At 38.7% G+C, this 144,179-nt stretch overlaps 2 protein-coding genes across 3 annotated transcripts in view; one reads left to right on the top strand and one right to left on the bottom strand.

Annotated features, from left to right (window-relative positions):
* Positions 1–19,443, top strand: part of USH2A (usherin) — a 788,115-nt gene extending 768,672 nt beyond the window's left edge. Inside the window, exons 70-71 of the mRNA XM_029229459.1 lie at positions 17,494–17,715; positions 19,354–19,443. Of these exons, the coding sequence (XP_029085292.1) occupies positions 17,494–17,715; positions 19,354–19,443 (312 nt within the window). The remainder of the gene's footprint in view (positions 1–17,493; positions 17,716–19,353) is intronic.
* Positions 19,444–25,783: 6,340 nt separating this feature from the next.
* On the bottom strand, positions 25,784–96,812 carry KCTD3 (potassium channel tetramerization domain containing 3). Of its 2 annotated transcripts, XM_029229154.1 has the most exons (18): positions 96,517–96,812; positions 92,625–92,678; positions 92,330–92,375; positions 90,625–90,698; positions 85,217–85,275; positions 84,865–84,945; positions 83,748–83,888; positions 83,199–83,289; positions 70,760–70,950; positions 60,760–60,875; positions 51,773–51,860; positions 51,523–51,639; positions 49,458–49,628; positions 45,402–45,557; positions 32,805–32,901; positions 29,317–29,501; positions 29,099–29,237; positions 25,784–28,356 (listed from the first exon to the last, which is right to left on the bottom strand). In XM_029229154.1, exons 1-18 carry the CDS (start codon positions 96,597–96,599, stop codon positions 27,795–27,797), a joined length of 2,451 nt encoding a protein of 816 aa, XP_029084987.1. In that variant the 5' UTR covers positions 96,600–96,812; the 3' UTR covers positions 25,784–27,794. The 2 variants fall into 2 exon arrangements, with proteins under 2 accessions (XP_029084987.1, XP_029084988.1); XM_029229155.1 differs by lacking the exon at positions 84,865–84,945 and having other exon boundaries at positions 26,648–28,356; positions 96,517–96,682.
* Positions 96,813–144,179: the final 47,367 nt, after the last annotated feature.

Here is a 144,179-nt window from a genome sequence, read left to right as displayed (position 1 = left end):
TCCTTTTATTTCTTTTTCTTCTCTGATTGCTGTGGCTAAAACTTCCAAAACTATGTTGAATAACAGTGGTGAGAGTGGGCAACCTTGTCTTGTTCCTGATCTTAGTGGAAATGGTTTCAGTTTTTCAACGTTGAGGACAATGTTGGCTGTGGGCTTGTCATATGTGGCCTTTATTATGTTGAGGAAAGTTCCCTCTATGCCTACTTTCGGCAGGGTTTTTATCATAAATACGTGTTGAATTTTGTCGAAAGCTTTCTCTGCATCTATTGAGATGATCATATGGTTTTTCTCCTTCAATTTGTTAATATGGTGTATCACGTTGATTGATTTGCGTATATTGAAGAATCCTTGCATTCCTGGGATAAACCCCACTTGAGCATAGCGTATGATCCTTTTAATGTGCTGTTGGATTCTGTTTGCTAGTATTTTGTTGAGGATTTTTGCATCTATGTTCATCAGTGATATTGGTCTATAATTTTCTTTTTTTCTATATCTTTTTCTGGTTTTGGTATCAGAATGATGGTGGCCTCATATAGTGAGTTTGGGAGTGTTCCTCCCTCTGCTATATTTTGGAAGGGTTTGAGAAGGATAGGTGTTAGCTCTTCTCTAAATGTTTGATAGAATTCACCTGTGAAGCCATCTGGTCTGGGGCTTCTGTTTGTTGGAAGATATTTAATCACACTTTCAGTCTCAGTGCTTGTGATTGGTCTCATCATATTTTCTATTTTTCCTGTTTCAGTCTTGGAACGTTGTGCCTTTCTAAGAATTTGTCCATTTCTTCCACGTTGTCCATTTTATTGGCATATAGTAGCTTGTAGTAATCTCTCTTGATCCTTTGTATTTCTGCAGTGTCAGTTATTACTGCTCCTTTTTCATTTCTAATTCTATTGATTTGAGCCTTATCCCTTTTTTTCTTGATGAGTCTGGTTAGTGGTTTATCAATTTTGTTTGTCTTCTCAAAGAATGAGCTTTTAGTTTTACTGATCTTTGCTATTGTTTCCTTCATTTCTTTTTCATTTATTTCTAATCTGACCTTTATGATTTCTTTCCTTCCTCTAACTTTAGGTTTTCTTTGTTCTTCTTTCTCTAATTGCTTTAGGTGTAAAGTTAGGTTGTTTATTTGAGATGTTTCTTGTTTCTTAAGATAGGCTTGTATACCTATAAACTTCCCTCTTAGAACTGCTTTTGCTGCATCTCATAGGTTTTGGGTCGTTGTGTTTTCAGTGTCGTTTGTTTCTAGGTATTTTTTTATTTCCTCTTTGATTTCTTCAGTGGTCTCTTGGTTATTAATTAATGTGTTGGTTAGCCTCCATGTGTTTGTATTTCTTACAGATTTTTTCATGTAATTGATATCTAGCCTCAGAGCATTGTGGTCAGAAAAGATACTTGATATGATTTCAATTTTCTTAAATTTACCAAGGTTTGATTTGTGACCCAAGATATGATCTATCCTAGAGAATGTTCCATAAGCACTTGAGAAGAATGTGTATTCTGTTGTTTTTAGACAGAATGTCCTATAAATATCAATTAAGTCCATCTTGTTTAATGTGTCATTTAAAGCTTGTGTTTCCTTATTTATTTTCATTTTGGATGATCTGTCCGTTGGTGAAAGTGAGGTGTTAAAGTCCCCTACTATGATTGTGTTACTGTCAGTTTCCCCTTTTATGGCTGTTAGTATTTGCCTTATGTATTGAGGTGCTCCTATGTTGGGTGCATAAATGTTTACAATTGTTATATCTTCTTCTTGGATTGATCCCTTGATCATTATGTAGTGTCCTTCTTTGTCTCTTGTAATAGTCTTTGTTTTAAAGTCTATTTTGTCTGATATGAGAATTGCTACTCCAGCTTTCTTTTGATTTCCGTTTGCATGGAATAACTTGTTCCATCCCCTCACTTTCAGTCTGTATGCGTCCCTAGGTCTGAAATGAGTCTCTTGTAGACAGCATATATACAGGTCTTTTTTTGTATCCATTCAGCCAGTCTTTTTGGTTGGAGCATTTAATCCTTTTACTTTTAAGTTAATTATCAATATGTATGTTCCTATTACCATTTTCTTAATTCTTTTGCTTTTATTATTGTAGGTCTTTTCCTTCTCTTCTGTTTCCTGCCTAGAGGAGTTCCTTTAGCATTTGTTGTAAAGCTGGGTTGGTGGTGCTGAATTCTCTTAGCTTTTGTTTGTCTGTAAAGCTTGTAATTTCTCCATCAAATCTGAGTGAGATCCTTGCTGGGTAGAGTAATCTTGGTTGTAGGTTTTTTTTTTTTTTAAACATCTTTATTGGGGTATAATTGCTTTACAATGGTGTGTTAGTTTCTGCTTTATAACAAAGTGAATCAGTTATACATATACATATGTTCCCATATGTCTTCCCTCTTGTGTCTCCCTCCCTCCCACTCTCCCTATCCCACCCCTCCAGGCTGTCACAAAGCACCGAGCTAATATCCCTGTGCCTTGCGGCTGCTTCCCCCTAGCTATCTACCTTACTACGTTTGTTAGTGTGTATATGTCCATGACTCTCTCTCGCCCTGTCAAAGCTCACCCTTCCCCCTCCCCATATCCTCAAGTCCGTTCTCCAGTAGGTCTGCGTCTTTATTCCTGTCTTACCCCTAGGTTCTTCATGACATTTTTTTTCCCCTTAAATTCCATATATATGTGTTAGCATACGGTATTTGTCTTTTTCTTTCTGACTTACTTCACTCTGTATGACAGACTCTAGGTCTATCCATCTCATTACAAATAGCTCAATTTCATTTCTTTTTAAGGCTGAGTAATATTCCATTGTATATATGTGCCACATCTTCTTTATCCATTCATCCGATGATGGGCGCTTAGGTTGTTTCCATCTCCAGGCTATTGTAAATAGAGCTGCAATGAACATTTTGGTACATGACTCTTTTTGAATTTTGGTTTTCTCAGGGTATATGCCCAGTAATGGGATTGCTGGGTCATATGGTAATTCTATTTGTAGTTTTTTAAGGAACCTCCATACTGTTCTCCATAGTGGCTGAACCAATTCACATTCCCACCAGCAGTGCAAGAGTGTTCCCTTTTCTCCACACCCTCTCCAGCATTTATTGTTTCTAGATTTTTTGATGATGGCCATTCTGACTGGTGTGAGATGATATCTCATTGTAGTTTTGATTTGCATTTCTCTAATGATTAATGATGTTGAGCATTCTTTCATGTGTTTGTTGGCATTCTGTATATCTTCTTTGGAGAAATGTCTATTTAGGTCTTCTGCCCATTTTTGGATTGGGTTGTTTGTTTCTTTGTTATTGAGCTGCATGAGCTGCTTGTAAATTTTGGAGATTAATCCTTTGTCATTTGCTTCATTTGCAAATATTTTCTCCCATTCTGAGGGTTGTCTTTTGGTCTTGTTTATGGTTTCCTTTGCTGTGCAAAAGCTTTGAAGTTTCATTAGGTCCCATTTGTTTATTTTTGGTTTTATTTCCATTACTCTAGGAGGTGGGTCAGAAAGGATCTTGCTGTGATTTATGTCATAGAGTGTTCTGCCTGTGTTTTCCTCTAAGAGTTTGATAGTTTCTGGCCTTACATTTAGGTCTTTAATCCATTTTGAGCTTATTTTTGTGTATGGTGTTAGGGAGTGATCTAATCTCATACTTTTACATGTACCTGTCCAGTTTTCCCAGCACCATTTATTGAAGAGGCTGTCCTTTCTCCACTGTACATTCCTGCCACCTTTATCAAAGATAAGGTGTCCATATGTGCATGGGTTTATCTCTGGGCTTTCTATCCTGTTCCATTGATCTATCTTTCTGTTTTTGTGCCAGTACCATACTGTCTTGATTACTGTAGCTTTGTAGTATAGTCTGAAGTCAGGGAGCCTGATTCCTCCAGCTCCTTTTTTCGTTCTCAAGATTGCTTTGGCTATTCGGGGTCTTTTGTGTTTCCATAAAAATTGCGAAATTTTTTGTTCTAGTTCTGTGAAAAATGCCAGTGGTAGTTTGATAGGGATTGCATTGAATCTGTAGATTGCTTTGGGTAGTAGAGTCATTTTCACAATGTTGATTCTTCCCATCCAAGAACATGGTATATCTCTCCATCTATTTGTATCATCTTTAATTTCTTTCTTCAGTGTCTTATAATTTTATGCATACAGGTCTTTCATCTCCTTAGGTAGGTTTATTCCTAGATATTTTATTCTTTTTGTTGCAATGGTAAATGGGAGTGTTTTCTTGATTTCACTTTCAGATTTTTCATCATTAGTATATAGGAATGCCAGAGATTTCTGTGCATTAACTTTGTATCCTGCTACTTTACCAAATTCATTGATTAGCTCTAGTAGTTTTCTGGTAGCATCTTTAGGATTCTCTATGTATAGTATCATGTCATCTGCAAACAGTGACAGCTTTACTTCTTCTTTTCCGATTTGGATTCCTTTTATTTCCTTTTCTTCTCTGATTGCTGTGGCTAAAACTTCCAAAACTATGTTGAATCAGAGTGGTGAGAGTGGGCAACCTTGTCTTGTTCCTGGTCTTAGTGGAAATGCTTTCAGTTTTTCACCATTGAGGATGATGTTTGCTGTGGGCTTGTCATATATGGCCTTTATTATGTTGAGGAAAGTTCCCTCTATGCCTACTTTCTGCAGGGTTTTTATCATAAATGGGTGTTGAATTTTGTCGAAAGCTTTCTCTGCATCGATTGAGATGATCATATGGTTTTTCTCCTTCAATTTGTTAATATGGTGTATCACGTTGATTGATTTACGTATATTGAAGAATCCTTGCATTCCTGGGATAAACCCCATTTCATCATGGTGTATGATCCTTTTAATGTGCTGTTGGATTCTGTTTGCTAGTATTTTGTTGAGGATTTTTGCATCTATGTTCATCAGTGATCATTGGCCTGTAGTTTTCTTTCTTTGTGACATCCTTGTCTGGTTTTGGTATCAAGGTGATGGTGGCCTCGTAGAAGGAATTTGGGAGTGTTCCTCCCTCTGCTATATTTTGGAAGAGTTTGAGAAGGATAGGTGTTAGCTCTTCTCTAAACGTTTGATAGAATTCACCTGTGAAGCCATCTGGTCCTAGGCTTTTGTTTGTTGGAAGATTTTTAATCACAGTTTCAATTTCAGTGCTTGTGATTGGTCTGTTCATATTTTTTATTTCTTCCTGATTCAGTCTTGGCAGGTTGTGCATTTCTAAGAATTTGTCCATTTCTTCTAGATTGTCCATTTTATTGGCATAGAGTTGCTTGTAGTAATCTCTCATGATTTTTTTTATTTCTGCAGTGTCAGTTGTTACTTCTCCTTTTTCATTTCTAATTCTATTGATTTGAGTCTTCTCCCTTTTTTTCTTGATGAGTCTGGCTAGTGGCTTATCTATTTTGTTTATCTTCTCAAAGAACCAGCTTTTAGTTTTATTGATCTTTGCTATCGTTTCCTTCATTTCTTTTTCATTTATTTCTGATCTGATTTTTATGATTTCTTTCCTTCCGCTAGCTTTGGGGTTTTTTTGTTCTTCTTTCTCTAATTGCTTGAGGTGCAAGGTTAGGTTGTTTATTCGAGATGTTACCTGCTTCTTAAGGTGGGCTTGTATTGCTATAAACTTCCCCCTTAGAACTGCTTTTGCTGCATCCCATAGGTTTTGGGTCGTTGTGTCTCCATTGTCATTTGTTTCTAGGTATTTTTTTATTTCCTCTTTGATTTCTTCAGTGATCACTTCATTATTAAGTAGTGTATTGTTTAGCCTCCATGTGTTTGTATTTTTTACAGATCTTTTCCTGTAATTGATATCTAGTCTCATGGCGTTGTGGTCAGAAAAGATACTTGATACAATTTCAATTTTCTTAAATTTACCAAGGCTTGATTTGTGACCCAAGATATGATCTATCCTGGAGAATGTTCCATGAGCACTTGAGAAAAATGTGTATTCTGTTGTTTTTGGATGGAGTGTCCTATAAATATCAATTAAGTCCATCTTGTTTAATGTATCATTTAAAGCTTGTGTTTCCTTATTTATTTTCATTTTGGATGATCTGTCCATGGGTGAAAGTGGGGTGTTAAAGTCCCCTACTATGAATGTGTTACTGTCGATCTCCCCTTTTATGGCTGTTAGTATTTGCCTTATGTGTTGAGGTGCTCCTATGTTGGGTGCATAAATATTTACAATTGTTATATCTTCTTCTTGGATCGATCCCTTGATCATTATGTAGTGTCCTTCTTTGTCTCTTGTAATAGTCTTTGTTTTAAAGTCTATTTTGTCTGATATGAGAATTGCTACTCCAGCTTTCTTTTGGTTTCCATTTGCATGGAATATCTTTTTCCATCCCCTTATTTTCAGTCTGTATGTGTCTCTAGGTCTGAAGTGGGTCTCTTGTAGACAGCATATATAAGGATCTTGTTTTTGTATCCATTCAGCCAATCTGTGTCTTTTGGTGGGAGCATTTAGTCCATTTACATTTAAGGTAATTATCGATATGTATGTTCCTATTCCCATTTTCTATATTGTTTTGGGTTCGTTATTATAGGTCTTTTCCTTCTCTTGTGTTCCTTGTCTAGAGAAGTTCCTTTAGCATTTGTTGTAAAGCTGGTTTGGTGGTGCTGAACTCTCTCAGCTTTTGCTTGTCTGTAAAGGTTTTAATTTCTCCATCAAATCTGAGTGAGATCCTTGCTGGGTAGAGTAATCTTGGTTGCAGGTTTTTCTCCTTCATCACTTTAAATATGTCCTGCCACTCCCTTCTGGCTTGCAGAGTTTCTGCTGAATGATCAGCTGTTAACCTTATGGGGATTCCCTTGTGTGTTATTTGTTGTTTTTCCATTGCTGCTTTTAATATTATTTTGTATTTAATTTTTGAAAGTTTGATTAATATGTGTCTTGGCGTGTTTCTCCTTTGATTTATCCTGTATGGGACTCTCTGTGCTTCCTAGACTTGATTAACTATTTCCTTTCCCGTATTAGGGAAGTTTTCAACTATAATCTCTTCAAATATTTTCTCAGTCCCTTTTTCTGTTCTTCTTCTGGAACCCCGATAATTTGAATGTTGGTGCATTTCATGGTGTCCCAGAGGTCTCTGAGACTGTCCTCAATTCTTTTCATTCTTTTTTTCTTTATTCTGCTCTGCAGTAGTTATTTCCACTGTTTTATCTTCCAGGTCACTTATCCATTCTTCCACCTCAGTTATTCTGCTATTGATCCCTTCTAGAGAATTTTTAATTTCATTTATTGTGTTGTTAATCTCTGTTTGTTTGCTCTTTACTTCTTCTAGGTCCTTGTTAAACGTTTCTTGTATTTTCTCCATTCTATTTCCAAGATTTTCGATCATTTTTACTATCATTATTCTTTATCCTTTTTCAGGTAGACTGCCTATTTCCTCTTCATTTGTTAACTCTGGTGGGTTTTTATCTTGCTCCTTCATCTGCAGTGTGTTTTTCTGTCTTCTCATTTTGCTTAACTTGCTGTGTTTGGGGTCTCCTTTTTGCAGGCTGCGGGTGTGTTGTTTCCATTATTTTTGGTGTCTGTCCCCAGTGGCTAAGTTTGGTTCAGTGGGTTGTGGAGGGGACCAGTTCCTGTGTTCTGGTGGATGAGGCTGGATCTTGTCTTTCTGGTCAGCAGGTCCACGTCTGGTGGTGTGTTTTGGGCTGTCTGTGGCCTTATTATGATTTTAGGCAGCCTCAGTGCTAATGGGTGGGGCTGTATTCCTGTCTTGCTAGTTGTTTGGCATAGGGTGTCCAGCACTGTAGCTTGCTGGTTGTTGAGTGGAGCTGGGTCTTGGTGTTGAGATGGAGATCTCTGGGAGATTTTCGCTGTTTGATATTACATGGAGCTGGGAGGTCTCTTGTGGACCAGTGTCCTGCACTTGGCTCTCCCACCTCAGAGGCACAGCCCTGACGCTTGGCTGGAGCACCAAGAGCCTGTCATCCACACAGCTCAGAATAAAAGGGAGAAAAAATAAGAAAGAGAGAAAGAAAGAATAAAATAAAATAAAAATGTTATTAAAATACAAAATAAATAATTATTAAGAAAAAATGTTTTTAAGTAATAAAAACAATAAATGGACAGACAGAACTCTACGACAGATGGTAAAAGCAAAGCTATACACACAAAATCACACATAGAAGCATACACACTCACAAAAAGAGAAAAAGGGAAAAAATATGTTTTGTTGCTCCCAAAGACCACATCCTCAATTTGGGTTGATTTGTTGTCTATTCAGATATTCCACAGATGCAGGGTACATCAAGTTAATTGTGGAGATTTAATCTGCTGCTCCTGAGGCTGCTGGGAGAAATTTCTCTTTCTCTTTTTTTTGCACAGCTCCCAGAGTTCAGCTTTATATTTGGTCCTGCCTCTGCATGTAGGCCACCTGAGGGCATCAGTTCTTCACTCAGAGAGGACGGGATTAAAGGATCAGTTGGTTCAGAGGCTCTGGCTCACTCAGGCTGGGAGGAGGGAGGGGTACAGATGAGGGGCGAGCCTGAGGCGGCAGAGGCCGGTGTGTCATTGCACCGGCGTGAGGCGTGCCGTGCGTTCTCCCAGAAAGTTGTCCCTGGATCCCAGGACCCTGGCAGTGGCGGGCTGCACAGGCTCCCAGGAGGGGAGGTGTGGATAGTGACCTGTGCTTGCACACAAGTTTCTTGGTGGTGGCAGCAGCCGGCTTGGCGTGTCCCGTCTGTCTCTGGTGTCCGCACTGATAGCCACAGCTTGCGCCCGTCTCTGGATCTCCTTTAAGCAGCGCTCTTAATCCCCTCTCCTTGCATACCAGGAAACAAAGAGGCAAGAAAAAGTCTCTTGCCCCTTCGGCAGCTCCAGACTTTTTCCCCGACTCCCTCCCAGCTAGCTGTGGCGCACTAGCCCCCTTCAGGCTGTGTTCATGTAGCCAACCCCAGTCCTCTCCCTGGGATCCGACCTCCTAAGCGCAAGTCTCAGCTCCCAGCCCCCTCCCGCCCCAGCGGGTGAGCAGACAAGCCTCTCAGGCTGGTGAGTGCTGGTCGCATTGATCCTCTGTGCAGGAGTCTCCCCGCTTTGCCCTCTGCACCCCTGTTGCTGCGCTCTCCTCCGTGGCTCCAAAGCTCCCCCCTCTGCCACCTGCAGTCTCTGCCCACGAACGGGCTTTTAGTGTGTGGAAACCCTTCCTCCTTCACAGCTCCCTTCCACTGGTGCAGGTCCCATCCCTGCACCAGTCTCTGTTTATTCTTTTTTATCTCTGTTTATTCTTTTTTCTTTTGCCCTACCCAGGTATGTGGGGAGTTTCTTGCCTTTTGGGAGGTCTCAGGTCTTCTGCCAGTGTTCAGTATGTGTTATGTAGGAGTAGTTCCACATGTAGATGTATTTCTGTTGTATTTGTGGGGAGGAAGTTGATTTCCACGTCTTATGCTTCTGCCACCTTGAAGCTCCTCCCTGCTGTGTTGGGTCTTCGGTGCTGCAAGTGGGCTTTCTCTAGTTGCGGTGAGCAGGGACTACTCGTCATTGCGGTGCATGGGCTGCTCATTTCAGTGTCTTCTATTGTTGTAGAGCATGGTCTCTATGTGTGCGGGCTTCAGGAGTTGTGGCACGTGGGCTCAGTAGTTGTGGCTTGCGGGCTGTAGAGTGCAGGCTCAGTAGTTGTGGCGCCCGGGCTTAGTTGGTTCGCCACATGTGGGATCTTCTGGGACCAGGGCTTTAACCTGTGTCCCCTGCATTGGCAGGCAGATGCTTAACCACTGCACCACCAGGAAGTCTCTTAAACTGTCCTCATATCTTTTCATTCGTTTTTCTTTATTCTGTTCTACAGCAGTGATTTCCACTATTCTGCCTTTGAGCTCACGTATCCAATCTTCTGCCTCATTCATTCTGCTATTGATTCTTTCAGGTGTATTTTTCATTTCAGTTATTGTATGTTCAACTTTGTTCTTTAGATCTTCTAGTTCTTTGTTAAGCATTTCTTGTAACTTCTCAGTCTGTTCCTCCATTTTTTTCTGAGATCTTGGATCATCTTTACTGTCATTACTCTGAAGTCTTTTTTTGGATAGATTGACTAGCTCCACTTCACTTAGTTGTTCTTCTGGGGTTTTATTTTGTTCCTTCGTCTGGAACATATTCCTCTGCCATCTTATTTTGTCTAACTTTCTGTGTTTGCAGTCCCACAAGCTGCAGGATTGTAGTTTCTCTTGCTTCTGGTGTCTGTCCCCTGGTGAGTGAGGCAGGTCTAAGAGGCTTGGGCAGGCTTCCTGGTGGGAGAGACTGGTGCCAGTCTACTGGTGGTTGGAGCTGGGTCTTGTCCCTCTGTTGGGCAGGGCCATATCATCAGGTGTGTTTAGAGGTGGCTGTGGACTGAGGAAGACTTTAAACAGCTTGTCTGCTGATGGGTGAGGCTGTGTTCCTGCCCTGTTGGTTGTTTGGCCTGAGGCGACCCAGCACTGGAACATGCAGGCTGTTGGGTGTGGCCAGTTCTTGGCATCAAAATGGAGACCTGCAGACAGCTCATACCAATAAGTGCTCCCCAGTACCTTGACACCAGTATCCTTGTCCCTGCAGTGAGACACAGTTACCCCCCTACCTCTCCAGGAGACCCTCCCAGACCAACAGGTAGGTCTGACCCAGGCTTCTATGAAGTCACTGCTTTTTCCCTGGGTCCCAGGGTGCACAAGACCTTGTGTGTGCCCTCCAAGAGTGGAGCTTATGGTTTCTCCAGTCCTATGGAGTTCCTGCGATCAAGTCCCATTGGCCTTCAAAATCAAGTGCTCTGGGGGCTGCTCCTCCTGAGGCCAAACCCCCAGACTGGGCAGCATGACATAGGCTCAGAACTCTCACTCCTGTAGGAGACCCTCTGTGATATAATTATTTTCCAGTTGTGTGTTGCCCACCTGGCAGGTATGGGATTTGATTGTATCATGAATGCACCCCTCCTACCATCTCATTGTGTCTTCTTCTTTGTCTTTGTATGTAGAATATCTCTTTTGTTAGGTTCCGGTCTTCTTTGTCGATGGTTGTTCAGCAGTTAGTTGTGATTTTGGTGTTTTCTTGAGAAGAAGTGAACTCAGGTCCTTCTACTCTGCCATCTTGTCCTCCACCCAGGCATCTATTTCACTCTTTTCTATGGCTCAGTAATATTCCATTGTATAAATACACCACATCTCCCTTATCCATAAATCTGTCAATCTGTTGGTGGATGTTTAGGTTGTTTCCATGTCTTGGTTATTGTGAATAGTGCTGCTATGAACATAGCGGTGCATGTATCTTTTTGAATTATAATTTTGTCTGGATATATGTCCAGGAGTGAGATTGCTGGATCATATAGCAACTCTATTTTTAGTTTTTTGAGGAACCTCCATACTGTTTTCCGTATTGGCTGCACCAATTGACATTCCCACCAACAGTGTAGGAGGGTTCCCTTTTCTCCACAACCCCCTCCAGCGTTTGTTATTTGTAGAATTTTTAATGATGCCCATTCTGATTGGTGTGAGGTGGTACCTCGTTGTAGTTTTGATTTGATTTCTCTAATAATTAGCAATGATGAGCATCTTTTCATGTGCCTATTGACCATCTGTATGTCTTCTTTGGAGAAATGTATATTTAGGTATTTTGCCCATTTTTTAATTGTGTTGTTTGTTTGTTTTGTTGTTATTGAGTTGTATGAGCTGTTTGTATATTTTGAAAATTAAGCCCTTTATTGGTCACATCATTTGCACATATTTTCTTGCAGTCTGTAGGTTCTCTTCATTTGGTTTATGGTTTCCTTTGCTGTCAAAAGCTGATAAGTTTGATTACGTCCCACTTGTTTATTTTTGTTTTTACTTTTATTGCCTTGGGAGACTGACCTACAAAAATGGTATGATTTATATCAGAGACTGTTTTGCCTATGTTCTTTTCTAAGAGTTTTATGATGTCATGTCTTATATTTGTCTTTAAGTCATTTTGAGTTTATTTTTGTGCATGGTGTGAAGGTATGTTCTAACTTCATTGATTTGCATGTGGCTGTCCAACTCTCCCAACACCACTTACTGAAGAGACTTTCTTTTCCCCATTGTATGTTCTTTCCTTGTTTGTTGATAATTAATTGTCCATAGGTGTGTGAGTTTATTTTGGAGCTCTTCTATTCCATTGATCCATGTGTCTTTTTTCTGCCAATACCACACTGTTTTGATAACTGTAGCTTTGCAATATTGTCTGAAGTCTTGGAGGGTTATGCCTCCTGCTTTGTTCTTTTTCCTGAGAATTGCTTTGGCAATTCTGGGTCTTTTTAGGTTCCATATAAATTTTAGTGTAATTTGTTCTAGTTCTGTGAAAAATGTCCTGGATAATTTGATAGGGGTCACATTAAATCTATAGATTGCTTTGGATAGTGTGGCCATTTTAACACTATTAATTCTTCCAAGCCAAGAGCATGGGATATCTTTCCATTTCTTTTTATCATCTTCAGTTTCCTTTATTGATGTTTTGTAGTTCTCAGCATATAAGTATTTTCACCTTCTTGGTGAGTTTTATTCCTAAGTATTTTATTTTATTTTTTGATGCAACTTTAAAGGGTATTGTTTGTCTACATTTCCGTTCTGATATTTCATTGTTTGTATAAAGAAGTGCAACCGATTTCTGTATGTTAATCTTGTATCCTGCTACTTTGCTGAATTTATCAGTTCCAGTAGTTTTTGTGTGGAGTCTTTAGGGTTTTCTCTATGTAGTATTATGTCATCTGCATATAATGACAATTTTACCTCTTCCCTACCAATCTGAACACATTTTATTTCTTTTTCTTGTCTAATTGTTGTGGCTAGGACTTCCAATACTATGCTGAATAGAAGTGGTGACCATGGGCATCCTTGTCTTGTTCCAGATTTTAGCAGGAACGCTTTCAGCTTTTCACCATTGAGTATTATATTGGCTATGGGTTTGTCATAAATAGCTTTTATTATGTTGAGATATGTTCCCTCTCTATCCACTTTTGTAAGGGTTCTTATCATGAATCAATGGTGAATTTTATCAAATGCTTTTTCTGCATCTACTGAGATGATCATGTGGTGTTTGTCTTATTTTTTGATGTGGTGCATTACATTGATTGATTTACATATGTCAAACCATCATTGTGACCCTGGGATGAATCCAAGTTGGTTGTGGTGTATGATCTTTTTTATGTATTGTTCTATTTGGTTTGCTAATATTTTGTTGAGAATTTTTGCATCTATATTCATCAAAGATATTGGCTTGTAATTTTCTTTTTTGGTGGTGTCTTTATCTCATTTTGGTATCAGGGTGATGTTGACTTCATGGAATGTCTTTGGGAGTGTTCCCTCCTCTTCAGTCTTTTGGAAAAGTTTGAGAAGGATTGGTGTAAGTTCTTTGTATGTTTGGTAGAATTTGCCTGTGAAGCCATCTGGTCCTGGACTTTTGTTTGTAGGGAGTATTTTTATTACAAATTCTATTTCATTTCTAGTGACTGGTCTTTTCAAGTTATCTATTTCTTCTTCATTCATTTTTGGTGGACTGTATGTTTCTAGAAACTTGTCCATTTCTACTAGGTTGCCAAATTTGTTGGCATATACTTGTTCATAGTATTCTCTTATGGTTTTTTGTATCTCTGCAGTATCAGTTGTGCTCTCTCCTCTTTCCTTTCTTATTTTATTTGAGTCTTCTCTCTTTTCTTCTTGGTGAGCCTAGCCAGAGGTTTGTCAATTATGTTCACCCTTTCAAAGAACCAGCTCTTGGTTTTATTGATTTTTTTCTATTGTTCTTTTTTAAATCTCTATTTTATTTATTTCCTCGCTGATCTTTATTGCTTCCTTCTTTCTGCTGACTTTAGGTTTTGTTTATTCTTTTTTTCTTTTCTAATTCTTTTAGGTGATGGGTTAGGCTTTTTTCAACTTTTCTTGTTTTATGAGGAAGGCCTGTATCACTATGAACTTCTCTCTGAGAACTTCTTTTGATTCATCCCATAGATTTTGCATGGTTGTGTTTTCATTGTCATTTGCCTCAAGGTATTTTTGAATTTTTTCTTTGTTTTCATTGTTGGCCCATTGGCTTTTTAATAGCATGTTGTTCAGTCTTCATGTAATTGTTTTTCTTCTTTCCTCATTTCTTTTTCTGTGGTTGATTTCTAGTTTCATGCCATTGTGGTCAGAAAAGATGCTTGAAATAATTTATATACTCTTAAATTTGTTGACTGTTTTGTGCCCTTGTATGTGGTCAATCCTAGGCAGTGTTCCATGTGCACTTGAAAAGAATTTGTATTCTACTTTTTTAAGATGTAATGTCCTGAAAATATCAATTAAGTCTAACTGTTCTATTGTATCATTTCAGAGCTCTGTTGCCTTATTGATTTTCTGTCTAAAAATCTTTCCATTGATGTGAGTGAGGTGTTAAAAGTCTCCTACTATTATTGTATTCCCATCAGTTTCTCTCTTTATGTCTGTTAGTATTTGTTTTATGTATTTGGGTCCTCCTATACTGGGTGCATATATGTTGACAAGTGTAATATCCTCTTATATTGATCCCTTTACCATTATACAGTGTCCTTCTTTATCTTTCTTTTTAGACTTTGTTTTAATGTCTATTTTGTCTGATATGAGTATTGCGACCCCCACTTTCTTGTCATTTCTGTTTGCGTGAAATATCTTTTTGCATTCCTTCACTTTCCACCTGTGTGTGTCCTTTGCCCAAAAGTGGGTCTCTTGTAGGCAGCATATTGTAGGCTCTTGTTTTATATCCAGTCTGCTACTCTATGTCTTTTGATTGGAGCATTTTTTCCATTGACATTTAAGATAATTATTGATATTTTATTGCCATTTTAAACCTTGTTTTCCCATTGATATTGTATTTCTCTTTGTCTCTTTCTTTTTCTTTTGTTTTTCCTTTTGTGGTTTGATGATTTTCTTTTGTATTATTCTTGTGTTCTTTTTGGTTTTTGTGAATTAATTGTATGTTTTTTATTTCTAGTTACCTTGTTTTTCAAGTATATTAGCCTCTTCCTATATCTACTGATTTTAGACTGGTAGTCATATAGTCTCAAACACATTCTGGAAAAAAAAATCTTCATTTTCATACTCTCCTCTCCCACATTTTATGATTTTGATGCCTTCTTTTACACCTTCATGTTCATCCTTTATTCATCCTTTTGGTTATCATTGCTTTCACAGAAATTTTTTCTTTTAATATGTGTACTGGCTTATTTAAGTGATTTAGTTTCAAACAGATTTTCTGTTTCCTATAGATTCTTCTTTTCTATTTAGAGAAGACGTTTTGATATTTCCTTTAGAATAGGCTTAGTATTGCTGTATTTTTTTAGTTTTTGCTTGTTTGAGAAATTCTTTATCTCTACTTCTACTCCAAATGATAAGCTTGCAGGCTAGAGTATCCTAGGTTACGTATTTTTCCCTTTCAGGACTGAATATATCTTGCCACTCCCTTCTGGTCTGCAACATTTCTGTAGAGGAAGCAGCTGATAGCCTTATGGAGGTTTGCTTGTAATTAACTCTTTGTTTTTCTCTTGCACCTTTAGATATTTAGCAGGCCTCCTCTTTGCTCTGTGGTTGTCACTGCCCTGTCAGGGGCAGAGTCTGCTCCTGAGTTGTTGGAGTAGAAGCCCTCAGAATGGTTTCTGAGCTGCAGTGTGAGGTAGACGGGAGTGGAGTGCTCCCGCTGGGAGAGGGGCCACTGAGTCTTTCTTTGCGGGAGCTATCTACCAGGGAGTGTGCTCTGTGGTGTCACCTGTGCAGGCTCGTAAAGTACACCGTGGTTGGCACTGCCCTCGGCACCACCTCCACTGTGGGAATTCAGGCAGTTCTCCCTGTTGTCCCTCAGGCACTGTGTTCACAAAGCCACCAGCACAGATCCTTAGGTGCCGATCCATTGAAGTTGGGTACCAGGACCGCAGTAGTCACACACCTGGACCTGCCATGGGAGCTATGGAAGCATCCCAGACCCCAGCCCCGCCTCCAAGCACATTGACCACAAAGCCCACAGCTGCTGAGGCTGGACTTGTCTGAGCCATGGGAGCACCCACTGTCCTGCTGCCAGAACTCGTAGAGGCAGCAGGGAGAAAGAGGCTGTTATGGCAGGCTTCACCCCTCCCTTCACATGCCCTTTAGCAATGGCACTTTGCCTCTATGGCAGGCCCAGGCTTCTTCTGTGTACACCCCAGTTGTGGCCCATACCACACTCCAGCCCCTTCAGGCTGTCTCCATGCTGCCAACCCCAGTCCTCTCCCCGGGTCTGTCCTCTGAAGCCTGAGTTTCAGCACCCAGCCCTGCACATACCAGTAGGCATGCATCTTGGGCTGGGGATCGCCCCAAGGTAGCACCGATCCTCTGTGCCCATCTCTCTGTTCTGCCTGCTGCCAACCAGTTGTTGTACTCTCTTCCGAGCCTCTGAAGCTCCCTTTCTGTCCCAGCTGATCTCCCCACCAGTAAAGGTGCTTCCTAGGATGTAGGAACGTTTCCTCTTTCACAGCTCCCTCCTAGGGGCGCAGGTCCATCCCAATTTCCTTTTTTTCTTTTGCCCTACGCAGTTATGTGGAGTTCTTTCTTGCACTTCTGGGTGTCTGATATCTATTGCCCTAGTTCAGTAAGGTATTACATGAGCATTATTCTACATGTAGATGTATTTTTGATGTATTTGTGGGAGGAGGTGAGCTCCACGTCCTTCTGTTCTGCCATCTTGATTCCTCCCTCCAAAGAATTTGTTTAAAAACGTTCCAAACGCTGATACCCCACTTTTGTTTTCAGTTTGACTCCGTGGCTGATGTATCTGATGTGTCAAGCAATGTTACCCTAAAAAGTTACACCATGCACTTTGAGGTACCTCTGTGTGCTGCATGAATGCACGATCTTTGCATGGTGTGTCGGTGGCACGGTGAAAAGCAGAACACTTCACTGATTGGTTAAATCAGCTAAATCAGAACCCTCAGATGTTTAGAGCAGCTACACTTCCTAATGGCACATTCTAGATCCTAATCATAGAGTGCCTTTGTCTTTCTGATGTCTTTGTGTGTCCTCTTTATTTTGGAGGCTGGAATCCTATAACAAGGGGAACAATGTGGAATGAGAAAAGAGGGAGGGAGGAGTCAGGTTCCCTACATAAATCCAGGAATTTTAAAGTGAAATACAATTGTGCTCACTTAGTGACTGACCATGAGAGAACACTGCTAATTTTGCTCTGGGGAAGGGCTGTTCTCAAGAAGGAGGCTCTGTGCTGACACCCATGAAGAGACTACCTTGCTAACCCGACCCCTCACCCTACTGCTTTGCGATGCAGCAGCCCTAGTCCACAGGGATAATAGCCAAAGCACCAGTATGTGAACTCTTGGGGCACTAAGAATGCTGGCCATCTAACGTGGCCATCAGCTTATTATCTCACCTTTACCAAGAATCCAGGGGCCACAGGATTCCAGATGAGCTAAGTTCCATAGGAGGAGATGGGGACAGCACTCCCTTCATTGATGAGCTAAGTTCCATAGGAGGAGATGGGGACAGCGCTCCCTTCATTGATGACATGTGACACATGATTTTCTATCCTACTTCAAGAGTATTTTCTTTAGACCTTAGTCACCAACAGTAACTTTTTTTTCAGGGCTTAGCTGATACCAAAATCCCCCGGTCTGGGACACCTGTGAGTATTGGGAGCAACCGGAGCCTGTCTGTACTGCACATCCCAAGTCAGAGCCAAGTCGGCCAGACCTATTCCCAAGGCTCTCTCCACCGTAGTGTCAGTCAGCTCATAGACATTCAAGACAAGAAGGTCTTGATTGACGACTCGCTGTGGGAAACCATCATGGGCCATGAGAGCGGACTGGTGAGTCAATTTCCTCATCCAGAGCCTTTGCTAAACATTCCAGAAGTATATTGATAAAGAGATGGCATGGAGTTTCCTGTGCCTCGTTGAAGGATGGCCGCACGGCACTCAGTGCATCCCTCTGACCATTTACCCAATTATTTTGCAACAACTTGTTTACCTGCTTGATGATCAGGGTAGAAATTTTGTCTTGTTCTTCTGGCACACAACAGATGCTCAAAAAATAAACTCATGCATAAGTGAATAGACAAACAGGCTCTACTTCATTATCTTGGGCAGAACATGACTGAAAACGTTGGAACTGGCCTAAAAGAGGCACAAAGTACAAGCACCTGTTTTACTAAAGGGAAAAAAAAAAAAAGAAAAAAAAGAAAAGGAAGTGTGTTTTCCTTCTGGTTTATGGTTAGAGGAGAAAAAGAGTCTCTCAATAGGATCAATAGTTTCTTTCCAAGAAACTCAGAATATTATGATAAATAAGGGCATTACAATTTATGAACTTTGTTTTTCATAATTTCAGTCCGGGGGTACAAAAGAGTTAACGTCGTCATTATGTAATATTTATTTTGAGCCCCTAGTGGCTGAAATGAATAAAGTCCTAGAGTTTTTGGCAACCATCACACTTCATTGTGCCAACCACCTACATGTCTGAGGGAGTACCATTCCTTTGGAATAGTTGGATAATAAATAGATGGCCAACTAAGAACTTAGCCCCTCTGCTTACTCCTCTGAGCCAGAAGTCGTCACCTCCATTTCTTTCAACTGTCTGCTTCTGCATTTGGACTCTCACTCATCTCTCTCTCTCCCACTTCTCACTTTTCCTTCACTGAAAAGTTGATGACTTCCATGAAACCTTTCTTAACTAATGGCAAAGAATAAAGCAAGTTTCCTGGCTCCAGGTTCCAATCACAACAAAAACTAAAATTTACAGTCCTTCTGGTTTGCTTAGAATGATGATAAATGATAAGCATTTAAAAATCATGGGGCTGTTTGAAGTTGTTACAACTATTGAATTCCATGATTCCATTTTGGATCTAAAGTTTCTAAATATCAGGAATAATTATATTAGGTTGAAACATAAATAATTGTTAATTGCTCATATTTGACATGCAAAATGGCAGTTTCATATAGTTCAACATAATACATTGAGGGCTTAGATGAATGTGTGCCCTTACCCAAGAACACACAGCGAGTAATTTTTTTGTGGAATTGGGATCTTAGAAACATTGATTACACTGCCCCCATTCTTCACTATTATACTATATTGCCATTTTGCTTACTTTTGACCATACTGGTAATAGGCAGTATGCAAAGTGATTCAGTGAAAGCTTTTCAAGATGCCCATACTCGGCAAACTATCTGTTCATTATAACATTATAATCAATATTACTAGCCCTATTCAATAAATATAAAATACAGTAAGAGAGTGAGACACAATGGAGCATAACAGCTTGCATTCTGGCTCTTCTGTTTAATTTTGAATGAAATCATATAAAAACGTCCCCACTTTACAGATGAGGGAACTGAGGCTTGAAAGGTTAAGATATGGTACAATGTAACGCTCAAATGATATATTAATACATTTTGCATAAGACTATTGCCAGCAACATCCTAACCAGTGATGATTGGTGTCTTTTTCAGTATGCGGATGAAGAGGACCTGATGAATGCTATCAAGGGTTTCAGCTCTATGACTAAGGAACACACCACATTCACCGACACCCACCTGTAAAGGATGGAAACCTGTAAGATATAAAGCTGGATGAGGGCTCCACACCCCATCCCCACTGAGTTATCACACATCACAAATGCTAAAAAGCCATTGCTTGTTATCCTATAATCCTTGAAAGAAATGAGGAGTGTTTTTGAAATTGTTCCCCCCTAGTAGAGGTCTAAGAACTGTTATTTTTCTGGCTGTCTGAAATGTGGGGTTTCTGAAATTTTATGTCCGTATGAAAATACTTATTTTGCTCTCCTTATTTTGTGGAAGCTAAATAAGCATATAACTTTTACTTGGCTCATCTGGCAGTGACGCCATTGCTTACATGAATCACCAGTGGCAGTTTCGAGTTGGCCCACAGTTGCTACTGGTAAATGAAGTTACTAATTTAAAAACTCAGGATTCTTCTGAGGGGATGTCATTGCTGCTTCTTTGAGCAGCACAGCACTGCTTCTGCTTTCATTCCCCTATTTCCATGAAAGTTGACATGATCCTGTGAGGAACAGTTCTAATAAGAGCTGCAAAATCAAGTCCCAATTTCAGATCAAGCTGAAACACATAAGAGAAGAACAAACTCTGCATTGAGGCTACACATTTGGCTGTAGGTTCTATTTGATTACAATGTTTAGGGATAAATATTTACCAAACCACATAACCTTGTAAATCAATGTCCGTTCTTACATTTATGAATCTTCTAAAAAACTAAGGAATAAACAGCTAATTTATAGATTTCAAGGAGAAAAATGAAGGGGTTTGATATTTTACATAGTTTTGAAACTCTAATCAGTACTTTACATAAAATTCTCTCAATTCACTGAATACCCAGGACTATTGATATCTTCAACTTGGCACATTTCACATGGAAACTACTGTTTTATTTGCATTTTTTAACTAGCCTACGTGAAATTAAAAAAGGAAAAATTTTGTGTTCCTTCCAGCCTTGAAATTATAAAATTAACATTTATATGTAAATGCAGGATTACATATATGAATATATATCATATACCTGTACTATATCCCTTCATTTCAGAGAACTGCTAGAATCACTAAGCACAGACGATATTTAACAGTACCAATTTCCATGGGTCCAAAGTTTTTGCTATTTACTCTATTTGGATTATAGAGCTATTGGTAAGTCCTACATCAAGAAGCATTTTTTTTCCCCCAAGTCAACATAAAATGAAATGTATTTAAGTTTGTGCTTTGGGAAAAACAATGGAAGAAAACCCCTTCTTCATTCCTAAAGGTCTTAATGACTCCGGGAAGTTATTTTGAATATGTATCTCTAAAACACAACTGTCGGACATATTTTGTGAATTACATTCAGAAATAGGTGGATTTCCCCAAAGCTGAGATGGCAAAAACTTGTAAAACAAGGAATAACCTTACTTACTCTGCCTGAAAATGATGAATTACCCTAAATGTCCAACAGTCAGAGATCATGAACTTTGGGGGTACTGAGACTTTATCCAAATCTGGAGAAGAGCAGCTCCTCAGAATGACCAACTCCTGGACAAGCCTTGCCAACCTTAAGTGTCAACAGCACAGACCAGCATTAAGCAGAAGTTCTGCCCCCTTGTTAGAAATGCGACAAGCCAACGAATCTGAAATAATTGTGCACATTTGGCAGTGGATGTTCAAATTATATTTTTTCCTCGCCAAAAGTTTTATACTTTGAAATGGAAACAGGATTGGCTAATTTCGTTTACAGGTTTTAATTCCCACTTGCTGATTCAGTCTTAGCTATTTAGAGCTGGCACAGATGAGCCTTGACCAACCAAGGCTGAGTTTCTGATGCACGTGAGCTACTTAAGGTATATACAGAAAAGTGTTCCTTCCCAGTCCTGTGCTTGCATCCTTATCCTTGGTCTACTCCTCTGCAAATATGATTGGCTGGTCATGGGTGGATTCAGGAGAATGAGCACATCCTCACTGTTGAAAAATTAACTAGACACTATTATCACATTTTAAAGCTTCAAAGGAACATAAAAAAGAAAATTGCAGGGGGGTTTATCTTAAGTTTTTCTCTACTTAATCACCTGTTTAGACATCTGGTTATTACATGAATTCGTTTAGCTGAATCATTTACATTTTGATCCCATGGCTCAGAGTGGACAGAAGCCTGCACAGCTTCCACCCACAACATCACCCTTGTAACACTCTGAACTCTACTTGTATTTACTTCAGAGAAGCCCAAGATGTTGTCTTGCTACTTTAAGTGGTAATGTGTGCCAAGCCCCTGTTCAACAGTTGGACTCACCCCTGGAGATTCTGATTCAATTGGTCTCGGGTGGTGCTGAGGCATCAGTACCTTTAAAAGCTTTCAGATATTCCTAATGTTGAGAACCAGTTATGTAAAGAACCTGGAAAAATACATGCTGTGCACAGGGACTCCAGTACTGGCCCACTTCTCCTTTACAGAGACTACAACAGGTGGCTCTCTCTAAATCTGACTCATGTCCCCTCACTTGAAGAGGCCACATACTCAGCTTAAATTTTAAGAACTGCTTTGTTATGCCTGATATTAACTGTTTGATAAGAGTACGCACCTATGCTTTTATACGCTCTACCAAGAATTGTATTTATAGATGATCTATTGCCATTTCTACTAAATGGAAAACCTAAATATGAATCTGTTATGGTACCTTATGCTGATCTAAAAACCATGTTGGCATCAATATAATTCAATCTGAACAACCTGTAAATAAAACATAGGCCAGGTGGAATAATTCAGTGAGAAGGAATTAATTATGTCACACATGAATAGTTTATTTCCAATGCACAAATATCATGTAAATTAATCTAAAGATGGTTTGCTTAATAAATATTTAAATGTGAGCCGTTTGATTTAATATATTTATGATAAAATACTAACAGCTCTGAACTGTATTTACAGTTTACACATAAATGATAAAGGTGAGCCCATTTAAGAAAAAAGGATGTTCTGAATAATCTCTCAACCATTGATGAATTAGATGAACGTTAGAATCAACTGTTAACACTTTTTTTCAAAACATGAGTCCCAACCACCAGAGATTCAAATTTAGCAGGTAATCTCAGGTGACTCTGATATAGAAGCCTGGATGAGAAAGCCAGGAAAAGACCATAGGCTACTGAAACAGATGTGGGTTCACAAGGTGGCTCAGGAGCTAAGGAGACTTATGGTGAAATTATTTATCCTCAGTGGGTCTTGGTGATCTCATTCTGAATGAGGATAACAATACTTATCCTAGTGATATGAAAATACTTGAGTGTTGTTTTGAAGTAATTTCAGAATTCCTGGAAAAACTTTTCATCATGAGAATTATAATTCTGTCATCAATCACACGAAGTATATACATATTTCATTTTTTTTTCTCAATGTATTTGTTTTTTGAAGTTTTTCCTTGTAGTTGATTTCTAATCTTATAGTGTTGTGGTCAGAAAAGATACTTATGATTTCAATTTTCTTAAATTTACCGAGGCTTGCTTTGTGGCCCAGCATGTGATCTATCCTGGAGAATGTTCCATGTGCGCTTGAGAAGAACGTGTGCTCTGCTGTTTTTGGATGGAATGCTCTATAAATATCAATTAAGTCCATCTGGTCTAATGCATCATTTAAGGCCTGTGTTTCTTATTGCTTTTCTGTCTGGATGATTTGTCCATTTAGGTAAGTGGGGTGTTCAATTCCCCCTGTATTATTGTGTTACTGTTGATTTCTCCTTTTATGTTTGTTAACATTTGCCCCATATATTGAAGGGCTCCTGTGTTGGGTGCACATATATTTACAATTGTTGTGTCTTCTTGGAATCATCCCTTGATCATTAGGTAGTGTCCTTGGTTGTCTCTTTTAACAGTCTTTATTTTAAAGTCTATTTTTCTGAGATGACTATTGCTACTCCTGCTTTCTTTTGATTTCCATTTGCATGGAATACCTTTTTCCAACCCCTCACTTTGATTCTATGTGTCTCTAGATCTGAAGTGGGTCTCTTGTAGACAGCATATATACAGGTCTTGTGTTTGCATCCATTCAGCCAGTCTATGTCTTTTGGTTGGAGCATCTACTCCATTTATATTTAAGGTAATTTTCTATATGTATATTCTTATTGCCATTTTGTTAATTGTTTTGGACTTGTTTTTGTAGATCTTTTTTCTTTCCTCTTTTGTCTTCTTGTGATTTAATGACTATCTTAAGTGTTGTGTTTGGATTTCTTTTTCATGTGTATATTATAGATTTTTCTTTGGTGGTTACCATGAGGTTTTGATATAGCAGTCTATATATATGTACATGATTGTTTTAAGCTGCTTATCTCTTAATTTCAAATGCATTGCCAGTATCCTGCACTTGTACTCTCCTTCCTTCTCTCACGATTACTGGTTTTGATGTTATATCTGTGTGTGAGTGATTTCCTACCTTTACTATATTTTTGCCTTTACCAGTGAGCTTTCCCACTTCATAATTTTCTTGTTTCTAGTTGTGGCCTTTTCTTTTCCACTTACAGAAGTTCCTTTAGCATTTGTTGTAAAGCTGGTTTGGTGGTGCTGAATTCTTTTAGCTTTTGCTTGTCTGTAAAGCTTTTTATTTCTCTGTCAAATATGAAGAAGAGCATTGCTGGGTATTCTTGGTTGTAGGTTTTCCCTTTTCGTCACTTTAAATATATTGTACCTTCTGGCCTACAGACTTCCCACTGAAAAATCAGTTGATAGTCTTATGATGATTCCCTTGTGTGTTATTTGTTGCTTTTCCTTTGTTGCTTTTAATTTTTTTTTTTTTGTCTTTCAGTTTTATCAGTTACTATGTGTCTTGGCATGTTCCTCCTTGGGTTTATCCTTTATGGCACCCTCTGTGCTGGGTGACTGTTTCCTTTCCCGTGTTAGGGAAGTTTTCAGCTATTATCTCTTCAAATATTTTCTCAGGCCCTTTCCCTCTTCTCCTTCTGGGACCCCTATAATGCAAATATTGGTGCATTTAATGTTGTCCCAGAGGTCCCTTAGACTGTCCTCTTTTCATTCTGTTATTCTGTTCCACGGCAGTGATTTCCATCATTCTGCCTTCCAGCTCACTTATCCGTTCTTCTGTCTCATTTATTCTGTTGATTCCTTCTAGTCCATCTGTTTATTCTTTAGATTTTTCTAGCTCTTTGTTAAACATTTCTTGTGTCTTCTCGGTCTGTGCCTCCATTCTTTTCCTGAGTTCCTGGATCTTTACAATCATTACTCTGAACTCTTTCTCAGGTAGATTGCCTATCTCCACTCAGTTGTTCTTCAGAGGTTTTATCTTGTTCCTTCGTCTGGTACATATTCCTTTGCTGTCTCATTTTGTTTAAATTTCTATTTGTATTTTTACGTATGTACTAGCTTAGTTATGTTTCTCTATCTTGGAGAAGTGGCCCCCTGTAGGGGATGTCCTACGTGTCCCAGCAGTACACTCTCCTCTTGCCATCCAAGGGCCAGGGGCTAGTTGGTCCCAGGGTAGGTTCTCATCTGTGCTGTGGACTCAGTTCTACAGGCTGCAAGACTGTAGTTTCCTTGCTTCTGGTGTCTGCTCCCTAGTGGATGAGAATGGTAGAGAGGTTTGTGCAGGCTTCCTGGTGGCAAGGGCTGGTGCCTCCCCACTGGTGAGTGGAGCTGGGTCTTGGCCCTCTGGTGGGCTAAACCCTGTCAAGCGGTGTGTCTAGAGGTGGCTGTGAGTCCAGAAGTCTTTAGGCAACCCTGCTGATAGGTGGGGCTGTTTCCCACCCTGTTGGTTGTTTGGCCTGAGGCATCCCAGCACTGGAGCTTACAGGCTGTTGGGTGGGGCAGGGTCTTGGTGCCAAGGACTCGAAACGTCTGACTCCATCCAGAGTTTACACAGGTCCCCACATCTGCCACCAGCTTTTATGCCCCCCAAGAGCCACAGCTGCCCCTGCCTCCCCAGGAGATGCTCCAAGACTAGCAGGTAGGTCTGGCCCAGGTTCCTACGGAGTCACGGCTTTTGCCCTGGGACCTGGTGAGTGTGGGACCTTGTGTGCACCCTCCAAGAGTGGAGTGCCTATTTCCCCCAGTCCTGTGGAGCTCCTGCAATCAAGCCCCACAGGCCTTCAAAGGCAAGTGCTCTAGAGGTTCCTCCTCCCAATGACTGACCCCTAGGCTGGGGAGCCTGGCGTGGGGCTCAGAGCTCTCATTCCTGCAGGAGAAGTTCTGTGATATAATTATCCTCCAGTTTGTGGGTTGTCCACCTGGGTGGTATGGGATTTGATTATACTGTGAGTGCACCCCTCCTACTGTCTCATGATTTCTTCTTTATGTCTGGATGTAGAATTCTGGGGGGGGGGGGGGGGGGGGAGATTCTAGTTTTTACTGATGTTTTTTTCAGCAATTAGTTGTGATTTTGGTGTGCCCAGGAGGTGAGGGTGAGCTAAAGGTCCTCCAACTCCACCATCTCGTCTGAAATTCTCTGTTCACGGTTCTGGAGGCTGTAAGTCTGAAATCGAGGTGCTGTCAGGGTTGGTTTCTGGTGAGAGTGCTCTTGTAGGTGGCCATCTTCTGAGTCCTCACATGGCCTTTCTTCTAAAATCTGCCTCTTCTTCCTTACAATGATGGACAGTGTTAAAGATGTTCCTGCTCTCGAAAGCACAGATGAGGAAGAGAGGAGGTTGTGGCGTGCAGGTGGCTGTGGAGGTTTTTTTCCCCTTTCAGTCTCAAAAACTCTAATAAGGTAATTATCCCTGCTATGCCTAAGTTTTTTCATTATAATCTGCTCAAGGTTACAAGTTAAGTGCCAGAGTAGACTCAAGTTCCTGCTATAACATCAAGGTTCAAGCTCTTGTTAAGTGAATGAGAAAAGATTTGTAGTATAATGCACATATAGTACAGAATAATGGTATAGTGAATTGCCTTTTTATAAGATTTTACTACATAATTCTTTAAAAAAAACTTCCAGTGGCCTTTTACTCTTGGAAAAGATTGGGTAAAAACACTCAATTTGTAAAATTTTACTTGCCCACCTAACTTTAACATGAGTATCATAATGAGAAAGAAGGGTGTAAGAGATAATTACAATCCTTGGTAATAATGAAATTATGCTTTGCCTAACAATATTTCCCCTCATTGGTAATACAAGTTAGTTTTCATACATATAAATTGCTCCCTCTCCCCTTCCCTTTTATTATGGGAAAAAACAAAGACATGAACAAACTCATGGTAGGTGCACTTTAAACAGGATAACTGTTCCTTGAATAACTTGAAAACACAGTCTTAATCACTTTTATTTGACTTAATTGACAAATACAAGAGAATGGCTGTGAAACCACTGGCAATATAGGAAACTTCATTTATTTTGACTTGATCCACTTATATTTCTCAGAATGGGAATATATACATTATTCACCAATAAATGCTTAATGCTTTAAATTTACAATTACCTTATTTGCAGAAACTTGGAAATCATTCCAATTAAATGGAAAAAAATACAAAAATTTTTTTGTTCTTATAATTCAAAATATATTTAAAATATTTCTACAGCAGCCAAAACCTTTAACCAAAAAATTCAGAACTGCAGTCTCAAGCTTAACAAAATGGCCACATTCTAATTTAATTATCTTGATTATTAACACAGGAAAAAAATATCGTGGCTCCTAAAACAAGGCTGACTAGCAACTGGTACAGTTTTCCTTTGTGGTCACTCAAAGCTGTCTGTCTTTATTATTTTTACTTCATCTGTTCAAACACAGACAATTGCTCCAACTTTAAAGAAAGTTTAAACTTTTGACCAATTTAATATTTAATATTGGTGATGCTTGCTAAGATTTAAGAACTCCAACAATGAGAATCAATTAAAGTAAAATTATCCTAAAGGACTTCCTACTACACAGCATAATCTGGTATTCAATAGTGTTTTTGAATTACATATTTTTTCACAAACATAGCACCTCATTAAATACCTGGTAAACCACTTTGCAATCACAATAAGGGTTGGGAGACTAAGCTCCAAAGAGAATTATGTAATTCACTTAATATAACATTGCAAGACAAACCTCAGGCATAATCAACATTAGGAATGCAGTCTGTTGGTTCCCACACTCTAAGGGGATGCTCATCTATATGGGCACCATCTTATTAAGACATGGTACTATGCTTCCAAAATCCACAGAGTAAACACTGAAGTAGACTCCTGCTTTACAAATGATCTACTAAATGTGCCTGTAAAACTAAAAAAAATTTCCAAAAGATCTGAAGAGATGATATGGTTATTTTATCTCCTTACCCCAGGTAATTCTGTCAAAAAGATACTGAATGAAGTCCAATCTTAATTTGTAAAGTTTTGGTGTAAAAGCTAATGTGCTGAACTCCAGTAAAGTTTAACTCTCATCTGAATTAATGAAACTACTCATTTTGCTGAGTTTTCACAAGCTGTACTCTTGACCTGAAGAATCACTTTTTTTGTGCCGAGGAGATGGAGTAGTCTTCGTAGGAGATGGGGATGCAGTACCAGGTGAGTCAGTTCCTCCATCAGAGGTACTTGGTGATGATGCCAGGTGGGGGACTTTCTTTCTTCCAAGGAATCCTCCTCCTTCAAATCCTCCTTTCTTCCGTAACTCCACTTTATTTTCATTTTCATCTTCCGATGACCTTTTCTTGGATTCTAGAAAACCTTCAGCTATTCTATGCACCTCCACTCCACTATCTGATTCTCTCAAACTTTTAACTTCAGTTCCAGGAGACTTTCTCTCATACACATTACATTCCCCTGTTGCCCGCTTCACTTCAGCTTGTACTGGACCCAAGTTACCATCTCCAGGGACAGCTCTTTCTACATTTCTGTTCAAGTTCACAGTCTGGAAGTCCCTGTAACTGTGAAAGCTCTCAGTCCTCCTTGCTCTTGCTAACAAGGGACTTTCTCTGTAAGGCCTCATGGAACCGTAAGTAGCTGCTTCATGGATGGTTTCATGGTGCTGGAGCTGAAGGCTGCAATACAGTTAATAATTACAGCTCACATTTCTTTCTGGGATTTTTCAGGGGCACATCTCATTAATTAAACTACCAGTTAAAACATATAAATTTTATAATGAATACTATATCCTTATTTACATATATAAAAATGTATTTTAAGCATGCTATACTGTATGTGTGTGTACAAAATTAACAATGCAAATAATACACCATACATATATATTCGCAATGAAGCTAGATTTTTGAATAGCTGAAGAAAACCTAGGGAAAACACCTTTAAAACCAATGTGGAACCCACAGTTTCAGTATTTGGCCCTTAATTCAGATTTTGGAATTTTTAAAAAATATGGTTAACTAAAACAATATACTAAGGCATTATGTACTTTTAATACAATGACAAAGTAAGATTAGACAAGATAATGTAATCATTTTTATTAATATGTCCCTAGGCAATAGGAACACCAGTTCCACATACCATCTAAGGGGACACGTGATTTTTCTAATTTCCTTTGAATGAATTCTTGATCACATAATAATTCAAATTGGCAGCAATTCACAAAATAAGTAAAAGGGCCAAAAATGGTTTTTTTATGAAAAGAAACATGCATATAGATGAGGAATCTAGTAAAAAAAAATTAAAAAGCAACATAAAGTATGAATTTAAAATGTACTTTGAAAAATTTGGCTTTAAAGAACTATGTGGTTACAATAGCTCAGCCAATTTTCCCAAAGCAATCAATTCAACTCCTTAACCTACCTAGAATTTGATTCACGAAGACGGCTATGCTGAACCACAGAAGTTGCTGGACTGATATTAGGAGTAGCACAGCGAGATGTGCTCAGATCACACTGATCCAGTAATTTGAGTAGCTCCTCTTCAGTCGGACCACCTACATCTTAGGAAAACATACATCACTATAATCACTTATGTCAAAAGCCTACCCTGTGCCAAACACCTTTCCATATGGAACCTACCCTTATCCTCACTTTTGTTAACCATATCCATGGCAGTGGTCAGATCCCACATCTGAATGCTGCCATTCGTGTGGCCCGTGAACAAGTAGCGCCTTGGCCTTGAGCCCATCCTACTGGAGCCCTCACATTCTCTCACTGTAAATGAGGATATTGTAGTACAGTCAACAGCCTGGATCTCACAGATTCTGCAAAAGATATTGTACAGTTGTAAACCATGAGGAACAAATTACATTTTATAATTCAGATTTTTAAATTAATTGTCTCTTTGCAAAGTTACAGTTGACTCTTCCACACATATAAACAGATTTAAAGGAGTCAAAGAGAGTCAACGGGAATAAAATTCAAGCCTTGTATTCTCCAATATATTAATACTCAACTTTTTCAAAGCATTTTTATAGCTATCTTCATTGATTTTTTTCATAAAAGAACCTGACAAAGAGCAATTATCCACATTTGACAAATGAGACCAAGCAATAATGTCAGTAAATGATGTCCCAAAGCCATAGAAGGGTTAACAGAATTGTACTTGATTGAAACATTTATCCCAGCCTACTTCAAAACAAAGTTGAGGAGGCTTATTTAAATAAAAAAAAAAGATTATTAACAATTAGTGCCAGGCAAATGCAAGGTCCGAAAATAAAGGAGGAAGAGGAAAAACAACTCTCATTAATGTGAAAAACATAGGAACAGAATATGAAGCTTAGCTGAGCTTCCTAGCAGGCAGGGAAAAGGATGGTGGAGGGTAAGGGGGGAGTTCATTCCTGCAATGCCCACATATAGCGAGTGACAGAGCCCATCCCAGTCTCATTCCCAATCTCAAGGCAAAAGCTAGTATTTCACCACTGAGTATGAGGTTTGCTACAATTACTTTTGCAGATATTATTTAACAGATTAATGAATCTGCCCTTTATTAAGTGCTAGGATTCTTCTTCAAAAATCATAAATGGTTGCTGAACTGTCAAATGTTTTTTCTGTGTTTATCAAGATGATCACTTTTCTATTTTTGTTTTTTCAATAATATCTGTGAATTGACAAAATATTTTTAAAAATCTAGATTCCTGTTTCTGTTTAAAACTACAGTCAGCCCTCCATAATGTGGAACCCACAGACACAGAGGGCTGACTGTACTACACCAGTTTATATAAGGGACTTAAGTATCAGGGGATTGTGGTATCCACCTGCAGGGGGAAGTCCTGGATAAAGATGTCCCCCTGTAAATAATAATTAAGAAAACAGTTGCGACAGCCTCATGCAAATCAATGACGGTAAAACATGCCCTCACATCATACACAAAAATAAACTCAAAATGGCTTAAAGACCTTAAAAATAAGACATGATACCATCACATTCCTAGAAGAGAACACAGGCTAATAAGCATTCTCTAGCATAATTCGTACCAATGTTTTCTGAAGTCAGTCTCCCAAGGCAAATAGAAATAAAAGCAAAAATAAATAAATGGGATCTAATCAAACTTACAAGCTTTAGTACAGTAAACCATAAACAAAATGAAAACACAACCTACAGACTGGGAGAAAACATTTGCAAATGATGCGACCAACAAGGGCTTAATTTCCAAAATATACAAACAGCTCATACAACTTAATACAAAAAAACAACCCAACCAAAAAATGGTCAGAGGACCAAAAAGGGAACCCTCCTACCACATTGGCAGGAATGTAAACTGGTACAGCTACTATGGAGAACAGTATGGAGCTTCCTTAAACTAAAAACAGAGTTGCCATATGATCCAGCAATCCTACTCCTGGGCACATATCCAGACAAAACTCTAATTCGAAAAGATACAAGCAGCTCTATTTCACAGCATCACTATTCACAATAGCCAAGACATGGAAACAACCTAAATGTCCATCGACAGTTGAATGGATAAAGAAGATACCTGTATACAATGGAATACTACTCAGCCATAAAAAAAAGAATGAAATAATGCCATTTGTACCAACATGGATGGACACAGAGATTATCATACTAAGTGAAGTCAAAGACAAATCTCATGTATCAGTTTTATGTGGAATCTAAAATATGACACAAATGAACTTATTTATGAACTAGAAACAGGCACAGAGAACAGACTTGTGGTTGCCAAGGGAGAAGGGGGATGGATTGGGAGTTTGGGATTAGCAGATGCAAACTATTATATATAGGGTGGATAAACAAGGTCCCACTGTATAGCACAGGGAACTATATTCAGTATCCTGTGACAAACCATAGTGGGAAAGAATATGAAAAAGAATATAAGGGCCTGGATTTTAAATGAGAAAAAAAACATTTCCAACCTGGCTCCTTGGCTTATACTATCTTTACAACTATAGCTTTTCCTCTGGAATCATAAACTTAAAAACTATAGAAAACTTGTTTTATCATGCATAAATTATAGTTGATTACAACACTCTGCTATTGTTGGAAGGGACAGAACAATACTTAGGGACAGAACAACACTGGACAGGACATGAGCACTGAAGAAGAATATGAAAGACTACATTGTTAGAGAACGCTGTTATAACAGCAGCTTCAAATCATTTGGCAGCTTCTTCACCCAACATGTACACCAACACTAAAGCGCAGGGACGCATTTCTCCAGATAAAAATTTGGCCTGTAACTACACTGTAGGTTCCTAATAACATTTTCTTAAAAAAAAAAAAAAAAGTTTAGAACACAAAAATCATTTTCTGGAATCAATTCATTTAACAATCACTGATGACTACATGCAATGAACTTTGATGGAAAGAAAATTTATCATCTCAAAGACTTTATCATTAAAATATTAAGAAATCAGCGATCACATGCTGAAGATAATAGAGAAATTATTTAAAATGTCACTAGCATTAGTAACATTAATATAAAAATTTGTAACCTACTTAGTAACTACTAATAGGAATTTTACTTTTTTCACTTCCTTGACATGCAAAAAATTTTGTTCTTAAAGAGGAGAAATGTTACAGCACAATATGTTTGAGGCTGTAAATAATAATTTTACGTGAAGTAAGATTTTAGTCAAATGAAAAAGAGGAAACTAACTCCTATTGAGCATCAATTATAGTCAGGGACTATGCAAGGTATTTTGCATGTTTTTCACTCAGTGAAATCTCAGCAAGGTCGTTAAACTTTAAAAGAAACTGAGGCTCACAGAAACAAAGTAAGTTAAGTTGAATTTACATAGCTAGTAAGAGGAAGTGCCGGAATTAGAAGTTCACTTGTCTACCATCCAATTCACTGTGTATCTGTTCTACTATCATATCACTAGTTCTTCCTAAAAGTCCACAGCAGTGAAAATCGTAAGTAGATTGTAGAGAATAAGCACTAAGTATACTGTATTAACTTTTAAGTTAAAATGACCACAAGATAAAGAATAGACATCTCTCTCAAAGATCTGTTTCTGATACCACTATTTATCAGTGTCAAATGACTTAACGTGTTTTGCAAGACAAATATGACTTCTGAATATAATATCTTTACAGTAAAGTGTTACCTCTTCCCAGTAGATGAGAGTCTTACAAACAGTTTGTTAGTGATGGGAACAACTTTCTGGATAAACACCTGTTGATCATCTCGCTCTCCAAAAGGCCCTTGGGTCAGAAAACAAAATGGCAAAAATTAATTAAAATTTAACAGGTTTCATTTAAAAAAAAGGAACATTAATTTTGAAAAAAAAAAAGAATTCTTCATGCCTGTCATTGTGGCATTGCATTCCATGTCAAAATCAGACACAAAATACAACACTACAAGTAGTTCATCTTGCATCAGAAATTTTTTTAAAAAATAACTCAAAATGGATTAGAGACCTAAATGTAAGACCAGACACTATAAAACTCTTACAGGAAAACACAGGAAGAACACTCTTTGACATAAATCACAGCAAGATCTTTTTTGATCCACCTCCTAGGAGTGATGGAAATAATAAATAAATAAATAAACAAGTGGGATCTAATGAAACAAAAGCTTTTGCACAGCAAAGGAAACTACAAACAGACGAAAAGACAATCCTCAGAATGGGAGAAAACATTTGCAAAAAAATCAACGGACAAAGGATTAATCTCCATAATATATAAACAGCTCATGCAGTTCAATACTTAAAAAAAAAAACCCAATCCAAAAGTTGGCTGAACACCTAAACAGACATTTCTCCAAAGAAGACATACAGATGGCCAAAAAGCATATGAAAAGCTGCTCAACATCACTAATTATTAGAGAAATGCAAATCAAAACTACAATGAGGTATCACCTCACACCAGTAAGAATGTTATCATCAGAAAATCTACAAACAACAAATGCTGGAGAGGGTGTGCATAAAAGGGAACCCTCTTGCACTGTTGGTGGGAATGTAAACTGATACAGCCACTATGGTGAACAGCATGGAGGTTCCTTAAACTACGAATAGAATTACCACATGACCCAGCAATCCCACTACTGGGCATATACCCAGAAAAAACCATAATTCAAAAAGACACATGCACCCCATTGTTCATTGCAGCACTATTTACAATAGCCAGGTCATGGAAGAAACCTAAATGTCCATCGACAGACGAATGGATAAAGAAGATGCGGTACATATATACAATGGCATATTACTCAGCCATTAAAAGGAAGGAAATTGGGTCATTTGTAGAGATGTGGATGGACCCAGAGACTGTCATACAGAGTGAAGTAAGTCAGAAAGAAAAACAAATATCATATATTAATGCATTTATGTGGAACCTAGAAAAATGGTACAGATGAACCTGTTTGCAGGGCAGACATTGATAGGTGTGGAAAACAAACATATGGACACCAAGGGGGGAAAGAGGCGAGGGGGTGCTGGTGTGATGAATTGAGAGATTGGGATTGACATATATACACTAATAAGTATAAAATGGATAATAACCTGCTGGAGGGGTCATTCAAGATGGCAGAGGAGTAAGACGTGGAGATCACCCTCCTCCCCACAAATACATGAGGAATACATCTACATGTGGAACAACCCCTACAGAACACCTACTGAATGCTAGCAGAAGACCTCAGACTTCCCAAAAGGCAAGAAACTCCCCACGTACCTGGGTATGGCAAAAGAAAAAAGAAAAAACAGAGACAAAAGAATAGGGACGGGACCTGCACCAGTGGGAGGGAGCTGTGAAGGAGGAAAGGTTTCCACACACTAGAAGCCCCTTCACGGGCAGAGACTGCGCATGGCAGAGGGGGGAAGCTTCGGAGCCACAGAGGAGAGCACAGCAACAGGGGTGCGGAGGGCAAAGCGGAGAGATTCCCGCACAGAGGATCGGTGCCGACCAGCACTCACCAGCCCGAGAGGCTTGTCTGCTCACCCGCCGGGGCGGGCAGGGGCTGGAAGCTGAGGCTTGGGCTTCAGTCAGATCCCAGGGAGAGGAATGGGGTTGACGGCGTGAACACAGCCTGCAGGGGGTTAGTGCACCACGGCTAGCCGGGAGGGAGTCCAGGAAAAAGTCTGGAGCTGCCAAAGAGGCAATAGGCTTTTTCTTGCCTCTTTGTTTCCTGGTGCGCAAGGAGAGGGGATTAACAGCGCTGCCTAAATGAGCTCCAGAAACGGGTGTGAGCCGTGGCTATCAGCATGGAAACCAGAGACGGGCATGAAATGCTAAGGCTGCTGCTGCAGCCACCAAGAAGCCTGTGTGCGAGCACAGGTCACTATAGACGCCTCCCCTAACAGGAGCCTGCGCAGCCCACCACTGCCAGCGTCCCATGCTGCAGGGACAACTTCCCCGGGATAACACACGGCGCGCCTCAGGCTGGTGCAACGTCACGCTGTCCTCTGCGGCCGCAGGCTTGCCCCACACTCCATACCCCTCCCTCCCCACGGCCTGAGTGAGCCAGAGCCTCCGAATCAGCTGCTCCTTTAACCCCGTCCTGTCTGAGCGAAGAACAGACGCCCTCAGGCGACCTACATGCAGAGGCGGGTCCAAATCCAAATCTGAACCCCGGGAGCTGTGAGAACAAAGAAGAGAAAGGGAAATCTCTCCCAGCAGCCTCAGGAGCGGCGGATTAAATCTCCACAATCAACCTGATGTACCCTGCATCTGTGGAATACCTGAATAGACAACGAATCATCACAAAATGAGGGGGTGGACTTTGGGAGCAACGATATATATTTTTTCCCTTTTTCTCTTTTTCTGAGTGTGTATGTGTATGCTTCTGTGTGTGATTTTGTCTGTATAGCTTTGCTTTTACCATTTGTGCTAGGGTTCTGTCTGTCCTTTTACTTATTTATATTTTTAGTATAGTTTTTAGCGCTTCTTATCATTGGTGGATTTCTGTTTTGGTTTGGCTGCTCTCTTCTTTGTTTTTTTAAATTACTTTTTAATTTTTTAAATTTTTAACATTTTTTAAAATAACTTTATTTTATTTTGTTTATTTATTTATTTTCTTTCTTTTTTTTCTCCCTTTTATTCTGAGCCATGTAGATGACAGGGTCTTGGTGCTCTGGTCAGGTGTCAGGCCTGTGCCGATGAGATGGGAGAGCCGAGTTCCGGACACTGGTCCACCAGAGACCTCCCGGCTCCATGTACTATCTAATGGCCAACATCTCCCATAGATCTCTGTCTCAACGCCAAGACCCAGCTCCACTCAACAACCTACAAGCTACAGTGCAGGACACGCTATGCCAAACAACTAGCAAGACAGGAACACAACCCCACCCAGTAGCAGAAAGGCTGCCTAAAATCAACATAAGGTCACAGACACCACAAAACACACCACCGGATGCAGACCTGCCCACCAGAAAGACAAGATCCAGCCTCACCCACCAGAACACAGGCACTAGTCCCCTCCACCAGGAAGCCTACACAACCCACTGAAACAACCTTTGCCACTGGGGACAGACACCAAAAACAGGAACTACGAACCTACAGCCTGCGAAAAGGAGACCCGAAATACAGTGAGTTAAGCAAAATGAGAAGACAGAGAAACACACAGCAGACGAAGAAGGTAAAAACCCACCAGACCAAACAAATGAAGAGGAAATAGGCAGTCTACCTGAAGAAGAATTCAGAATAATGATAGTAAAGATGATCCAAAATCTTGTAAACAGAAGAACTAAAGAGCAAACAAACAATGATGAACAACACAATAAATGAAATTAAAAATTCTCTAGAAGGAAACAACTAAGGTAGATATTCCAGATAAGTTACGAGGAAGATAAAATTGTGGAAATAACTACTGCAGAGCAGAATAAAGAAAAAAGAATGAAAAGAATCGAGGGCAGTCTCACAGACCTCTGGGACAACATTGAATGCACCAACATTCAAATTATAGAGGTCCTAGAAGAATAAGAGAAAAAGAAAGGGACTGAGAAAATATTTGAAGAGATTATAGTTGAAAACTTCCCTAATATGGGAAAGGAAATAGTTAATCAAGTCCAGGAAGCACAGAGTCCCATACAGGATAAATCCAAGGAGAAACATACAAAGACACATATTAATCAAACTATCAAAAATTAAATACAAAGAAAAAATATTAAAAGCAGCAAGGAGAAAACAACAAATAACATACAAGGCAATCCCCATAAGGTTAACAGCTGATCTTTCAGCAGAAACTCTGCAAGCCAGAAGGGACTGGCAGGACATATTTAAAGTGATGAAAGGGAAAAACCTACAATGAAGATCACTCTACCCAGCAAGGATCACATTCAGGTTCAATGGAAAATTAAAACCTTTACAGACAAGCAAAAGCTAAGAGAATTCAGCACCACCAAACCAGCTTTTCAACAAATGCTAAAGGAACTTCTCTAGGCAGGAAACAGAAGAGAAGGAAAAGATCTACAATAACACACCCAAACCAATTAAGAAAATGGTAATAGGAACGTACATATCGATAATTAACTTAAACGTAAATGGATTAAATGCTCCAACCAAAAGACTTAGACTGGCTGAATGGATACAAAAACAAGACCCGTATATGTGCTGTCTACAAAAGACCCACTACAGACCTAAGGACGCATTCAGACTGAAAGTGAGGGTTTGGAAAAAGACATTCCACGCAAATGGAAATCAAAAGAAAGCTGGAGTAGCAATTCTCGTATCAGACAAAATAGACTTTAAAACAAAGACTATTACAAGAGACAAAGAAGGACACTACATAATGATCAAGGGATCAATCCAAGAAGAAGATATAACAATGGTAAATATTTATGCACCCAACACAGGAGCACCTCAATACATAAGGCAAATACTAACAGCCATAAAAGGGGAAATTGACAGTAACACAATCATAGTAGGGGACTTTAGCACCCCACTTTCACCAATGGACAGATCAAAATGAAAATAAATAAGGAAACACAAGCTTTAAGTGATACATGAAATAAGATGGACTTAACTGATATTTATAGGACATTCCATCGAAAAACAACAGAATACACTTTCTTCTCAAGTGCTCATGGAACATTCTCAAGGATAGATCATACCTTGGCTCACAAATCAAGTCTTGGTAAATTTTAAAAAATTGAAATTGTATCAAGTATCTTTTCCAACCACAACACTATGAAACTAGATATCAATTACAGGAAAAAATCTGAAAGAAATACAAACACATGGAGGCTAAATAACACACTACTTAATAACCAAGAGATCACTGAAGAAATCAAAGAGGAAATCAGAAACTACCAGGAAACAAATGACAATGAAAACACAGTGACCCAAAACTTATTGGATGCAGCAAAAGCAGTTCTAAGAGGAAAGTTTATAGCAATACAATCCTACCTTAAGAAACAAGAAACATCTCAAATAAACAACCTAACCTTACACCTAAAACAATTATAGAAAGAAGAACAAAAAAACCCCTAAGTTAGCAGAAGGAAAGAAATCATAAATATCAGATCAGAAATAAGTGAAAAAGAAATGAAGAAAACAATAGCAAAGATCAAAAAAACTAAAACCTGGTTCTTTGAGAAGATGAACAAAACTGATAAACCATTAGCCAGACTCATGAAGCAAAAGAGGGAGAAGCCTCAAATCAGTACAATTAGAAAGGAAAAAGAAGTAACAACTGACACTGCAGAAATACAAAGGATCATGAGAGATTACTACAAGCAACTATATGCCAATAAAATGGACAACCTGGAAGAATTGGACAAATTCTTAGAAAAGCACAACCAGGAAGAAACAGAAAATATAAACAGACGAATCGCAAGCACTGAAATTGAAACTGTGATTAAAAACTATCCAACAAACAAAAGCCCAGGACCAGATGGCTTCACAGGCGAATTCTATCAAACATTTAGAGACAAGCTAACATCTACCCTTCTCAAACTCTTCCAAAATATAGCAGAGGGAGGAACACTTCCAAACTCATTCTACAAGGCCACCATCAACCAGATACCAAAAACAAAGATGTCACAAAGAAAACTACAGGCCAATATCACGGATGAACATAGATACAGAAATCCTCAACAAAATACTAGCAAACAGAATCCAACAGCACATTAAAAGGATCATACAACATGATCAAGAGGGGTTTATCACAGGAATGCAAGGATTCTTCAATATACACAAACCAATTAATGTGATACACCACATTAACAAACTGAAGAATAAAAACTACATGGTATCTCAATAGATGCAGAGAAAGCTTTCGACAAAATTCAACACCCATTTATGATAAAAACCCTCCAGAAAGTAGTCATAGAGGGAACTTACCTCAATATAATAAAAGCCGTATATGACAAACCCACAGCTAACATCGTCCTCAATGGTGAAAAACAGAAACCATTTCCACTAAGATCAGGAACAAGACAAGGTTGCCCACTCTCACCACTATCATTCAACATTGTTTTGGAAGTTTTAGCCACAGCAATCAGAGAATAAAAAGAAATAAAAGGATTCCAAATCGGAAAAGAAGAAGTAAAGCTGTCACTTTTTACAGATGACATGATACTATACATAGAGAATCCTAAAGATGCAACCAGAAAACTACTAGAGCTAATCAATGAATTTGGTAAAGTAGCAGGATACAAAATTAATGCACAGAAATCTCTTGAATTCCTATACACTAATGATGAAAAATCTGAAAGAAAATTAAGGGAATACTACCATTTACCACTGCAACGAAAAGAATAAATTATCTAGGAAGAAACCTACCTAAGGAGACAAAAGACCTGTATGCAGAAAACTATAAGACTGATGAAAGAAATTAAAGATGATATAAACAGGTGGAGAGATATACTGTGTTCTTGGATTGGAAGAATCAACATGGTGAAAATGACTCTACTACCCAAAGCAATCTACAAATTCAGTGTAATCCCTATCAAACTACCACTGGCATTTTTCACAGAAGTAGAACAAAAAACTTCACAATTTGTATGAAAACACAGAAGACCACGAATAGCCAAAGCAATCTTGAGAAAGAAAAACGGAGCTGGAGGAATCAGGCTCCCTGACTTCAGACTATACTACAAAGCTACAGTAATGAAGACAATATGGTACTGGCACAAAAAAAGAAATATAAATCAATGGAACAGGATAGAAAGCCCAGAGATAAACCCATGCACATATGGTCACCTTATCTTTGATAAAGGAGGCAAGACTATACAATGGAGAAAAGACAGCCTTTTCAATAAGTGGTGCTGGGAAAACTGGACAGCTACATGTAAAAGAATGAAACTAGAACACTCCCTAACACCATACACAAAGATAAACTCAAAATGGATTAAAAACCTAAGTGTAAGGCCAGACACTATAAAACTCGTAGAGGAAAACATAGGCAGAACACTCCATGACATAAATCACAGCAAGATCCTTTTGGACTCACCTCCTCGAGAAATGGAAATAAAAACAAAAAGAAAGAAATGAGACCTAATGAAACTTAAAAGCTTTTGCACAGCAAAGGAAACCATAAGACGAAAAGACAACCCTCAGGGCTTCCCTGGTGGCGTGGTGGTTGAGAGTCCGCCTGCCAATGCAGGGGACATGGGTTCATGCCCTGATCCGGGAAGATCCCACATGCTGTGGAGCAGGTAGGCCCATGAGCCATGGCCGCTGAGTCTGCGCGTCCGGAGCCTGTGCTCCGCAACGGGAGAGGCCACAACAGTGAGAGGCCTGCGTACCGCAAAAAAAAAAAAAAAAAAAAAAAAAAAAAAAAAAAAAGACAACCCTCAGAATGGGAGAAAATATTTGCAAATGAAGCAACTGACAAAGGATTAATCTCCAAAATTTACAAGCAGCTCATGCAGCTCAATATCAAAAAAACAAACAACCCAATCCAAAAATGGGCAGAAGACGTAAATAGACATTTCTCCAAAGAAGATATACAGATTGCCAACAAACACATGAAAGAACGGTCAACGTCATTAATCATTAGAGAAATGCAAATCAAAACCACAATGAGTTATCACCTCACACCAGTCAGAATGGCCATCATGAAAAAATCTACAAATAAATGCTGGAGAGGGTGTGGAGAAAAGGGAACCCTCTTGCACTGTTGGTGGGAATGTAAATTGGTACAGCCACTATGGAGAACAGCATGGAGGTTCCTTAAAAAACCAAAAACAGAACTACCGTATGACCCAGCAATCCCACTGCTGGGCATATACCCTGAGAAAACCATAATTCAAAAAGAGTCATGTACCACAATGTTCACTGCAGCTCTATTTACAATAACCAAGACATGGAAGGAACCTAAGTGTCCATCAACAGATGAATGGATAAAGAAGATGTGGCACATATACACAACAGAATATTACTCAGCCATAAAAAGAAACTAAATTGAGTTATTTGTAGTTAGGTGGATGGACCTAGAGTCTGTCATACAGAGTGAAGTAAGTCAGAAAGAGAAAAACAAATACCGTATGCTAACACATATATATGGAAACTAAAAAACAAACAAACAAAACTGGTTATGAAGAACCTAGGGGCAGGACAGGAATAAAGACGCAGACCTACTACAGAATGTACTTAAGGATATGGGGAGGGAGAAGGGTAAGCTGGGACAAAGTGAGAGAGTGGCATGGACATATATCCACTACCAAATGTAAAATGGATAGCTAGTGGGAAGCAGCAGCATAGCACAGGGAGATCAGTTTGGTGCATTTTGACCACCTAGGGGGTGGGATAGGGAAGGTGGGAGGGAGGGAGACCCAAGAGGGAAGAGATTTGGAGATATATGTATATGTATAGCTGATTCACTTTGTTATAAAGCAAAAACTAACATACCACTGAAAAGCAATTATACTCCAATAAAGATGTTAAAAAAAACCCTGCTGTATAAAAAAATAAATCAAAAATTCATAAAAATTTTTATATAACTTTTCAAAATTATATTTTATGCACTAAGACTGTAAAAACTGAAGGCAATAATTTGCTTGAGACTATACATTAAGAGTACTAGAAGGAGACCTGTTAAAATAGAAGCTCTACATTTACTATCTTTCAGAATGTGCTCAGTTTCTTATCACTTCAAGAAAGGGATGTATAAATGAAGTTACTTTATGTATTGATGTTACTTTTTTTGAAAACTTAACATGCAAAATCTTAAAAAATAAAGTACAACTTCATTAAGTAGAATTTCATTTATCAGAGCCTGTTGTACCCTTCAAGGATTTCAATCTAAAAGGTAAATTCAATTATTTTTACTTTATTGTACTTGGCAAGGTAGGAAAGTGGCTCATATGTTTTAGAAAGAATGTGAACAATATAAAGTGTTTTTATGCAAAACTTACACATAAAATTTTAATAATTCCCAATACTCATTAGCTAAATATCAACTCATCATTCACAAAAAGTATGTGATGTACAACACAGTTTTTAAAGATAGTATATCCCAAGTTATCTTATGTGAATCATACCTAATTAATAAACAGAATAACACTCTTATTAGTTAGCAAATACTTATGCTTACTATGTACCACACTACATGCTTTACAAATCACTCATTTGAATCATCATAACAACCACATAAAGGATGCACTATTATCATCTCCATTTTACAAACGAGAAAAGTAAGGCACCAACAGGTTAGTTAACCAAAGATCTCTTAAGTTCTACTTGATAGAACTGGAATCCAAACCCAAGCTGTCTGGCTTTTCACTAAGCTATGCAGTTGCCCAATTCCTGCACAACTCTCTGAAGTCTAATTCTATTGAAATGAAAAGACAGTCCTCACTCAATAACTCAGAAACAAAGTCAAAATACTGATGATGGATGAAATAACTAGGAAAGAGGGTTACGGGACTATATCTTCCCTCCCCCTCAAACTTTATTACTGATGTGAGATTCTCACATAACTTCATACCTTAAGTAATTATCCATACCTCCCCTCTTATAGTTTCCCCAACACTTTTGCCCAAATTAGCACCTTTCCTTCAGAGAACACAAAAAAATATCCTTACATCTCTGTTATCTTCAACGGGAGAGAAAGGAAGAGGACTCAAAAATATGACCTATGAATGTACTCACCTTCTAACTAGCTCCATTTCTTTCTGGCACAGCTGTTTCCAGTATCTGTTACTCCATTCCCCTTTACCATCTACACTCCACCCCTACCACCCCCACTGACACTGGACTTTCTATTCTGTTCCACTAGTCTACATGTCTACCTCTTAGGATAATTTTTTTAAACAAAACTGTGAACAGAAAAGAAAAAACATCCCCCTGGCCCTTTTAAACATTTTACATATGACTGTCTTAAGTAATTTACAGGGCTGCTTCTAAATATCTTTTATTCACATTACACATGTGCTCCCTGATCTGATGCCTGCCTATCTACCTAGTCTCATGTCCTACTATTCTCAGCTACATACCAACAATTAATGACGTTCTTGACATCTGCCAAACCTGCCAGGTTCTACTGGCCTCTATCCTTTTAACATGCTGTTTTCCCTTCCAGGAATGTCCCTGTCCTAGAACTTACACCTTCACATCTCAGTTCAAACTCCTAGCATCACCCCCTGCCGCCTCTCTCAGTTCCAACATTAAGACCTCTGTGAAGTGCTCTGCCTGAACACTGGTTTCTGTCAAAGTTAAGTGGGGATAAGATCTACCTCATAAAATTGTCAAAAAGATTAAATGTGAGTGTATGTTACACCTAGCACACAGACTAGCACTCTCTTCTGGGGGCTTTCCGTCCTATGCACTTGAGCAGTGTGCAAAATACAATCGTTTGCTAGTAAGTTGATGTTCACTGCAAGTTTTTAGATTTCTAATGCCTGGAGCAAAAATACTTAGTATCTGTTGATGCTACACCTTTAACTTACATATGTCAATTATATCTCAATAAAGCTGGAAAAAAAACTTGTCGAAATAAAACTTTCAATGCCTATCATCACACTGGGAACTGGGATCACACAGCAACTGATAAAAGTGACAACACTGAGTAGTTCTCTTTCTAAAAATACTAAGACTGTGGTACTACAGTTCTCTTCAGAAGCTTACATTTCTTAAAGATAACTATTTTTGAAATCTTTACCGTGGGAGCAAATATCCCGATGGACATACATTTAATAGTTTCACGCATAACAATTCTGATCCACTCCTCGTTTTCCATCAGTGCTATAATTTCTGCTTATACAAGGTGCATTAGTTCTTTCAAACAGATCCTTGAGGAAAATGATCTACCTCCATGAAGACTGTTTGTGTGTATGTATGGTGTAGGGAGAAACTGATTTGTTATAACTAACTTTATATACCCTTTGCTGAAATCAGGAGAGACATCCTACACTGTTTACTAATGGATGCCATCAAAACCACTCTCAGTATGTAAGAACACCAGCCCTTTTCCAGCTTCAAAGCTATTTTCAGGTTAATTATTAGCAACGAAGGAAAAAAGTATTTCAAGTTTCAAATGTGTACAGCCATCATGGCTTTTAATTATAAACAAAAGTGGTTAGCATTTGGAGATAATATCACTTAAATTAGGACATGCTAGTAAGATAAAAAATGTGCTCTCAGCTTTTATTTATTTTGGGCTGCATTGGGTCTTCATTGTTGCGTGTGGGCTTCCTCTAGTTGCGGCAAGCGGGGGCTACTCTTCGTTGCGGTGCACAGACTTCTCACTGCGGTGGCTTCTGTTGTGGCAGAGCACAGGCTCTAGGCCTGTGGGCTTCAGTAGTTGTGGTGCACGGGCTTAGTTGCTCCGCAGCATGTGGGATCTTCCCGGACCAGGGCTCGAACCCATGTCCCCTGCATTGGCAGGCGGATTCTTAACCACTGCGCTACCACGGAAGTCCTCAACTTTTTAAACAATGAAAAATGATGCTATAATACAGATTTTCCTCAACTTATGATGGGGTTATGTCCCGATAAATTACTCCTAAATTGAAAATATCCTAAGTCAAAAATGCATTTAGGGGGGCTTCCCTGGTGGCGCAGTGGTTGAGAGTCCGCCTGCCGATGCAGGGGACACGGGTTCGTGTCCCGGTCTGGGAAGATCCCACATGCCGTGGAGTGGCTGGGCCCGTGAGCCATGGCCGCTGAGCCTGCGCATCTGGAGCCTGTGCTCCGCAACGGGAGAGGCCGCAACAGTGAGAGGCCGGCATATCGCAAAAAAAAAAAAAAAAAAAATGCATTTAGTATATCTAAGCTACCAAACATCATAGCTTACCCTAGCCTACCTTAAGTGTGCTCAGAACACTCACATTAGCCTACAGTTGGGCAAAATCATCTAATACGGAGTCCATTTTATAGTAAAGTATCGAATATCTCATGTAATGTATTGAATACTGAAAGTGAAAAAGAGAATGGCTATGTGGGTACAGACTGATTCTAAGCACATCACTTGTTTACCTTTGTGGTCACGCGGCTGCCTGGGAACTTTGGCCTGCTGCTGCCGCCTGACACCACGAGAGAACATGGTACCACATATCCCTAGCCCGGGAAAAGTTCAAAATTCAAAGTACTGTTTCTATTAAATGTGTATCACTTTTGTACCTTCATAAAGTCAAAAAAAATGTATATTTTGTGACTTTATAGAACTTAATCAGAAAAAGATTAAACTTCTGTTTTAAATGAGCTTCAAAGTGAAAATGAAAAACTTATATTTAAAACTCCTTTTTAGGTTTCTACTACAGATAATATACTTCTTCAGCATTGCCTACACAGTACTTGAAAATGTTCCCCCGAAAGATCTAGCTCACCTATGTCGTTTCCAGAGGAATAGCTTCCATGGCTTTCTGTCTCCTCCAGGGACAGTATCTTGAACGATGCTAGAGGAGTAGAACCTGGCTGAGTAGAGATCATTCCTCTGAATCGTGTTACCGTCCATGTCCGGACATGATTATTATCTGCACAGACTAGGAGAGAAAGAGAGCACACAACAGTTGTTAAATATAGATTATGAGAGCACCAACAAAATCACTTTTATAAACATATTTTAACTTTTTTCACTATAATTTACAGAAAACAGATCGTAGCACATTTTGGGTGGCAAACAGCTTACTTATCTTAAAATTACACTTAATTTGTACCTAGCCAACAAAAATGAGATAATTGAATATGGTTTACCTTGCTGCAAATATAAGGTATATAAGTAAAATCTATGGATCCTTATAAAAGTAGCCTGTAGGGTATGAATTTAGAGAAGGTTAAAAAAAAAATGTGTATGTAAGAGAGAATATGCCGAGTATTTTTCTGTTCTGTGGCTAAACTCCATTGTAAACAAGTTGCCTAGTTTATTTTTTCCAACCATATAAATTGTTTCTGCTTATGTTACTCCAATATTAAACAACCAAGATCAGGAGCTACTGAGAATTTATTGGCACAAATAACATTTGTCAAAAAGCTTATAGGAACCAGTTATTTATTGTTCATTCACAGTTGCATCAAGAAAAATTAAGATTTCAATACTAAAGCTGAGAATTATTTTTATATGAGAGTCTGCATTTAAGAAACATATTCCAATTAGCTTTATTTTTTCACGGTAATATTAAGTGGGTATATATTGAGATATCTCCTAACAAGTAATCTATTTCTGCTGTTTTTTCTGTCTGAATAGATACTCTGCTAAAAACTATAAACCAAAAAAATGATATCATTAATGTAAGAACTGTACTTTTGTGGCGTGCCTTAATAAAAAATGTATTAATTTGCCATTTATTATGAACTCATCAGTATCTACTAGGAAAGTATCCAAAATTTCTTATATGCACACAACATTTCCTACTGGATAAAATGTCACAGTTGCATATTTTAAACAAAACTTCAGAAATTTAATTATGGCAAACAGCAATAAGAATAAAAAGTGTACATATGTTACTTATACAACAAAATTCTTAGTTCTCAGGATGCCAGTTTTCTGGTGAAAAAGAAGACATTTACTTCTAGGCTACTGAATCAGCTTCATGGGAAATAATTTCCTAATTTCCTTATTAAGCTTACTAGGATTCAGAAAAATAACAAATACTTCTAGCTGACTCAAAAATGCAACTATGGGATTGACATATATACACTAATATGTATAAAGTAGATAGTAAGAACCTGCTGTATAAAAAATAAAATTCAAAAAATAATGCAATTATGCAATTTTGTTAGTATTAATCATTATCTAACATTTCAAACCTACATGAAATACCTGTTGTTAAAATGCAAATTTAACTATGTAGCTCTTTGACATCACATCCAACAATGACATCATTACCATCAAAATAATATCAACTGCTACTGAGTATGGCATTGTCACTTAAACATCAAAACAATCTTGCAAAGAAATAGTCTATTTTCTCACAGGACCAAATTACCTCATTTTTATACAATATTTATTCGTAAGGACTATGCTAAGTGCTGAGAATAGGGTGGAGAACAAAAGCTTCTGCTGCTGTAGAAACCTACTATATTCTAGAAGAGGGAAAGAGATGATAAATAAGAAACAAAGTAATGAGTCTGTGAAGAAAACAAATCAAGATACTGATAGCAGAAAGTGCCTGTTAGAGAGAGGGCTGGCTAGTTTAGACAGGGTGGCCAAGGAGGCCTCACTGAGGAGGTATTTAAAATGGGACCTGAATGTCAAGGACAGACAGCGAAACAAACATCTAAGAAAGAAGATGTCAAATGAAAAGAACAAGTGCAAAGTTTCTAAGGCGATTTTAAGAAATAGAAAAGCCAATGAGTTAGGTATCATGAGCAGTAAGAAAAGTGACATGCGAGGCGTGGAGAAGTGATGTGCAAGGTGAGCAGGATCCGGAACAGGAAGAGCCGTATTAATTTGTATACAGAAAGAAGCCATCGGAAATCAGATCTGCTTTGCATTTCTTTCTTTTTCTTTTTTTAAAAATAATATTTATTTATTTTTGGCTGTGTTGGGTCTTCGTTGCTCTGTGTGGCCTTTCTCTAGTTGCAGTGAGCAGGGGCTACTCTTCGTTGCGGTGCACGGGCTTCTCATTGCGGTCGCGTCTCTTGCCGCAGAGCACGGGCTCTAGGTACACAGGCTCAGTAGTTGTGGCTCACGGGCTCTAGAGCACAGGCTCAGTAGCTGTGGCACACACGGGCTTAGCTGCTCCACGGCATGTGGGATTTTTCTGGACCAGGGCTCGAACCCATGTCCCCTGCACTGGCAGGCGGATTCCTAACCACTGCGCCACCAGGGAAGTCCTGCTTTGCATTTCTAAAGATATTTCTGGCTGCTGTGTGGAACATGTACCATAGAGAGCCAAGACAGAAACAGGGAAAGAATGGAGTAACCTAGGGGAGAAATGCTGATTTGAGCTAAGGGGCTGGCAGAAATGGACACAAAGTGAAGTAATCAGACTTGTGATGTACGTTGAAGCAGAGAAACGGGACCTACTGATGTATTACATGTATGTGGAGGGCGGGGGGAGGCGGGTGCAGTGAGAAAAAGGGAAGAATCAAGTGTGATTCCTAGATTTTCAGCTTGGGTAAATGAGTAGTGATATTGTATACTAAGATGGCTTTTGAGACAGAAATCAAAAGTACTATTTTATCTAGGTTAATTTAGAGATGCCTATTAAACATACAACCAAATACTAAGCACAAGCACTGGATATACAAGTCTGGAACTCTGTGGATGGTCACAGGTGAAGGGAAAGTCTGGGAGTCACTGGCATGTAGATAATAATATTCAAATCACCAGGGAAAGTACAGACAAAGAATGGAAAATCTAGAAAGAGATCTGAGGCAATCCAACACTTAGTAACTGGGCAAAAGAGGAGGAACCAGCCATACAGAGTGAGAAAAACTCCTCAGCGAGGCAGATATTAGATGAGTACTGCTCTATGAAAGATTAAAAAAGAGACTGTTTCAGAAAGGCATAATTACATCCAAAACAATGAGACATTCAACAAAAGCATATTCATCCATCCATCCATCCATTCATATATGGACAAGGTATTTCAGCTCCATTTGGTGTTTAATTAGTGAAAGATGCATCACCTTTTTATATTAGGTAGTCTTCATATAAACAAAGCTGATGCATGAAAAGGATGTTTATAAAAATTTAAGTTAGGCAGGAACTGATCTACAAAAGATTTAATGCAAGATTGTTTTAAAAAAGCAAACTACTGATACACCTGATTCAATTTTCAACGCTTTCAGAAATCATCTATCATAGACATTGAACCTCATGATGGAATTTTACTTTGTGATCATTTTATTTTGTGTCAGGCTAATTTTGCTTGAAAATCTGTAACTAATTTTTTAAGTATCAAATTAGTATCTAAATGTTAGAAACATATATGACTATGAAGAACAACAAACCCACAAATGTTATTTTCTTCACATCTCTTTACACGTTTTACTGATTTTTAACAGTAGTTGATGTTAGACTACTAACATTCTACTAACTTTAGCATTAAAACTTAAGACAACGCAACCAAATTTATATTACGTTCATACTTGAAAATTTTCTCTAATAAAACATTCTTCAACAGGATTATGATAAATATTCTGAAGTAAAATATGCCATAAGAACCAAACATTAAAATAGAGAGTAAATAAAAGATATGATGCCTTCTAAATTTATGTATACTACAACCAGACAATATCAAAGAAACCTTAGAAGACAATCATAGTATTTCTTCAGTTATTAAACTTTTCTACCACTTTTTCTGGTGTGTTTTTCTTACATAAAACACTGCTTTTATATTCTTTTAATTTGTAGGAGTCTAAAAAATAACACCCAAGGCAAGGTTTTACATGACATAAGGTAGACCTCCTTACCAGTACTAATAAAATCACTTTACCTGATACAAGATGCTTCTCTGAGAGCATGATTTTTGTGACGGGACTTCGGTGAACTGTGAAGGTCTGAAAAAGCTGAGGGCCTGACCCAACCGTCTCTGGGTGCTGCACAATTACTCGTACTGCTCCAGAGCTCGTACCATAGGCAATCTCAATCCAGTTACCACTGACACCTAACCAAAATCAAAAATTGAAAGGTGATATAATAGAAGACAATAAAAAGAAAGCTGCCCTTGCAAAGTGTTCCCTGTGATAGAAGAGGCAGAGCTGGATTCAGCACTTGTTATCTGCCCCAAATTCAGCTCAGCAAAGAAATCTTAAGACTTCTCTGACCATCTTAAATTCATTATTTCCTTTACAAATCTTTTCCTAACACTCACTCCAATATAGAATTGTTCACTCTCTCCCTTGTACTATGTATTAGGTTCTATCAGAGCAACTGTAACACCCCAATTCTCTTATTTCCATGTCTATCTACCTCTACTCTTTATTGATAAGAGACTGAATCATAATCATTTTTTAATCTATATCACCTTACAGAGTGCCTGAGACATAGTAGGTACTCATTAAATGTTTAAGGAATAAATCTGACATGCTAAGAACACCACTGACACAACATAGTATTCCTAAAGCAATACTCCATATTATTTCTAGCCTCGAATGACCATCTGTTTTACTTCTGCCACAATATTGAATCTTCTCTTTGAATAATCAAGTAATCCATGTACTATTTAACAGTTTCAAAACTGTTATAACTATGGGAAAATATACCCATTACATTGCTTACATCACATTTACCTATGTTGTTCTCTTCTAATTATATACAACTAGCTCATGACGTCTGGTTCATCTGTGGCTTTTTTTTCAAACAAGTGCCCAGATTCCATCATATATTTAATGGAGTTCAGTGACCTACATTCCTTAAAAGCGTCACAGAGAACCTCTTAGCTTTGATAGCTGTTCTTTCTGATTCACCTGAAAATACTGGAATCGAAGGAAAAGGGCATGCTATGGAAAACACTTCTCAAAACTTAAAAGGCAACTCCATTCTTGTGTCTTAAAAGAAGACACTGCCACCACAAAAGAAGTTTTATTCTCCCTTTTTAATTAGACTGGGGGCGGGGAGGGGAGCATATCTCATTCTAGAGCAGGGGTCAGCAAACTTTCTATAAAAAGCAAATAGTTTAAACTTTGCATGCCACACTGTCTCTGTACAGCCACTTAACTCTGTCACAGTTGCAGAAAAGCAGCCAAAGACAATACATAAAACTATTAATAAAAAGAGCATGGTTTGCTGACCTCTGTTCTGGAGCAACATAGTTTAAATCCTACAATTTCAATCAAAATCATCTGTGCACACCAGAATCTTTCTTTCTTTCATACCGAAGATAATGATTTATTACAATGCATTCAATGAAATGATTATACAAGTAACGTATTCAAACTATTAATATTACTAGCCACATGTAAGTATTTCCTAGAATTCCTTTCATTACAGATAAATTTTGAATTTCCCATTTACGTTTATCTTTCACTCTAGAATATAAAAATTCTTAATAATTTACAGAGCTAGTTTGTTAATTTCATTGCAATGGCCTTTGAAAAAGCAATAAGTTATGGATACTGAGGTTTTCCAAAACTTAAATTTAAAATTTCCCAGAGAAATAAGCTCATTTTCCAATAGAGATTAAAAGTCTAAAAGCTTTCGTTGTTGTTATTGTTGTGAAAAAAAAAATAAAGCTCTTAATTCCAAAATGAAATCAGCTGTCATAGGAAGGTAAATGTGCAGATAAGTTTAACAAATAATTTGTTATTATTATAATAGTAGGGCTTAACAATACAATTCAGAAGAGGAAAAGTTCTAACTTCCCACCTCAGATTATGTTTACTGGTCATGTCTGACCTCAGTATAAAACCAAACATAAACTTTAGACTCTAAGAGATGAAATCCTCAGCACTGCAGTTCACCAAAACAAAGGGCCAGATTAGTGTTACAATAAACCAACGAATAAACATACATTATCAAAAGAACTCCAACAGTTTATAATAATTTTGCTATGCACTAACTTGTTTTGGGTGTGAGGTAAACACTCAGAGCAGTAATAGCATCATTTGAAGGATCATGATAAAGTTCAGTTACAAGAAGATCGTTATCCTTCATTCGCAAAGGGAACTTCTGCATATCTAAAAAATAAAAAAAATTAAATAGCATTAAAATAAATAGTGAATCTATTTAAAACTAAAAAAGGTAATATTTTCTTGTTCTCATTTTAAAAATCATACTAAATAGGACCATACTAAGTGTCTGACCACTTACCTATATAATATATTGATCCATTGTTACATCCCAGTAGAAGGAACGACCCAGCAGTGTCATAACTAGTTATAGGAACAACGTCTTGAACCTGATGTAGTGAGAATACTGTTAGATGTCAGTTATTAATTACAATCTATATTTTCTGCTCAATTTCCTCAAAATTTTTGAGTCTTTTAATAAAAAGGATACTAATATCCGATTTAAGTAGGGCTTAGAAAATACTTTCTTTACACACACACACACACACACCCCTCCAAGGGGAACTCTGACCTTTTAAAGCTTTTCTAAAAAATTTTTTATTTCCAACAGCAGCACTTTCCTTTCAGAATTTACTCATTTCCTTTTTCTGCACATGACTGTGAGGTCACAGCACACTTTAGGACTGGAAAACCAAGTCTGACCAGGCCCCTTTCTCCCTTGTCTCTCTCATAGAAGAGATGAAGTGACCTGCCCAGAATCAGAACTAGAAAACAGATCAACCGATTTCCAGATAGCACTCGCTCCCTTGGTAGTTCATTACCATTTCTTTGAAAAGGTGGTCTTCTCTACTTTCATATTCCCCACTAAATACTTCACCTCTATTTCCTAGGAAATGGCCAAACAAGTTCTCAAATGCTTTTGTTTTTTCAAGTGCTAGAATAAAAAAAACCCAGTTTTCCAAGCAAATCAGTCTAGTTACAAATTAATGAATGCCTATGTGTGTGCCAAGAGAAAAGCAAAGGGCATGATTTTTACAAACAAAACGAAAAACAAACAAAAAGTGTTATTGTACTGGCGATGAGATCAAACTGAATCATCCCTATGTACAGCCAGGCCAGACACGCATGTGAAAGTTTACACACAACATTTAAATGAAACACTTTTTATGTACCAGATATTATCCAGGTGAACAAGTACTGGAATGGATAAGGGATGTGAAATATCACTTTTGCTCTGTAGAAGCTTAGAAACTTGTGGGCAAGAAAGAAAAATAAAGACAATTATAATGTGATAGGCACATTAATGCCTATCACAGTATACATTATACATTATTTAATGTATAAACACAGGGTGTGCAATACAATCATAGAAGAGGGAGAAAGGATTCCCATCTCAACCCCAGTCCAGGGAGAAGCACAAATATCAAGGAAAAGTTCAAAAAGAAAGTAAAGCTTGAAAACTATAAAACTAACTAGGAGTTAGGTAGAGAAAGGGAAAAGCACACTTCTGACAGAACAGCAAATACAGCAAAAGAGTCTAACTAAAAACACAAATTTAAAAAAAGCTAAAACTTGGAAATAATGATTCCTAGAAGGTGTTCGTGTCCATGACCCTAATTTCTGTGTGTGCCTTCTGGTGTCCTGCATGGTTATAAGTTACACTAGAAATATCTCTGCAAAGACTCAATGATCACCCCCAACCCCAGGTCAGGTTTCTGTCTCATCAGAGCCAACACGTTTCGTAGCAGGTAAACACCGACAACTTCTCAGTGATATGAGTAAAGATGTCTGAAAAATGGAGGGAAGGCTGCTTCACTGACCAATTTTCTTACACCAAGTGCATCGTTTTAGCTCCAGCACTCCAAGAAGAGCTTCAATTCTACCCAGAATCTTCACAGTCAGAGGCTGGGGATAGGTAAGGCCATGAGATTCCTCTCCCTCTGGACCCATTTTTCAGTGAAAGAGCAGCAGCGGCCTGGAGCTTTCCCAGGCACGTCCAAGACAGATATCTGACCTTTCAGTTCTCTGGGAGGATGGGCTCCAGGACTAGAGCGCCTTCCTACCTCTTTTCCTGCAACCCCTGAGCATGTCCTGCTTTCCCCCTCACGTCTACCCCTCAGTACAAGGAGAACAGGGAAAGCAGAGGATAAGTAAAGTTAGGTTACAGAGGAGTTGGTACTAAGTTCTTCTCTCCCAGCATAAGCAAGGAGCCAGCCTTTCATGGCCTCCTCTTCTTTACCCCAACAGCTTCATGTCAGGAACCTGAGACACCATACTGATTAGTATATTTGGTTCAGTCACGGTGGCCACAAACCTAAGGTGGAAGTGGGTTTTCTCTCCTAACGTTGCATGCAGTGATTATCATTAACTCCTATGTAAAAATTTAAATGATTTACATTTTGAAAATCACTCTATCTTCCCAAGCAATACAAGGCCCCTAGAATCCTTTAACCACAATCTCTACCTGCATGATGATCACTGTTTTTAACATCAGTATGTTTTAACTCTCACCCATTACTTTTTAGACTTATTTAGAGTCACCAACACATCTACAAATTCTTTGGCTAGTCATGTTTATTGTATTCCACTACTTCCTCTTCTAAGTATAAATAACCTTATCAAAGGGCATTTCTATAGAGGTCCTTCCACTGAAGGTTATAAGTGACAAACTTTGTCTGTATTATCTGAAAACATCTCTCATTCATGTTTGAATGATAGTTTTGCTGGATATGAAATCCTAAGTTGAAAGTTATTTCCCCAACTAACTTGAGAATAGCCTATTGTCTTCTGGACTCTACTGCTGGTGATGAACAGTCTGTTTTAAGTCTAACTACAGTGTACCTCTCATTACTCTGTGGACACCTTTATGATACTTTTATCTTCTATTATTGGTTGGCCAAAAGGTTCGTTCAGGTTTTCCCGTAAGATCCTATGGAAAAACCCTAATGAACTTTTTTGCCAACCCAACACATCACCATGTGTGTAAGTGTGAATCTCATTTTATTTAGCCTTGATGTATTTCTTTAATCAGTAGAGTCATGTCTTTCTTCAGTTCTCCAAAATTGTTAGCAATTATCTTTTCTAAATTGCCCCATCTCCACTGTTCCTTTCTGAAAGTGATTTTCTCATTTTTTTCTTTTCATATTTTCTCTCTCACTCTTTCTGCTTCAGCGTGAATGATTTTTTTCAAATGTGTCTGTCGATTCATTGTCCTTCTATTCAACACATTAAGTCAGAGTTTTGGTTTGTTTTTAATTTTCAATGACCTTTAAATTTCTACTCTTTCATTTTGCTTCTTTTCTGACTGGTCCTATTCCTTCATTATAGTCTAGTCCTTCTTCTATCTCATTAAATAACTTCAGAAATTTATTCCACATTAGTTGTCTAATTGTTCAATTATTTTCAGCTTTGGGGTACATCTGTACTCTAACAGCTAACATTTGATGACTCTGCTAACATTTGATGACTTTCCCTCATTTGCTTTCACGTTTCATGTGTAGTTTACAAATTTGGGGAGGTTATGGGCTCACTTTCAGCAGAAAATATTTCTTCTGCAGAGTCCTGTGCGCCATATCTTGTGAAAGTTCAGTTTCATGTCCACATCTGGAAATGCAAATGGCCCTAGACCAGCTTTTTACATTAATTTCTCAAATTGGAGTTCCCATACTTACCTTTGTGTTTTCAATTCACACATTTGTACTCCTAATTTGATTATTTTGGTCTCAATTTCTCATTGATGGTTTTCCCCTGCACCACCTCTCCCCAATCCAAGACACTAAACACAGGTCAAGCTTTCTTGTTCCAAACCTGTTGAGCAAAATTTTCCCATTCTTCTTCTCAGGGACTGAGGCAGACCTTTAAAGCGTCAGCTTTTTGCAGGAGGCTGGTTTACACTGTCCCATGAAGCCATGCCTCCTATTCCTGGTAGACCCCCAGACCCTAGAGCCTTTACTCTGACACGTGACATGCAAATATGTATAAACAAACAAACAAATAAATGTAATTCAATACTTGACAGATACAATATATGCTGCTTTAATACTTTTTACCCAATATTTCTGTATGTCAGCTGATTTAGCTATGTTACTGTAAATCCTAAGTAAGCAAATATAACATACTCAGGGTAGTGGTCAGTACATAATAGACACCAAAATGTCAAGTCTTCTTACCAATAATTGATCTAATTCAGCTACATTACTGTAAATCCCAAGTAAGAAATACAACGTACTTGGGATAGTGTTCAGGACATAATAAGACACCCAAATGTCAGTCCTCTCCAATGAATTCTGGGCCTAAGATTCCAATGCCCACCTTATTCTTGTTCCTAACTTGCAGGGGTTCATAAACCTATTACAAAAACAAAAAAGTAAATCCCACCAAACCCTACTTGTGACATCAGTGCTACAAGTGCATCAGAGCACAAAAGAAGAGAAGCTACATCAAATAAGCCTCCCTAGTTCTTGTCCGGCACAGCCCATAAGAGCACAGAAATTCACTTTGACTCCCTGTTCCCACAGCCAGTATTTCCTCCTCAAGCTCGTCCTCCACTGTTCATTTAGAGGCCAGGCTGTGACTCAGATGGTGACTCTGGCTGAAGATCTCTCGTCTTTCAGAATAAACACAGACAGAGCTCTCTGGTCCTTTAGCAATCACAATACACAATGACTTTCCAGGACTAACTTCCAACACTGTCTCTCTGCTTTGATATGAGAATGAAACATGTATAATCTATGTTTCCAATATACATCTAAATTTAAACTTGAACAACTTGGGAAATAATGCCTAAAGTTACTATTCTGCCACGTAACTCAGCCTAGGCCATGTATTTGAAACACTAATTCCTTATTACTAATCTTCTGAAGTCTAATGAAGAGGAATTAAACAAAAAAAAGAAGAAAACACTGAAACTTTCCTTCTAAAAAATAATTTTCTTTTTTCTTACCCAAATCAGATACAACACTCTTATAAAATTTTCATTAACATTTTATTGAAGCTGTCCTAATAAAAAACTGCTACACCAAAATATCACAACGGCTTTCAGGCTCAAAAACGCTTGCTCTCTCGCTCTCAGGCTCGTTTGTCTGACTCAAATACCTCAAATCAATCTCGACTGTACAGCGAGAGTCACAAACTACACTAGTTGTCCTGTGTACCTTCTGTGTCACTCATGGGCAGAACTGTTGCTAAAGGCCAGATCAGAACCCGCTCATCCAGTGCCACAGCAGCCAGCCTCAGGTCAGAACTGTCCGTTGAGGTTTGCAGATCAGACACTGAGATTTCATTACATCCTAGCTCTGCACTGCACTACCAAAAAAATAAATCATCTATCTGGGCTAAAAGTTATGAGGCTTGTTTGCCGCATGAATGCTCGACTTACCCCAGGTCTTCCTGAAATGTAATAACAAACCTACTTTGTCAGCTATGGTTTTCAACTCATGCATATACCAAACAAGAAGCAACAGGTTATACATACAGGACTAAACGCTTAAGGTGAAGTATCCACTTTGAGGATGCTAGTATAGTTTTTGGGATCTCAAAATATGAAAACTTTTATATGCAGTTGTGACATTAGTAAAAAACAAAGAAGGTAATAAAGAAACATGTTCCTGGGCTTCCCTGGTGGCACAGTAGTTGAGAGTCCGCCTGCTGATGCAAAGGACACGGGTTCGTGCCCTGGTCCGGGAAGATCCCACATGCTGCGAAGCGGCTGGGCCCGTGAGCCTGCGCGTCTGGAGCCTGTGCTTCGCAATGGGAGAGGCCACAACAGTGAGAGGCCCGCGTACCGCAAAAACAAAACAAAACAAAAAAAAACATGTTTCTTTAGAAACCTAAATGCACCTTCAGAGTTTTATGGCACAGATAGCACAGCTTCTCAGAGCCACTAAAAGTTCACTTGACATAAGTAGCCAAGTAACTTACCTGAGAGCAGTCTTCCATAAATCATTAAAATCCACATTCCTCTTTACAGAAATATCACCAGCTGAAGAATCCCTCTGATCGACTTCCCTCCACCTCAACTTTAGATCAACCTAGATCAGTCCTTCCCCACATTCCTTGGCCCATCACTTTCATGGTAACAACCTTTATAATGCCTTTTCTGTGCCTATATGGAAGGTCCACTCTTGGCTAATATATTTTTTCTACAAACATGACTTCCATGTCTCCATCTAGAATGAAATTTAACTTTCTCTGATTGCAATCTCTCTCATCGTAAGTCATTCATTCTCTCACCATTTCCCCAGCGTCTCAGGCGCGGCCGTACGACCTTAAGAATGTCCCTCCACAAGCTCAGCCCAATCACGACATTCAATTACCCTACCTCTGCCCAGACTGCAGCTTCCAGATCAACACACCACTTCTACTGAGGAGCTGGGCACCTGGATCAGTTAGCTTTTTGTCCCATTCTCCATTACTGTTCTGGCACCTAAATGTTCACCCTGATGACCCTTACAGTTCTCTGGCCACTATTTCAACTACTTTCATCTTTAAGTCAGTTCAACACATGATTTAAATGGCTACGTCAATGAGAACTGCTCCAACTCCAAAACCTTAACTCCAGTCTTTGACCACAACAATTCCCACTCCTTGTAAGTCACCAACCTGCTTTCACGTCCCTCTAGTCCCTTGAATCCCTGCATCCCCCTCTGCTGACCTGGCACTCCTTCACTTCTTGATCTTACAGTTTCAATTACTTTGCCACTTCATGTTTTCTCATCCCTTTGTGTGTCATACCCATTTTATTACATCTCCAATCCTGAATCAGGCCGACACTGTTTTCTTTTCTCTTGCTTCTGTTCCCAGTACTGAGGATTAAGGAAGAAACTCACATAGCTGTACCAGCCAGGTCCATTATAAAGATTTATAATCTCTGCAATCCTTGAAACACACTTCCAATGTCTTTCTCCTCCACAGTACACCTTCCTCACTCTTCCATCGCAGGGAAAGAAGTCTCTCTACTCTGTTGGGGCAACCCCTCCAGCTGTGTTCTAGACCCCATTTGCTTCTATGGCACTAGCAACCATCTCCATTCTTTCAACCTTCAAATGCTTTCTCTGTCAACTCCCCTCTCTGACTAACAAGCATGCTCAAACTTCTCCCGTCCTAGAGAAAAAGTAAAATAAAGCACTGAATATCTTTTCCTCCATCTAGCCTTGATCCTTAAACTATCACTTTGCTTCTCTGCTCTCCTTCACCACCAAACTTCTTGAAAGACACTCTGAATTTGCTAACTCTAATCTCTGATCTTTTAATTCCTTAGTTCCTGCAATCTGCCCCCCCAATCAAAACCTAATTAACTTATTAATACATCTGCAAATGATATCCTACTGACAAAACCAATGTCATTTCTCAATCGTATCATATGTGTCACTTTGGCTCTTGGTTTCCTATCTTGTTCCCTTAAGAGCTAATGTTCCTCAGGATTTTAACTTTGGCTTTTCTTTCGCTGCAGATATCCTCTCAATGGAAAATCTTACCAATTCCCATTTTTCAATTACCAAGTATTATGGTTTCCAAATACTTTTTTCTAGCCCTTTTCTTCTTCCCTAAATTTCAGAGGGGTGCTTCCAACTATATATTGAGCTCCTGTATATGGATACCCACAGGAATCTCAAAGTAAACATATTTAGTCATTCTAATTATTCCTCACGCTATCTACCAGCATATATGATTCTCCTCCCCCGTTCCCTATCAATGTAAAATATTACCAGCCACTCAACTGTCAGAACTAGAAATCCACCTCTCTCTCCTTTAATTTTTCTCCATCTAATCAGATACCAATCCTTTTAGGAAGGCTTATGAAATGTTTTTCAGCTAGTCTCATCTTTGCCATCTACTCATTTTAGTTGAAGCTCTGCCTCTTTTGCTGCATTACTTCCCTGATCCAGTCCACTTTTCATATTAGCTAGCACTGTTCTCTTTCTAAAACATGGCTCTGGCCAAGTCACTCTCTGCTTAAAGCCCTTTCATTTTTCCCCTCTCCTTCAGAATCAGGCAATAAGCTTTTTTTTAGTCTTATCTCCTTCCTGTTCCTCTCAAGTACTTGAAACCATTTAGCTCGCTATCTTTTCCTTGAACAGGCTATGTATTTTCACACAGAACTGTGCTCCCACTCAGGAGATGAAGTTTGCCTGGACTACTATTCCCAAGGCATGAAACTTGAAACATTTCAAGGCAATAAAGAAATGTCAAACCAGTTTACAAACTCACTCATCTTCCAAAGTGACTTAAAATTCTTGAAAATGTAGTCAAACTTGTATCCAGAAGCAAACTTAGCAGCAAATATATTCAATATTCTATACAGTAAGTCCCCTACATATGAACCTTCAACTTGCAAACTTTCAAGGAAGCAAACGTGCGTTCGCATGTCCAATCACGTAAGTTAGTTCACGTGTCTGGCGTGCACTGTCACGTGCATGCACCCTCTACAAGTGGTTGTGCTTTTGTGTACTTTACTGCACAGTACTGTACAGAGTACAGTATCTTTATTTCGAGCCCAGGATATCTGGAAGCAAGCGTAAAGGCAGCGGTGATGTAGCTGGTACTGCTAAGAAGAGATTCACGACACAGGAAATGGCAAGGGGATTCTCTTTATCTGAGGAGGCACTGTTAGTTTCTGAGGCACAGGACCCGAAAGGAGAACAGTACACCAAAGTTGCAGCAGACGTTCAGAATGCATCCAGTGCTACCGTGTCATCTATGAGGAGAAAAAAAGAGCTACTACCCAGACATCACTGGATCGTTTTTTCAAGAGGGTAGACAGAATTGAATCCAGCAAGGAACCAGAACCTGTGCCATCAACGTCAGGCGTGAGTGAAATTGCAGCTTGCCCTCCGTCACCCACTGCTGAGTATCCTTCAGCGCTACTATCTCCCACCTCCTCTCCCTCCTCCAGTCAGTAACTCTTCCTGCCTGTTCACTGGATGGCAGCCCCTGGATGCCAGCTGTTGTGCGGTACTTCTGTACTTTTCAATGTACTGTACTGTAAGATTAAAAATGTTCTATTTTTTGTTTGCTTTTATGTATTATTTGTGTGAAAAGTATTATAAACCTATTACAGTACCGTATTACATAGCAGATTGTGTTAGTTGGGTACCTAGGCTAACTTTATTGGACTTACAAATTGGACTTACAAACACACTCTTGGAACTGAACTTGTTCGTATATAGGGGACTTACTGTATAATCAAAACAGAAACAATATGAATTCTACAATAAAGCAGATGCATAATCAGCGTGAGTTTCAGAAATAATTTCATTTCTGCAATAATATGCATTAGTTAAAACCAACCTGCCAGTGCTGGGTGACAGCATTCCACACTCCCACTTTCCCTGTATGACTCGTGGCCACCAACTGGTTACCGATGAAGAAGAGAGCGTCTACAGGAACACCAAGGCTGAACACTCCTTAAATGATAATAAAAAATAGAGGTTAATCAGTCACCATCTTTCGAATTAATCAAAACCCAGATTAAAAACATCTTTCAAAGGCATCTCATTTCTACAAATTATGTTCCAGACACTTTGGGAACCAGAAATAAGAAACCTGTAAGCTCTTAAGCGGCAGATAGAAGTCTACCCCAAGTAATCCCACTCTGACTGAACAGCTTGTTACCTGAAACTGTGGCTCCCAAACCTAGTGGATCATCAAAACAACCACGTAGATTTAAAGTGAACAAAATAAAACAGAAAGAATCCTGGGATTCCTGGATTCATGCCAGACTCGCTAAATCAGAAAACCCACTGCATTTCTATAAAATCCACAGGAGATTTAGCTGCAGCCTGCTCATGGACCGACACAGACTTGGCAACCTCAACTATCCAGAATGTATCTAGAAATCTGGAAATAGGCAAAAAAGAGAAAAGAACAAAACAAAACAGCAAGAAGTCACACTGTATTCAAAACAAACATTCAGGCCTTTATCAGAGCTTATTTTAAACCTCTTGTTTCCCAACACTGCAGATCTCAATTTAATTAACTCCAAAGACACTAACTATACTAGGCCATGGGATTAAAAAATATGAGAAGATAAACAACAGGGATTTAGTGTATAGCACGGAGAATTATATTCAATATCTTGTAACCACCTATAATGGAAAAACAAGTATATATACATATATATATATATATATATATATATATATATATATATATATCCGAATCACTCTGCTGTATGCCTGAAACTAACACAATACTGTAAATCAACTAAACTTCAATTAAAAAAAAACAAACGTAAGAAGACTGGATATTACTAGGAACTTAAGATTTAAAGGAAAAAAATACAAACAACCAATTTTAATGCAATAATAACAGAAGGATGCACAGAGTACAGTAATAACCAGAGGAGTAAAAGAGGGCAGGAAAAGGAACTTGAGAATATTTCTAAGAAGCCATCTGAGTTGGGTTTTTTAAAAATGTGAAAAGGAATTCATCAAATTGGGGGATCAGGAATGGGTAAGCCTAGGGAACCTGAGAAAAAAAGGGAAGAGGGATTGCAGGTGAGGGACCTTGTAAGGATAGCCCACATTAACAGCAAAAGAGCCAAGAATGTCTCGGCTCACCTTGGTATAGCATGTATGGCTCTACACAGTTGTCTCTCTTTAGCTGAGTACTATACCAGCAGGGAGGAGATTCTGGGTCAGAATCCCGGCTCTGACAGTACCTTTCTTTGCCACCTTCAGGTTCCTACTTCGCCACCTTCAGGTTCTTACTTACCTGATCTATAAAATTGGGTCCAAGCTAAATGTCTCAAGGCTCACTTTCACCTTAAAAATGTTATAATCCAATTTTGACATTTAAATAGTATTCTATTACTTGAAAAGCACCTTATGAGAAATACCTTTTTACCTAACTATTCTAGAAAATAAGCCTCACTATAAAATATTGTTTTATGTGTATCTTTAGCTGTTTCAAGTATGTTTTTTTATTTTTAAAAAAGTACCCCCCAAAAATAAAAGTACCTAATGTGTGACAACACGAACAATTTTCTCAGCATCTAACTGAGAAAAACAAGGATTCACAAGGCTTTGAAGAACTCATGGGGAGAAACAAACCAATTAAATGCGACTGTAATATGTTAAAAAGCATAAGCCAGAAAAGATAACTGATTTCTTTCGAATCTTACATGAATGAGGGATATTTCTTTATGTTCAGAAGTGTACTATATACAAGACCAGTGGCAATAAACAACAAGTTGAAAATTCTTAACCAATCTTGAAAAAGCCAGGCATCTAGCAAAAAGAAAAATGATATACACTGGACAAAAATGAAAAACAAACATATCTGGAAAGTATTGCTAAGAATGTCTTCCATATGTACATTTTAACTTTTATGTACTCATAAATACATATTTATACACACGAATAGATCATCTCAGCCCAACCTGTCAACCAAAAAAACCAGAGCAAAATAAAACACATACAAAAGCTAATAAGCTCTCTGATCAGAACTGGCTAAGAAATTAACTTGCCACTTCAAAGCAGAGAGTAATCATTTCACACGCAACTTCAGGGACTCTCATGTATTAGTACTTTAATCTTGATGCTAGACAATTTTTCAGAACATGTTAAGATAACTATATTCAGTACTATGGGCTATGTGAAAGGTAGAAATAAAAACAGGAAAACCAACAAACACTGATTACTCGAGAGAAGAATGAGATTCTGGGAAATCAAGGAAGACATTCTGAATGATCTCAAGAAATTTCAAGTGTCACCCCTGCTTAGACTCAACAATGCTGACCCCTATCCACAGGAAGGACACCAGTATAAGTAATGACAAGCTCCTGTCTTAAGGGGCCCTGCTTATGGCGGCAATCCAGCAGCAATGTCTTATGTAAGTTATAACTAAGGCGCTCAGCCTCTGGGGAAGCTCTATCATGGATACACCAGTCCTAACAATTTTCTTCGGATGGTGCCGTCAGGTCCTAAAGAATATTTGTAACAACAAATAATCTCTTTTACATGAACAAATTACCAGCTACCATCTCATAAGGTAGCTACTGACCACACCCTTTGTTTTTGGGGGGGAAAGAAAGCAAGGCATAAAATCTCCTTCACTAATTGGTATGTTACAAGTGGCAATTTGAAAAAAACAAACCAAAAAAAACCCACAACTGATTTCTTTTCTGTATACTTACCAGTATATTATAATTTCAAAATTTTTAAAGTATTTTTTTTTTCCCTAAAGTTTTAGAGGGGACTTTCACTGCCAGTCATGATGGAATAAATGGCATCAGACTATTCCTCACCATAAAAAAAACCTGGCCAAAATACATGAGGCAACTGTTTTTAGGCACCGGACAACAGAGAGCAGAAGACCTGAAACAGTAAATACATAAGATAAGCCCCACGGTCACACTGGCTTTCTGTATAAGCTCTCCCGACCACAGCGAGGTGAAACCCAAGGGAAAATCAAGTGAGGGTCTCTCAACTGAGAAAGCTGAGATCAGAGTCTAGAGCTGTTGAAGCAGCTAGAATTTATTAACAAGGTATAAGAAAGAAAGAAGGGAAATGCACCAGCGTGGGAGTGGAGATGGTGCAGAATTTGTATAGGGGTTTTCCTATGCCTTGGCTGAGACCAGGCTGCACCTGGGCTGGGTGAGAATCCCCGAGGAATAAAAGAGAGAGGCTGCTGTAGGCCTGGGAGCTAAGTAGAAACAGCAGAGGTCATTTGTGGGTGGATTCAATAGTTCCAGCACAGTAAGACTCACTCTTCAGGCATTCAGTTAAGACTCCAAAAAGATAACACCACACCCTGAGTAGGAGTCATGCCCTAAAATAAAAAATAAAGGTGAAAAAGGCAACCTATCCTTAACAAGGCAAAAAAAAACAAGCCTAGCAGGATAAAGATCCTCTGGTAATTTAACTGCCTGCCAGAATAAAACTCACATCTTTTAAAAGAAGACAGCATTGTTACTCCCTACATAATAATAATAATAATTCATACTCCCTACATAATGTATCATGCACAAGCCCAACATATAATTACAACTTCCCAGACATGTGAAGAAGCAGGAAAATGTAACTCAAAATAAATGAGATGGTGCAGACAGTGGAATTAGCAGACAAAAACTAATAAAACAGCTATAATGAATATGTTGCATTTAGCAAAAAATAAGGCATAATGAGTGAATAGACAAGAAATCTCAGCTGAGAAACAAACTAAAACAGAATCAAAAAAGGTAATTTTAGAGTTGAAAAGTCCAGCATCTCAAATAAAAAACTTACTAGATGGGCTTAACTGCAGATTAAATGAATACCGCAGCAAAAGGGCAAAAGACAGTAAAGATATTGATCTAAACTGAAGAAGGGGGAGAAAAGAAATTGGCAAAAAAAATAGCGCTTCAGTGCCATCTAAGGCCAATATGAAGTAGCCTAAAATGTAACTGAATTTCAAAAAGAGGAAGAGAGAAGAGGGAATGAGGGAGGGATGTTAGGGAGAGGGAAAGGGAGTGAGGTGGGGGGAGTTGGAGAGAAAGAGAGAAGAGTCCTCCCTCAATGTTGTCAACCAAAAATGTCTCCAGACATTTCCACAGGTCCCCTGGAGGACGACATTATCCCTCGTTGCAAACCACTAATCTATGTACAGACCTATTACAAATCAATAATAGGATGACAATCTCATAAAAAGAGGGCAATGATTTTAAGACACTTCTCAAAAACACAGTACAAATGGTCAATAAGGACAGATGCTCAATATCATTAGTAGTTAGGGAAATGCAATTAAAACCAACATTAAAATCACTGCACATCCACTAGAATGGCTCAAATTAAGACTGACAATAAAAAAGTGTTGGTAAGGGTGCAGAGCAACCAGAACTCTCACACATTGCTGGCAGAAATGTAAAATGGTAATAACCACTTGGAAGACAGTGGTGCATTTTCTCATAACATAAACCATACACTTTTCACAGGTCCCAGAAATTCCACTCCTAGATATTTAATTTAAAAAACGTCCAAAGACGCAGATGTAGAGAATGGACTTGAGGACACGGGGAGGGGGAAGGGTAAGCTGGGATGAAGTGAGAGAGTGGCATGGACTTATATATACTACCAAATATAAAATAGATAGCTAGTGGGAAGCAGCCGCATAGCACAGGGAGATCAGCTCGGTGCTTTGTGACCACCTAGGGGGGTGGGATAGGGAGGGTGGGAGGGAGACGCAAGAGGGAGGAGATATGGAGATACATGTATATGTATAGCTGATTCACTTTGTTATAAAGCGGAAACTAACACACCATTGTAAAACAATTATACTCCAATAGAGATGTTAAAAAAAAAAAATGTCCAAAGAAAGACTGCTACCTTCATAGCAGCTTTATTCCTAATATCTCCAATCTGGAAATAAACCAAATGTCTACCAACAGATGAATGGAGAAACAAATTCTGGAATATTACTTCAATGGAATACCACTCAACAATAAAAAGGGATGAACCACTGATACACTCAACAACATGGACGAATCTCAAAAGCATTCTGTAGAATGAAAGAAGCCAGAGACAGAAGAACACACACTAACTACATAACTCCACTCATGAAATTCTAGACAAAAGAAATCTAATCTATGCTGACAAAAAGCCTAAACTGTGTAAACAATGTCGTCTATGCTGAACATCTGCTTCCTTTTGGGAATCTGGAATCTTGGTACAGGCTAGGCAGAGGGTACTTAAGTGACTAGCCTCTAGTAATAACCTTGGGTACCAAGTCTCTAGTGAGCTTCTTCCCTGGTAGACATCTCACAAGTTTGTCACAATTCACTGCTGGAGGATTAAGCATGTCCTATGAGATACCACTGGAAGGGAACTCTTGAAAGCTTGTACCTGGTTTCCACTGAACTTCACCCCATGTGTCTTTTCCCTTGTCAATTTTGCTTTGCATGCTTTCACTGTAATAAACCATAGCTCTAAGTACCTCTACGTGCTGAGTCCTCTAAGTCCTCCTAGCAAATCACTGAACCTGGGAATGATCTTGAGGACCAGACACAGATATAGAGGAATGAAGTCCAAGGACTGAGCCCTGGGGCATGCCAAGATTTTGAAATTAGGCAAATAAGGAAGAACTATCAAAAGGAACTGAGAAGAAACAAAGAGCTATAATAGAAATCAAGACAATAAGGTGTCCTAGAAGCCAAAGAAAGAAAGTCTTCAAAAGGAAAAGAGTAATCAACTATATCAAATATTATCAAACGACAGTTCTAACCAGATGAAGACTATAAATTGATCCTAGGATATAGCAGAGTACAGATCATGGGTCACACTAACAGGAATAGTTTTATAGAGTGGTTGGGGGCATAATTAGAGCAACTTCTAAAGAGAAGAGGAGGATACAGAAACAAGATCAGATAACTACTCTCTCTTGCTTTAAGAGGAACAGAAAAATGAAGTAAAAACTGGAAGAGAACATAGGGTAGTTTTTTCTGTTGATTTTAAGGCAGAATTAAAGCACAGCTGTATGATGATGGAAATGATCCAACAGAGTGGAATAACTTCTAGAGCAATGTCTCCAGTAGGTAGAAGGAAATAGGACATAGTACACAGCTGGATATAAGGAGCTGGCCTTAGATAAGATCAGAGACAATTTAATCACAGTAATAAATGTGATAATAGATTATATGAGCACAGATACACGTAGATGGACAGATATGACTAAAGGAATTTAGGAAAAGTCTCTCCTGGTTTTCTCTATTCTCTCAATGAGAATGACAGAAGATGTTGGAAGTTTAAGGAAAAAGAAAAAGGTATGAAACAGTCATCTAGGAGAGTGGCAGAACTGACAAGGGTAATGTAGTAGGATTTCTGGGTAGCCTTTAAAGGCTCACTTGAGAGTAGAGGCCACGGACTGAGACTATTGTTTTGTGTGCATATGCATTTCTTTTTCCTCACCGCCTTTAATATTCAGGGGGAAAGGTCGATTTGGCCAGGGATGTGGTTTCTCCAGGTAGGTAAGGCAAAGGGAAAGATACAAGAAAACTGAGGCTCTATGCTAGAGTGATTATAATGATGGAATCCAAGCCTATAAAAAGGGAAGTAATGAGTGAAGATCCCAGTGGAGTTAAAGAATTTTTGAGTTGGAAAATCAGAGTTAGTAATTTCAAAGGCATGAAGGATAGTAACCTAGAGGGCAGCTGAGGACTACATCAAGCGTAAATGCAGATGGTATGAGATTCGAAATGTGGGCAGGCGCGGGGACTGGGGGAGTAGCTGGGAGAGAAGGGAAGGAAAATGGCCTAGAACAATGATTCTCTTTAAGTATAGTCTAGGAATCCTTGGTCTCTGAGAACCCTCTGGAAGTCTGAAGTCAAGACTATTTTCATGGTGATATTAAAGCACTACTTGCCTTTTTTAAAACAAATTCTCATTATCTCAAGAATGTACAGAGGAGTTTTCCAGAGGCTACATGACATGTGATGAGGTCACCATTTAGACAATGGCATCTGCATATGTGTTCTTATATTCTCTAGAATGGTTTATGATGGTAGGCTGGGGTATAACTAACTAAGTTTCCCAAGACTAACTTAGTTTGGTCTAAATACTTCCACTGTGCTTTTATTAGTTGTCTTCAGTTACAACTGCTATAATTATTTTAAAACACAAGTTTTCCTTGTGCCTACAAAGAAACACAAGAAATACACTTAGTTGTTTTGCAATATTAGTTTTTAAAATGTTCTGAAAACCTTTAATTTTACCTAAAACTGTTTAAAATATTTTATTCTAAAATAAATTATTTTTAATGTATTTTTCTTATACTTAACTTGCCTTTCAATCCATAGCTGCACCATCTAAATCTAACAGTGCTGGCAAAGATACATATGACATAGTAGAGTTCTTTGATTCAAGGAAGGGAGGACTCTAAAACAAACTGAGCAAAACTGTATATAAAAATTTTAAATAAAAAAAGTAATCTTTCCTTCAACTATATAGATATTAATAACTTGCCTTATTGTGCCTATGCAACAGAACAATTTTGAACAGTATTATAAAGCCAGCTGTGGGTTCCTTGAGACCAAATACTCAGAGTTTAAAGAAATATTTTAAATGAAGATGGAAAAAGTGTTTTAAAAGCCACAAATTGTTACAGATTTTCAAACTAGATATGAAAAAGCCACTGAATCATCCTACAGGGTAAGTTATGGCATTGCACTGGCTAGAGGAGGGCACACAATCACTGGGAGACTAAGAAAGCTAGGACAGATGGCGATGGTGAAAGCCTGCCAGATGAAATGTCAGTAAAAGAAACCACAACACTGGCACTTTTCAATGACACAGTAAGTCCTTGAATTAAAGACTGGTGCAGACAGTAGGTTGTCTGCAAAACTGCATTTTTATCTTACAAAAACGAATACAAAGATGTGGCTGGACCTGGTGTTTTGTTTCTGTGCATCCAGTATCAGTACCAGCCAGTCATCAGAGATCTTTTACCTGAGTATCAGCCACAAACACACATGGTGTTGAAATATTCAAAGTGTTGAAAATGTATGAATATCACACTTTATCCTAGAACATTCCTGTTGATCTCTGCACTAATGGTGCAAAGCAATGTTGGGTAAAAAGAGCGAGCACCTTAGCATGAATCAAAGTAGTGGCAGTAAACCGTACTGGTAGTGATTAAATTCTTCTCTGCCGCACACTTTCAATGGAAGAAAAAAAGGCCAGCTGAACTTAAGAATTTCCTGGGTGAAGCAATCTGTGTAAGAGTATGTACTGACTAAGTCTCAATTTTGAGTTTATGTCTTCTGAATATTCTGTGTGACTAAGTACCATGATTGTGTCGAGGAGAAGCATCTTCCAAATTGCTGGAGCTGAGAGGAAACCAGCAGCTCTTCTCTTAGCGTACCATTTTCATGTGAAAGCACAACTAACAAACTATGGTAATTCAGATTTGGTTATTTGGTAGACTTTCCTAAAAAGCGAGAAAAGTGGACCTGTTATTTTAATAATACAAACTCAGTGTTTCAAGTGAATATCAGAATTCTGGAAAGCGTTTATCTGCCACAGCGAGCATGACAACTTCCTAACACAACAGAGTTCAGAGGTGTGATCAGTGGTTATAGTAAAAAAATGTGATTTTTTTTTTTTTTTTACTCTATTGTACAATGAAAGGTATCAACACTTGGAAGATCTACATGACTCAGAATAAACCAACACTTTCCAAATGACCAATGCATCATGTTATAAAATTATGTAAGGACAAAAGATCCATTCAAAGTACAAAACAGATTGATGGATTTTAATTTAAAAGAGTATGATCTGTATGAACAGAGTTCATCGATATCATTTCAAAATTTTGGGAAAGAAGCAAACACTATCCACAATTATCTAAAAAGACTATATAAAAATACGGTTTTTTTCAACTATGTATCTGTGTGAAGCCAAATTCTCTTCATGTAGTTCAACCAGAGTAACAAAACGTAGCAGACTGAAAGCAGAAATAAGTATCAGAATTCAATAAAACATTAAAGAGGTTTACAAAATTGTAAACCATTGCCACTCTTCCCACAAAAATTTTTGGAAATATAGTTATTCTTCATTAAAAATGTTATTCGGGGGCTTCCCTGGTGGTGCAGTGGTTGAGAGTCTACCTGCCGATGCAGGGGACACGGGTTCGTGCCCCGGTCCGGGAAGATACCACATGCCGCGAAGCGGCTGGGCCCGTGAGCCATGGCCGCTGAGCCTGCGTGTCCGGAGCCTGTGCTCCGCAACGGGAGAGGCCACGACAGTGAGAGGCCCGCGTACCGCCAAAAAAAAAAAAAAGTGTCATTCATGTTACCATGCAATGGGCTTATTTATGTTATTTTTTAAATTAATAAGCAGTTACTAAAATTTCAGTTTTAATTCCTATTATGGTAAATATCATTAGATAAAACCTATACAAAGAAAAACTCTTAATGGTCCTGAACTAGAATGTCAAGTGAAATTTAGAAGAGATTTAAAAGCTTGAGACTTTCTGGCCTAGAAGCAACAAATGAGGAGGAACAAGAAAGTTATTCACCCAATCTTCTTTCATACCACCCAACCAGTGGTATGAAACAGGTGGAGAGAAAGCAGCCACCACTAAACAGGATTCAGGAAAAGCACATTCTTATAGAGCAGTCAGGTTTCAGTTTTCCTCCCTCCTTACCAGATCATTCCTATCACATTGAGCAGTCCTGTATATCACTGGACGCTGAAAATAAGATGCAGCAGCTCTAGCTAACTAATAACTAGTCCAATAACTAGTTTTGATATTTATGGGCAATCCCTCTTAAACTTCAGAATATTACGTGTAACAGTGTACACAAGATTTTTCCTACCAATTTCACTGCCACTTCCTCCATCTTGGACACTCCATAAGATGATGCTACTCTCTGAGGCAACGGCGACCATTTTGTCTTTGTCTCCATGTGGACCTCCAACCACTTTTGCATTTAGAGCTACTCGTTCAATAGTCCAATCCAAATATGGGCTTGTAAACACTTGTTGCCATCCTGAAGATTCTTTGATTCTGTTAAACAAGAACAGACACATAAGTGAGACTCAGCAGCACTTAAGCAAAAAAACACAAATGAATATTCCAAAATAAATTGAATCACAGCTATTTATCTACCTTTATATTTATTAAAAATTTTGTTGATGTATATCCTCTACAAAGCCAGATTACTCCTGAGGTACCGTATATTTACATACATAAAACATATAAACCACTTAAAAGGAGCCTAGAGTTCTATACTTCTCCAAAGAATAATTCAGCCAAGTCCTTCAAATTGTAAAAACTTTAGTAACTTAAAAAAAAAAAAAAAAAGGTAGTACCTTTCACTTTTCTACACAAAAATTTGGTACTGTGATTATCTATGGATAGAAATAGTTAACAAAAATCAGAGTTTCAGGCTAATTATTATTCCTTTCAGTTACTGATCAGTTATTGTTATTCTTATTAACTGAAACTCAACCAATCGTTTTTTTTTTTGAAACTTCAGATGATAGTCTATTCATGGAAACTAAGATAATGGAGTGATCTGGTATACGATGTATACTCCAACATCTTGGCACAATCAAGTGAATAAAATGTGGGGCTTTGGAAACCATTCTCTGAGGACTGGATTTTAAAGGTTTTATTCTAAATGAAAAAAGTCTCATGAGCCTATTCATTCCCCATATGTAAAGACTTATTATCATGATTCAGATTTGCAGTTGACTGAATAAAAATGCTTTAATATTTAACTTCTGATAAACACACCTGTAAATTTTTAATTATTTTTTTCTGTTCTAACTGAATTTAAGGCTTTCAGACATGTATTCTCTGTGATTATACAGTAAGTCTTCATACACTTAAAACCTACAGTTAAGCAATCATGACAATAAATGACCTGAACTTTAACTGTGGAGTATCTATTTTTTTAAGTTATACCAAACAAGTGATACAAACAAAATTGTAAAGATTCTCTTTGCCTTACCTAAAGAGAACAAATAAATGTGAAGAAAATAAGTGCTCCTTTATATACTACATGACATATTCACCACAAAAATCAAACTTTAGTATTCATAAATGATGATCACCTAACCTAAATAAAATCACTTTAGCTTCATTTTTGTTTAAAAATGTACAATAAATACAACTATAATTCACAAAAATATGCAATTCAACCTTCTTATTAATTTCAAGAACTAATGATTTGCTTAAACTTAAAAGCAATACACAGAAATATGTATTATTTTTTCCTAGGCAATGGATGGTCTGTAATTACCCACTTCAGCCACCAGATGGGATTCATGTGTTGAAATACACAAATGGAAATAATTATCTAATAAACTCTAAATACTGACAAACATTGAGAAACTAAATAGAGATGGCTCTTAGGAACTGTCAGACTGGACACAAAGCAAGAATTGCCAGCACTTCAAGAATAATGATAATATGCTGCTATGTGCATGCAGACATACACTAGGCTCATACGCTGTTCAAGAAAGAGATGCTGTATCTATTTAACGAGGTGAATGATGTAATCTTGTGATCATTGAGGAATATAAATAATAAAGCTAAATACGATCTAATCTTTTTAAAAATACTATCTAACCTTTTACAAAGAGTGTACTTCTAAATAATTTTTCTCTAGAAAAATTAGGGGATTATAAAATAAAGAGATGCCAAAAAAGAGTAAAACAATCAGGACAACATATTTGAGAGGGATTATAACAATTACATAATTTAACTCAATAAGATATGTGAATTTACTTCTATTTTTAAGTTAAAATTAAGTACAAAGAAAAAGCAATATTTGCTCTATAATTTTCCATACATGTAATACAAAATTTCACATAAGTAAAACAAGACAGAACAAGCTCAATTGATATTATAGCACTCCATCTCCTTACTGCTGCCTAGTAAACCAATGCTCTGAAGTCGGAAAAGCTATGCAAAGAATATGGTTATCTTCCACATTACAATCTCAAAGAAAGAGAGTGGAGGGGACATGCCTTACAAGATTTTGAAATTTACTATAAGCATGCTGAACTGCAAATTGTATGACAATAGATATATATGTCAAAGAACCTAAGTGTCTAAAATGGCAATAAGAACATACATACCAACAATTACCTTAGATGTAAATGGATTAAATGCTCCAAACAAAAACACAGACTGGCTGAATGGATACAAAACAAGACCCATATATATCCTGTCAACAAGAGACCCACTTCAGATCTAGGAACACATTCAGACTGAAACTGAGGGGATAGAAAAAGGTATTCCATGTAAATGGACATCAAAAGAAACCTGTAGTAGTAATACTAGTATCACACAAAATAGACTTTAAAATGAAGACCGTTACAAGAGTTAAAGAAGGACACTGCAAAATGATCAAGGGATCAATCCAAGAAGATATAACAATTGTAAATACATATGCACACAATATAGGAGTACCTCAATATATAAGGCAGATGTTAACACCATGAAAGGAGAAATCGACAGTAACATAATAATAGTGGGGACTTTAACACCCCACTTACATCAATGGACAGATCATCCAGACAGAAAATCAATAAGGAAACACAGGCCTTAAATGACACATTAGAACACATGGACTTAATTGATATTTATGGAACACGCCATCTGAAAGCAGCAGAATACACATTCTTCTCAAGCACACATGGAACATTCTCTAGGACAGATCACATGCTTGGTGACAAAGCAAGCCTCAGTAAATTTAAGAAAACTGAAATGATATCAAGCATCTTTTTCTGACCATGCTATAAGGTTAGAAATCAATTAACAAAGAACAAAACTGTAAAAAAAAACCCGCAAACATGTGGAGGCTAAACAATATGCTACTAAACAACCAATGGATCACTGAAGATATCAAGGAGGAAATCAAAAAAATACCTAGAGACAAATGACAATGAAAAGATGACAATCCAAAACCTATGGAACACAGCAAAAGCAGCTCTAAGAAGGAAGTTTATAGCAATACATCTTACCTCAGGAAACAAGAAAAATCTCAAATAAACAACTTAACCTTACACCTAAAGTAGTACAAGAAAGAAGAACAAACAAAACCCAAAGTTAATAGAAGGAAAGAAATCATAAAGATCAGAGCAGAAATAAATGAAATAGAGACAAAGAAAACAACAGTAAAGATCAATGAAACTAAAAGCTAGTTCTATGAAAAGATAAACAAAACTGATAAACCTTTAGCCAGACTCATCAAGAAAAAAAAGAGGGCTCAAATCAATACAATTAGAAATGAAAAAGAAGTTACAACTTACACCACAGAAATACAAAGGATCACAAGAGACTACTACAAGCAACTATATGCCAATAAAATGGACAACCTAGAAGAAATGAACAAATTCTTAGAAAGGTACAACATACAACCTTCCAAGACTGAGCCAGGAAGAAACAAAAAATAAGAACAGACCAATCACAAATACTGAAATTGGAACTGTGATTAAAAAACTTCCAACGAAGATCCAGAACCAGACGGCTTCACAGGCGAATTCTATCAAAATTTAGAGAAGAGTTAACACCTAGCCTTCTGAAACTATTTCAAAAAATTGCAGAGGGAGGAACACTCCCAAACTCGTTCTACGAGGCCACCATCACCTTGATACCAAAAACCAGACAAAGACGAAACAAATAAAGAACATTACAGGCCAGTATCACTGATGAACATAGACCCAAAAATCCTCAACACAATACTAGCAAACCAAATCCAACAATACATTAAAAGGATCATAAATTAAGTGGGATTTATCACAGGGATGCAAGGATTCTTCTGTATCTGCAAATCAATCAGTATAATATACCACATTAACAAACTGAAGACTAAAAACCATATGATCACCTCAACAGATGCAGAAAAAGCTTTTGACAAAATTCAACACCCATTTATGATAAAAACTCTCCAGAAAGTGGGCACAGAGAGAACATACTTCAACATGATAAAGGCCCTATATGACAAACCCACAGTTAACATCAGTCTCAACAGTGAGAAGCTGAAAGCATTCCCTCTAAGATCAGGAACAAGACAAGGTTGTCCGCTTTCACCACTTTTATTCAACATAGTTTTGGAAGTCCTAGCCACCACAATCAGAGAAGAAAAAGAAATAAAAGGAACAGAAATTGGAAAAAAAGTAAAACTATCACTGTTTGCAGATGACACAATACTATACATAGAAAATCCTAAAGATGCTACCAGAAAACTACTAGAGCTCATCAATGAATTCAGTAAATCAGCAGGATACAAAATTAATGCACAGAAATCTCATGCATTACTACATACTAACAACGAAAGATCAGAAAGAGAAATTAAGGAAACAATCCCATTTGTCATTGCAACAAAAGGAATAAACCTACCTAAGCAGGCAAAAGTCCAGTACTCAGAAAACTATAAAACACTGATGAAAGAAATCAAAGACAATACAAACAGATGGAGAGATATACCATGTTCTTGGATTGGAAGAATCAATATTGTGAAAATGACTATACTACCCAAAGCAATCTACAGATTCAATGCAATCCCTATCAAATTACCACTGACATTTTTCATAGAATTAGAATAAAAATTTTACAATTTGCATGGAAACATGAAAGATCCCAAAAAGCCAAAGCAACCCTGAGAAAGAAAAAACGGAGCCGGAGGAATCAGACTTCCTGACTTCAGACTATACTACAAAGCTGCAGTAATCAAAACCTTATGATACTAGCACAAAAACAGAAATACAAATCAATGGAACAGGATAGAAAGTCCAGAGATAAACCCATACACCTATGGTCACCTAATCTATGACAAAGGAGGCAAGAATACACAATGGAGAAAAGACAGTCTCTTCAATAAGTGGTGCTGGGAAAACTGGATAGTTACACGTAAAAGAATGAAATTAGAACATTCTCTGACACCATACACAAAAACAAACTCAAAATGGATTAAAGACCTAAATGTAAGGCCAGATATTACAAAAGTCTTAGAAGAAAACATAGGCACAACACTCTAGATATAAATCATAGCAGTATCTTTTTGGATCCATCTCCTAGAGTAATGGAAACAAAAATAAACAAATGGGACCTAATTAAACTTAAAAGCTTTTGAACAGCAAAGGAAACGATAATCAAAATGAAAAGACAACCCACAGAATGGGAGAAAATATTTGCAAACAAAGTGACCGACAAGGGATTAATCTCCACAATTTACAAACAAAGCATGCAGCTCTATATAAAAAAGACAAACAACCCAATCAAAAAATCGGCAGAAGATCTAAATAGACATTTCTCCAAAGACATACAGATGGCCAAAAAGCACATGAAAAGATGTTCAACATCACTAATTATCAGAGAAATGCAAATCAAAACTACAGTGAGTTATCCCCTCACACCAATTAGAATGGTCATCATCAATAAATGCTGGAGAGGGTGTGGAGAAAAGGGAACCCTCCTACACCCCTGGTGGGAATGTGAATTGGTACAGCCACTACGGAGAACACTATGGAGGTTCCTTAAAAAACTGAAAATAGAACTACCATATGATTCAGCAATCCCACTCTTGGGCATGTATCTGGAGGAAACCATAATTTGAAAAGATACATGCACCACAGCGTTCACTGCAGCACTATTTACAATAGCCAAGACATGGAAGCAACCTAAATGTCCACTGACAGAGGAATGGATAAAGATGTGATACTTATATACAAGGGAATATTACTCAGCCATAAAAAAGAATGAAATAATGCCATTTGTAGCAATATGGATATACCTACAAATTATCATACTAAGTGAAGTCAGAGAAACTATCATATGACATCACCTATGTGTGGAATCTAAAAAAAAAATAGTAATAATACAAATGAACTTATTTACAAAACAGAAAGAGACTCACAGACTTTGAAAACAAACATGGTTACCAAAGTGGAAACGCAGCAGGGGAGGGATAAATTAGGAGTTTAGGATTAACATATACACAATACTATATATAAAATAGATAATCAACAAGGACCTACTGTAAAGCATAGGGAACTCTACTCAGTATTCTGTGATGACCTAAATGGGAAAAGAATCTGAAAAAGAATGGATATATGTATGTGTATAACTGAATCAACTCTGCTATATACCTGAAACTAAGAGAACATTGTAAATCAACTATACTCCAAAATAAAAAAAAAAGACCTGTCTCAGTAGGTGTCTCGTAGAAGCTAATTAAAATCCAAACTAGAAAAGTAATATTCACCTCCAAGTTGATGTCTGTCCTATCCATCTGAACTATGGCACTCCTCACCAAATGTGGTAAGCAGAATAATGGCTCCCCAAACATGTCCTCATCCAAACTGCTGAAGCCGGTGAATATGTTACCTTATATGGCAAAGGGGCTTCGCAGTTGTGATTAAATTAAAGAGATGGAGGGATTATCCAGGTGCAACCAATGTAACCATAAAGGTCCTTATAAGCAGAGGTAAGAGAGTGGGAGTTAGGGAAGAGATCTGAAGATGCCATGCTGCTGGTTTTAAAGACAGAAAAAGGAACTGTGATCCAAGGAACACAGATGGCCTCTAGAAGCCGGAAAGGGAAAAGAAACAGATTCTCTGCTGGAGCCTCCAAAAGGAACCCAGCCCTGCCAATACCTTGATTTTAGCCCAGCAAGATCTAGTTTGAACTCTTCTGAACTCCAGAACTGAGTGATAACTGTGTTGTTTTAAGAAACTAAATGTGTGGTAATTTGTTAGAACAGCAGTAAGAAACTAATACAAGTCAGCTATGTTATTTTCTTCTCTAAGTCTCTGCACCTGAAACTTTGTTGTTCAGTTGATTTGTTTGTTAGATGTTTCCACCCCAGTCCACTCCCTTAGGAATAGAAACCATAAGGTGAGGAGGGGTAGCCCTCAGACTGAGCCCACTGCCTGTCCCACTGAGTCAAAGAATTACTAATAATGTTGTCAAAATTGTTTGACGTTACCAACACCAGAGACCAGAACACAGCATTTATTCTGATGCATTCTTAGGTATCTTCTGTGTGCCAGGGACATGGGAAGCATTGGGATGGAGAGAGGTATTAACAGCTCCTGACACCCAGATCTCAATACAATCACATGGAGCAACAAGGTAATACTGATTGTAAGATGTTTTTGAGCAATCAAAATGCAAATGGAATAGCAATGTTTGGAAGGCTGTAATTTAAAAGAAAGGCATGGTGGGCACAGTGGTGAAGAGCAGTGGCTTTAGACTCAGGATTTAGTTGAGAATCCTGTCACTTCTTTTCTCAGGATGACCTGGGGTACTTTTTTCTCCAAACTGATTTCCTCACTAGTAAAATGGGGACGATGAGATCCATGCCACAGGCTGTTGGAATAATTAAATGAGAAAACGTATACAAGAGCCTTTAGTGTAATGCCTGGCATAAAATAATACCCCAATAAATCATAACTTAAAAGTCCAATTCATTTCTCAATATTTTGAAGCAATTTTTATGGAACTAGATGGTTTCCCAACCTTTTCTCATCAGGAGCCTCTAGAGCTGAGTTATTGTTTTTTAATTGGAGTAAAATTGCTTTACAATGTTGTGTTAGTTTCTGCTGTACAATGAAGTGAATCAGCTATATGTATACATATATACCCTCCCTTTTGGACCTCCCTCCCATGCCCTCCCACCCCACCCATCTAGGTCATCACAGAGCACCAAGCTGAGCACCCTGTGCTATATACAGCAGGTTCCCACTAGCTATCTATTTTACACATGGTAGTGTATTTATGTAAAACCAAATCTCCCAATTCATCCCACCCTCCCCTCCCCCCTGTGTACACATGTCCGTTCTCTACGTCTACGTCTCTATTCCTGCCCTACAAATAGGTTCATCTGTACCATTTTTCTAGATTCCACATATATGCATTAATATACAATATTTGTTGTTCTCTTTCTGGCTTACTTCACTCTGTGTGACAGACTCTAGGTCAATCCACATCTCTACAAATGACCTAATTTCGTTCCTTTTTATGGCTGAGTAATATTCCATTGTATATATGTACCGCATCTTCTTTATCCATTCATCTGTCGATGGACATTTAGGTTGTTTCCATGACCTGGCTATTGTAAATAGTGCTGCAATGAACATTGGGGTACATGTGTCCTTTTGAATTATGGTTTTCTCAGGGTATATGCCTAGTGTTGGGATTACTGGGTCATACGGTAGTTCTATTTTTAGTTTCTTAGGGAACCTCCATACTGTTCTCCATAGTGGCTGCATCAATTTACATTCACACCTACAGTGCAAGAGGGTTCCCTTTTCTCCACACCCTCTCCAGCATTTACAGTTTGTAGATTTTTTGATGATGGGCATTCTGATCAGTGTGAGGGGATACCTCATAACTCTAGAGCTGAGTTATCTTATTTTGAAGAGCTCTCCCTCCTTCCCACATCTCCCCACTCCTTTCCCCACTCCCAAATCCATAATTTCTGCTCAGTGCTGAAATGATTTGTCACACCAGATTCTGTCAATTAGGGTTTCCCTTTGGCTATTTTCCTTCAAGAGATGGACCCCAGCCAGATAGAGGGATTTGGAGGTTAGTTAGGAGACTCTCCAACTAAAAACACAACTGTGGTTTGGAGAGGGTACCATACGAAGGCAGAAATATAAGGACACAATGATTCTTTCTTTGTGGTCAAGATGGATGAGCTACATTTATTAGAGCAATTTTGTTTACCTATGTTGTTGTTCTTTTTTTTTTTGTAAAAAACACACTGTATATCAGCATAAAATCCCTCATTGTTTATTTTCTACTGGACCTTTCTCAATATAACTTTCACTGTTTTCTTTCCAACACCTCACTGCCAAGTTGATTAGAAAGGCAGTTTATTCCACCTCTCAAAGGTTAAACTGTGAAGTTAAACATATGTGCAAGTCTTTCTCTTTAACACATAAAAATGCTTTATCTTATTTCTCTTCCATCTAACCCAACACACAAAAATACTCAATCTCCTATTCTGAATTCTCAGCAGATAATGAAGGGAATAATTAAGATGATCAACAGGCCTATGAAACAGAATCAAGAGCCCAGAAATAAACCCAAGCATATGTAGTCATCTAGTATTTGACAAGGGAGCCAAGAATAGTGTATGGAGAAAAGGCATTTTCTCTTCAATTAATGGTGTGAGGAAAATTGGATATTCACATGTAAAAGAATGAAATTTGACCTGTACCTTACAACACTCACAAAAATAAACTCAAAATGGATTAAAGACTTAAATGTAAGACCTAAAACCATCAAACTCCTAGAAGAAAACATAGGAAAAATGCTCCTTGACATGTGTCTTGGTAATAATTTTTTTTTTGAAAATGACACCTAAAGCACAAGCAACAAAATAAAAAATAAACAAATGGGACTACATCAAACGAAAAAAGCATCTGCACAGAAAAAGAAACTATCAACAAAGTGAAAAAATAACCTATGGAATAGGAAAAAATATTTGCAAACCATATATCTGATAAGGGGGTCAATAACCAAAAAATATAAAGAACTCATACAACTCAATAGCAAAAAACCAAATAATCCAATTAGAAAATGGTACAAAGGACTTGAATAGACACTTTTCCAAATATATACAAATGGCCAACAGGTAACATGAAAAGACGCTCAGCATCACTTGTCATCAGGGAGATGCAAATTAAAACCACAGTAAGATATCACTTCACACTTGTCAGAATGGCCATCATCAAAAAGACAAGAGATAACAAATGCTGGTGTGGATGTGGAGAAAAGGGAACCCTTGTGCACTGTTGGTGGGATTGTAAACTGGTACAGCCACTATGGAAAACAGTGTAGAGTTTCCTCAAAAATATTAAGTATAGCTCTACCCTATGATCCAGCAATTCCAGTTCTGGGAATATATTCAAAGGAAATGAAAACACTAGTTTGAAAAGATATCTGCACCCCCGTGTTCATAGCAGCATTGTTTACAATAACCAAGACAGGGAAACAATCTAAACGTCCATCAATGGAAAAAAAAAAAAAGTCTAAAATTAGATTCAAGTATATAAAAATAAATATAAAGCAAGATAAAGGGGGCTTTCATATTCAATGAGAAAGGATGATTTATGTAATAATCAGAACATAATTAGCCACCCACTTGGAAGAAAATAAAACAGATTCCTAAATCTAACACCATATACAAAAAGTAAATTCCACATGGATTAAAGATCTAAAGTGTAATATAAGCTCCAAAAGGGAAACAATCTACACAAATACTCTTCATTAATACAAGTGACAGGTTGTAAACTGAGCAAGAAAAAAGAAATATAGAAGTAAAACCTAACAAGGTAGAAAATTAATGAATATAGGTGAAAAATATTTCACTGTGCTACTCTTTCCTTTTTTAAGGTTTTAAATTTATTGATATAAAAAGCTGTGGAAAAACAATTTATTAAAATGATTACACTTAAAATAATTTGAATATATTCTTTTCTTCTGAAATCTTTTTATTGGCATTGTGTTGAATGATTTAACTGTACATGAGAAAATCTAATATGTCCTTAATTCTTTCCCTTTGTCACTTTGCATGGGCATATTGCTCTGAAATCAACACTCAGTGAAAGCAAAGAAAAGTCATGGTCAAAAGCAAAAACAAAGAATGGAATATGTAACAGCATCATCTTCCTTACATTAGTCACTCAATGAGTGAAATTTTGTGCAATACCATGTGTCCCTGTCTGGCAAGTCACAATCTTTAGCACTGCTGTGCAGTAACATAAATTATGCTGTTACACCTGGATAACTTGGTATAATCGTTATACAACTAACTCCTTTGGAATCCCCTATCAAAAAAATGTACATAATATTTAAACAAACAAAGCAAAATCTAAAACCATTTCTCAATTTAGGTCCATAAGCTGGTAAGTTCAAAACAACACTCTTAAAAAAAAAAAAAAATTCGGGCTTTCCCTGGTGGCGCAGTGGTTGAGAGTCCGCCTGCCGATGCAGGGGACACGGGATCGTGAGCCGGTGAGGGAAGATCCCACGTGCCGCAGAGTGGGCTGAGCCCATGAGCCATGGCCGCTGAGCCTGCGCATCCGGAGCCTGTGCTCCGCAACAGGAGAGGCCGCAACGGGAGAGGCCACAACAGTGAGAGGCCTGCGTACCGCAAAAAAAAAAAAAAGAAAAGAAAACCCCTTTTTCAAATCAGTCTTGCTTCATATAAAATCATCCCTGAAAGAAATCATCCAAAAAATTTTTTCATACTACTCAATAAATAATATTAAAAATACATATCAATGGAATGCTCTCAAAATGAAAAGTGTGCACCAAATCTCTATTGCAATGAAAATATAAAATGCAGATTACTGATATGAGGTCTTCTTTTTTTCCTTTAACACATATGGCAAATCTCATAAACTGAGGGGGTTTTTTCTTTTATTCAATACATCTGGGATCCTTTAAATGTATCTGTAAACTTTAGAAGACATTTTAAATATTTTTAATCTATTGTGGCTACTTTTTCTTAACTAAATTCAATAGTGACAAAATATTTATATGTTTTTTGATATTTTGGCAATTAAATTCAGTAGGATCATAGTCTAAGTTAGTATATCCTAACCATTTTTGTTCTTCTACGCCATTTCCTGTCATCAACATTTCTCACTGCATACAGGGATTTTGAACTAATAATCCTACCTTTTTTCCAATTGAAAAAGAGAAATCACTGGTGTACACTTTTCCTTGTTCCCTGTTAGTTACTGAGAATGCAAGAATTAGTAAAACCAAACTACCTCTGTGTAAAGCTCACACATTATAGATGTTAAACTACATCACTTCTGCCTACAACTGTCCTGCTTCACCTCGCTCCCAACCATATGGCAGTCACGACCAATGTAGGGTCCTATTCTCCCCTACCGTAGAGTACAAAAGACTCAATCATTATAGACAAAAAACACAGGGCTCACATTAACAATCCTGCCTCATCATTTAATACAATAGTTAAATGATTCAGAAGCTGGATATACTAAGCAAGAAGATGTAACTTCAAGATATCCCAGTTATATCACAGTTCACACTGTATATGCAATATTTAAGACATACTAAGGCTATCAATAATATTTACCAAATTAGTTGTGAGAATAAAAGCAAACTAAATCTAATCAGGAGATACAGAAGTGGGCAAAATATGAAGGAAAAAAATTTGATGACTAAAATAAATAGCTCTTAAATCTATAAAAATAAAATCACAATATTAAAAAATACCCCCCAAAATAAAAAGCAAACCATTATTAATTATACAATACCTGTAACACACAGCAAAATGGGCATACGCAGCTACAATCCAGTTGTGATGGCCAGCTACTATTAGTACCTTTCGTGGATCCACAGGAAATCCTGTTGATATTAGCAAAAGAAATCTTTTACGTTCTAAAGAAGGACTTGGCAAAACTATGACTAACAGGCCAATTGCAGTCCTCTACCTCTTTTGATAAAGAAAGCTTTATTGGAACACAGCCATTCACATCTGTGCATACATCGTCATCGCTGCTTTCGTCCCACAATGAAAGTTGAGCAGTTCCAACAGAGACCCTTCGGCTCATGAAGCCCAACATGTTCACTGTCTGGCCCTTTCCAGAAAAAGTCTGCCAACCTCTGTTCTAAAGATTTAGAGCTAACAGAAGATCATGAACTTTCTAAATAAAAATTATGTTAAGTGAGATTCTTCAAGATATAAATGGTAGATCTAGATTAAAAAGAGATAAAGCAAAAATCACATCTTTAAAAATAATTACTCAATATCATCTAGAACTAAAAACATACGTACTTTTAAAATTTATGTACTCTTTGCTTACCTAGCCTAACAGTCTCTTCCCCAGTTCCAGAGAGAGCAGGCTGTGTACCATTTCCTCGAGCTTCACCTTCTGTAAAATTTAGTCCATTTCTAGAATCAGCAGAGGATCTAGTAGTGTTGTTTATTTTACGACTAGGAATACCTATAAAAGGAAAAAAAAAGATAAGTTTATTTCTAAGTTCACTTACCAAAAATTTAAAATTTCACATTATGGCTAAGAAACAAACAAATGTGAATTTCATTATAGCCAAAATTTATCTTCCAATATACCAATTTACTGCAAATAATTAACTACCATAGAAAACAAGACGAGATTTTTTAAAAATAAAATTCACTCAACAGATTTGATACTTATGTTATATATATAAAAGGTAAGACTACGACTTATCATATTATACTCTGTATTTACCTAGCTCTAGGTTACCAAATCAATCAATCACTAACTCATTCATTCTGTCACTAGTCTTCACATTTATGGAACAGTTACTATGCGTTAGGTACTATTTACTAATTTAAACCGCTCTACAGCTGAATTGCCTTATACTTTCAAACATCTCTTATTTGGCAGGAGAGCCTTTTTCAAAATGAAATCTTGTTCAAAAGCCTGCTACAACACAGGTGAAGACCGAACTCCTCTAACTCACTGAAGAGGGGCAGAGATGACATGCACCTCACACTCGTCTGCCCTGTACACTGCTAAATCTCTAAAAAGCTCCTGGGGTTCCACAAAGGAGATCGACAACCAGTTCTCAAACACGGGAGTCAGCAAATCTGGCCATGGCCAAGTCCAGCCTGATGGCTCTTTACGTAAATAAAGCTGTTATTAGACACAGTCTCACCCATGCATTTCTGTAGCGTTTATGGCAGAGCTGAAGAGTTGCCACAGAGATCTTTTAGCTCACAAACCCATCTGGCCCTTTACAGAAAAAGTTTGGCAAATCCCTACCCTAATACACAGTATGACTTAACTTCTGTTAATATTAAAGTTCTCACTTTTTCTAGTAGATTTACAAAGGAAACTCAATAATCAAGAAACAGATTTTCCTACTCACACATCTCTACTTACTTAATGATAAAAAGACTTAAAAAAAAGAACTAAATAAATAAAGCAGAAGTACCTGGTGGAGGCAAGTAACCATGAAAAAGGACACTGCCACAAGATGAACGCTCCAGTTCTTCACATAAGAGAAGCCTTCTTACTAAAAACATTTCAAAGCAAACTTGTCAAGAGTACATGCAAACACAAAAATAGTACTCCACTTTTATTTTCTCTAGTTAAAGAGGATAAGGAAAGAAAAGGAAAATGTTTAAGTTAAATCAGCTGACAACGCCTTTTTACTATGAAAATCCACAAAAAGCAAGCACTGACTAGTCCATCAAAAATTAGAACCTGATATAAAACAGATTTCATTTGGGCAAGTTTAGTGCTCAAAGGGTCAAATCATAAATATAAAATACTAGAATACATACCTAATGGAGTGATTCCATAAAATTCTGCTTCATGTCTGAGAACATTAATACTCACTCCCCTACAAAGAAACCAATGAATGATGTAAGTCCTCTAACACTGGCAACTCGGATTATCATCTGAAGCAAAAAGAAAAAGTACTAGGTTCTTAATGAACAAAGTCATAGGGCTTTAAAACTTACTTTTTTCCTAAGATCCTTAATTATTTGAAGAAGTATAGATAAAAAAACTGCACACCACCAAGAACGTTTTCTTACTAAAAAAACCATTTATATATAGATGAATTGGATGACTAAATGAGAGATTAGGGCTTTATAGGGTTAATACAAGTAATTATCAGAAGTATCTAATAAGGCAAACAAGAGTAGAAATCATTCCTATGGTATTAATTGCTTTTATCCATAATTTCCATACATATTTTAACCTCCCCAATTATCCTATAAGCTCCCTGCAAGCATGTTCTCCTCTGATCCATGTTTGTATGCCTCATGCAGGGCCTACCACAGTGCTTGTATGTAATTGTTATGCAATCCATATTTACTGAACAAATAAATTCAGATAAATGACTCTTCTCAACAGAAACCAAAAACAAAAGCAAAACAGAAGGCGGAGGAAAACAAAGATCAGCCTTAAGAAGGGCTGTTACCCAGACAAAGACGTTACAAGAAAGTAATATGAAAATAAGAAGTAAAAAAAAAAAAAAATTAGAAGCTTAAGAGTTTAAAATGATTCATTTTAGGTTTCAGTTATAATCTGTCCTTTCTTTAAAAATATTGCCTGGGCAGAAAAGAGAGGGGACATCACTACAAATTCCATGAAAATTAAAAGAATAAAGGAATACTATGAAAAACTCTATGCCTACAAACTTGATAGCCTAGGTGAAATGGACAATTCCCTGAAAGACACCATCTGCCAGAGCTCACACAAGAAAGACGATCCATCTCAATCGGTCTACATGTATTAAAGAAACTGAATCAACAATAACCTTCCAACACAGAAAGCACCGTGCCCAGGATTCACTGGTGAATGCCACCAGACACTGAAGGAAGAAATTAGACCAATCCTCTACACTCTCTTTCAGAGAAAGAAGCAGAGGGAACACTTCCTAACTCATTGTATAAGGCCCTCACTACCTTAATACCAAAACCAGACAAAGACATTACAAGAAAACTACAGACCAGTATCTCTCATGAACACAGATGCAAAAATTCTCAACAAAATATTAGCAAACCGAATCCAACAATGTCTAAAAAGAAATATACACTACAACCAAGTGGGTTTTATCTCAGGTACGCAAGGCTGGTTCAATATTCTAAAATCAATTAATGTAATCTATCACATCAACAGACTCACATGATCATATCAATAGGTGCAAAAAAAGCATGTGACAAAATCCAACACCCATTCATAATAAAAAGTCTCAGTAAACTAGGAATAGAGGGGAACTTTCTCAACTTGATAAGACTATTTAAAAAAAAATCCTATAGCTAGCATCATATTTAATGGTAAGAAATTTGAAACTTCCCACTAACATCTGGTTACAAGACAAGGATATTCCCTCTCACCACTCCTTTTCAACTTCATACTGGAAATCCTTATTTACACAAGTCAAGAAAAGAAAAGAAAAGGCATACAGATTGGGAAGAAATATATAAAACTGATGATCACAGATGACATGATTGTCTATATAGAAAATCCAAAGGAATGGACAAAAAACTCCTGGAACTAATAAGCAATTATAGCAAGGTTGCAGAATACAAGGTTAATGTACAAAAGTCGATTGCTTTTCAATATACCAATGGTGAACAAGAGAAACTTGAAATTAAAAACACAATACCATTTACATTAATACCCCCCAAAAAGAAATATTTAGGTATAAATCTAACAAAATATATACAAAATCTATATGAAGAAAACTACAAAACTCTGATGACTGAAATCAAAGAACTGAAAAAATGGACAGATATTCCTAGTTCATGGATAGGAAGATGTAGTATTGTTAAGACATTAGTTCTTCCCAATTTGATCTGATTCAATGTAATCCTATTCAAAAGTCTAGCTAGTTATTTTATGGATATCAACAAACTGATTATAAAGTTTACATGGAAAGGCAAAAGATCCAGAATAGCCAACACAATACTGAAGGAGAAGAACAAAGTTAGAGCACTACCACTACCCAACTTCAAGCTTTATTATAAAGCTAGAAAAATCAAGATAGCGTAGTACTGGTGAAAAGAATCAACAACAGATCAACGGAATAGAACAGAAAGCCCAGAAATAGATCCCATACACATAGTCAACTGATCTATGACAAAGGAGCAAAGGCAAAACAATGGAGTAACAAATGGTGCTGAAACAACTGGACATCTGCATGCAAAAAAAAGAGAGAGAAATTAGTCTAAACACAGACCTTACACCCTTCACAAAAATTAACTCAAAATGATTCACAGACCTAAAGGTAAAATGCAAAACTAAAAAGCTCAAAGGAGATAACATTTAGGAGAAAACCTCCATGACAGTGGGTATGGTGATACCTTTTTAGATACAACCAAAAGACATAATCCATGAGAGGAATAAGGATAAGCTAGATTTCATGAAAATTAAGAACTTTTGCTCTACGAAAGACAATGTCAAGGAAATAAGACAAGCCACAGAATGAGAGAAAATATTTGCAGAAGACAAATTTGATAAGGGACTGTTATCCAAAATATACAAAGAACTCTTAAAACTCAACAATAAGGAAACAAATTCAATTAAAAAATGGGCCAAAGACCTTAACCAAGGAAGATACAGAGGTAGCAAATAAGCCTATGAAAAGATGCTCCACATCATATGTCATTAAGCAAATGCAAATTAAAACAATGAGTTTCTACTACACATTAGTTAACATGGCCAAAATCCAGAATCCTAACACCAAATGCTGGCAAGGATGTGAAGCAGTAAGAACTGTCATACATTGCTGGTGGGAAAGCAAAATGCTACAGCCACTCTGAAAGACAGTCTGAGGTTCCTATAAAACTCTTACCATACGATCCAGCAACTGCACTCCTTGGTATTTACCCAAAGGAGTTGAAATCTTACGACCACACGAAAACCCGCACATGGATGGTTTTATAGCAGCTTTATTCCTAACAGCCAAAACTTGGAAGCAACCAAAATGTCCTCTTTACTAGGTGAGTGGAAAAATAAACTGGTATATTCAGCTAATGAAATATTATCAGCATTAAAAAGAAATAACATGAATAGACATGGAGGAAATTTAACTGCATAATATTAAGTGAAAGAAGCCAATCAGAAAAGGCTACATACTGTGTGATTCCAACTATGACATTCTGAAGAAGGCCAAATTATGGAAATAATACTTTGTACAGTATTATAAAGATGAACACGTGTCATTATACATTTGTGCTAACTCATAAAATGTACAACACCAAGTGAACCAAAGGTAAACTATGGACTTTGGGTGACTATGATGTCAATGTAGGTTCACATCAATTGTAAAAAAAAAAAAAAAAAAAAAAATGTATCATTCTGGTAAATGATGTTAACAGTGGAGGAGGTTGATAATGAAGGCAGGGGGCACATGGGAAATCTCTGTACCTCCCCCTCTCAATTTTGTTGTAAACCTGAAACTGCTATTAAAAAAAGAAGTCTTAGAAAACAACAGACAAAAAAAATTCCGTAGGCCTAATGAACACATGTAATTGTGATATTAAATTGCTTTTATTTGTGAAATTGGTTGTAACTAGTTTAATAAGAACAGTTAAAACTTTCTTATTCTATTTCAAAACTACTTGTGTTAACAGTACAGTAGCACTGGCTAATTATTTGTCTGGGGAAGACAGACAAATATTATAATGATAATACAGTGTGATAAGTGCAATACAAGAATTTTATGCAAAAAACAGAAGTAGAACATAGTATTCTTTTTTCAATTCCTTCCCACCTCCTTTTAGAAGGTACTACTCAGAGAACTTAAGTTTGCTAGGCTTCCCTAAATGAAATAAGCAAGTTGAAAGAAAAGCAGTGAATGCAAATATTTAAACTATTATATTTCTGCCTTTCATGGGTGATTTAGTCGTGGATTAGTCACAAGGACACTGACTAGAAGTAAATTTAGGCTTTAATCAAATGCTAAAAATAATTTTACCCCAGAAGTAAGTAGTTAGTAATATACTTCCCACTTCCACCCCAGGCCAAGAAACAGACAAACAAAAAGCCCCAACAAACTCTTTTATTCATTCAATAAATATCTATTGAGCAGCTACTATACATGCCATTTTAACAACACTGGGAATACAGCAGGGAACAAACCAAACAAAAAAATCTTTGCTTTCAAGGAGCACATATTCTAGTAAATATAAGCCAAAAATTATATAATATTATAAAGAAGCAGCTTAAAGAAACAATTAGAATTCTAAAAGGTGTTATCTAAAAAAGTATTAATAGGTCCTTAAGTGAAAGTTTATTAGGAATATATGAAATAAAAGAACAATAAAATACAAATTAGATAGTAGCTTCCACTGTAGATTGTAGACTATGGCAAAGTTAAAGAAATAGTTTAAATGGTCATTCATTTACCCACCAAAGAAAAATATCGCTATGCGTCAAGCACAATGCTCGATCCTACAGGTATACAGTAAACAACTTGTCCTTTTAGAATTTAAAGTCTAATGGAAGATAGACTACTGGGGTAGTGGCAGTACAGGAAACTCTGAACACCTGTATCAGGCAGACACAGCAGGGATCATTGAAGTGATCAGAATCAAGCTGAGAGCAGAAAGAGTTGAAAGTGTTGAAGCAACAGAAATCAAGCAGGAGCTAGATTAGAGAGAGCCTTAAGAAACAACAGGAAGTCCAAAATCCTTAGCCATTAATCCAGTAACACGTAAGAGTTTTAAGCAGAGGAATAACCAGATTAGATTTATATTTTCAGAAGTTAATTTTGGCTACAGTGCGAAAAATGAATTGAAGGGATATAAGAATGAAGACAGGCAAATTGGTAAGAAAGCTATTAGAGTAACCCAGAGGAAGGGATGATGGTGGCCTGTATCTATGACAGTTTAATTCTGATGAAACTTTTGTTTTTGTTTTTTTTTCTGTGGTACGTGGGCCTCTCACTGTTGTGGCCTCTCCCGTTGCGGAGCACAGGCTCCAGACGCGCAGGCTCAGCAGCCATGGCTCATGGGCCCAGCCGCTCCGCGGCATGTGGGATCTTCCCGGACCGGGGCATGAACCCGTGTCCCCTGATCGGCAGGCGGACTCTCAACCACTGCGCCACCAGGGAAGCCCTGATGAAACTTTTAAACAAAAATAATCTTGGGGCGGGGAAAAAAAACTTTTCTTCATAAAATATACCCAAAACCATACCTTTGAATAAAAATTTACTTTAAAAAGATACATTTCTTACCTTAAGTCTAGTTCTTTTGTCCGAAGAAAATTTAAAATGGGTGCAAACGCTGCTGGATCTCTATCAATAAATATCTGTAAATAAAGAATTACAAATTTTACTTTCAAATTATAAATTAAACTTCTAACTTTAATATCTGTAACACTAACTTAGGGAACAAAAACTGAATTATTTAAATACTATATTTCCTTGATTCCACTCTTATTAAATTTTAATGTTTCTAAAATTGAAATGTAGCTATAACCGTGTGCATTTATGTGGTAGTAGTGGTGTCTTTTCTCCACCTGAAAAGCTGTTGTTAGATTGATTATATTTTAAGGTGCAGGAAAAATGGTACCAAGTAAGTCCACTTTCTCATTTCTATTTAACTGATATATTTGGTGAAAGGGACACCAAAGGGAAAATTTTTATCTGAAATATTCTAGAATTCAATAAATACTTCAAAAACATTATGCATGAATAATACTTTCTTACATCATCTGATCACTAATTATTGGTGACAGTGATTGTGATTTACATAATTTGTGATTCATAAGTGAACAGTTAAAACAACAATGTACTTTTATAATACACACCAGGCAATCAAGAAAAGTAAAACTGCACACTGCTGTCCAAACTGGAAAACAGTAACACTTATACATACGACTATCTCAATTTCCTCAAGGGCTGGGTGTAGGGTGAAGGGGAGGGTGACAACAACAACAACATTTTTTAAAATAACAAACACAGCACCACAGAATACATATGGGGAAAATAAAATGCTTAAAAAATATGAAATACATAACCGATAACTTTTTACAGGAATGTATGCCAACACTATTCTGAACCAATTACAAAAGCTCTAACCATAAAATTGAACACCTTTTAAAGCTTATGTAAGTCAATTACACAGCAGAATGGTAGCAAATAATAAACCTTCTTATATTATAATCAGTTACTATATACAATGAATGAAGTTCTTCTGGCTTCATAAATTCTTGCTTTTGTTTTTATTAGAATCAATCAGAAGTTGAAGAAAACACCACAGATTTGTAGAGATCTAATTACTGATGTCCTTTTTATAATATCACATGGACATATCTACTTGTGCTGCTTTATTCCATCTGCAAATCTCATCACAGCAAATAAACACCTCTGGTCACTTTGTTGCCTCCCAAATGAAAGTCTTACTTGCTTTTGTGAGCCCTAGACATTTACTTTACATGCTATTGTTCATATTACAACTGCTTTTTAAATTTATAAACCAATTTTTTATTAACTGAAATTTAATAGTTCTTTACTACCCTCACTCCACCACTGCTGCACAAGTTCATAAGGTTATTCTCCAAAATAAAAAATTGTAGAACTTTTTGCAACATCTTACCAATACTGAAATATTTTAGTATTTACATTCATCTATTTACTGTTCGAGTTTCAATTACTGATTAAAAGAAATATTTCCTCTCTTGACAATGTAAGCTCAGATCCTACAATCTCTCTAATCATGATTACTTAAATTGCTATATGCAGTATTCCCAGTTTCAAGTTCTCTTCTATAATTACAGAAACACTATTCATGACAAGAAATCAAAATCTTTAAGTACATATACTTTCATTTAGTAGTTATTAAAAGAGTAGTTTCCCTGTCTTCTTAGAGTATAAGGATCAAACATTATAAGCATTTTTTGATCTAATTTAGAACATACATCAACATTGTTATACTCACAGCACCAGTTTCATCTCGAAGTGTTGAAATTCTTCCACTCAGCAAACTAGAAGTCATTAACATTAAGACTGAGTTAGTTTTTAAAATCTGAGTATGAATAAAATGCTCTAAGTCTTTCAAACATCAAAGACCAACACAAATGAATCATTCTATCTCCAAGGTAAAATAACAATTTAAAAATTATATTTTAAGAGTTAAGCTTTTTTATTCGATACATAAAAATATTTATTTTTTATTGTTTTAATAAATAATCAACTGTATTTAAAAAAAGGTACTAAAGAATTATATGAAATACCTGGAAAAAAAAGAATCTGGAATCCACATAAGTGTTTGTCTTGAGGTACTAAACCTGCAATTAAAAAGTAGCTGGTATTATAAGAGAGGACATGCTTTGAAATTTCCATGTTAGTTAACTTGCTTTAATACACTGGCTAATGATTTACAAGTTGCTGCATAGCTACAGCTGTATCAATTATATTCATTACTTTTAATATCTTTAAATTTGCTACTTTCAATTCAGAGTTAAGTTTATTCCAAGAGCTGTCAACAAAATCAAATAATTAATTTGCTTACATATAAAGCTTCCTAAAACACTACTTTCTAGCATGCCAATCTACTGAAGAATCAATAATTAGCGCACCACACCAAGTCTAAAATTCTCAACATAACGTACTATCTTCAGGTCACGTTTCATCTCTCCAACACAAACTGTTTTCCCCTCTAATAAGACAGTACTTCTTAATATCCCCAAATAATCCATGCTTACACCACTTCAGAATCTCCATCCCAGCTGCATCAACCTCATGTTCAATTATCTAAGTTCCACCCATCTTTTTTTCATAAATTTATGTTTTTATTTTTTAATTTATTTTTGGCTGCGTTGGGTCTTCGTTGCTGCGCGTGGCCTCTCTCTAGTTGCAAAGAACGGAGGCTACTCTTCGTTGTGGTGCACGGGCTTCTCATTGCGGTGGCTTCTCTTGTTGGGGAGCATGGGCTCTAGGCGCGCGTGCTCCGTAGTTGTGGCTCGTAGGCTTCAGAGCGCACGCTCAGTAGTTGCGGCTCACGGGCTTAGCTGCTTCGCGGCATGTGGGATCTTCCCGGACCAGGGCTCAAACTCGTGTCACCTGCACTGCCAGGCGGATTCTTAACCACTGCGCCACCAGGGAAGCCCTGTCCATCTTTCTTGATACCATCCAGGTTCTACCTTCTCTTTAATGGCTTTCCAAATATACTACCCTATATTATCTTTCTGAGCTCATATTAATCCCACTGCACACAATGCATTTAACATTTCCTTTACAGTCTTGGGCTATTCACAACTGTTGCATTCACTCATTCAAAAATCACTCAGTAAACACTGTTTTGAGGTTAACTGCCATTTGATCAAGTTTGCTTATTACCACCAATTTGAGGGGAACTTTATCAAAGCCTCGTGTAACAGACCGAGGCAAAACAATCAGTAACAGATGTAAACTGGCATGACAAAGAATTCGATATAGGGCTCATCCAGTCCAGCACTTGATGTGTGAATATTTTCATTTTGAGACTCATCACACTGCCCTATGTATTTCTGACTCGCTGCCCCATCACCACGTGTCCTCACACAGAAGAGAGCCCAACAGACCTTTACTTTCCCTCCACATTCATTTTCTAGCATTACGTGACTGTTTTAAAGTAGCTCCTGTGCCCATTAATCAGGCTAAGAAAGGAGCCAGTTTACTCAAGAAAATATGGCAAATTTTCCCAAGCATATTTCTTACCAGAATCTTAAGAAAAAAATGAGAAGTAGATTACAACTAGTTAGAGGAAACTGACTTGGTCAAATCAATAGAAGCAAACCCAGTAAATATGGTAAACTGAAATATCTAAGGATCCACTGCAAAAATGAGTCACTGTGTTTTGGAGGCAACCAAATTAATTCCAAATAAGGATCACTTCTAACTTGTGACCTTTCACGTTCACTGCTTATTCAGCAAATTGTTTGCCAAATAACTCAAATTTTGTGTTACTTAGAAAATTACCCAGGTCTGCTTAAAGTCATATTAGCAATTTCAATTAAAATCAGCAGTTTGGGGTGGGTTTAGTAATCTGGAATTTCTGGGCAAAGGGATTAGACTCTCATCCCCACCAATTTTTTTTTTCTCCAAACAAGTGGAAGATAGGGGGAGAAAATCCCAGAGCTCTAAAACTGGTTCCAAATATGACTTCATGAAAACTACAACATTTAAAATTACATATGACAAGCATAATATATGAAAAGCCTTTTCTATGGTTTTATCTCATATCTACAGTATGCCAAGAAAAAGATCACGTGCAATCTGGCCTCGGCAAAACATATCCACATTTATACTCCATGCTACTTGCCTCCTAAATTTACTTGGAAACAATCTAGTTAAAATTATTTATTCTGCAGTTACTGTTGATAGATAATGCCACTAACCCTTGTATTTCCCATTTATTGCTTCAAATTTTTTTATCAATCCTGGAAAGTTGTACTATTATTGTCATTACACATTTTGGGAAACTAAGCACTAAACATTAATTTGCCTAAGGTTGCTGAGCTTGTCTCCCACTGGCTGGTCCCAGACTTCTCTCCTGAGGCCTCAAATCATTCTCATTCAAAACAGAATTAATCACAAATGGAGCCACATTGGTTTTCTTTCACTTCATTAGGGTTTTTCTGGTAAATAATAATAACATTAACAATTCTAAATGAAACCTCATCTTCTCTACTTTCTGAGTCATCCATTAAGTGTTAAATAAATGATAAAAATTGGTCATTTTTTTGATTAGACCCTACCTATACCATGTGCTTCTCTGCTCATAAGAAACTCTCCTTTGAGTGTCACTCTATCACTTCACAGCTGAGTTCAATTCTATGCCACAGGTGGTTCTCCCAGTGGCAATTACTCAACTTCAAGGAAATTAGAAACTAGGGCAGGGATTTTAAATGACTATAGTGCTACTCTTCTGACGGCCAGCTCTTGCAGGGTATTCCAGTTTTGCATTCATAAGTTACCAAAGCGGCAAAATTTTCACGTGATTTTAGGAAAATATCCATGTCTTGCATTAGGAGACACCAATCTTCCCCTCCATAAAACCGTAATCTATATAGCAGCAATAACGTTGTAAACTAATGAACAGTTTTGCTTGAGGGATGAGAGGGAAAAAAAGAGCGGAGAAAGCATTACTGTTTCCTGTGTTGAATTCTCCAGCACACTTAGAAAACTATTCAAACACTATACGTTTTTACCACTACGGTTCACAGTGCTGCCGTTTTGCATTTTTAAAAATACTAGTTAAAAAGTCCTAGGTGTTGAGCAGAGTAAAATACACTACCTCCCAGGGCGCTTCATCGTTTATCTCCCACCTAGCCTAAAACTCAACTACCCCTTCCTTGAAACAGCTGGCAAATTCCCATTTCCGAGAGGAGTGACTCATAAACCATAGCAAATCCACAGAAGTATGATTTTTTTCCCCCCAACAAGCTTATTAAAAGACATAGTAAGGGAGTGGAAGGCCTGAGAGAGATCAGAGAAGAGCTTTCGGTCTGTTTACTAGGAGAGCGCAACAGGGTGCCACTACCCAAAGCTTCCCAGAACCAACTCTTCAAACTGCAGTTTCTGGACTCGCTGCCCTACAAGTTGAACAGATCCTTCAGAGCCACGCACCAAGAAACTCTGAAAATAAATAACAACGTACCGCGCATCTACGGCACTCCCTCCACCGAAATTCTTGGAGATTTCAAACTCATTGCCTTTACTGAGGCATTATCGCCCGAGCAAATCGATTTACCTTGTTGACCAATGAGAAAGGGAGGCAGGTGCACCTGCAACAGTCAAACCACAAGACCCGGCTTCTACAAAATAAATTCCTCAAGTACGCGCCAGGGTTAGGTAAGGAAGGCTATAGAATGTTGCTCTCGGCCTGATCCCCTAGAAAGGGGGAGGGACGTAGCTGATATTCTAGGAAGGCGGCAGCGCGGCCAGATGAACCCTGGTCTCGGTGATTCCCAAGGCCGCCTGCCCCTCGAGATCCGCGGACCTGCACCCGCCCGGAGGGCCCTGCGCTCCCCGCCGACTCGGCGCCCATGCTCGCCCGCTATCCCGCCCCCCCCGGGGCCCGGTCTCGCCCGGAGGTCGCCCGCCCGCTATCCCCCCACCCCGAGCCCCTTCTCCCCGACTCACCTGGTTCCCCCCACGTTCAGCTGCACGATCTCGCCGCTGCCGGCCGCCGCCGCGGCGAAGCTGCCGCAGTGCCCTCCCGACATGTCTGGCGGCTCCGGCGGCACCCGCCGCCCTCCCTCCCCGGCCGGGGCCGTCGAGCCCGCGGCGGGAGCCTGAGGCGGAGGCAGCGGCGGCGGCGGCGGCGGCGGCGGCTGCGGCGGCTGCAGGGACAGCAGGGCTGCGGGCGCCGGGGGGCGGGCGGCGCGCGGAGCCTCCCCCACGTTCTCGGCGACCGGGCGGGGCTGGCGGGCGTCCGCCTCTTCCCCTCCGCTCCCGTGCCGCGGGATGGCGGCCGGGCCTCCACCTCCCGTGGCCTCCAGGCCGCCCAGCCGTGGCCTGCCGTCAGCTCTCCGCTGCCTCCCTCGCAGCCGCTGCGGCCGCAGCGCCGGCGGGAGGAGGGGTCGCCGCGTGGGACAAAATACCGCAGCGTTCTGCCCTTCGCCCGCCACGGCCACCGAGCTTGAAGCGGAGGAAGGAAACGGGGAGGAGGAGCTTCCCAGCCCAGCGGCCGGCGCGGAGGGGAGGGTGGGGGAATGCGCTCCTGGACCCAAGCCGGGTCCCGTGAGGTCCTGTTTCTTCCCTCCTACCCACGCAATCCCAGCACGATTCTCTTTTACATTTCAGATTTTCCAGCCCCGGGACTCAGATTTCCCAGGTTGAGGGCAAGTCTGGGCAAGTTGTCCTAAGCATCCTTATTGTCTCCCTTCTCCACGTGGATTTGGGAGATGAAAGGAAAATTTCTTAGAGGAAGTTATGCTTAAATGTTTACGTTGCTATTTATGGTGGAAATGCGGTGAAAATTGGGGGATTTTAAAACTTTATAGCGCTTATCTCAGCAAACTCGTTACCTTACCCTCTTCCATCTCATCCGTACTCTCCCAAGCAGTTTGATTTTGTTAAGAAGGGGAGAAAACAAAAGACAAAAACAAGGAAAAAAAAAATACTCCTAGGCAGTGTAGGGCCACACGTTTCCGGACTATAGTAAGTACTCAGCTAATGTTACACACACACACAAATACAATTTTTTAAAGTTTATTTATTTTTGCTTTAAACAGTATATATTGGAACTGGAAACCTTAATGGCTACTAAAATATATATTTTAAATGGTAATACTATAATACCTGGTGAAGTAAAATTCATATTTTATGGCAAGAGGGGAAATATTTAAACATAAAATTTTTCTTGGCTTCCTTCGTCCCTTTGGGGCGGAATGAGCATCTGCATTCCCCGGACCTCCTTAGGATGTAACGTTCCTTCTTAATCTCATCAAGGGTCACAATTCTTTAGGAAATAATCTTCCTTCTTAATCTTGGGGCCGCTCACTTTGTACTCATAGATCTGGATTGTGTAACTGTCAGTAATACATCATTTAATGTACAACCCTCTGTCTCAAAAACTTGTATAGCTATGCTTTGACCTCATAGGCAGAAGAGACCTCGAAGCTTTCCGAAAGGCTGTTCCTGGGTTATAATTTTCAATTTGGCTCAGATAAAATTTTTCATTTCTTTCTTTTTTATCTTTGGAGATTTTCTAAATTCTTTTTTTTTTTTTTTTTTTTTTTTGTGGTACCTGGGCCTCTCACTGCGGTGGCCTCTCCCGTTGCGGAGCACAGGCTCCGGACGCGCAGGCTCAGCGGCCATGGCTCACGGGCCCAGCCGCTCCGCAGCATGTGGGATCTTCCCGGACCGGGACACGAACCCGTGTCCCCTGCATCGGCAGGCGGACTCTCAACCGCTGCACCACCAGGGAAGCCCCTAAATCCTTTTTTATTTAATGTTTTTACTGTAATATAGTTGATGTATCCATTTCTTTCTTTTATCGACTAATTTCTTTTGTTAACCTGATGGCTCCACGAGCTAACAAAGACAGTATATTATGTTTCAGAAGTCGTTTGTGGTACTAAAGCGTTAGCATGAATCCTGTTTTGCTATAATTTTACCATAAAAATTCAAAATGAAGATCTACATGATAGTATATTTTTAATTTTCATTGTCATATAATTTTTTAATCCTCTGCTGGCAAATATGCCAGTGATATGATATCCAAATTTGACTTAAAAGAGGATAGCAGTACTTACAGATATAAGATACATATTATTTACCCCAGTTAATGATGATGATAATAATAATAGCTAATCTGTATTTATTAAGGATTTATCATATCTAGGTGGTTTAGATATTTTCTGTCATTTTTTTCTTCATAACTATTGTTTCACTATTTTAAAAATAGAAACGTGGGACTTAAAATGATCGGAAAACTTGCTCAAAATTATGTAGGTGGCATATAGCATAGCAAGAATTTGAAGACAAGCAGTTTGAAATCAGTGCACTATAACTCACTATATCTCATATATTCACTTGATACTAAGAAGATCAGATTAAGGGAGAATCGAACTGATAATTTTTCACACTTTAAACAGTATTAGCTGTCTTTGTTCTAACCCTTAATATCTATTTCTATAAGGATTGGAAATTTTGCTTTCACATTTGCAGGATAGAATTAGATGATAAAAAAGGCCATTTAATTATCTCCGGGCGTTTAATTTTCCATTGGAAGAATGTAAAAGAGCACTTATTAACAGATTTTTGCCTTTAATGAATTCAAAACGCAGCATAGAGTTATTTGTGACAAGGCTTCTTATCCTTCCTGAAATAAATAAATGAAACCACATTCATCTCAATGCGTAGTAATTATTAACTCTCAGCAAGACATCTCATCAGGAGAGGGGAGAGGACTCACTATTTATAAACCAAAATGGCAGAGCTTCTTGATGTATCCAGACCAATGTGAGTCTGAAGGGGTTTGTTTCTCATAAGACTTAAAGTCAGGATATTATTTACTTCTTAAGAATAAATTGAAACATTATTAACAAAGACAGCAGAAAGGGAAAAAATATTTACAATATCTATCAGACAAATGATTAAAAATCCACAGCACTTGGTTGTATGTGTATCACTTTACAAATCAACTGAGGAGACAAAAAGGGAAAAATATGGAAAGTATATCAACAGGCAAGTGATGGGATGATAAATAACGAAAACACTGAAATTCTTGCTCAAACAACAGAAAAGGATGTAATTTTCACTCACGAGGTGGGCAAAAATTAAGAGAGTTGGTAAAAATCCAGTGTTGAAATGGTCACACTCATGCATTGTTGATTGGAATTTAAAGGGTATTGAGTTTTTGAAGACAGCCTGAGAGTATCAACTTTTGAAATGTGTATACCCTTGACTCAGCTCTTGTCTTCTAGGAATAGATCCTACAGACTTATCGTAGAGATGCACAATGTGCAAATCAAGAAGTGCACATTCACTGTAGCAGTGTTTAGAACCAACTAGACGGTTCAACAATAGGAGGATGATTTTTAGAAGTGTCGCATATTATGATTATTATGGGGCAAATCTATATGAACTGACCAAGTATATTAGTGGGAAAAAAATCACGTCACAGAATAATGCATTATGAGTGCAACCTCATTTATTAAAAATAAAAAGCAAAACTAAAATTGTCTGTGTCTACTAATTTCTATCTAAAAGCGCATGTATTAAACTGGGAAGAAAAGTTAACTCTAGAACAGTCATTAGAATCAGAAAGGGGAAGTCAGCAGTGATAAACAGAGGTAGAACCTTTCAACTCTGTGGACTTTCACATTGTTTAAAGTGTTTACAGTGGGTTTTCATTCATGTATTACTTGTATGTATGTATATGTGTATGTATGTATGTGTAAACAGAGTAGATTCAAGGTTGTCTGCATGACAGTTTTTTAAATTTATTTATATTATTTAAAGACTTATGCATGTAAAAATATAAATTAAATGTTCTTTAAATACCATTACTTTTTTTAGTAGATGTGTTGAATTTGAGATGTCTACTAAACCAGTACTTCTCAAACTGTCTTAGGTGAAGGACAAGTTTACTTCATTTCCAATTCATTGGAGATCAATGTTTGTTCCTACTGCACATGATTGGAACTCACCTCACACCACATGCAACTTATCAAGCAAATTTGACAACATATAAACTGGTCTACACCCTGTGCAATGAGATAAGACCACTGCTGGCATCAAATTGCTGTAAATGTTGTTAAACTCTTTCTCTCATTTTTATACTTAGTTTGTTGCAGACTGATGACAAATGATTTGTGGATGGACCACACTTAAGGCGGCACTGTATTCAATATTGAAGCGAGATGTTGAGTAGGCATTTATATACAGGAGTCAGAAGTTTGGGAGGGAGACCCAAACTGAAACTACTGTTATCTTTACTAAAATAAAATTTTGGAAATTAGCAATATATAGATGGTTTCTAGAGCCATGAGGCTACCTGAGATCATAAGGGGGGGAGTGTAATATAAAGAGATAAGAATAGGAATTAGGAGGGAGCCCTTGACTATACAATATTAGGATATTGGGAGGAGAAGGAGATACAGCCAAGGAGACAGAAAGGAGTACCAACAAGAGGAGGAAAACCAAAGGAGTATGGGGTCCTGTGAGATAAGAAGTCTAGTAAAATAAAGACTGAGATTTGACAATTGGTTTTAGCAACATGAAGGACATTGGTGACCTTGTAAGTAAGGGTAATTCTAGTGCAGTGATGGGAGAAACAGCATGATTGGTGGGATTTTGCTGTAAAGAACAGTAAGGAGATGGATGGTAGCAAACAGATGAAAGTAAGGTCAAGAGAAGGCTTCGTAAGATGATAAAAAAATAATAGTAATAACCACAAGCCAATGGAAACCATTCAATAGAGAGCAAAAAAAAACAGGTAATTCAAGAGAGGCAGAAGATAATTTTTGGACTTATGTCTTTGAGTAGATGAAAGGAGACAATTTCTAGCTAACAAAATAAAGAAACTGAGCCAGAAGGAGAATGGGTAATTTGCCCAGTGTTTGCAGTTGCCATTATTATTATTATCTCCTAACCCACTCTAAGTGTAGACACACCCCTTATTTGGGGTATGACCCTAATGATATACTCTATATATCAGATTTTAAAACAACAGCTTTTAGATTACAAACAACGATAGGGAAAACTTCCTCAAACAGATCTGTCAATATCCAAAACCATGCTTTAAGAAAGGGGTAAAGGACTTGAAGTTTCACTGGGTCTCATCGATCAAAGCTAGAAAAATACACATTTCTAGCCTGATGGTATACTCATCAAAGATGTTAATTTAAGGGAAATGAAGGACAATAATTTGGAGGCAGTAGTGAAGGGCCAGGATAACATCTACCCTCCAGCTCCATGGTATGAGGATTACAGGGAAGAAACTAGCCTACATTTGAGAGAACAGCAAGGGAATCAGCGTCCCCAAGGAAACCCCCTTTCAGTCTGTAAAGAAAAATTTTTTTCCTTGTGATGAGAACTTTTAGGATTTACTCTCAACAATTTTCATGCATAATATACATGATTTCATATATAGTCAATAATCTACATGATTTGTTTGTTTTTGAAATATAGTTGACCTACAACACTACGTTAGTTCCACATGCACAACATAGTGATTTGATATTTCCATACATTACAAAATGATCACCACTGAATAGCTCTATTTCTGTAAAAGAGTTTGAATTTGTAGTTTCAGATCTTCCCACAAAGAAAACCCAGGCACAGTTGGCTTCACTGGTGAATTCTTCTAATATTTAAGAAATTAATAATATTAATTCTATATAACTCATCTACAAATCATCTACTCATCTAATCATCTACTCATCTACTCATTTATAAGGATAGAGAATTTCCAACTCATTCACTGAGGCCAGAATTACCCTGATACCGGAATCAAAAAAAAGACATTACAAGTAAACTACAGACCAATATTCTTCATGTACATAGATGCATAAATGTTTAAAAAAAATATTAGCACACCGAATCCAACAAAATGCAAAAAGAATAATATTTTCTATGATGAACTGCGATTTATCCTGGGAGGGCAAGGTTAGCTTAACATTTGAAAATCAGTCAATGTAATTCACCATGTTAAGAAATTAAAAATTAAAACCACTGTTTATGGGACTTCCCTGGTAGCGCAGTGGTTAGGAATCCGCCTGCCAATGCAGGGGACACGGGTTCAATTCCTGGTCCGGGAAGATCCCACATGCCGCGGAGCAACAAAGCCCGTGCACTACAGCTACTGAGCCTGCGCTCTAGAGCCTACGAGCCGCAACTACTGAAGCCCACGTGCCTAGAGCCCGTGCTCAGCAACAAGAGAAGCCACTGCAATGAAAAGCCTGTACACCGCAAACAAAGAGTAGTCCCTGCTCACTGCAACTAGAGAACGCAAAGCAATGAAGACCCAACACAGCCAAAAAATTAATTAATTTAAAAAAAAACACTGTTTATGACACAGAAAAAAACATTTGGAAAAAATCCAATATCGATTCCTGACTTTAAAAAAACACCTCTCAGCAAACTATTAATAGAATGATACACCCTTGAAGGACATCTGTGAAAACCCAGCTATTATCATACTAGTGGTTAAAGAGTGACTGAATGCTTTTCTCCTAAGACCAGGGACAAGATGAGTATTATCTTTCCGCACCAACTGTACTCAACATTGAACTAGAGATTTTAGTCAGTGCAATAATGTAAGAAAAACACACAAAAGACTCCAGATTGGAGAGAAAGAAACAAATTATCCTTTCTTAAAAATGACACAGTCATCTATAAAGAAAATCCAAAGGAATCTATTTTTTTTTAAGCTACTAGAAAGTGCAAGTGAGTATAACAGGCTGGAAGGATACAAGATCAGTATACAAAATTCAATGAATTTTTTATATACTAATAATAGAAAAAAATTTTAAGGCACTACTATTTTCGTTTTTTTTTTTTTTTTTTTTGTGATACGCGGGCCTCTCACTGCTGTGGCCTCTCCGGTTGCAGAGCACAGGCTCCAGATGCTCAGGCTCAGCGGCCATGGCTCACGGGCCCAGCCACTCCGCGGCATGTGGGATCTTCCCGGACCAGGGCATGAACCCGTGTCCGCTGCATCGGCAGGCGGACTTTCAACCACTGCGCCACCAGGGAAGCCCAAGGCACTACTATTTTCAATAGCATGAAACAATACTTAGAAATACATTTGGAAAAAGATGTCAAAGACTTGTACACTGGCCATCACAAAACACTGTTGAAAGAAATTGAAGAGGACCAAAAAAATGGACAGATGTACTAATCTGTCTCAGTATATCAATTATCCAGAAATTCATCAATAGATTCAATGCATCAAAATTCCAAAAAAAAAAATTCCAGCGCACTTTTTAAGTAAAAATTGACAAGCTGATTCTAAAATTCATATTGATATACAAAGCCCTAGAATAGCTAAAATTACTTTTAAAAAGTAGAACAAAGTTCTACTACCTGACTTTATGACTGATTTAAAAACTATAGAAATCAAGATCATGTGGTATTGGTGTAAAGTTAGACAATTGATTCAAAGGAACAGAATAGAGTCCAAAAATAGAACCACAGATTTCAATAATGGTGCAAGGGTAATTCAGTTTAAAAAAAATCAGTTTTTCAACAAATTTTACTACGCAATTTGATACTTTAAAAAGATGTTTGATCCAGAATTCACAGTTCATACAAAATAATAACTGAAAATTCACTACACCTAAATATAACTAAAAATATAAAACTTTTAGAAGAAAACATAGGAGAAAAATTTGTGACCTCCATTTAGGCAAAGATTCCTAAATACAACACCAAAAGCACTATCCATAAGGTACAAGTTGATAAACTTCATCAAAATTAAAAACTTCTGAAATTCGAAATATACTTTTAAGACAATGAAAAGACAAACTATAGATTGGGAGAACCCATTGCAAGTCATAGAGCTGATAAAGGACTTTTAATCAGAATATATAAAGAACCCCAAAATCAATAATAAGAAAACAAATAATCAATAAAATATGTGCAAAAAATTTAATAACATACTTTAATGAAGAAAATATACAGTAGGCAAAATAAGCAAAGGAAAAGATGCTTCGCAACATTAATCATTAAAAAATGGAAATTAAAACCTCAATTAGTTTTCTCTATACCCATAATAGACTGGCTGAAATTTTAAAAACTGACCATACTACCTGTCGGCAAAGATGTGGAACAGCTAGAACTCTCACACAATGCTGATGAAAGTGTAAAATGGTACCACTTTGCAAAAAACAGTTGGGCAATTGCTTGGATAGTTAAGCATACACCTACCATATGATCCATTCATTTCACTCCTAGGTATTTACCCCAAAGTAATGAAAGCATATTATATTAACCTTCTATATATAGAAGGCTGCTATAACAAACTACCGCAAGAGTGGTGACTTCACAGAAATTTATTTTTACAGTTTGGAGACTAGCAGTCCAAGATCAAGGTGTCAACAAAATTGCTTCTGAGGGCTGTAAGAAAGAATCTGTTCCATACCTCTCTCCTAGAAGCTGATGGCTGCAATAATTCTTGGCATTACCTGGCTTGTAGATGCATTACTTCAATCTTGGACCCTGCCTTCACATGGCCTTTGCTTCTGTGTCTTTGTGTGTCAAAGACACTCCTTCCTCTTATAAGAACATCAGTCATTGGATTTATGTCCCATAAATCCTAAATACAAGATGAGCTCATCTCAAAATCCTTAATTACATCTCCAAAAAATTCTATATCCAAACAAGATCACATTCACAGGTTTCAGGGATTAGGTCTTGCACATATCTTTTGGTGACCACCATTCAACTCACTCTTCATATGTCCCTACAAAAACTTTCACACAAATATTCAGAGAAGCTTTATTTGTAATAGCCAAAACCCAGAAACAATCCAGCTATTCATCATCAGGTGAATGGATAAACAATTCCACCCCTTATAAAGGAAAACTTCTCAGCAGTAAAAATGAATGAACTATTTCTACACACAAGAACCTGCATGAGTGTCAAAATAATTACACTCAGTATAAAAAGCCAAATGAATAAGAGTATGTACTATGTGATTCCGTTTATATAAAATTCTAGAAAATGTAAACCAGTCTTTAGTCTTAGAAAGCAGATAGATCAGTGGTTTTCTGGGGGAGAGAGATGGAAGGAGAAGGGGATTACAAAAGCGCACAAGGATAACGAATATGTTCGGTATCTTGATGGTGGTGTTGGTTTTCTGAATGTACATGTGTGCTAAAACTTACCAAAGCATACACTTTAAGCACAGCTTATTGCATTTTAATTATACCTCAATAAACTGTTAAAAATAATGCTTCCTTTTTATCTTGCAGTGCTCTAGTCATCTGTGGTGATTCCTGGAAATAATACTGAGCTACTCTCATACTCTTCAACTTACTTTCTGCCTTTTCTTTCTTCCTGTGTGCCATGGGAAACTGATCTTAGGGACTGCATCACCTGGGTTCCCTGGCCCTTCGCTTCCAATTGGTGTCAGCCAATGGGAGGAACCAGCAAGAGATCCAGGTCACAGAGAGACAGCAGTCAGGGCATTTCCTGTTCCCTGTTTCTCCCTAATTCTGGAAGTGCCTGTGTTGTTCAATGGTCACACACCATGTAAGGTACCCCTCTTTCAGAGTTCTAGGTCCGATTAGGCTCCTGCAGACCAGGTCTTCCCCTAGTAAAGGGAAAATGGCTTTCTGTCATTCCTAGTCCATGTATACATTAACATCTCCTTATAATCCCTCAAATCTGCCCACACTTCTCTCAGCTGTGCCTTTATTCAACCCCCTTACTTGGTATCTTTACCCCACCTCCACGTTTCTCTCTCTCTCTCTCTCTCTCTCTCTCTTTCTCTGACACACACACAAACACACACACACACACTCCTCCTAAGGTAAAAAAAAAATTCTCAGCGATAATACTCATAATAATGACACTATAATCTCCTAAAAGTTCCTGGATCCACGGTGGAGATAAACTTTACATGGAGGAACTGTTTCGATTCTCCTTTCTTTACCTTCTTATTTTTTAGACCAGTCATTGGTAAGCTATGGCCCACAGGCCAAATCTGACCCGCCACCCATCTTTGTAAATAAAGTTTACGGGCACATAAAGTTTTATTGGGACACAGCCACACCTATTTGTTTCTGGCTGCTTTTGCACTACAATGGCAGGGATAAGTAGTCACGACAGAGACCATATGGCTTGAGAAACTAAAATTACTTGCTATCTAGCCTCTTATAGGAAAAGTTTGTCAACTAGGCCATGGCCAGTGCCTACCAATGCTTAAGAGATCAGTCCTATTTTTGTAACTTTCCAAGGGATAGTTATATCATCACCCCTAGACAAACAATTGGATGAAGTTTTGAAATAAAATTTTTTTTAGCTTCAATCAAATTCTTAGGCAGGACTTTTCTTCCCACATTGTCACCATAGGTAGAAAGGAAGCAATATAATGATTTCACATTGTCCAGAGGAAACTCCCATGGTTGGGGTTGTTCTTCCCATTTACCCCTGATGTTGTGCAACATATTTAATTTAAATTTCTGATTTACAAAAATGTGGGTTAGTTATTGAAATAGGACACAGTAGATTGGGATATCCCATAAAGTTTGAAATCTTAAATACAACCAGATATAAATACATGGTTCCTTTTTATACAAAACTGAATACCAATAGTGCCTTTAAATGTAGCAAGAACTAAAACTTAGACTAGATTGGTGATAATAATATGTCTATTTTGGAACAATGTCTCTGATGATGCTACTGATTAATATATTCAGTCGAGTACTTTTAAAAAATCTTATTAATGAGTAAAAGTCTCTTAATAACCATTAGTCAATATATATTGAATTTTCACTAAAGGTTAATAAATCATTATATAAAAGTGTTTGAAAATTATAAATCCAAATCCCATTCCATTATCACAAGGTTTGGGGAAAAAAGGGAAGGAACAAAAACAATTCTTCAAGTGTTCAAATTGTAACATTATGCCCCATGATCTGGTTTGTCCCTATAAAAGCACAAAATATAGAAGCATTTCCCCTATAATTGATACTATTTTCTTTATGTCATTTAAGAAAGCATTAGTTCTGCCTCACGTTCTTGGAAGAAATATTCATGAATTTCGTTATTTCAGAGGTACCACATTTTCTTCATAGCTTTGCTAAAAGTCCAAGAATCTAAGTGTAGTGGACATCTTAATAAAAAGAATATAGAATAACTTGGGGGACTTCATTTCGGTAAGATTTTTAACTAAAATTGGTTTCTGTGATGAGAATTACTTAAAAAAAAGTACCACCATCTTATACTGAATTTAGTAGAAAATATGTGGACAAAGAAATCTGTACCATTATACATGAAATTTTGAGAAAGCACTTCTTAACTCTATGTTTTAAAGGAGAAATAATATCACTGTAGTTTGAAACTGTGATCTCCTTTATCTAAATCAGAAATAGTCTTTCTTCAAGTCTCAGATTGAGTTCACATGATGAAGAGAAAATGTTAGTAAAAGAAGATCTTGTTAACATATCAGCCAAAGTATTAGACTACTTAAATGAATAAATATATCAATGCCAAATATAATTTGAATATTAAACATTCCCAAAGAATCTGAAAGGTTGGTCTAGGAAAAATTTCATACTATTTTATGACCATTATTTTGAGAACAATTAGGTAGAGAGAAGAGTATTACTCCAAACCTTTCTCCATTCAGCACATCCTAATTATTCTTTTCTGGTTGACCAATAGCTCAGGCTTAATATCATTGTATAATAAGTTATTATAATTTTGTGGTTTCTAAAAGCCATTAAAGAGCCATTTTGCAGAGAACATGTAAAGAAACTTTTCTCAAATTTTTCTATAAGTGTTAGTAAGTGGTAGATTTTAATCTGAATAATATATTCTTTTCATGGTGGTCACTGTTTACATAAGTCTGATATTCATTTAATTCTACCAATGAAATAAAAGTTCTTTGTCCACCATACAGCTGTGGCAGAGATTAAAATAATAAATGATACATCAAGCATATCATAGTTTAAATTACACTATGAGTCTCCATTCCTTCTCAACAGAAAAGATCTTTTTCATATACCACACATCCTCATTGACTGGGTTGTAACTAGAGACAGCCATGGTTCAGTGAATTCTGTATCACATCCGGTTTGTGGACAGACCATATTCCAGATATTGGAGTAAAGGTTTTACACACATCACATTCCAGGTTTAATTATATAATACTATCTATCTACTTCCATAGGGGTGTCGTATTGTTTCTTTATCTGTCCAATTCTAATACCTTGCACCTCCCTTGCACAAGGGACGATAATCCTCGTTACCTATTATAGTTGGTTCATTAGGGAATATTACTGAAGGCCTTACCATCCAGTCATATGTCCTGCTACATTTAGTGTTCATCATAGTTTATACACAAACTCATTTATTTACCTTGATTTCTACCAAACCTGGTAACTGACCTTTAAAGACAGAAGATCCACTAGTGACTAGAATGTCCAATAGTCTTTCCTGGGTGAGGGGGTAATAAGCTCATTGTCAGCATTATTGAAGGGGACAGTGCTCCATTAGAGTCATTATTCAGTTAACTATTCAATTAGAGATTTTCTGTCTTCCCAAGCTGATTTCCAGACACATACAACCTCTGGGCAGAAGTTGGCCACTTTCTACCGTCACAATCTGCTTTCCATCATACCCAGATAGCTGTTTTAGCAACATATCATCTTGACTTATGGTCACATAGAGTGCAAACCTCTGCTGTTCAGCACCCACAACTTCTGTCCAACTCTGCTACAAATCTAAGGTTTCCATAACCCCATCCTCAGGTTTGATTAATTTGCTAGATTGGCTCACAGAACTCAGGGAAACACTTACTTGTACTTACCAGTTTATTACAGGATGTAGTAAAGGACACAGATAAACAGCCAGATGAAGAGAAACATAGGGTGAGGGCTGGGAGGTTCCTGAGACAGGAACATCTGTCCCTGTCAAGTTGGGGTGCACACCTTCCAGGTACATGAATGTGTTCACCTACCTGCAAGCTGTCAGAACCCCATACTATTGAGATTTTTATGGAGGCTTCATCACGGAGGCATGGTCAACCAATTCCATTTCCGACCCTTCTCCCTTTTTGAGAAAATGGGGGGCAGGGCTGAAAATTTCAAGCTTCTAATCATAGCTTGGTCTTCCAGAGTGACCACCCCTCATGCAGGAGCCATTCAAGGGCCCATGAAAGTCACCTCATTAGAACAAAAGACACTCCTATTACTCAGGAAATTACAAGGGTTTCAGGAGTTCTGTGCCAGGAACTGGGAGCAGAGACTAATATGTATATATTTTCTATTATTACACACATGGTGATTGTCTTGGGTTGGGTGGCACTGGGGGTAAGAACTAAGGGAATAGATGGGTATGGTAAAAAGGAAAAATAGAGAACTAGGATGCACATTATAAAGGGCCTTGTATGCCATGCTGGAGAGTTGTGACTTAGTGTTATATTTTATAGGGAAGAAAAGGAATTTGTTCCAAATTAGAACTGCTAAGAGCTTTGTGGCTACCACATTTCAGACTAAACTTTTTGAATTTTCTTTGCTCTTAGAAAACTTTCTTAGTTTAGAGAATAAAAATTCAAAATGGATTTTAAAAGCAGTTTGAAATTGGAACAGCTTTTACTAAATGATGTTTTGATGAATCAAGATTAAGCAAATCAGAAATATATGTCTTAAATTTTCATTGGAATGTACATAAGTACCACAACAGCACAGTTTATTATAAATCTGGAAATTTTTTGACTTAAACACTATAAGCGGCTAATCACAATAAGCAACGTATCTTCATGCATACATCACACGCAAATTCACACATGCAGTTACACATACACACACATGCATCCACACACACATATCTACACACAGAAACCATCTCTTAGTTCTATAATGCAATATTGTATCAATACCACCTTCAGCTAAAATATATTTGTAAGAAACCCCCTCTGATACTAGGATTGTGTCACCATATTGAATCAACACCTTGAAAAATTAATGAATTGAACATTTTGAGAAGCTTCAATAATAAAAAATAGGATATTGGACTTTATAAACTTGTTATTCTCCAAGATATATGTACAGACTTCAGAAACTGTGCCCTTGTATCAGTGTCTGTCTTTTTAAAATACATTTATTTATTTATTTATTATTGAATTTTGGCTGTGTTGGGTCTTCGCTGCTGCGTGTGGGCTTTCTCTAGTTGCAGTGAGAGGGGGCTACTCTTCGTTGCAGTGCATGGGCTTCTTATTGCGGTGGCTTCTCTTGTTGCTGAGCACGGGCTCCAGGCACATGTGCTTCAGTAGTTGTGGCACTAAGGCTCAGTAGTTGTGGCTCACAGGCTCCAGAGCTCAGGCTCAGTAGTTGTGGCCCATGGGCTTAGTTGCTCTGTGGCATGTGGGATCTTCCTGGTCCAGGGCTCAAACCCGTGTCCCCTGCATTGACAGGTGGATTCTTAACCACTGCGCCACCAGGGAAGTCCCTATCAGTGTCTGTCTTGAAACTACATACCATGAATTTGTTCACATCAGCTCTGTCAGCAATGTATAGTGACTGAATAAAAGAGTAAGGGTAACTTTTTATGTTCTCACATATGTTCAAACAATACCTTTCTTTAAAGAAATATATTGCTTTGCCAGTACTACTTCATTAAAATTAGAATCATCACTACAGGAAAATAATTCACATTGTCCCACCAAAGAAAAAGGACTAAAGTTCACCAAACAAGTTTCCTGGGACTTACTGTGAGTTCTGATTTTGACGCTGCTGTTTTATTAACTCTGTAACTTCGTGCACATTTCTTTCACTTTCTGAGTCTCAGCTTTTTTTTTTTTTTTTGCGGTACGCGGGCCTCTCACTGCGGTACGCGGGCCTCTCAAAGAGAAGTATAAGATGCTCTATTATCAATATTACTCTGAATTTTCATTCCACTGATCAATTTTTCCACTGTTGTTTTCCATCAAAATCCTTGTCACATTGCTTCCTGTGCCTGCATTCCATTGAAAACAAACAGGTTAATCCTGTAACTTTTTCATACAGCACTCTCTCTATCAACTTGCTCTAACTGAAGCCTGGCTCTGCCCTCTCCACTCACCGCACCCATGTTATACCACTTGTCTTATAGTTCGCATGAGTAGAGGCTACGCTATTGGGTCAGAAGGCATTTTTCTTACTCACCCTCACCCCCCAGCCTGGCCCAACCATGTTCTGCTTCTACTCCAAAGCTTTTCCAACTTCAATCTATAATTCTACCTTTAGAACTTACATTAAGTGTTTGGAAAAAGCATTGTATAATCAGGGAACTGAGAGAAAGCCAACGTGGCTGGAGTATTGAGTGAGGGAAGCTGTTTTTATGAAATGAGGCTGCGGAGACAGGCAGACCTCAGACCATGTGGGCCCTGTGGGCCATGCTGGGGTGTTAACCTTTAACATACGAAAACCAGGTGTGTAGAGTTCAGCTGAGTTGGAGAGAGCTGAGCTGTCAGGCGTCCTCCGACTCCAAAAATGAGCCAAAATGAAAGCAGCAGCCAAGATTTTAATCACTGACTCTGATAGTATAAGCAAAAGGCTAAAGCAGAGAAAAAAACTGACTCCCAGTTTCCATTCCCCCCACTGAAATGGAGCCTGCACAAGGTGACTGGATTAGCACGGCTGTGTAGGGGTGGTCTCACTTCTGAGGGAGCCACCAACAAAAGTCTCCTGCGGTTTTATGAAACCTGGGGCAAGAGGAGGGGAGCCATCACCCTGAAGACACATAACTTGGGAACTCTGAAACCTTGCATGGTGGAACCAAAGCATCCTGGATGAGAGACACCTTGAAACCTGGTTCTTGGAGAGGCCTGGGACTCATCAAGCAGCAAAATCCAATGGGATTGACTGTCACCACCTCTGCAGCCAAAGCTTCATATAATATGGCCAGGGTGGCCCCCTCCAGCCAGGAGGATATCCGCACAGGGGGGCCTGGCCATGGTCCCACAGGACTGTGTGTGTGGGAGGCCCAGCTGCCCAAGGCCTGGAGAGAGGGTCATACTCTGCATGCTAGTGAAGCCAGGGTTCTGGGACGGGTCACCAGTCAGGAGAGGCCAGGGCAACTGAGCAGGGTATTGGGGAACAAGGCATCTGCCTGATGCAAAGTCCTAAGCTGCTCTGGTGCTGGCAGGAACTAGCCTACCTTGCCAGAGTGGGTCGGGCTCAGGCTGGCTGGGGTATCTCAAACTTAACCGCAAGGTCTAAGCTACCACATAAAGAATATTCCTCCTGAAGGCGAAACAAAAGGGCACTAATATGCCTTGCCAGGGTGGGGCTTAGCGGGCTGGTCAATATTTTCTCCAATAAGAGACACTCGGAGCCCTCTTTGTTGGAAAGCCTGGGACCCTATCAGGCAGCAAACGGAAACGGGGACTGACGTTTGCCAATTTGCACCTGCCACCTCAAGACTGATTCTGCAGGGTGGGTGCGCTCCAGAGTGTATGCTCTACGGGTGTTTGGGGCCTGGAAAGCTACAACGGCCGGGGGAGGAGGTCCCGACGGCCCAAGGAGTGCTGAAAGGATGCGTAATGCGCATGCGCCTGCAGCACAGTCGCGGATAGCCAGGGCCCTGCAATTGGGCAGAAGTCGGCAGAAGCCCGGTCACGGTAGCCGGCGTCAGGGGTTCAAGAGGTAAGCCTAATCGTAGGCCTAAACTAACCAATGGGGAATATTCCCCCTAAAGGTAAAACGCAAGGTTACTTGACGGTCTTGGCTGACTAGAATATTCTCCAATAAGAAACACCTGGGAGCCTTATTTACTAGAGAAGCTCGGGATCCGATCCGAAGCAAGTCCAGATGGGGGCTGGGGGTAATCTGCCACTGCCATCTAAGAGTGATATTCGAGGGGGTGGGCTCGCTCATCCTGGAGGTTATGCAGCTGTTTGGAACTTGGAGTTCGCTCCAAAGGCTTGGAGCGCGGGTCACCAAAAAGGCAGGCTGAAGTGGTGCGTACTGCGCAAGCGCGTCCAGCGTGGTTTAGCCTCGCCAGGGAACTGGAGACGTCAGGTCACAGGGCCCGGCTCTTCAAGCACAAGGAGCATGTGTAATCGCAAACCCAGACCTCTCAACCTATTCCCCCTGAAGGCAAAATGCAATGGGAAGCCCAGGACCACATCAGGCGGCAAGTCCAAATGGGGACTGACGGTGGCCAGTTTGCCACTGCCGCGTCAGAGTGATTTTGCGTGGTGGGTGCCCTCCACTTGGTAGCTATGCAGGAGGTTGGGGGCCGGGCTCTGGCTCTACGGTCCCGGAGGGCCACAGCTGCCAAGGCCGGCTCAAAAGGCGCACGCTGCCCATCCCAGGGTAGCCGGGGACTTGCAACAGGGCCGGGGACTGGAGAGGCCGGCGCACAGGAGCGGAGTATTGAGGGAAACAAGGCTTCTGCCTAATTCCAAACCCTCATCTACACAAGTGCACGTGATCATCCTTAAGGCAGAGCAGGTGGGCACTGTACTGCCTTGACGGAAAACACCTGGCCAGGTATCCAAGCGACTGCAGGGAGGGAGCCCTGGATGCTGGGAAGCCCAGAGCCCAATCAGGCGGGGAGTTCAAAAGGGAACTGAAGGTCGCCAATTTGCATCTGACGCTTCACAGTGATTTTCACTTACCCAATGGAGAGTATTTCCCTTCCGGCAAAACGCGAGCGAACTCGACTTCCGTTTCAGGGAGGGGCCGCGCAGGCTCGCCAGGGTTTGCCCCATAAGAGACTCCTTGGAGCCGTGATTTCGCGAGAAGTTCCAGCCCTGATCCGGCAGCAGGTCTGAATGAGGCCTGTCGGTTGTCAGTTTGCAGCTGCAGCCTCAGAATGATTTTCGGCGTGTTGGCGGCCTCCACCGTGGAGGCTCTGCCGGTGTTTGGATCCTGAACCTGGCCCCACAGGCCTGGAGGGCCCCGCTGCCCGAGGACCGCTAACCAGGTAAGTCCTGCGGATACGCGTGCAGGGCAGGCCAGGGTAGCCGGGGACTTTTAGAAAGCAAAGCAAAGGTCGCGAGAAAAGGGGTCACAGGAACAGGCTCTTGGGGGACAAGAGGAGAGATGGTCGCCATTTTTTCTCCGCCGCTTCAGAGAGATTTTCCTTGGGTGGACTCCCTCCACTCTGGAGTCTATGCTGGCGTTTGGGCCGCGACCTAACTTCAGAAGCTGGAGGGCCCGGGGTGCCCTTGGCCTGCAGAAGGGGTGCTACTGCCCCTGAGCGTGCAGAGCAGGGGCGCCAGCACCTGGAACAGGGCAAACGTAGGGAGATGCAGGCTCCCAGGAGCGGGCTCTTGGGAACAAGGTGCACGTGTAGCCACAAGCGCTAACCTACCCAGTGGGGCCTATTCCTCTGAAAGGCAAAACGCAAGGAACTCGACTTCTTTGCCAGGGCAGAGTCGGCCTTCGCTCCACCTGCTTGAAGGGCCCGGGTGCCAAAGGCCTCCAGGAGGGTGCGTACTGCGCATGCGTTTGCAGCTCATTTCGGGGTACCCAGGGACTTGGAACAGAACAAGTGTCAGGAGCTGCGTCAGTAGTGGGCACTTGCTGGAAAAGAGGTGTAACCCTAATCGAAAAGCCTAACCTACCCAATGGGGAATGCTCCCCCGGAAGCAATAACGCAAGGTTACCCCACTGCCCTGAAAGGGCTGGGGCGGGCGTGCTGGCCTGCACTTGGGAGCCGTTCAGGCAGCAAGTCCAAGTGGGGACTTAGGGCTGCTAATTTGCATCTGCCACCTCAGCAAGGGCTCCCTCCACCCTGCAGGCTGTGCAGGTGTGGGCTGGGACCTGGCTCTGCAGGCCTAGATCAGGGCTACATCATCCAAGGACTGCTGAAGGGGCGTGTACTGTGCATGAGCATGCGGTGCAGTTGTGGGAAACCCGGGACTTGCAAAGGCAGGGAGATGTCAGGTCACCGAAACAATCCCTTGGGGGACAAGGCATATGCCTAATCACAAGACCTAATTTACCCGTGGGGACTATTCCCCCTGAAGGAGAAAGGGAAGATTGCTCTACTGCCTTTGCAGTGGCAGGCTGGCGGGCGGGCCGTGATATTCCGTTAGATGCTCCTGGTTGCTGGAGAAGCTTGGGACCTGCTCAGGCAGCAAGTCCAAGTCGGGATGACGTTGGGCAATTTGTTACTTGTGCTTCCGAGTGATTTTCGCGGTCTGGGCTCTCTTACCCTAGAGGGTGTGTAGATTTGGGGGCCGGGCCCTCTTTCTACAGGCCTGGAGGGCCCCGGCTGCCTAAAAGCTGCTGAAGGGGGTGCGTACAGCGTATGCGCGTGCAGCGCAGTTCCGGGCGGCCAGCGACCTGGAACAGGTCTCCAGTTTGCAGTTGCCGACTCAAAGTGATTTTTGTAGGGTGGGTGCCCTCCATCTTGGATGCTCTGCAGGTGTTTGGAGCCTGGGCTTAGCTGCCCAGGGCCCTCAGTTCGCATGAGTGGCGGTCAGGGAAGCCAGGCATCTAGAACAAGGCGAGGACTGACTGTAGCCCGTTTGCGGATGCCGCTTTGCAACCATTGGAGAGAGTTGGCTCCCTTCTCTCTTGAGGCTGTGTAAGAGGTTGGGGCCTGGTTGCCCAGTGTGTGCTGTGTCTGCCTGTGCCAGACAGTTCAGGGCAGCCAGGGACCTGGAACAGGGCAAAGGTCAGGAGTGCTCAGGTCAGAGGAGCACGATCTGGGGGAACAAGGTGGCTCTCTAATTCTGAGCCCTAACCTATGCAAATAGGCATGTTGACCTCGAAGGCAGAGCTTAGGGATTCTGTACTGCCTTGCCAGGTTTCGTGGGGCAGATTGGGTTGGTTATTTCCCATAAGAGAAATGTGGGAGTCCTGGTTGCTGGACAGTCCGGTTGCCTGCACCTTGATGTTGGAGGTCTAACTGCTCTGGTGGGCTAGTGAAGCTCTCCATGTAAGGGTAAGAGGATCCGACCCTGATACCTATACAGGGCCAGGGCCCATTCAGGTGTGGTGAGTTTTTTTTAACTTGTTCATTTCCTGCGAGATTTGCTGTTTGTGTTTTCCAGTATCCATTTCGTCATGTTTAAGTAGCAAGAACCCAACTTCCAAACACATCTCACACATATACCCCAAATTGCCCTGACAGCCTTTAGATGCTGTATGTTGTCAGCTTCCATGTCAATAGGTCATTACTGGAAATAGCACATGTGCTACTCTGCAGTTTTAAATTTCTCACAAAATTCAACACAATCAGAGCCTAATTCTTAAAAATGAGTTATTGGCAACACAGTGCATGTTATCTTTGTGTGAATTATAGCAGCTTTTGTTAATTGCCTAAAATCTGCAAACCTGTGGGAAACATTTTCAATAAACTGATTTTTCCAGATGTTACCTCAGTAATAAGGTAGTCGGTGGTGATTAACAGGTGCCCCTTCTTTTGATTTTGTTCCCTTGTATTAAAAAACCTGAAGACAATCAAGAGAAATCTCAAAACTACACCTATCAAAATATCACAGTAAGAATACCAACCAGTACTGAGGTCTGAACTTGTTCTTACCTTAACTTCCACTGTTGAGACTCTTTCATTTGCGAATGACAGGAACAGAATTTATATAAAGTAAGCAAATAAATCTTAGGGCTGTGCAACTGGGATTTTTAAAGGAGATTTTGTTTAATTGGAGTATAGTTGGTTTACAGTGTTAATTCCTGCTATACAACAAAGTGATTCATTTATATATATTCTTTTTATATTCTTTTCCATTATGGTTTATTACAGGATATTGAATATAGTTCCCTGTGCTATACAATAGGACCTTGTTTATCCATTCTATATATAATAGTTGGCATCTGCTAACCCCAAACTCCCACTCCATCCCTCCCCACCTCCCCTCCCCCTTGGCAACCACCCACAAGTCTGTTCTCTGTGTCTGAGTCTGTTTCGTAGTTTCATTTGTGTCATATTTTAGATTCCACATATGAGTGATATCATATGGTATTGGTTTTTGTCTTTCTGACTTCATTTAATATGATAATGTCTAGTTCCATCTATGTTGCTGCAAATGGCATTATTTCATTCTTTTTTATGGCTGAGTAGTATTCCATTGTATATATGTACCACATCTTCTTTATCCATTCATCTGTTGATGGACATTTAGGCTGTTTCCATGTCTTGGCTATTGTGAACAGCACTACTATGAACATAGGGGTGCATGTATCCTTTTGAATTAGTTTTCTCTGGATATATGCCCAGGAGTGGGATTGCTGGATCATATGGTAATTCTGTTTTTAGCAAATGGGAATTAATACAGTTTCAGGTTTGGTTGGATCAGAGATGTGAAGGAAGTCAGAATATGTCACCCCAAAGTATTCCTCTTTGACATAAAACTATTTTGAACAGCAAACCCAGGAAAAGCTCCCCCTTTTCTGCAGGAAATAAATTCTCCTTTTACTGGGGACACACTTATCAGCCCAGAGACCTTCCGGAGGAATCAGCAAACAAACCTTCCTTTAGTAGTTGCTCCCATGTATTTATCTCCCTTCAGTATGCCACCCTTGGAAGCTTGAAACTGCTGTGCTTTGTCCTGTCATTTCTCTATAAAGTATTGTTCTGTGTTAAGGATGTTATGTAAGCTGGAATCTAAGCAGCACTTTGGGTTACTTTTCCTTTAGTTTTCTTCCACGTGATAGGCACAGCTGCGTGTTGATACACCGCTTGCTCTTTTCTTGTTAATGTCTTTTTGTTAACAAGTTCCAGCTGAACACTGAAGCAGGGTAAAATTTTGTCTCCCCTGCATACCTTTCTCCCCCTTGGTCTCTTGGCTCTTATCTTTCCTTGGAATCTTTCTCATGTTTTCCTTTTAGTTGGCAAAGAGCTAGCCTCAGACTAACCCTGCCCACATCATTCCTATAACTCGTGGACCTAGACAAGGAACGGTTATCTTTCTCCTAGATTCCACATATCAACTTTCAGGGCTGAACCCTGTAGTCCAAGTTGTATATGCCCACTTAGGATGTGGGCCAAGGTGGGGTTAGTGTTCCTGAGCATCTGAAATATGCCAGGTATTGTCCCAGATACTGGCAATGTGATGTGAACAAGAGAAATGCAGCCCCTGCTCTCCTGAGGTTTACATCCTGGTGGGGGTGATGGGACATAAACTAAACAACCAGCCAACCAATTTCCAACAACAATAATAATTTTATATCATAAATGTGCTTTGAAGGAAATTAAAGCAGGTAAAAGGGATGAAAGATCATGTGGTATTTCGGTGGTGGTATCGGTGGCTAATTTTAGATCATGGGGTCAGGAGAGAACTTGGTGAAGAGGTGACATCTGAGTGGCAACAGAGCACGGCTTCACATACTGTGGTGTGACTTTTTGTTTACTCTGGGTGAAAAGCTAGGAGGGAGACATTTGTCCCCTGGGTTCCCGAGAATATACATGGTAAGAAATCTCCCAGATACGTAGGGTTGGGTGTATAAAAAGACAGAGGAACTTCCCTGGGACTTCCCTGGACTTCCCAGTGGTTAAGAATCCTCCTGCCAGCACAGAGGACACGGGTTCGAGCCCTGGTCCGGGAAGATCCTACATGCCTCAGAGCAACTAAGCCCGTGCGCCACAACTACTGAAGCCAGCGTGCCACACCTACTGAGGCTGTGCTCTAGAGCCCGTGCTCGGCAACAAGAGAAGCTACTGCAACAAGAAGCCTGCGCACCACAAGGAAGAGTAGCCCACCACTTGCCGCAACTAGAGAAAGCCCTCATGCAGCAATGAAGACCCAACACAGCCAAAAATAAATAAAATATAAATAAATTTATAAAGACAGAATCTTTATAAACTCTGTTTAAAAAAAAAAGACAGTCAGATGTAGGAAGGACTATTTCTTCTTCCTGGAGATGTAGCACCTTACTCAAGACACATGGCTTCTCTAGATGGAAGTGTGTATGATTCCCAAGGTCTCTTTCAGCTCTAAATTCAGTGATTCTGAAGTCATTCTACAAGTAATTCATTTTCATATTTTCCTTTAACATTCAATAATGTCGGAGTGAATGATGCAAGCAGGACAAAATTGAATTGTAGAATCATCATTTAAATTCGCCAGTTTCTAGAAGGACATTATAAATAACCTTACCTAAAAAAGATAAAAGTTCTATTATTTAATGACTATGTCAATATTTGTATATTCTATTAAATAACTTTAAAAATGCCTAGTGACAGTCATTACTCTCTAGCTTCCAAGCAACTGTGATTAGCTTAACATCTTTTTGATCAGTAAACAGCCTCTAAGTATAGTTGATATAACCTTGGCAGCCAGTAGAACAAATATGTAAAGAAAAACAGTCGTAAGTATTACATTTTGTGCCTATACCTACTAGTACTACATGATTTAATGAGACTAAAAGAACTCCCCAGAGAAATGTTACCTATAAGAAATGCTTCCTTTTTTACTTTTTAATATTTTATTGATTTACAGTGTTTCACATTTACAGCAAAGTGATTCAGTTACATATATATGTGTGTGTATATACATATATTTTTTCAGATTCTTTTACATTATAGGTTATTACAAGATATTGAATATAGTTCCCTGTGCTATACACTAGGTCCTTGTTTATTTTATATGTAGTAGTGTGCATCTGTTAATCCCCAATTCCCAATTTATCCCTGCCCCCCTTTCCCTTTTGGTAACCATAAGTTTGTTTTCTTTGTCTGTGAATCTATTTCTTTTGTAAATAAGTCCATTTGTATCATATTTTAGATTGTACATGTGATATGCTATGATGTTTGTCTTTCTCTGACTTACCTCACTTAGTATGATAATCTCTAGGTCCATCCATGTTGCTGCAAATGGCATTATTTCATTCTTTCTTATGGCTGAGTAATATTCCATTGTATATATTGTACCATATCTTTATCCACTCATCTGTCGATGGACATCTAGGTTGCTTCCATGTCTTGGCTCTTGTAAATAGTGCTGCAGTGAACATTGGGGTGCATGAGAAGCTCTTTTATTGACCAATCATGCTTACAAAATAATGATAATTTCTAAATAATTATTATGTTAAGTAATAACAATAGTAGTAGCTAACACTTATCAAGCATTTACTGTATGTCAGGCACTTTTCTAGAAGCTTTACATGTTTAGTTTAATCTCAGCAACCCTATGAAATGCTGCTATTGTTAACCTACTTTTCAGATGAGGGAATTGAAAGGTGGAGAGGCACTTACCCTAGTTCACAGCTGGTTGATAGCAGAGCAGGGTTTCAAATGCAGGCGTTCTGGACCTTCATTTAAGTTCTTAACCACATATGATACTTTAGATATGTTTTAAATCTGAATGGGAAATGTTATTTTGTCTGGGGTGGCAAATTATATTCAGAGGCTGAGATTGTCTTTGCCATAGGTTGTCTATGCCATAGGTTGACATAGCATAGGCTCGGTCATTCCTAGTAGAATTAGGAATTCTACCAATTTCACAAGCCAGTAGCATGCAGGATAATATCTCTTACTAAGCCAATAAAGAAATAACATACTCTTATACTAATCAAACAGGGAAATGATGGTTCTAGGACAATGTGAATGTTTTAAAGTAACAATGTAAACGTAACACAAGTAACAAATATGGAGACACGGGGGCAGGTGGAAAGGGTGCGACACATTAGGGGTGAATGTTTTCATGCTTCATAGAGGGGCCTTCAATACAAGATTGAAATTTTAAGGCTTCATGTTAAAATGGTATCTTTGGAATGATCCTATTTTTATAAAACTTTTTAATCCTTCTATCTGTGTTTATATTCTGCATGTATGCTTAGAAGTATATTTGGAATGATATTAACCCAATGTTCATGATGGTTATTTCTGGGTGTTAGGATTTCAGCTGATTTGTTTTCATACTTGATTTTTGCCCTATTTTCATTATCTGACATACAAATATACATACACACATACATGAATATGTGTGTGTGCATTATAAAAACAATGCCATACTTTAAAAAAAAGACTGAAAGTAAATATGGAACGTTGTCTTAAAAAAAAAAAAAAAAGTACTCCACACCAATACTAGATTAATCACACTATTGTTCCAGGTCAGGGGAAGAGGAAAAGAATTAAAGTCCAGATTTAATTGAGATGTATCTTTGGCGAGCTGATGTCCAGCTGCTAGCACAAAAGTGCAAGTCCTTTGTTGCTAGGGCACGTTGCTAGGGAATGAAGATGCCAGTGTTGGCAGGCAAGATGCTCTTCTTGGGCTGCTGCATGGCTTTTACCACTACCTGGCAAAGAGTCGTCTTGCCCAGGCAGGAGCTAATGCCCCAAGGTCTTTGGATCAGCAAACCCGGATGGAACACTTTTGGGTTGCTGGTGAAACCTCTTGGCATTTGGAGCTTAATGTCCCCCAGCCATAGTTGCACCCCTACATGTTCTTGTCCATACGTGCCCATCAGTGCTGACCTGCTCAGTACTTGACCACAGGTGTAGGCGGTAACATCCTGACACAGCTTCCTCAATGTAAACAACTTCACTCAGAACAAAATGACTTCATTCTTAGATTAAAAAAAAATCAGCCCCCAAAACAAGTAGATTTGAAATAATATAAACCAATATTCAACAGTGTTTAAATCTAGTTTAGGAAAAATTGGGCCATAAGTGACATTTACATACTGCCATTTTCTCTTTTCATCTCTACTCAGTTGCCCACAGCCCATTTCCCTCCTGTAACTCCCAGGGCTCTTTTGCTGTGTTCTGTCACCCTTAAAATGTGTGAACCCACAAAGAAGCTAGTATTAGTTGATTGTAATTTAGTATCACTTTAAGTAAATGGATTGCATCTTTCAGGGGGACTTAAAAATTTATACTATATCTTATGTAAGAACAAAAGGCTTTTCTTCTGCTAAAGGGATTTCAAATTGAAGCCAGGGCATGGGAGAGAGATTTGGAGGGTCAGATTGCTTCTGCAGTATGGTTTCAGAGCTTGGAAGTCCATCTTCTACCCTACCTACGTAAATTGTTTCCCAGTATTTGACGCTGTAGGAAAGGGTATTTGAACTAATTATATTAAATATGCAAAAGCATGGACGGGCAAAGGATGGCACCATTACTTCGACATCGTTCCCCAGGACGATTTTAGACTGCAATGCATATCGAAAGGTCTTTGAAAAGAATTGGAAGAAAATGAAATAAAATTCTAATAGTTCAGTGGCCTTCTATTGTGATGAGACACAAAACCTTTTGCTCACGAAACAAGAGGGCTAAACACCTCGCCTTATAGATAAGTGTTTCTGGTTAAATTGATTGTTGGTTAGTCAGATTTCCTTTCCCTGAGCAATTGTGTAGGTGCCTCGGATCTCCCTAGCTCCTATCCCACCTGGAGGGCAGGAGGGGCGATGTTGAGTTAGACCACCCCTCAGACAGTTAAGAACCCCTCAGTCATTGCTTTTTTTTTTTTTTTTTGCTGTGCGCGGGCCTCTCACAGCTGTGGCCTCTCCCGCTGCGGAGCACAGGCTGCGGACGCGCAGGCTCAGCGGCCATGGCTCACAGGCCCAGCCGCTCCGCGGCACGTGGGATCTTCCCGGACCGGGGCACGAACCCGTGTCCCCTGCATCGGCAGGCGGGCTCTCAACCACTGCGCCACCAGGGAAGCCCAGTCATTGCATTTTTACACCTTGGTTTTTGGGGTCTCTGCCTGTGTATTTTCATATTTTTTTATTTTTATTTTTTTTTTGTGGTACGCGGGCCTCTCACTGTTCTGGCCCCTCCCGCTGTGGAGCACAGGCTCCGGACGCGCAGGCTCAGCGGCCATGGCTCACGGGCCCAGGCGCTCTGCGGCATGTGGGATCCTCCCGGACCGGGGCACGAACCCGTGTCCCCTGCATCGGCAGGCGGACTCTCAATCACTGCGCCACCAGGGAAGCCCTGCCTGTGTATTTTCTATGTATTTTGCTTCCTTTATCTTCTGAACGCCATGTGCCTATCCAGGTGACCGTGTTTTCTAGTGGGGAACCGTTGCCTCAGATGCTGAACTTTGGGGGGAAATCAGAGGCAAGCAGAATTGCCAAAGCTTCCACCCTCTCTCTTTTCCCAGTCCCTTTTTTCCTTTTATGATTCTTCTTTCAGTCCTTCTTTCCCTTCTTCCTTCCCTTTGACCTCCCTCTCTTCCTAACTAGTGCTCTGGAGCCCAGCTGCCTCCCTTTGAATTCTGGCTCTTACGCCTTCTTGTTGGGTGCCCTCGGGCAAGTTCCTGAACTTTCTCAGTATTTACCTCACAGGGTAGGTGAAAATATTAAAAGAATTTAAAAAGCGTAAAGCGCTTCAGATAACGCCTGACACATAGTAAGTAGTCAAGTGTTAATCATTCTCATCAACATCACGATTACTGTTCCTTTCCATGAACATTTACTGAGTCTTACCTATGTTTTAAATGCTGTGCTAAATGAGCAGATGAACAAAATATTTCAGTTGAGAGCTCTTGGACTCAATGCTGAGTCCCCAAGTCACACTGCCTATTTCCTTAGAGCATCTTTACTCTTTTCCATGTCAAATCATACCTGTTCTCTCATTCCTTAGAGAATCTCATTGCCAAGTGGCAGTAGGTGGTAAAAATGTTAGTTTGAATCCAGTAAATATGGGTATGTTTCCAGAAGGCTTTCAGAGAACCAACCTTGGGCTTCCCTGGTGGCGCAGTGGTTGAGAGTCCGCCTGCCGATGCAGGGGGCGCGAGTTCGTGCCCCGGTCCGGGAGGATCCCACATGCCGCGGAGCGGCTGGGCCCGTGAGCCATGGCTGCTGAGCCTGCGCGTCCGGAGCCTGTGCTCCGCAGTGGGAGAGGCCACAACGGTGAGAGGCCCGCGTACGCAAAAACAAAAACAAAGAACCAACCTTGTGGTCGTAGTTTCAGATGTCGCAGCTACTGTACTTTTAGGACTTAATTTTGTTCATGTTGGCCACTCAGTGACACTCAAGTCACATCCTAGTCTATTAATTATTTTGCTTGCACATTTGGACAGCTCTTGCTGCTAACTTACTTTTTCTTTGGCCGTGCTCTGCGGCATGCGGGATCTTAGTTCCCTGACCAGGGATCAAACCTGTAGCCCCTGCAGTGGAAGCACAGAGTCTTAACAACTGGATCGCCGGGGGAGTCCCCCTGCTAACTTTCTTTTGTAATTGACATAAAGCAGATAATATTGAGGAAGAAGATGTTCTCTACTTGCTTTTCATGGTCTTTTTAACTCTTGGAGGTTCCCAACATTCTTTTTGATAAATTTTTTTGTTTAGAATTTGAGGGTTCATTTTAATTCCTACTAAATAATAGTTCTTGCCACCATGCTTCAAACGTTTTTTATCAGATTAATGGAAAAGAAAGTTTGTAATCCCAGGGCCATTTTCTGTGTCCTTTGTTAGGTTATTTATAATTCCCATGGTAAACATGATCAGAATTACTGGTCTTCAGAAAACTATGTATATCTATACTTTACTAGTTCACCTTGGTTAAAGCACTCCCTAAAGGGAAAGTACATATTTTCAATTTTTTCTATTAGTGATTGGTTCATGGATATGCAGTGAGGGTCTGAATGTCCAGTCCACGTTGCAAGATACACTCATTGGGTTCATCCCTAGTGATGGCATTTATGCTGGAGGGTTTTCCCCTAACTCTCCTTTTCTTGTCAAACCACAGAATATCCAATTCTGGTCCCTGTTTTACTCAATTCACTAGAAGCAGCATTTAGGGAGGATGACTAATCTGGAAGCCAAAAGAAGCTTGTTCTACTAAACAGAAGCAGCCTCTGACAGAAAGTGTAGGGCGAAGTAAGAGGAAGATGACAAAGCCTGCTCTACACTCGTACTCTTGGTTTGAAGGCTGACACTTAGGTGATCTTCCTGCCTTTGGGGCTTCTGCCTGTAAAAATTTTAAACAATTTAAAAAAATACATTACCCTGAAAGTGGGTTATGCAGGCAAGTGGATCTACGTAACACACACACTGTCAGCTGCTCAGTTTAGACGGTGATTTCAGACGCTTCCTGAAATTGTATTACATCCTGTTTCACTGATTTTTTTTTCCTTCGATTAACAATTCAGTTTTGTGTAACCTGCCAATGAGTCAGAAGTTTCAGCAAAAGAAGGGGCCTGCCAAGATGATGACAAATTACGAGCTATATGCCGATAGGGTCATTGTGGGGATTAAAATGCATAATCCGTAAAAACATTTACAACTGTGTTTGGCATAATTTTAAGCGCTCACTGCTTGTTAGCTCCTAATAGCATTACTACTATTAGGAATTTCTCTGGGCTCATTTTACCCTGTGGCACTGCCTTGCAATTAAAGGGACAAAAACCAATACAAACACAAAGTAAGAGCCTGATTAAAAAATGATGATTTTAATATGGACTCACATTGCTCCCTGGGATATTTAGCAAGTTCTGTCAATAGCATTGGAAAAGTCAATTTTAAATCATTTTGAATTCAGTTATTACCAGTTTATTATGGTGACTGTGTGGCAATCAGGTACGCATTCTACCTATAACTATAATTAACCCCTTTTATAGCTGAGACAACCAAAGCTCAAAGAGCCTTTAACTAAACTTCCCAAGTCACACAGCTAGAGAGTGGGTATTACATTACCACCCTGGTTTACAAAATGTTTTGAAATTAACTATTGTATTTTGAGTTTCACATTGTCTATTAATTTCCCTCTAGCTGCTTCTGTGTGTGGTTTTAACTATTGATGATTTCCTTTAAGTACTTCGTGAATTCACATTGTTTCCCAGGAGTCCAGGTTGCCTGTTACTCTTGCTGTTGCATATTGACATAGTTACCTCAGCGGGAGGGGTAACAGTGGTCCCTCACAGGTGTCCACATCTAATCCCTGGAAGCTGTAACCATGTTACCTTCCAAGGCAAAAGGGATTTTACAGATGTGAAAATTCAAAGAGGGAGGCAGGAGAATCAGATATGAGGACGGATGCAGAGGTCAGAGTGCTGCAGTTGATAGCTTTGAAGAACCGTGAGTCAAGGAATGGAAACCACCTTTAGAAGCTGCAAAAGGCAAGGAAACCAGTTCTCTCCTAGGGCTTCAAGAAGAAACACAGCCCTGTGGACACCTTGGTTTTAGCCCTGTGAGACCTATTCTAGACTTATGATCTCCAGATCAAGTTTATGTTATTTGTAGCCACTCCGTTTATTACAGTGGCAATAGGAACCTTATGTACTCTCTTTGCAGTGTTTACAAAGTGTCCCACCTTTTATTTTAATGCTTCTATAAGTTAGGGCAGTTAGCTTTTTATTATTTAGATCAGGTTTCTGATCAAGTTGTTTGCAGTGATACACCTGTATCAACCCTTTTTTTATCACTTTTTTTTTTTAATCGGTAAAGACTTTGGGGTGGGTTGATGCAGTATGTGAGTCTGGGAGAAGGAAGGAAGGGAGATGGCAGCTGTAGGGGATCTTGAAGGGAGGAAATGGCTTCAATTTGAGAGTTTCTCAGGAAATCCTGATTAGGCCTGATGAGGGCCTTGTCTCACCCAGTTGAAAATCATTGACCCAATGGGACTAGAGACAATTGAGCAATTCTGTGCTAATTGCAGTTCTAAGAGCTTTATATATTGACTTATTTTTTCCTTATACTGTAACAGTCCTGTGAGGTAGATATTATTGATAATATCTCCTTTTACAAATAAGGAAAGTGACATATAGGGACATAAGTTTTACTTAATTAGACATTTTGCTTATGATAGAATTAATACTGAACTGGTTGCCAAATTGTAAAATACAAAAAAAAAATCACAGAATTGTTTTCACATTTTAAGCCTTTAAGCTTTTTTTCCCTACCGCTTTGTAATTAACTAGCTTTTGGGTTACTGGTTTGCCATTTAGCAAATAACTGTTAAAGGTAGGTTTAAAAACAGCTGTTTTAAGCATCTTGTCCATCAAGGCGTTAAGCAAGAAGCTGCCTTTGCATAAAATGTCCACTGGGTGGCAGTTTTTCATAAAAAGTACACGGCATTAGATTTCACATAGTTTCCCCAGATTTATAAAGACCAAATGAATCATTTATTTTGGGTTGTTAAATCGCTAATTTTTGGGCTTCTTAAAGGGGGGGTGCCCTTGTACTGTATTTAATACCCTTTCAAAGTAGAAACAGAGCCTTAGCAGCTCCACACATTTGAGATATATATCCCTTTAAGTAAGAACTTACTTTGAAATGCATTTTACACATAAACTAATTATAACATACTCAGATAGCACTTGAGCCCACGGGCAAACTTGTAAAACTGTTCTTGATTTTTTTTTTTAAATGAAACTATAATGATAAAAAGCCTATATATGGTCTTACATCTAGTAACTTTATACTAGAAAACATTATAATTTTTTAGGAAAGACTAGCAAAAGATTATACACTATGAGCTTATTTACATTTAACTGCATGAATTTCTTTCTTGCATGCTTAAAGTTTTCACATTAAGGACAAATTTCCTCCCACTAAGAATTTTCAGGGTTACAATTTGAGGCCAGATCAAAAGTTATTAGCTTGTTTAGTGTTGTTATTCAGGAAAAAAAGGTACTTTGAAAGCTACGTAGTGTACCTTTAAATACTATTTCTATAAACGTGTGCTTGGTGCCATTGTCAGCAGACGCACCCTGCCTGCCCCCATCTGCCACTGTAGGTAAGAAGGTGGCCACCAGGGGGCGCTGTACCTGACACCAAGGAGTGCCCACTTCCACATTCACCTACGCACAGCTTATTAACAAGTAGCTTTATCCTCCTCCTCTCCTGCTGCTGCTGCTTTAATCGATTTTCTTTTGGACTGTGTATCAGGTTGTTAGCACAGTAGTCTAGGTGTTTCCAAGACATCACAGACTCTTCTGTATTTGGTAGATGCTATAAGCTCTGGCTCACTAGCTTTTAACATGTAAATATGCCAATTTGTGAATTTTAAACTCCTTTACAGTGATCAGTTCAGTAGTTTGCCCTAATCATGAAAAAGAAAAAAATTCTGCCACTGTGCCCTAATTTAAATGTCAGTGACTACACATTTAATGGCTCTTTATTAAACTGAATTTGTGAACTTAATTTTTGAGGTACAAATATTCAAATACAGTTGAACTTTGAGCCTATCATAGCACATGTGACACCCAACACAAGTAACATGAAGCCAACCAGAGTATTCTCTACATCAGTTAGCTGTGCCACATAGCTGAAAGGTGAATTCCTCTGTGGCAATTTACTCATATTGGTTTGGACAGTTCTCAAATCTGAAGCTTAAATGTACATCAGCACTTTATCTTACTTTATATTGATACTAAATTTAAGCAGTGTTTTAAGTTGAAATGTCATGGTTTTCTTATCAGAAAAAATAAAGGAAATGAAAAAATCAATTACTGATGCCAGTTGACAGAAGACATCATAATCAATTAGGGGGATATTGAGTATCCATTCAATGTGGAAAATACAGAAGATACTCAACTAATACTCCTCTGCTGGTTGATTGATGGTGCTTCTTTCTGTCCACTAGCCTGAGGCATTTGTGTTTTTTTAAAAAAAAAAAAAAGTCACTGCAGGGAAAATGTAAGCAAACAGCGGTAATCGACTCTTCTTTTTAAACTTTTAATTTTATATTGGAGTATAGTTGATTAACAATGTTGTGTTAGTTTCAGGTGTACAGCAAAGTGATTCAGTTATACATATACATGTATCTAGTTTTCAGATTCTTTCCCCAATTAGGTTGTTACAGAATACTGAGCAGAGTTCTCTGTGCTATACAGTAGGTCCTTGTTGGTTATCTATCTAATATATAGTAGTGTGTATATTTTAATCCCAAACTCCTAATTTACCCTTGTTGTTTATCTATTTTATATATAGTAGTTTGTATCTCCTAATCCCAAACGCCTAATTTATCCCCCCCCTGCCCTCCTTTCCCCTTTGGTAACTACACATTTGTTTTCTATGTCTGTGAGTCTATTTCTGTTTTGTATATAGATTCATTTGTATCATTTTTTTTTAAGATTCCACATGTAAGCGATATCAGACAATATTTGTCTTTCTCTGTCTGACTCACTTCACTCAGTATGACAATCTCTAGGTCCTTCCATGTTGCTGCAAATGACATTATTTCATTCTTTTTAATGGCTGAGTAATATTCCATTGTATACATGCACCACATCTTTATCCATTCATCTGTCGATGGACACTTAGGTTGCTTCTATGTCCTGGCTATTGTAAACAGTGCTGCAATGAACATTGGGGTCCATGTATCCTTTCAGACCATGTTTTTCTCTGGATATGTGCCCAGGAGTGGGATTGCAGGATCGTATGGTAGCTCTGTGTTTCCTCAAATTGGCTATCATCAAAAAATCCACAAACAATAAATGCTGGAGAGGGTGTGGAGAAAGGGGAACCCTCCTACACTGTTGGTGGGAAGTACATTGGTACAGCCACTGTGGAGAACAGTATGGAGGTTCCTTAAAAAAACTAAAAACAGAGTAATCGACTCTTTTGTTTTTAGCCAACTGTGTTGACTCATCGCCTGGAATCCTAGAAAATATAGGTTAGCGTTAACTTTAAACACAACTGTAGGAAAACATTTAGTAGAGTCCTTTATGCATTGGGCAGTTGTTGAGTTTTTTGCTGTGCTAAGTCTGAGTTGTGCTTTTGCTTTTTCTTTTTTAAATTACATGGCTCATTGACTACCATCAAATAACTCTCAATTTTTGTCAAAACAAGACATACACGAACTGGACATCTGGCTAATGAAAGAGGACAAAGTATAACTGTTAAAATGTATAATGTCCTAAAACTCACAGCAACAAGCATCACAATGCAAAGCAAATATCCAGGTAGACCACTTTGCTCTACAGAATATCTAGGTCTAATTTTCTTTAAATAAAGCACTTATGTGTTGTCACTTTTTTAAACTCTAAATGAATGCAAGTTCTAAATGTAATTTTAATGCCTACGTCTTTTCTACTTATGATTTTGAAGTACAGAATAATTAGCATTTTTCATTTTTTATAGCTCCTTGGAGAAGTTACCACATCATATAATACATGGAAAATACATTTCAGAGAAATCCTCATCCAGCTCACTAACACTTAGACTTAATTTTACCCTGCAGACTGGTTATAATAATAATAAAAGTCAGCACCTAAGGGCATATTTTATTTGGTCTAATTACTTTTTTTGCATTCTGTAACTCTCCTCCCTAGTTTTATTTGGCGCGTTGAGCTTTTCTTACCCGTTTGGTGGCTGCGTTGTAGGCCGAGGACTGGGGAGGCCTGGCAGGAGGCAGAGATGGGCTGTCCTTACCCATCTCCTCGGGCAGTGCTTGCTCCCACTCTCCAGACGTGGCAGGAACGTTACGCAGAAACGACTGTCAGAGGCAGGATTCTGTTTCTTCCCTCAGGATTTAATGGAGAAGATTAGTACGTATCCTGTAGTTCCACAGCTCCAGGATGGAAAGCAAATGACAGAACCCCCAGTATTGTCTGTTGGTCCACTCTGATGTTCCAGCGCATGATCAAAAGCATGAAATCAGATGTCCCCCGCCAAGTAATGAGGAATTAATGAAACTTCCTACATTTGAATTATTTTTATTTATTTATGTATTTTTTGCGGTACGCGGGCCTCTCACTGTCGTGGCCTCTCCCGTTGCGGAGCACAGGCTCCGGACGCGCAGGCTCAGCGGCCATGGCTCACGGGCCCAGCAGCCCCGCGGCATGTGGGATCCTCCCGGACCCCGGGGCACAAACCCGTGTCCCCTGCATCGGCAGGCGGACTCTCAACCACTGCGCCCCCAGGGAAGCCCCCCATTTGAATTTTTTTAACTTGGGTTTAGAATCACCATGCAGTGTGACTGTTGCTCCAAACCCACAACACTTTATCTTCAAATGTGTGTATAAAATGCCACATAACACTAGAAAATAACTGATTATTCCATTTTCGTAAGAGCTCAGTTGAGGGCCAATCCTCCTGAGGCAAAATCAATATGCAAAGCACAAACTTGGTTCACACATTTTATTTATACAGTCTTTGTTAACCTCATTCTCATTTATGCATCTAGCTGTCTGGATACTACAGAGGTAGAATATCTTTGGATGTTATACTGGAAAAAAGCAAAAATGTTGGAGAAAGGCCAACCGTGGTTAAATCCTGCCTCTTTCACCTGTTTAACTGTGTGATCTTGGGCAAGTTGCTTGAATTCTTTTAACTTTTTTCCTAATCTGTAAAATGGGATCAACAAAACCTACCTTATGAAATTGTTGTGAGAATTAAGTAAGAGTAGATATTAAGTTCCTATATGGTATATACTCAACAAGGTAGTTTTTTCTTTTATATAGTTAACTCCGCTCATTAAAAATAGTGATACACATAGAATTATACATTAAGAAGAGAATCTCAGAATGGAAGTAAGCCTTTAATATTTTCTAATCAACTTCCATCTCAGTTTTCTCTGTAACATTATTGGAAATTTGTGTGCAGACATCGGGGGTCCCTGGATAGCATATTGTCAATGGTATTTTCATCTGGAAGACTCAAACTGGTTTAAACAAAAAGAAATAGCACATTATGAAAAGTTCATTGGTCAGGCAGTTTGGTTAATTTAACAGCTAAGGACCCAGACTTTTCCCCATCTCCGCTTTGACTTCCTTGGCCTGTGGATTTTACTCTGACCCATGATCTCAAGATGCTTCAGCTGTGCTCAGTATCACAGGCAGACAGTGACTACAGCCGGAAGAAAAAGACCTTTTCTCAATGTCTGTTAACTTATTAATTTAAGAATGAGGAATTCATTTCTGGAAACCCCCCTCCTCCAGATTCCCTCTCATTTTGACTGGCTGAAATATCCATTTCCAAATCAATTACTTGCAAAACAAACAAACAAAAAATCAAATGAGTTTACTGTGACTGTTGAGAATAATCATGTAGAGAGAAAGATTGATGATGAGTCACACTTATTATTTTGCTGCTTTTCAAAGCAGCTCCCTGTCAAAGAGTTTGCTAGTTGTCACCAAGCCTCCTTTGTTCCGGTTAAGACAGGCAAAAGGTCCTTTAGAAAGGCAAGGTCAGCTTTGAATGATTGTTGTAAAGATTCTGTAATGAAGCAGCACACAGATGTCGTGGTGCGCAGTCCAGACGTCCTAACGAAGGGTGGTTCGCGTCGGTGCTGAACTTGTGATTTACTCTTAATTTCTTAAGTTTCATCAGTGAGCTCTCTCAGCTTTAATTCAGAGAAAAATTCAGAAAGTTGCTAGAGTGAATTTTGGGTCTTATCTTTCCATTGAACCTTGACACATTATCTTCAAAATTATCTTTGGATCTTCTAATCATTTTTTGCGATGCGTAGGGGAAAGGGTAGTAAGTGAGAATTTAGGTATTAAAGAGGCAGCTTTATTTTTTGGGTAGACAGTGGCGGGCAGCAGGGTGTGCTTACTGTTCCTTTTCTGCTGGGGTGTGGTACAGCCCAATCCTGTTCTGTTTCCTGGCAAAGGCAGCCCTTAACCGAAAAGAGAGAGCATCATTACACTTTCTTTTTAAAATTGAAGTTTAGTTGATTTACAGTGGTGTTAATTACTGCTGTACAGCAAGATGACTCATTTATACGTATATATATATAATAATATATAATAATATATAATATATAATATTCTTTTTCATATTATTTTCCATTATGGTTTATCACAGGATATTGACTATAGTTCCCTGTGCTATACAGTAGGACCTTGTTGTTTATCCGTTCTACATATACCAGTTTGCATCTGCTCATCCCAAACTCTCACTCCATCCCTCCCCCACCCCCTCCCCCTTGGCAACCACCAATCTATTCTCTGTCTGTGAGTCTGTTTCTGTCTCATAGGTAGGTTCATTTGTGTCATATTTTAGATTCCACATATAAGCGATATCATATGGTATTTCCCTTTCTTTTTCTGACTTCACTTAGTATGATCCCTAGGTCCATCCATGTTGCTGCAAATGGCATTGTTTCATTCTTTTTTATGGCTGAGTAATATTCCATTGTATATATGTACCACATCTTCTTTATCCATTCATGTGTTGATGGACATTGTTCCTATGTCTTGGCTGTTGCGGCTGCTACGAACATAGGGGTGCATGTATCTTTTTGAATTAGAGTTTTGTGTGGATATATGCCCAGGAGTGGGATTGCAGGATCATATGGTAGCTCTATTTTTAGTTTTCTGAGGAAGCTCCATACTGTTTTCCACAGTGGCTGCACCAACTTACATTCCCACCAACAGTGCAGGGGGGTTCCCTTTTCTCCACGCCCTCTCCAGCATTTGTTATTTGTAGACTTTTTAATGATGGCCATTCTGACAGGCAGTGTGGCATTGCTTACACTTGAATGAAAGAATTACTGCACTCTGACGTGAGTCTCTACTCTGGGCTGTGAAACAGATGGAGGAATGAAGAGGGGGATTCTGCTGTTTGCTGTTTTTAAACAGAAAGAAAAAAAAAACAGGAAGAAAATATTACTTGAAGGAGAATTATATGTGGACTGTTTTCCCTTTAAATTTGTTTTAAAATGGTAGTGATAATACTGGTTATTATAATATCAGGAAATAGAAGGCTTCCATTCATAATTGCATAAATTCCTGAAAGAAGGGCCCACTTAAAATATTCACCTATATTTATATATTGTTTCCAAATAATAGTGTCCTGATTGTCTTTTAAGCAAAAGGTACGCCAAACACTGTATTTCGTTCATCACAATGGCCCGTTGACGGCAGATCTGCGTATTTTGCTCAATTAGTCAGTGGAGTGCGTGCTGGTGGGGTTTTCATCCCCCAGTTTTCTTGCTTTACAACAATATGAAGTGACCCAGATTCCTGGTTAAATCAAGTGCCTGAACTTTCTCTCCAAGTATTTTCTACCCGCATTGTTGATTGAGTGAAGGAAAGACCTAACGAGGAGATAAGAGAGGTTAGGCAGTGCTTATTACACAAATACATGGCAGTAGCATTTATTTAACAAATGCTTCCCCGACAATATAAAGTTTGCACACAAAGTGAGACCATGGATATCTTCACTAATTACATGCCACTATTAAAAAAAACCGCATAATTTAAAATGATGTGAAATAAGACCTTCTGTGTTAAGTGCCTACATTCATGCTGGGTGTCAAGAATTGCGAAGGGGTTGAAATGTCACCCTTCTTACAGTAAACAAGTAGCCTACCACTGTTTCCTAGGCGTGGGATGAATACACAAGACTGCTGGGGGAGAGACGAAGGATGTTATTACTCAGAGCACAGCGAGCTGCCTGAGCATCACCTTATCCTTGGGTTCCCCCTGACCTCCGATTCCATGCGGTGGTGATGGTGATACTTGGCAGACTCAGGGGGATGCTGTGCTGTCCGTCTGTGCCACCCTGAAGAGAACCAAGCTTAGGAAATTCCCAGCGTTGTAAGGGGCCACTGACCAACCCACCAATCCTTTGCCCTGAAGGGAGGCTACATTTTTACTCTGGTCATCAGGAGACACGTGTCCTCCATCCCAGAGGGAAATACTCTATTTTTCAAGGCTGTTTGCTCTACAGACATTCTTCAAAAGATAGTCTGGAATAAAAGCTGTCACAGGGTGTGTGAAAATGGACAGACCCATGGAGAATTGTCGCCTAACACTGTATTACATGTCTGTATGTGGTATGTATGGTGTGTGTGTGTTTGTGTGTGTCATATATATGTATATCGTTTAAGTCTCTCAATAATTCTGTAAAGACAGCTCGTAATTCTTGTTTTAGATGTAAAGAGGCACTATCAGCTAAGCACCTTCCCTGATGTCACAGAGATTGTAAGGGACAAATTTGGATATTCAATCCGTTGTTCTGCTCAACAGCCCATAATCTTTCTGATCAACCAATACACCAACTGCCGTGAAAAACACAGACATAAATATGTCTTCTGTGACACTGAGTTCTAGAAAGAAGTCCCTTTGGCTTTTTATATTACTTCTAGTAGAATTAAAGAAATACCCATGGTGCTGCTGTCCTCATAATTGGACTTATTATAAATTGTATCCTGTGCAGTACTATTCAAACAAGTATGTAAAATGGTGGTCAGTGAAGCAGTATGTTTTTTCCCCCCTTCAATCAAACCAGTTGCTCAATGTAATTATTATCTTGGAAGATATAGTTAAAAAGATGTTGAATTAAATTGAGCTTTTGAAAATTGCTCACCTCATGATTCCTTCTGACTACATTGTGGCATAATTCCACCAAATTTCGATATGTAATTTAGGGATAATGTATAATTGGTACTGGAATCATTGCAGCTTCTCCACATTTAAATGAGAGGCCACTTTTATTAGTAATAACTATAATAACTCTGCTAAATAGGTTCTGTGACTTAGTCACTCATTAGGAAATTATTTCTCAGCAGGAACATATTACCTTTATATATTTAATACAGATTTTAAGTAGGAAATTTATTAGCAATGCAAGTGTTTGCAGGGAGATAGTTTTTACAAATACTATATTTGGGTGCTAATCAATTATGTCCTGTGGTGTTAAACTCAAGAGTTTATTTTTCATTAAGTTTTATTTTTTAAAAAACTTTATATTCACTTGAGACATTTAAAAAATAAGCAGTGATGTTTAGATCCCTGCTATCAAAATGCCAGAGGTGACAAGACGCCCTCCAATTTCATCACACAGTGTTTGGTTGATACCTTTTATTGGGGAAAAACATTTTTGTATTAAAAAAAATTACAGGGACTTCCCTGGTGGTCCAGTGGTTAAGACTTCCCACTGCAGGGGGTGTGAGTTTGATTCCTGGTTGGGGAACTAAGATCCCACATGCCACATGGTGTGGCCAAGAAAAATTTTAAAAATTTTAACAAAAATTACTACTAATATGTAGCTAGACACCGGAATCCATCATATACTAAGCTAAATGATGAGTACTCTAAAAGGAGTCTCTCCAGTGAAATAAATTTGGAGAAAAGCTGGTTAAGTTTTTACAGGAATTATACTGCATATTAAACAATGGCGCTGAGAGGTCCTGCTCAGAAATTTGTTTTCTCATCATCTTTGAAATGTGTTTCATCACGGAGCCATTTTACTTGGTAAGCCTCCTGACATTTGAGGAAGTCCTGAACGCTCTTTAATGATCTTTTAATCCAACTAGAATGACAGGGATCATAACCTTAGTTGTTTTGGGGTTCTCAGGTTATTGGATAAAACTGTTTCTTCAGTCAAAAAAATTCAGTGAGTTTCTATCTGTTCCCAGGCCTCATGTGGACTTGAAGAGAGATGTGAAAAGATCATTATAGCAGGTGGAAGAGGTGACCTAGGACCCTGAGAGATTCAGAAAGTGCTAGATTGATGCACTCAATGGGGATTTATTGGTCATTGCCTCTAAGCTGTGTCTTGATTTCCTTATCTTTAAAATAAGAATAATGCCTTCTTGGTGTGTTTACTATAGATATTTGTAAAAGCATCTACTCCGGAATATTCGATAAATGGCAGCTATTATAATTACTCATCTCAGCTCTTACAAAGTGACTCTGGAAGTTGCATAACATGGAAACATGGAGTAATTTTTTCCCCTAAAAGTTACCTTCTTCTTAGGATTTCGTAATACTTGTATGAAGCAGTGTACATAACTCATCTAGCACTGTATCTAGCATGCAGTACGATACACGTGTACTTGAATTTCTTTGGAAAGTAGCACTGAATTGCGTTACATTTTGCTAAGTAAATTCAGCAATGTTTTTGAGCTACCATGGGGCAGACACTTCTCTAGTCGCTACAGATACATCAGTAAATGGAAAGCAACAAAAAGTCCCTACTTTCATACAGCTTATGTTTTCAATTGTAAGCTAGTTCTTACACTTGTAGTAAAAGCAAAGAAAATTACAGAAAATTAGAAAAGCATCTTGACAATAGCATGTGAGAAAGGCTTAAATTCAGTTGCCCTAGGAATAAGCAAGACTTCCTGTTAAAAGCAGCTTGCTTAATTTCTTGACAGAGACAGTGTGCTTGGGTGTGGCAGATTATCCGCGAGAATGGTCTCACGGCTCTGAGCTGCTGACTTTAAGATGGAATGTTTTTATATTTGTAAATTACTAGCTACTTATTTTTCCACCTAACTTTGCAGACATATTTTTATTTGATCTTTAAATCTCTTCTTAGATGATAGACTATGTAAGGCTTATTCCGTTTTGCAGATTTGAACCGCTCGGCTTAGAGAGGGGCTCCCTGAGTTCACCGAGACAAGCAGCTCTGTAGAGCAGAGGGAGAACAGAAACCAGATCTGACTCCTGATGGAAGGGAAAGTGATAATCTTGCCCTTTACAGACAGTTACAGCAGAGGATGACTGAGGCTGACTTTCAGCATGCTTACAGTCTAAACATTCTTCAGAAATCATTTTTCCCTGGAAAGAGATAATTACATGTAAAGTGAAACCTTGAGGATGAGAGACAGGTTAAGGTTGTATCGCCTTTGGTTTTATGTTACTAATTATTCTAAATATAATTTGCAACTTTACATGTTTTGAGTGAACTCTAACAATTTGTTAATTTTTTCCTATACCATGAAGGAGGGCTACTAGATCCATCACAAATATGGGTAAGCCCTGGGTTTGGAATGGCATTCACACAGGAAAGGAATTACTCAGCTACAATGCTGGTTAGGAAAATCAACTTGGTAACGTTTCTCATTTGTATAATGTGACCCCTCTTTGTAAAGTATAGTGGTTACAGTGCCTGCAGGTGGACTCAGGACTGGGCTCAAGTCCTGCCTCTACTAATGGACTTTATTTCACATCCTTAAGCCTCATTCTTCTCAGTGTATAGTAAACATACAGTGATGTCTACTTCATGGCATAATTTTAAGGTTTAAATGAGATAATGTATTTACCTGATAATTAGTGGTCACTCAGTCAAATATTAACTGTTAATATACCGCTTTGAGGTTAATTGTTCAACTTACGTTCAACAAAATTACCAGTCTGTTAGACATCCCATTCTAAGTTACTTTGCTCAGAAATTTACCTTGAAGGTGTTTAGTGCTTATGGAAATCTCAAATACTGATAATTTTCAGAAACTAAAAAGGAATTGTGTAAGACAGATAAAGAGGTGACACGCAGCCAGGAAAGGATAAGTCCATTGTGAACATGACTTCTTATATTTGTCTCATATTTATAAGTTTGATTTTATACTCATGAGTAAGTTCTCGAAGTTTGTTTTTTATAGGTCCTCTTAAGAAGAATTTATGCCATCAATGAGAGTGACAGTTAAACATAACATTCCTTTTCCGATTTGTCTTAACATAACAGTCTTAATTTAATTCCTAAGGAGGTAGAAGTAGGAAGAAAAGAGAATCTGTAGAATGCTCCATGACTGTTTTTAGGCCTGAGCATGAAGGAAAGAAAAGTGTTATCCTGAGGATGCTACAGTGGCAAAGTATGGGATCCTAGTTGACAGCTTTGGTGAGGAAATTACCCTGATGGCTCCTTGTCAAAAGATAAGGCATTGACCCAGCAATCCCACTACTGGGCATATACCCTGAGAAAACTATAATTCAAAAAGAGCCATGCACCCCAGTGTTCACTGCAGCTCTATTTACAGTGGCCAGGACATGGAAGCAACCAATGAACGGATAAAGAAGATGTGGTACATATATACAATGGAATATTACTCAGCCAGAAAAAGAAACGAAGTTGAGTTATTTGTAGTGAGGTGGATGGACCTAGAGTCTGTCATACAGAGTGAAGTAAGTCAGAAAGAGGAAACCAAATACTGTATGCTAACACATATACGTGGAAACTAAAAAAAAAAAAATGGTTCTGACGAACCTAGGGGCAGGACAGGAATAAAGATGCAGATGTAGAGAATGGACTTGAGGACACGGGGAGGGAGAAGGGTAAGCTGGGACGAAGTGAGAGAGTGGCGTGGACATATATACACTAATGTAAAATAGATAGCTAGTGGGAAGCAGCCGCATAGCAAGGGAGATCAGCTCGGTGCTTTGTGACCACCTAGAGAGGTGGGATAGGGAGGCTGGGAGGGAGGGAGATGCAAGAGGGAAGAGATATGGGGACATATGTATATGTATAACTGATTTACTTTGTTATAAAGCAGAAACTAACACACCATTGTAAAGCAATTATACTCCAATAAAAACGTTAAAAAAAAAAAAAGTTCAGGTGGGACCCTCCTCCCTGATAAACTAGCAAATTGAAATTCAAAGAAATCCAGTGACTTGCCCAAGTTACATAGTTATTAAATGAGAGGGTTGATTTTCTAATGAAATGTCCAGTCGCACAGACTTTCTCCTTTAACATCCTCTTTATCAGGTCATGCCTGCACCATCATCACAAGTGATGATTTTACCACCGGATAGATACTTGACAGAGTTAACAGATGAATGACATAAACAGCAAAAGCTGTGGTTTCAAGGGAAGGTCGGGTAGAATAGCTAGACTGGAGAGCTGTGGAAAGACATCAGGGAATGAACTGCTAGAATTGGGTCTTGATAAAATGTTGGAAGGCATAAGAAACACACTGCAACATGGCTGGTACATGAATGCAGGCTGAAAATAAAGTATCAGCTAAAATCGTAAAATATTGTAACATGTAATTAAAAAAAGAAATAATAAATGCTACAGTATATTATATAATGATTAGTTTCCACATATCCAGAAACATCTAATTCTCTATTTTGTTCTTAGCTTTGTAAGTTTGAGAAGGAATCAGCCTTTATTCTAATATGTAAGTTGCCCCATCACTCAGTATAAATTGCACGCCTTCAACCATTATGGAAGATATTAGGCACAGCAAGACAGGGAGAAAATTAAGTCAGTTCTGCAAAAGGAAATATTGCCTTTTCAGTAGCTTTTTACTAATATCACTTTGAAAAATCTTGAATATCTGTTTTCCTGTTCAATTATTAAAAACAATATGCTCGTGAGACTTCATCCATTAGTTTCGAATTTTGTTTCATGCTGTTTTGTATAGTGAGACGCTACTCTATCCTGGGCAAAAACTTAGCCCTTCAATATTTTTCTTTTGACTTGTTACATGCTGCCAATGATTTATAAATATTCAAGTATAATTACTGAAATCTTTTTTTTTTTTGGTATGTTTAAGAATAATTGAAAAGGGTGAAGCAATATCTGGAAAATCTGTGATTTAAACATAAAAGCTTTCTGTCCCAATTAAAATTTCTGCATATACCTAAAACTACAGGCATACAAACCTCTGGAAAAGGAGATGCAGTTTTTAAACAAAGAATAAAATACTTGGCAACATGCTTAATGCCATTTTGGAAATATTAAAATGGATCTAATAAAATAAAATTTACTGAAATTTTGGTCCAATTAAATTTTACTTAGTGATAATATTATTATTATGCAAGCAGTGTTACTTAAAATTCATTTTTTAGCGTAACACTTCTAAGAAAACATAAAAGTCAAAGCCTTTTCTTTTTTATCTCTAAAATAAAATTAGCATCTCAGAAAAAAGTTGTGATACTTTCATTACATACTATATTTTTGCCACCAGGTATCGGCTACCACAATGTCAGATGTAACATCTCAGGAAGATAAATTCAATGTTAAAGAGAATCATTTCTAAGTATATTTAGATTATAAATCCTTTTGAGACCCTGATGGGAGCTACGGCACCTCTTTCCAAAAAAATGCACATATGCACTGTGCGTTTTAGGTTTACAGGTGAAATAACTTTTGCCAAAGGAAATTTGCCTTGTGATTTAACTGATTTGAGTCAATATATATTTTTAGTATACTGGGTCTGGAAAATATGGAAGAGAGAAGGTTTACAGCTTTTCTTGGCTAGTGTGGCAGGACAGATAACAGCCTCTGAGGTCATGAAAAAGAAGGGAATATTTAGAGATATAGGGAGGGTTTAAGAAACTAATAAAGAAAGGATGGTGGATTTTCTTTATTTTCTTAAAGAAAAAGTCCTGTAATTTGTCTTGGTATCTATTTGGTAAGAGAAGATATTGCGTCCATTAAGTAGGACCTGGATGCCATCCAAATGAACAGTCAGATTAAGAGAGAGCTCTTCCAAATTAAACTGCTAGTTAATATTTTTAAAACCATGAATAAAACTGAGCAAGAAAAAACTGAGTAAATCTCCTCAAATTAGAAAAACGTACAAAAAAGAAAGACAATTAAGAAAACATTAAAGGACCAATCCAAGAGATGTACTATCGAAGGCTCAAGACAGTGGGAAATACTGTCAGAATGCCAGGAGCAAGTAATATACAATCTATAATTGCATACCAGGCAAAGTAGACACCAAGTATGGGGGTGGCATAAGATTATTTTTATTATGCTAAAGCTTAAACTTTTCTTCCACGTAGTATACCCTTTTTTAAGGAAGTTACTGGAGAATGTGAGCCATCAAATGAAGAAAACAGCAAAGACTTGGAGTTAAAAAGAAAAAAAAAAAAAAAAGGAATGACCATGGGTAAAGGTGAAGGTTTTGTCCAAAATGACAGCTCTTCAGAGGCTAGAAGGAAGCAGGAAGTTTAGACTAGAGCAGAGTTCCACAGATCTGATTGTGTGGAAAAACCATATTGAGGGGTGTGCTACAGAACTATGGCAGGATAGGCAAGGACTTAGCCAGAAGTACAAAGACAGAACAGATTCTAAAAATGAGGCATATTGACTCTAGAAAAAGTGAAAAAAAATTCTATAAGAAAGGAAATGTAGTCATTGTACTTGACTCAGCTATGATCAATAATTACATAGTCATAAAAAATGAAAACACTAAAAACTGATTTAACCAAAAATTGAGATGTAACTATATTGGAGGTTGGGGGAACCATGAACTTGAGTAATAAGTTAGTATACTTAACTTATCATTCAGTATCTGTTTAGTAGTGCTCTTTGGATGTGTCTGAGTTTTGAATTTATTGTTTTGACATTAATTCTCTGATACCAACTGGGCTTCTGTAATTCCTAAAGTTAGCATAGATCACATAAGTTAAAAGCAAATTCTTCCACAAGACTGCCCCCACTTCAGACACCAGTGGCAAGTCTCAAATCCCACGCACACTTCTGACTGACGGGCTATAAACTCTGGAGTCCCATGACCCCCTCAGGTTCCCTCTTAGGTTCAATAATTTGCTAAATGACTAACATAACTCACTAAAAGCCCTGCACTTTCGATTATAGTTCTACTATAAAGGATAGAACTCAAGAACAGCCAAATGGAAGAGATGCTTAGGATAAGGTCTGGGGAGTAGAAGGGAAACACAAAACTTTTATGCTCTCTCCTAGTGGAATTCAGATGAATAACCGTCCAAGCACATTAATGTGTTGACCAACTAGGAAGCCTTTCTGAGTCTTGGTGTCCAAGTATTTTACTGGTGTTTTCACTATGTAGCTGTGATTGATTAATTCATTGGCCGTGTGATCAAATTTGATCCCTGACCTCCCTGAGCCCTCCTCCAATCTCTCCCTGGAGATCTGGCTGGCCCAAAGTTCCAATCCTCTCATCACTGGTGGTTGGTCTTTCTGCTGACCAGCCCCTACTCTGAGCTATCTAGGGACCCACCAAGAACCACTTCATTAACATAGCAAAGACACTCCTGTCACTCAGGAAATTCCAAGGGTTTATGAAGCTCTGTGCTAGGAACCTGGGACGATATATTCTTTTTTATACCACAAAAGTTAACCAGTTAAGCTCAGTAGATTCGGTTTCTAGAAATGCAAAACAGATGATAGAATTTAGGGTTGTACAAACAGTAAAACCACACCCACAGGTCCACCTCATATAGTGCATATTTCTTTCTTCTGACACATATCTACAGTTTGAGAAGGAATGTTTTACAAAGGCAGTCCTGGATTCTGTCCCCCTTTGTAATGGAAAAAACAGTTAATTACCCTGAGAAAAAGTTGAAGCTGTTTGTCACTGTTTAGGATGAAGGGAGGAAGAAAAGCCTCAGGAAATCTCTATCTCCTGGGTACCAGTCAGCCAGCTCTTCTTATCTGGGTAGGTCTTCACCCTCCCTTGTCTTGATAGGGATTTGATATGGTTGTCCACTCCTGTCCTCCTCTGAGCATCTCAAATTTGTGGGGACAAACTTGTGGTCCCTTAAGGACTATACAAATCATTTATCATTCTGATTCCAGGAACAAAGTGTTCATATTTTCTTCTAAATGATATTTTACATAACACTTCATCTAGAAAATTATAACAGAGAGGTTAAGAGCTTGATCTTTGGAAGCACACAGACCTATCTTCAAACCACAGTTCCACTACCTATTTTCTGTGGGACCAGGAATATTCAAATGATTATAAAGTAGAAACAACATTACTTATAAAGTGACCAACTTGATATAATGCTGTTTACTTTTTATCATGCAGGCAGACCTCAGAGATAATGCAGGTCTGGTTCCAGACCACTGCAATAAAGCAAGTATCACGATAAAGTGAGTCACCAATTGTTTTTGGTTTTCCAGTGCATATAAAAGTTACATTTACACTAGACTAGTCTATTAAGTATGCAATGACATATCTAAAAAATGTACATACCTTAAATAAAACAATTATTGCTAAAAAATGCTAACTATCATCTGAGGCTTTAGCGGGTTCTAATCTGTTTGCTGATGGAGGGTCTTGCCTCAGTGTTAATGGCTGCTGACTGATCAGGGTGGTGGCTGCTCAAGGTTGGGGTGACTGTGACAGTTTCTTAAAATAAGACCACGGTGGAGTTAGCTGCATCA

Source organism: Monodon monoceros, unplaced genomic scaffold, assembly GCF_005190385.1.
Source record: "Monodon monoceros isolate NGI ecotype Baffin Bay Population unplaced genomic scaffold, NGI_Narwhal_1 Super_Scaffold_18, whole genome shotgun sequence".
Taxonomy (NCBI): domain Eukaryota; kingdom Metazoa; phylum Chordata; class Mammalia; order Artiodactyla; family Monodontidae; genus Monodon; species Monodon monoceros.
This window is presented reverse-complemented; position numbering and strand designations above follow the sequence as displayed.

Excerpts from the sequence above, each read along its gene's own strand:
- KCTD3 (XM_029229154.1), bottom strand. The coding sequence starts at position 96,599 with ATGTCGGGAGGGCACTGCGGCAGCTTCGCCGCGGCGGCGGCCGGCAGC. Across the intron at positions 84,946-85,216 it reads TTATGGAATCACTCCATTAG|TAAGAAGGCTTCTCTTATGT; the intron begins GTATGTATTCTA and ends AAATGTTTTTAG. Across the intron at positions 83,889-84,864 it reads TGGTTACTTGCCTCCACCAG|GTATTCCTAGTCGTAAAATA; the intron begins GTACTTCTGCTT and ends TTCCTTTTATAG.